General features: G+C 47.7%; 10 protein-coding genes, 2 long non-coding RNA genes and 3 pseudogenes across 23 annotated transcripts; 9 read left to right on the top strand and 6 right to left on the bottom strand.

The window, feature by feature from the left end:
• The first annotated feature begins 14,646 nt into the window (after positions 1–14,646).
• LOC120641664 (growth-regulating factor 3-like) lies at positions 14,647–18,666 on the top strand. Its single transcript, XM_039917858.1, has 5 exons — positions 14,647–14,955; positions 15,101–15,315; positions 16,046–16,445; positions 17,871–18,297; positions 18,397–18,666. The coding sequence occupies exons 1-5, from the start codon at positions 14,867–14,869 to the stop codon at positions 18,436–18,438; spliced, it is 1,173 nt and encodes a 390-aa protein (XP_039773792.1). The 5' UTR covers positions 14,647–14,866; the 3' UTR covers positions 18,439–18,666.
• Positions 18,667–19,998: 1,332 nt separating this feature from the next.
• LOC120641663 (GPCR-type G protein COLD1) lies at positions 19,999–24,336 on the top strand. Of its 3 annotated transcripts, none has more exons than XM_039917854.1 (13): positions 20,004–20,465; positions 20,565–20,672; positions 20,824–20,944; positions 21,039–21,168; positions 21,434–21,536; positions 21,623–21,711; positions 22,181–22,273; positions 22,502–22,528; positions 22,627–22,713; positions 22,908–22,979; positions 23,112–23,242; positions 23,595–23,800; positions 23,879–24,336. In XM_039917854.1, exons 1-12 carry the CDS (start codon positions 20,150–20,152, stop codon positions 23,746–23,748), a joined length of 1,431 nt encoding a protein of 476 aa, XP_039773788.1. In that variant the 5' UTR covers positions 20,004–20,149; the 3' UTR covers positions 23,749–23,800; positions 23,879–24,336. The 3 variants fall into 3 exon arrangements, with proteins under 3 accessions (XP_039773790.1, XP_039773788.1, XP_039773789.1); XM_039917855.1 differs by having other exon boundaries at positions 20,007–20,465; positions 21,458–21,536; XM_039917856.1 differs by lacking the exons at positions 23,595–23,800; positions 23,879–24,336 and having other exon boundaries at positions 19,999–20,465; positions 21,458–21,536; positions 22,908–22,983; positions 23,132–23,217.
• A 12,407-nt stretch (positions 24,337–36,743) lies between these two features.
• LOC120641662 lies at positions 36,744–40,224 on the top strand. Of its 4 annotated transcripts, XR_005662354.1 has the most exons (6): positions 36,779–37,215; positions 37,389–37,489; positions 37,699–37,766; positions 38,428–38,521; positions 38,712–39,040; positions 39,974–40,224. It is a non-coding gene; the product is annotated as an uncharacterized LOC120641662 (long non-coding RNA). The 4 variants fall into 4 exon arrangements; XR_005662356.1 differs by having other exon boundaries at positions 36,744–37,215; positions 37,420–37,489; positions 38,428–39,040; XR_005662357.1 differs by having other exon boundaries at positions 36,773–37,215; positions 38,428–38,898.
• Positions 40,225–60,712: 20,488 nt separating this feature from the next.
• On the top strand, positions 60,713–67,750 carry LOC120641661 (protein Brevis radix-like 2). Of its 3 annotated transcripts, XM_039917851.1 has the most exons (8): positions 60,714–60,912; positions 61,029–61,109; positions 61,314–61,455; positions 63,110–63,249; positions 65,966–66,411; positions 66,545–66,689; positions 66,768–67,246; positions 67,357–67,750. In XM_039917851.1, the coding sequence occupies exons 4-8, from the start codon at positions 63,145–63,147 to the stop codon at positions 67,433–67,435; spliced, it is 1,254 nt and encodes a 417-aa protein (XP_039773785.1). In that variant the 5' UTR covers positions 60,714–60,912; positions 61,029–61,109; positions 61,314–61,455; positions 63,110–63,144; the 3' UTR covers positions 67,436–67,750. The 3 variants fall into 3 exon arrangements, with proteins under 3 accessions (XP_039773786.1, XP_039773785.1, XP_039773787.1); XM_039917852.1 differs by lacking the exon at positions 61,314–61,455 and having other exon boundaries at positions 60,713–60,912; XM_039917853.1 differs by lacking the exons at positions 60,714–60,912; positions 61,029–61,109 and having other exon boundaries at positions 61,194–61,455.
• A 509-nt stretch (positions 67,751–68,259) lies between these two features.
• LOC120641660 lies at positions 68,260–72,582 on the top strand (annotated as a pseudogene).
• A 1,523-nt stretch (positions 72,583–74,105) lies between these two features.
• On the top strand, positions 74,106–75,727 carry LOC120641659 (ubiquinol oxidase 1b, mitochondrial-like). The gene is made up of 3 exons (XM_039917850.1): positions 74,106–74,554; positions 74,681–75,298; positions 75,411–75,727. The coding sequence occupies exons 1-3, from the start codon at positions 74,228–74,230 to the stop codon at positions 75,468–75,470; spliced, it is 1,005 nt and encodes a 334-aa protein (XP_039773784.1). The 5' UTR covers positions 74,106–74,227; the 3' UTR covers positions 75,471–75,727.
• Positions 75,728–82,417: 6,690 nt separating this feature from the next.
• LOC120641658 lies at positions 82,418–84,020 on the bottom strand. Of its 2 annotated transcripts, none has more exons than XR_005662350.1 (3): positions 83,747–84,020; positions 83,452–83,562; positions 82,418–82,787 (listed from the first exon to the last, which is right to left on the bottom strand). It is a non-coding gene; the product is annotated as an uncharacterized LOC120641658 (long non-coding RNA). The 2 variants fall into 2 exon arrangements; XR_005662351.1 differs by having other exon boundaries at positions 83,452–83,524.
• Positions 84,021–84,958: 938 nt separating this feature from the next.
• On the top strand, positions 84,959–86,706 carry LOC120641657 (ubiquinol oxidase 1b, mitochondrial-like). The gene is made up of 3 exons (XM_039917849.1): positions 84,959–85,426; positions 85,558–86,175; positions 86,284–86,706. Exons 1-3 carry the CDS (start codon positions 85,100–85,102, stop codon positions 86,341–86,343), a joined length of 1,005 nt encoding a protein of 334 aa, XP_039773783.1. The 5' UTR covers positions 84,959–85,099; the 3' UTR covers positions 86,344–86,706.
• A 4,315-nt stretch (positions 86,707–91,021) lies between these two features.
• LOC120641655 lies at positions 91,022–94,961 on the top strand (annotated as a pseudogene). The gene is made up of 7 exons (XR_005662348.1): positions 91,022–91,475; positions 91,633–91,761; positions 92,234–92,694; positions 92,827–93,656; positions 93,736–93,777; positions 93,872–94,036; positions 94,411–94,961. The product of XR_005662348.1 is annotated as a ubiquinol oxidase 1a, mitochondrial-like (transcript).
• LOC120640312 lies at positions 93,854–94,629 on the top strand. Its single transcript, XM_039916156.1, has 2 exons — positions 93,854–94,036; positions 94,411–94,629. Exons 1-2 carry the CDS (start codon positions 93,854–93,856, stop codon positions 94,627–94,629), a joined length of 402 nt encoding a protein of 133 aa, XP_039772090.1.
• Positions 94,962–95,328: 367 nt separating the features above from the next.
• On the bottom strand, positions 95,329–98,191 carry LOC120641656 (myb family transcription factor PHL11-like). Of its 2 annotated transcripts, none has more exons than XM_039917847.1 (6): positions 97,736–98,191; positions 97,141–97,217; positions 96,987–97,047; positions 96,816–96,891; positions 96,073–96,142; positions 95,329–95,985 (listed from the first exon to the last, which is right to left on the bottom strand). In XM_039917847.1, the coding sequence occupies exons 1-6, from the start codon at positions 97,860–97,862 to the stop codon at positions 95,575–95,577; spliced, it is 822 nt and encodes a 273-aa protein (XP_039773781.1). In that variant the 5' UTR covers positions 97,863–98,191; the 3' UTR covers positions 95,329–95,574. The 2 variants fall into 2 exon arrangements, with proteins under 2 accessions (XP_039773781.1, XP_039773782.1); XM_039917848.1 differs by lacking the exon at positions 97,736–98,191 and adding an exon at positions 97,620–97,689.
• A 963-nt stretch (positions 98,192–99,154) lies between these two features.
• Positions 99,155–103,887, bottom strand: LOC120641654 (clathrin interactor EPSIN 1-like). Of its 2 annotated transcripts, none has more exons than XM_039917845.1 (11): positions 103,544–103,887; positions 103,379–103,430; positions 102,811–102,890; positions 102,652–102,730; positions 102,398–102,481; positions 102,163–102,308; positions 101,844–102,068; positions 101,425–101,522; positions 100,640–100,827; positions 99,829–100,438; positions 99,155–99,728 (listed from the first exon to the last, which is right to left on the bottom strand). In XM_039917845.1, the coding sequence occupies exons 1-11, from the start codon at positions 103,582–103,584 to the stop codon at positions 99,541–99,543; spliced, it is 1,791 nt and encodes a 596-aa protein (XP_039773779.1). In that variant the 5' UTR covers positions 103,585–103,887; the 3' UTR covers positions 99,155–99,540. The 2 variants fall into 2 exon arrangements, with proteins under 2 accessions (XP_039773779.1, XP_039773780.1); XM_039917846.1 differs by having other exon boundaries at positions 100,640–100,749.
• A 577-nt stretch (positions 103,888–104,464) lies between these two features.
• On the bottom strand, positions 104,465–107,251 carry LOC120641652 (cell division cycle 20.2, cofactor of APC complex-like). Its single transcript, XM_039917843.1, has 6 exons — positions 106,641–107,251; positions 106,271–106,540; positions 105,911–106,180; positions 105,221–105,811; positions 104,894–105,056; positions 104,465–104,779 (listed from the first exon to the last, which is right to left on the bottom strand). Exons 1-5 carry the CDS (start codon positions 106,785–106,787, stop codon positions 104,910–104,912), a joined length of 1,425 nt encoding a protein of 474 aa, XP_039773777.1. The 5' UTR covers positions 106,788–107,251; the 3' UTR covers positions 104,465–104,779; positions 104,894–104,909.
• Positions 107,252–107,497: 246 nt separating this feature from the next.
• On the bottom strand, positions 107,498–110,454 carry LOC120641653 (P-loop guanosine triphosphatase YjiA-like). Its single transcript, XM_039917844.1, has 10 exons — positions 110,174–110,454; positions 109,811–109,876; positions 109,422–109,602; positions 109,136–109,332; positions 108,940–108,990; positions 108,767–108,858; positions 108,603–108,670; positions 108,321–108,400; positions 108,090–108,194; positions 107,498–107,941 (listed from the first exon to the last, which is right to left on the bottom strand). Exons 1-10 carry the CDS (start codon positions 110,429–110,431, stop codon positions 107,804–107,806), a joined length of 1,236 nt encoding a protein of 411 aa, XP_039773778.1. The 5' UTR covers positions 110,432–110,454; the 3' UTR covers positions 107,498–107,803.
• A 13,615-nt stretch (positions 110,455–124,069) lies between these two features.
• LOC120641651 lies at positions 124,070–137,728 on the bottom strand (annotated as a pseudogene).
• Positions 137,729–138,521: the final 793 nt, after the last annotated feature.

The following is a 138,521-nucleotide window of genomic DNA, read 5'->3' as shown; positions in this document are numbered from 1 at the left end:
TAGGGTCTATTTCTGCAAAAAGTTACAAAAATGGCACATATGTGAAATTATTTCGCGAAAAGGGCTAAATTGCAAAAAAAAGCAGGTCGCCCCGCAACCGGGCGGCCTAGGAGGCCGGCCGCCCAGCTGCAGGGCGGCCGATCCCCAGGGACATGTCTGCAAATTTTTTTCGTCTTTTTTTTTGCAGGTAAGCCCCTGCCGCCCGGCAGCCGGCCGGCCAGGTCCCGGCCGCCCGGCAGCAGGGCGGCCGGGGTATATTTCTGTAAATTTCCAAATCGAAAATATATTTTTGGAAAAAAATAGAAATAATAAATAAAATAATAAAAAAACGCCCGCGGCCGCGGCCGAGGGCGCGATGATGCATGCCGGATTTGGGGGGTGGGTGATCGGAGCAGCGCGCGACTGGAAGCAGTTACGTCGCACAAGTCCCCTCTCACTCTAGATTTTTTGTTTTGGGCTCAAATCAGCTCAACAAATAGGCCTACATATGTAATCCAATCAAATTTGTTGCAGAATAATTTTTTATTTTAGAATTTTTTTAAATTGTTCTAGCAATATAAAAAATTTATTTGGGAAAAAAATTTATTTCGGAATAAAAAGTTAGTTATTGGACCATGTGCGATGGTTTGACTCCCGGTAGCCCGAGCGACTCATAACATTGGGGGGAATTCGGCGCGACGAGCGATTCTGCTGCTGCGGCGGCGTCTGCGTTGGTCGCGCCGTGCTGGAAGCTACTTGGATGGAGAACAGGGTAAGTCCAAGGCGGTGGTGCTAGAGGAGGAGCGGAAACAAGGTTCACGTGGAGACGACGGGAACCTGTCGGGGAGATTCATGGCGGGAGGCGGCAGAGAAACCGGAAGGTGTGCAGTGCATACTTTCGTCCATCATGAACGATTCGCATTTGGATTCGAAGGAGAATGTGCAAGTGTCTTGGTCCAAGGTGAAGCCTTGGAAAGCACACATGCTGCTGGTTTGTAAGATCGCACACTGCAGCAAGCAAGCACTTCTTTATTAAACTGTCAGATTTTCGCATTGTGGATCGTCTTTTGTGTTCATTCAGGGGAACAAGGTTCTAGGAGGCCAGTGAGTTCGGCTCGGTTCAGATTGCAAGCAGGAAATGGATTTGACTTAGCGACCCACTCGGGCCCAGCCTAACTCCATGTTCCGCTTCCGCCCCTGCTTGCGTTTCTCTTGCGGCCCGTTCCATTCAGCTGAGGAAGAGGAATCATAGGCGGCGTCAAACCAGGTTGCCGCCTTGTTTCCTGGCTTGGCTTCAATTCACTTTTTGGAGCTTCTTTGACAGCAAACCGTTGATGAAGCTGGAAAACGGCGATCGAGGTCGGGAAGCTCGGAGAACGCAGGCCATGAAGCCACCGCGGAATGATCGAAGATGTGGCCATGTGGCAGCTTACCGCGAATTAGGCCGCCGGCCGGTCGGGCGTCAGTGGGGTCTCGAGAGGGCCTGCCGGCGCATCGGCGGCAACGTAACTGCCGCGCGACGCGAGATGACAAGACGATCCCCAACTAACCCAGCGCCTCCGATTCCCTTCCCTCTCTCACCGCCGCGCTGCTGCGCGCCTCCGTCAGTGTTGGTGGCCGGCGGGCTCCGGTTTGATTCACGTGAGTGGCCCCCCGTGCTGACGGCGCCCATTTCACCATCATTTGACGGGACTTGGGGAGCCATCCCTGATCATTTTGACGGGACGCGCCGTAGACTTGGGTTCAGGATCAGATACTGCGAAAGGCGGAGTACCGCGTGCTTCTTCTTTTTTTTTATGCTAATGTGAGACTTGCTTTCAGTTCAGACAAAGGGTTGGGAATCATGTTGGATCTGGTGGTTGCTTCGATTTCACTAGCAGTAGGTAAAACCGTAGAAGTGAACACAGAAACACGTAGGCAGAGCTGATCGTTGTCCATCCTCAACGCCTCATGGCTTAACTTGCTTCTTGGGTTTGCTCCGCATGTCAAGCATGCTGGCACTGATGATGGATCTGACCATCTGGGTACGTTGGTTGTTGGTACCGCTACTCTTCTTGCTTCCCGAACTGCAGACACCACTCAGCGTGCCTTTTTTATTCATACTGTCGACATTTCTTTCCTCATCAGTATGGAAACTGGTCTCTGGTGATCCCATCACTGTTTCGAGTCAATCAAAATGAATGTTTGGGCCATTGGATGGCCTTCTAATCTCCAATAAATAGTTTATCCTGGCTTGAGCAGTTGAGCTACGCTGCCACAGCGACACCTGCGCGCATCTACCCCATCGAATCTGCTACATGTTGCCTCTGACGGATTCGGTCCACACGTCAGCAAGCATCGCCCATGCCAGTGATATGCACAGTGCGCCGTCACTGTGGGGTATCGTCGCAAAGTGATGGGCCTGGGCCGAGCCCGTCAGGTGCCCGGGGAGACTTGTTGGGCTCACATCACACTGGCCAAGCCTGGGCACATCCCGGGCCCACCTTCGATCTAATACTATGTTTGGTGCCGCGTGGACACGTCTCGCCTAACGACCCTGCCTGCGTTGTCGTACTCGAGACCTTTGGACAAGCATCACGATCTAAGTTCTCAACTCGTGATTAGCATCCACTGTGCACTGTGCTGTGCGTGCCGCTGGACATGTGAGCGTTCTCGTACGGCCATGCACGGCTCAGTCAGAGAGACACGGGGCGTAGGCTCGCTTGGACGCTACTTTAACATGTATCCACGCCAGCATCATTGGCCACGCACATGCGCCGTGCTGCCACGCACCGTGTGCGCCGGCGACACACCTCAGCACCTCACGAGAGGTTGTGTTCTGCTCTAGTACTGTTCGACCCGCATCACCGTTGACCTGGGAGAAAATCACGTAGCCATCCATGTCGCCTAGCATGCCATTGCTATGCCACCAGCGACAACCAGCGGTCGCCGGTCGTGGCTCGTGAAGAAGTTTTGTTGTGTCTTCTGGGCTGTGTTAAGTTCCACGAAAAGTTTTCAAAATTTTTCACTGACGCATATCACATCGAATTTTACGATACATACATGGAGTATTAAATGTAATTAAAAAATATAACTAATTGCACAGTTTGGTTGTAAATGACGAGATGAATCTTTTAAGTCTAATTAGAGCAACTCCAGCCGGGCCCTTAAATGGGACTCTATCTCTTGTTTTAGTCTCCCAATAGAAAAAACATCTCCAACCGGGCCCCTATACGAGCCCCCATTTTGGGGAGGCCACTAAATTTTGGTCCATAGTCTCTAGAACTGGAGGCCCTCTAAATTTAGTCACCCTGCTGGAGTTTGAAGCCCCTAAATTTTTATAAGCTGGCTCCTAAAAGCAATATAGGGGCTCAAATTTAGTCTCTCCGTTGGAGTTGCTCTTACTCCATAGTTAGACAATAGTTACTAAATAAAACCAAAACATATTACAGCAACTTTATCGCGAACTAAACACACCCTGGTCTCGTATCCGGCGGCTGCGCGCGTACGGTCAGGGAGAGGTCAGTGCGTGCAGAGCGGCAGGCTAGCAGGCAGGGTCGGTCCAGGGGTGCATGCTGCATGGCGCTCTGCGTGCTCAGCCTTCTCCCCGGCCTGGCCATGCTTGTGAACCGTGTTCGTGCTCAGAAACCTTTTTGGATTTTCCAGGTGCGTCCGCGCCTCTCGCATCGCGTCAGCCGGTCTGAGTCTGCGGAGGCGCAGCGGGAGCGCAGTCTTCTCGGCCTTCGTGCGCCCGTGGGGGGCGACGCGCCGACGCCTGCCTGCCTCTGCCTGCCGCGCCAGCGAGATGAGATTGCCGTTCCCTCTGGAACACAGCCGCTGCAGATTTGTGCAGCGAATGCAGGGCTTCCTACCACGACTACCAGAAAAAGAGCTAGCCCGTGCAACAGTGCCAGACCCGCCCCCCGGGTGGTGTCTCTCTTGGCATTTAAAAAGCTACAGCGATCACGTTTACAGTACGAGTACTAGTAATTACCAGTGCTTTGAGAGGGTTTAGGCCTGTTTAGTTTCTACCCCATAAACCCGTAAACACAAAAAAAAAGTCACATCGAATGTTTCGACACATGCATGAAATATTAAATGAAGTTTATTTATAAAACTTTTTGCATGGATGGGCTGTAAATCACGAGACGAATCTAATGAGCCTACTTAATCTATGATTTGCAACATTGATGCTACAGTAATCATCCGTTAATTATGGATTAATTATGAATTAATTAACATCATTAGATTCGTCTCGCGATTTACAACTCATCTATGCAAAATGTTTTGTAAATAGACTTCATTTAATACTTCAAATTAGCAAAATTCTTCCGAAAAAAATTTGCGTTTCAACTAAAGATGACCTTATTTTTGTTCTTGACACGCCGGTACTTGGGCTAGGCAACCGGCTTGTCGGCGCGTGGGCAGCAACGGCGTACTCGGTACGACGTGCGCGGCCCCGCCAGGGACACGCGCACCGGCCTGCACTTGATCCTCCCCCGGCGACCAGGCCCCAGCTCCGCCCGCGCGCTCCTGCCATCAGACGAGAAGTAACCAGGCGCCAACCAACCCATCACCCACCCCACCCGAACCCCCAACCCTCCTCCTCGGCTTTTTTAGCGCGCGTCACGTGATCGGCTGGCCCCGCGCCGCCAGCCACCCACCGGCAGCAGCACCAACCCCGCGGCCGCGCCGCCCACCACTCGCTCTCTCGCCAGCGTGACGCGACGCCGCCGGACTTCCTGGCTGGCCGGATGCTGGTCAGCATTATTGGCGGCCGCGTCGTTTTCGCCACTCCGCACGGCCCCAACCGCCGTGAGATCCATGACGTGCTCCAACAACCACCGGGCGCCGCCGCCGCCGCGAGCTCGCCGGGCCCTGTCGTGCCATCCAGATGCATGCTCCTGCCCTGTGCGGCTGTGCCCCGACCCCGATCCGATACGGTTGGCCGACGTCGACGTGTGGGGGGTTCGCGGCGTGTGCCTCGTGAGCTGCGGTGGCTAGGCGCCCCTGTGCCCCGTGGGAGGCGCTGTTGCATCGACGGCGGCCGCGCCGCGCTAGCTCGCTCGCAGCGTGCCGCCAGTCGGCGCCCCCCACATGCCGATCCCGAGGCAAACAGAAGAAGACGTGCACGTCCGCCGGATAGCTACAGTACGGCTACGTACTCCTACACTAGCCAGCGGTGCCGTTGTGCTCGGCGACAGGGCTTCTGCTGGGGTACTAGCGGTAATAACTTGTTACCACGACTTGGATCACGCGGCGGCCGTGCCTGACGTTGATCTGGTCCGCCGCTCGATCGGACGCGCAGGGGGGCAACGGGACCGCAGCGAGTTGCCGGAGAAGTCAAGGCGGGTCAATAAGCTCGCACAGTTCCCGAGAAGGGCACCGCCGTGGGGCCCGCGAGCGAGTGCGGGGCTGTTTGGCTCGGGCCCCACCCACCCAGCGGGGTGAGAACAGCTACCGCGACGTCAAGACGGGCTCCAATTGATGAAAGGCCAAGTTATTCCGTCTCCTGGCACAGTGCCCCCCAATTTAACGTGCCAACTGTCTAACATGGGAAACTTGGACCTCCATCTACATGGGTTCTCCCGTGTCTTGCAAGTCAACAAAACGGGGGTGTGGCTTCGATGTCACGAACGTAGCGTCGCTCTCGCCGCTCATGCAGTGAGAAAGCAGCAGCATGATGTACGCAGAACCGTGTATCACAACCCATCGTTTTTTTCTCCTCGCAGCTTCTTAATTCTGACGTGATGTCATAATAATGAGCATGTCCTGAACTAGGTGAAACGGTAAAAAAAAATATCGAATTTTTACCAGCGCACTTTGCTGATGCTAACCGCCGAATGAGCAAGGACCAAGGGTCAAGGTCCTGGAGGAGTTAAGGGTCTCAGCGAAATTAGCAGCGGATATGGCTGTAGAAGTGCGCCATGAGCCGCGCCCGCGGTGAGCTGACCCTAGCGGCGGCGCTGGCCTCCCTTTGTCGGCAGGTGGAGGAAAGCATGCCTCCCTCCGGCCCATCACGTGTACCAGCTGTCTTGTGATGCCCAAGCGGCGGCCAGCACCTCCCCGGCGCGCCCACATGGTCGCGGGCGGAGGATACACGCACAAGGGCCCGTCGAGTACCGGTGTGCCCCGAGCAGCGTACCACGAATCGTGACCCCCGTCGATGAGGTGGCCGTGGCCGCTGGGGCTCACCTCACTGGACCATGCTAATTCGAAACCGGATGCGATACATGCCAGTGCCCATTACCATGCTTCTTTTCCCTTATAAAAGGAATTTTCCCGACGATTATCTGCTAGCTCTATGATCTTATCCGGCCGCCTGCAATGAAGATTCTTTTTTTTATTTTGTTTGGGAGGTGTGGCAGCTTGCAAGAAGTACAAGCCATTGAAACAACACATCGTTCCTCGGTTCTGATGTGTATACGTGTTTTTGCAGTTTGCTCTATAATCACTGTAGCCTACATAGGCCTCATGCAATGCATGGTGCCAGCCAACGTAGCAGCAGCAGCAATTTTCAGCCAGTTTACCCCTCTCTGCACAGCAGTCTGCAGAGCTCTGCGTTTGACTTGGAGTCAATGTCAATCTGGGATACTGTTTGTGTTTCCTGGCATGCCCTCTGGTAAGGGCCCTGTTTGGTTTCCCTATCACACATATCGCACACGATTCCCGAGAAAAGAATCTCACATGCATGAAGTACTAAATGAAGTTTATTTATAAAATTTTTTCACACATGGGTGTAACTTTTCACGACGAATCTAATGACAGTAATTAATCGATGATTGTATACAGTGATGCTACAGTAACCGTCATCTAACCGCGCAGTCAAAGGTCTCATTAGGTTCGTCTCGCGAAGTAGCGCAGGGTTGTAGAGTTAGTTTTGTAAATTTCTTTATTTAGTACTCTTAATTATTAGTAAAAACTTTTGTGTTATTTGTGCTACTTCAAACCAAACAGGAACCAGGCTACTGCGCACTGTACTAGCTAGTACAGTAGATCCCTATGGCTGGCTGATGCTACGAGCCTACGACGACGACGACGACGCCTCGTAGATGCATGGCAAGCGCAGCTGCGCAGGTGGTACACATCGCATAGATATCGCACGGTGCAGCAGCGTTCAGGCCCTTTTTCCAAAAAAATTTCGCAGTATCTGTCACATCGAATTTTTCGACACATGTATAGAACATTAAATACAGTTGAAAAAATAACTAATTACACAGTCTAACTGATTAGCACGATATGAATCTTTTAAGCCTAATTAATATATAATTAGACATTATTTATCAAATAACAATAAAATATGTTATAATATCGAAACCCAAACTTTTTCGCGAGCTAAACACAGCCTGTGGCTCCCTCGCGAGAAGTTGCTGCCTGGTTTCATACGCGGCCTGCTGTGCATGGTGCATTGATGCGTCCATCACTCCGGGCTGTTCTGACTTGTCTCCAAAGCCTGATCAAGCAGCTTCGAGGCGGATTTGACAAGACGCGGTAAGGAGGCGGCGGCGAGAATCGCCGATCTCGGCACCTTGGCCTGGGCGGCACCACTTGTTTCTGGATCTGGTCATCTGGGTTCCAGCCAGAGCCAGTTCGTCAACTTCCTTCTGCGTAGCACGGCCCGCTCGTATCGTGCTCTCACACCATCGTAAAGGCGATAGGACGGAACACGCAGCAGGGAGACATGGGCGAGCTTGACTGCTCTGCTTGTGGACTCGATCGACATGCTCAGCTCCGACCAAGCCACGGTCATCATCCTGTGACCCCGACGACCTGATCCGAGAAGTGTCCATTCCCCATTTCCGGCATGCAAAGCAACTACAGAACAAGCAAGCATGGAACCGTTTGAAAAAAAAGAAAATTCCTAATGTAGCATAAAAAAACTTGCTCTTTCTGCTATAGCACCCAAACTTCAAAACTTCCCAATGAGTGTTGGGTTGAAAATTTTATTCCCTATCTAGCACTTCCATCCATTCTGTTAGTCTATTCCGTCAATAGCCATATGGATCCACCATGAAAATACCAAATTACCCCCCTTGTCTCCCAAAAAATCCCGAGCTCCTTTCTCTGGCTTCTCTGATTCTCTCCCCCACTCCTCCTCACTTGGAACTCTAGATCCAGAGCAAGACGGCGCCGACGGCCAGCCCATGGCCAGCACGGGCGAGGACCCTGATGGCCACGCGGGCGAGCAGGCCCTGTCCGCCTTGGGCGCTGCGAGGCTGCAGGGCGCGGGCGCCGCGAGCACGCACACCGGCGCACAGCCTTGTCCGGCGTATGGGCGCGTGCCCTGGCTAGTGCGGGCCGCGGCCAGACCTTCGGCAGCGCGGGCAAGTAGGACGAGGCGGGCATGGCGTCCCTTGACCATTTGAACATGTAATGTGGATTTGTATGCAAATTACTCGATCCATAATGTGATTGTGGATGGTTGTGGTTATGTATGGATGTGAATTAATTTGAAATTTCTCTAAAATTTATTTGGTTAATTGTCATGTTGCATTGCAATCCTAAATGCATGAATATTTTGTTAGAGATGTTGTCAGGTTACCTGTGCCAAAAAAAATTGAAGCTTCTATACTCTGTGAAAAAAATAATATAGTGCAAAATATAAGAGAACTAAGGGGAAAAAAACAGAAACATAAACTGAAAAAATTAGGTCGCCAAAGCAACCTGAGTTTATAACAAAGCAAAACCTGAAAAAATGGCGCCTAACATAGTAGCCTGATGTACCAGATAGGATAGAAATCAAAGAAGGGCAGAATGGTTTTTTCCTCTTCAAGTTAACACCGTTATGTGTCTATACTAACGGAAGTGTTAGATAGGGAACAAAATTTTCGGCGCTGCGAAAGTTTTGAAGTTTAGAGCCGTGTTTAGTTACAAAAATCAAAATTCCAAATTTTTTTTCCGGCACCTGCATGGAGACTTAAATCTAGACGAAATAAAAAACACATTGCGACTGCTGTCTGTAAATGGCGAGACGAATCTAATGAACCTAATTAGGCTGTAATTAGATGCTAAATTGCTACAGTAATGCTACAGTAAATAACCTCTAATGACGGATTAATTAGGCTCGCTAGATTCGTCTCGCGATTTACAGACGAGTTCTGTAATTATTTTTGTAATTAGTCTATGTTTAGTACTTCAAATGTAGAAAGATGTTTTTTCAAAAACTTTACAACGCGCAACTAAACACGGCCTAGGTGTTATAAAAGGAAGAGCAAGTTTTTTTAGATGCTACACGGGGAATTTTCTAAAAAAAAAAGCTTCGATTTCATCAGGCCGCCCGCGCACAAGGCGTCAAGGCACCGGGAGGCCGCGTGCGTCAGCTGATGCTCTCTGGCTTCTCGCCTGCACGTACCACCCCCCCTGTCGCTCGGGTTACCCTGCTGCCGCCCTGCGCCGCGACCGCCGCGGGCCGACGGCTTTCTTGCGCCCTGTTTGGTTTGCTTTCTAACACAAAAGACTAGTAGCACAAATTTTGATTAATAATTAGAGATATTAAATAATGTTATTTTATAAAATTAACTTCACAACCTCATACTACTTCGCGAGACAAATTTAATGAGGTCTTTGACCGCATGATTTGAAGATGGTATTGTAGCATCACTATAGCCAATCATCAATTAATTACCGTCATTAAATTTATTGAGAAAAATTACACTCATCCGTAAAAAGATTTTTTAAATAAATTTCTTTTATTACTCCATACATATAAGATTTTTTTTAGAATGCGTGTGTTAGAAATGCTAGGAGAAACCAAAGAGACTCTTGGTGCTTGCATTTGCGATGGGGAAAGGGGGAAAAAAAACATCCCACGGTTGGTCCGGAGTCGTGCGCCTGCCCTAGCTGCCTGCTGATGGTGGCGACTGGCGAGGGCGCCGCATGCCCTCTGCGGCTCGCTCGCCGGCTCTGCCCTGCCCTGCACGTGAAGAAGTGTACCATTTCCTGTCCTGGCCATTACTGCCCATACCCAGGCGCGTTCAAAACTTCTCTCGACCTTCAAACTTGAAACTCACCTGTTTCCACTTATTTTAAACACACTTCCCTAATGCTTGCTGTTGCATGTACTAGTATCTATTATCTTAATACAATAATATTAAAAGAAGCCATCACATTTACCAAGAGGGTCTAGAAATTCTCATGTTAATCTAAAAAAATGAAAAATTCGCACCATTGGATTTTATGAAGATCTAACGGTCTATATTATTCTAAGAATTTATATAATATAAAACAAATTCATATCACATAAAAATCCACATTGGATAAAATATTTATATTTCCTATTGTTATTGTTATTGGAGACAGACTCCATTGTCTCAGCGGCATAAAACTGTATACTCGGAAAGGTAGTAGCATGCTCCGTTTCCGACAAGAATAAAGAAAATAAAGAAAGGTCACATCAAGCAAGTTTCGTTACTCAAGTTCACGGTACAGGACTCTATCATGTTTACGGTACTAGACCTCTATCATACTTCATTTATAGATAGGATTAAAAAATAAGAAAATACATCACACATATCTGTTTCTATCATGGATACTCTCGCGTACATCAAAGCTTTTGCTCGAGTCCAGCACCGACTCGGTCACATATATTCTTAGGCTCAATATATAAATAGAATGCTAAAACAATTGGTATAATTAACTTTGTCTTGCACAGACAGTTGAATTTACCAAGATCTAATGGTCTATATTATTATATTATTCTAGAGAGTGCATATCATATAAATAAATCCATATCACAAAAAATCCACAATGAATAATTTTTTGACTCCATTGTTTTAAGAAAAGTCTAACAGTACTAGGACTTTATCATGATTTGCCATCCGTAAGATCCGTAACTGAGTAAATAAATAAAAGGAAGAATAAGCCCATCCAAAACAAATCATGGAACGACATGTCGATATAAAACCAAAAGAATATTTTGTGGTCACTCATCTTCATGCAAACGTCCATTTAGCTAGATGTATTCCGGCATTGCTGCTGCCTATAACATATCATTGACATGAACGAGTGCAAGCAGTGAGCCGGTGGTAGAGTCGCTGAGGACAGTCAGCTTCCATGGTAGAAGTGTTAAAAAAAACCACCACGTTAACTGAGAGCAACGTTAACTGAGAGCAAAAATATTACATTAATTAATCTACAAAAGAAACTGACATTCACGTGGAGGAGTGCGAGCAGTGAGCTGGTGGTAGAGCTGGACAGGACAGTTAGCTTCATGACAGTAGTGTTAAAAGAAACCACCAAGTGCGTCTAAAAATTATCACATTAATTAATATAAAAAGAGAAAGATTTATACTATTTGATTTTTTTAAAAAAATCTAATGGTATAAACTAGCCAAAAAGAACATCTGCAATGGCCGAGACCGTTACACCAACGCCTCAACCATTGCTGCAAAAAATGTAACTAACTGCTAGCTCGCTTGGGCGATGACTGACGACATCTTTGTCCGTGGACTGAGGAGGTGAGGACAAGAACATTGGGCGCATCCTGCCTGCGCTCGGTGGTGACCAAAACCTTCGTGTTATAGTGCATAATGTGAGATAGATCAGTTCTTGGTCCAGTATGAAAGAAGCAGTGGTTGCTTTGTTAGGAGAGCAGTTGACCACAGCATAGAAGAAGCCAGTAAGGTTGATGTTGAATCCGTCGGCATCTTTAACAAACGAAGGGGGTTCCATGAAGATGAATAATCGCATGAAATAGATATAGAGGTGTCAACACACTTGCTTTTTTGCAGTTTGTGCATGCTTAATGAAAGAAGGGAGGAGGGTGCTGGTGCTAGAGAAGGGAAGAATTAGCAGGTCCGGTAACACGAGAAGGGAGAATAATAGTCGCTTTGACAATATAAAATGGGCAAGGTGCGGTTGCGAGTCACAATCAAGCTATATGGCTGCGGATGGGTATGAAAAATGTAGGAGTTGATCGAGGGTAGCATCTGATTCTTCTAAAGTCATGGCTAATATATTGGGGATGAGCTATTGGTCTGTGTTTCATAAAAACTTCATCAAGAAAATTAAAGATTACACAACATTTAATTGTTGAACCATAATTTAGTGATAAAGAAAGCATAACCGGTAGACATCAAATGTGTCTGGCCGCAACCTCATCAGGTAATGTGCTTTTTAATTGTTGAATTGGTGAAGCTGTGAACCGACTACACTGTGCTTTTTTTTAAAACAACCTTATAACATATATTATTATAGAAGCAACACTATTACATAAAGGCAATTCAAAGAGGAGCCAATTACAAGCTGGGTCCAAATGGCCAGACACACAGGAACACCTCCACACATCACGTAAGCGAGAATCCATAAGAATCTATGGGCAAACTACAAAACACCATCGTCAGCACCGTAAAGCTCGACGTGCAGACAACCAAAAGCACCAGTGTCCAAAGGGACTTAGTAATAATGTTTTGAGCTATGGTAGAGAAGCCTCGTCAAGAGGCATTGTTGAAGACCAATACCGATGACCCAAGGACATAGATGAAAGTGGCGCCAGTTGGTGAAAATGTTAAATGCTCAAATTCGGAAGAAGGCCTGCAACAGAACCAACATCATAGACCCATGGGGACCCAAAGAGAAGAAGCTCATGGCTGCTTCAATAGAAAATGCCACGACAAAATCAGCAAATAAGACCGCACTGATTCACTCCTGTGAAGAACAGAAGCAAATCCACATCAAAAGCAATTAGATCTACCATGATTCTAGCCAAAACAAATACTAATATAAGAAAATCTAGATAGAAACCTAGAAGCAAGAGAAAGGAATAAGAAAAGAGGAAGGGGAGGAAGAGGAAGAGCGGAGCCATGAGGTGGTGGAAATGGAGGAGGGAGGATGTGATTTTTTTGTCAGGCCGAGCAAAAGGAAGAAGCAGAGCGAGAAACAGACCTTTATTCAAGCTCTCCCTGCAACCACCACGGCAAGCCACAATAGCAGGGGAGTGGCGGCGCGGCCGCCGAGCGTCCATACCGGCACGACAAACCACAGATAATATACAATGATATACAATAAGAAGGAGGCCTGAATCGATGGGATCTCGGTGAGCTATGTTAGAAGGGATGGGAGAGGATAAGGATAGGGAAAGCTTTGTGCATGGGGTTGCGAGCCTGGACTATGCTATTTAAACAAACATTGGATAAGGCATTGACTAAAAAATTTAAGATCCTACAATATCTATGTTCTTTACGCAAATGCTTATTAACACTTCGATCAATATGAACCAATCAACTGATCTATGAGAAAATATTTAGGTTGATTAGATCTTAAAATTAAAAATATATGAATTGCAAATAAATCTATTGATTATGCGAATTTAGACCATACAATATTTGACAAATATAGAGCTTGCGGATAAGACCTTCCTTGAGAACAACAAATAAATATAAATAGTTTTAAATATTAAAAGGGTCTAGAAATTACTATGTTTGTTGAAAAAAATAAAAGAACATACAACACTAAATTTTATGATGATTTAATGGTCTTGATTAACATGTGATGTTAAGGTGATGTTAAGCCTTGATTTCCCTTGATGTTATAACTTTGATGGCCTAGAAATTTACTTTTACTTCATCTCGAAACAACAAATAAAATCATTTAAACAAATTTATTTTTCAATTAAAAGTAAAAACACTAAATATTAATATAAAAAGTCTAGATCCCCGCGCTATTTGCGCGGACCATCTCCCCACGATGTACTAGTGCTACTGACTCCCCCCTACCGTCGTACTAGTTGGTCAGCTAGCTAGGCCGTGTGAAACCGCGGGGAAGCAGAGGAAACGGTCGGCGGCCACGGCATCCAAACCTACCCCCCGGCCGCGTCCCACCCGCCCAAGCTTGCCGCCACCTCTCGCTCCCCTCGCGCACAACAACACCGAAGGGAAAAAGCGAGCGAGCGAGCGGGCAGCACGCGGCCCAAGGCGGCCGCGGACGGAGCCAGGACCAGGATTTTAGAATCCGACCGCTAACTGGTAACCGCCGGCCTCCGGTTCCGGTATATCGGTCCGGTTTGGCCGGTTATCGGTCGGAACCGGATAAATTCAAATTTCCCAGTTCAACCAGTTCGTACCGGTATACCGACCGGTTTGTATTCAAATCCAAATTTAAAATTGCATGTGCAACCGGTATACTGGCCGGTTATACCGGTTTACCGGCCGGTTTGACCGGTTTACCAAGTGGGTCTTAATGAGCCGTCTCATTTTTTTCCTTTTCTTTTTTGTTTTAACTTTAAATACCTGAAAAGTATGTTAAACGAACGAATTTTTGATAAAATTTGACACCATTAGATTCGTCGCAACTTGAAGTATTTTTAGGAATTTTTTAGGATTTTATCATTTTTTGAATTCAAATTTAAATTTTGAATTTGGACCGGTTTCATACCGGACCAAACCGGTACCGGGCTGGACCGGTTTGACCGGTAACTGGTCAAACCGGAACGGTTATCGACGGTTCGGTTAACCCTGGCCAGGACACGACCCGAGGGGGGGTGCATGTGGAGAGAGAGGGACTGAGGGAGAGGGGACGGGCGTGAAATATCACCGCTCGGAGAGGGCAGATAGAGAGAGAGCGAGGGGGAGAGATGCGCATGGCGGGCAGGTGCTTGTCCCTTAGCTGGAACCCTCCCGTGTCGGCCTCATCCCACCGCCCTGCCCTCCCCTGCGCAGCCGCGGCCGCCTATAAGGCTAGCCCGTTGCCCCTGCCCCCGCCCCCGTCCGTCCCTCACCTCACCCCCTCCTTGCCTCACCAGGCAGCACAAGCACAGCGTGCCGCCCTGCCCTGCCCTGCCCGGCGTAGCCCAGGGCGAGCGGGACAGAGGGAAAGAGACAGAGCCAGCCAGGTAAAAAGGCAAAAGCACAGCACATTAAAAGAGAGGCCGCGAGCAGCGGCAGAGAGAGAGAGCAGGGAGAGAGCAGCATATATGGCGATGCCCTTTGCCTCCCTGTCTCCGGCAGCCGACCACCGCCCCTCCTCCCTCCTCCCCTTCTGCCGCGCCGCCCCGCTCTCCGCGTAAGCCTCCCCTCCCCCGTCTTCTCCCCCGCACCGCACGGAAAAGCTCCCTCCCCCTCTTGCTATCCGCGAGCCTCTTTATGCTCGCGGGGCGTGCAGGCATCTAATGCGGCGAGCTTTCCTTTGCTTTGCCTTCCTTTTGCAGGGTGGGGGAGGCCGACGCGCAGCAGCAGCACCACCAGCAGCAGCACGCCATGAGCGCCGGGAGGTGGGCGGCGAGGCCGGCGCCCTTCACGGTGGCGCAGTACGAGGAGCTGGAGCACCAGGCGCTCATATACAAGTACCTCGTCGCCGGTGTGCCCGTCCCGCAGGACCTCCTCCTCCCCATCCGCCGCGGCTTCGTCTACCACCAGCCTGCACGTAAGCTCGCCGCCCTCCCTACCTCCGCCCCCCTCGTTCCTTCCTGCGCAAGGTCTTTTTGCATTGCGCGGCGGCGGTGGCGTCGAGCGCCGTCTTCCATACACTCGATCTGGTTGTTTATTCGGATCGAGGGATTCAGGTGTCCTCCAACTCCGTTTGTTAATCCAGGTCCGGTCATATGTTAATCTCTCTCTGGATTCGGCCCCCCAAAAGGCTCGCGGTTTTTTTAATCCGGCGGCTCTAGATTTGCTCATCCCTATAGCTTAGCCTCATGTTCTACAGGTGTTTTTTATTGGTCTGGTGTGATTAGAGTATGATGCTAGGCTTTGGCCCCGGCCAAAAGAGGTGGTTAGTTTACTAATGATTGGTCCTTTTCTTGGGGATTATTCCTGTCTGGTTGTTGGGAGCCTAAACACGCTCCCACTGCTGCTTGCGATGAAGACAACAACCATATCGATTTCAAATGCATGCTTTCTTGATAGTTAATTAACTCTAAAACGGCTCGGTAGATCTACTACTTGTGATGTAATTTCCCTGCGATGATTGGACGGCGACGCGCTGCGTTTTGATTCTTGCGGGAGATTGGAAAAGTGCCCATTCCGGGGTTGCTCCTTGCCATCCAAATACGCACCGACACAGACGTGTTCGTACGCACGTATGTATGCGCGCCGCGCCAGCACATTGACACCGGGTTGCTCACAGCTCTCTTGCCTGTGCGGTGTTCTTGCAGTTGGCTACGGGCCCTACTTCGGCAAGAAGGTGGATCCGGAGCCCGGGCGGTGCCGGCGTACGGACGGCAAGAAGTGGCGGTGCGCCAAGGAGGCCGCCCCGGACTCCAAGTACTGCGAGCGCCACATGCACCGCGGCCGCAACCGTTCAAGAAAGCCTGTGGAAGCGCAGCTCGTCGCCCAGCAGCAGGCCCCGGCGGCCACCTCCGGCTTCCAGAACCAGTCGCCCTACCCGGCGCTCCTCGCCGGCAACGGCGTCCGTGCAGGCGGCGGCGGCGGCGGAGGAGGAGGAGGCGGTGGTGTCGGGACCTGCACGTTCGGCCTGGGGTCTACCGCTCAGCTGCACATGGACAGTGCCGCTGCCTACGCGACCGCTGCTGGTGGAGGGAGCAAAGATCTCAGGTGCGTTTCATTAGTTTTCTGCAACCTGTCACATACCCAAACTGACAGATCTGTGTGTAGTGAAAAACTGAAATTTTTTTGTCTCTGTACTCTCACTGCCACTAAAACTCAGTGATTATCTGCTTCCTTTGATCTGGGCCCCGTTTAGTTGCAAAAATCAAAATTCCAAAAAAAAATTCCGGCACCTGCATGGAGACTTAAATCTAGACGAAATAAAAAACATATTGCGACTGCTGCCTGTAAATCGCGAGGCGAATCTAATGAACCTAATTAGGCCGTAATCAGATGCTAAATTGATACAGTAATGCTACAGTAAACAACCTCTAATGACGGATTAATTAGGCTCATTACATTCGTCTCGTGATTTACAAACGAGTTCTGTAATTTATTTTGTGATTAATTTATGTTTAGTACTTCAAATATAAAAAAATATTTTTTCAAAAACTTTACATAGCCCAACTAAACAGGGGCCTGGTCATGCTTTCTGGGACCAGATTTCATCCTGACTTCCTCAGAAGATGACGCTCTTCTGGTACTGCCGAGCAGGGGGTGTTCCATCCCTCGGTAGATCGTGATGATGAAACACATCCGGGCTCTATGTTCAGAACTAGTGCCTGCATCTCTCTGTCCCCTGCTCTGACGGCCTAGGCCTCCAACATTTATTCTTCTGCGGACTGCCACTGTTTTTTCTTGTGCTCCTTATTCGGTGACGGGCTGGAAATATCGGCAGAACTGCTCCCGGAAAACTGGCCTGTTTTTTGCTTTTCTGGCCTGGAAACGTCTCATCCATGTGCCTGGAAGCCTATATCTGAAAAGGCTAGCCATGATAGTATCCCGAGCCCGTCTCCTTTTGCACGCCCATGCCGAAGCTTTTTTGCACCCCTCAGTATTTTGCAAGTTGACACTTGCTTTAAGCCTTTACCCAAGCTTAGGCTCTGCAATTGTAGGGTCACCTGCGGGGCAGGTGTTGGCACATGATGTTGCAGGTGTTGGCACATGATGTTTGTTTGCTTACATGATTGGTTGTCCAATTGTTTTTTGCACTTTCTTTTGCAACTATTGTTTTCCCACTTCTGTCAGAGTCAAGAAATCTGTACCTAGTCATGGGTTAAAATCTGAAAGCCTGTTGAATATCCTAGATCATAACTTTGCAACTTCAAGTAGTGTTTTCTCTCTGTCCTTACTTACATATGTGTAGGGCTAAGCACTTCAGAAAATTGCTAGTTGCATTACACACCTGCAGCTGCTGTTGGTTTGCACAGCAAATAAAGCGCATGTTTCAATTAACAAGGTCTGCAGGTTTGGTTCTTGAGAGAACAGCCTGTCCATTACTCCATTTGCTGGTGGATCATGTTTATATCTAAGAGACTAATACTGATTGCTGTGCACATTTTTCTGACATTTTCTTGTGTCATCTGAAATCAGGTATTCTGCTTATGGGGTGAGATCCCTGTCGGATGAGCACGGCCAGCTGATGCCCGCCGCCATGGACACCTCGATGGACAACTCGTGGCGCCTGCTGCCGTCCCAGACCCCCACATTCCAGGCCACAAGCTACCCACTGTTCGGCACGCTGAGCGGCCTGGACGAGAGCACCATCGCCTCGCTGCCCAAGACTCAGCGGGAGCCGCTCTCCTTCTTCGGGAGCGACTTCGTGACGGTGAAGCAGGAGAGCCAGACGCTGCGCCCCTTCTTCGACGAGTGGCCCAAGGCGAGGGACTCGTGGCCGGAGCTGGGCGACGACAACAGCCTCGCGTCCTTCTCGGCGACCCAGCTCTCCATCTCTATTCCCATGGCGACCTCCGACTTCTCCAACACTAGCTCCCGATCGCCGAGCGGGAATACCATCAAGGTAATAGGCGGGGTACATTGTTCTTTCTGAGGTTTGAGTGTCTGTTGATCCGTGAACCTTCTAAATTTGACGTGGCCGGCCTGAAATTAATCGTTGCAGATGAGCGATCGTGGCATGTGGATCCCAACGTCTCAGAGCTGACGACTCTCTGGTGCTGACCTCATCGGATCATAGATGCGTCAAGAAACAAACTCGTTATATTTTCGAACACACTAGTACTATGCTGCTCTAAATTTTCGAACACTACTATGCTTGTGTAATATTTTTCTTCTTCTCCCCAAGTTACGCTCTTTTTACCCTGTATCGGAATTGTATGAAGTGGATATTCGCCGTGGCGACGTTGTTTATTTGACCTGTTTAATATCGAAAGCTCCGTTTCTTGCTACTCCATGATCATTGTCTCTCTCTTTCTGTCCCCGTCCCCGCTGCATGTGAGATTTTTTATTTTTATTTTGCTGCGTGAGCCATCTTGCCTTGTCGGAGGCGGCAAGCCCTAATTTGTAGACGAGCTGTGGCCTTTTGGGTCGACCTAATTATAAAACTATTATTCATTGCAAACAAAATCTGCACCTCTGAAAACACATACTACTAGGTAGCTTAGGTTGCAATCCTCGAACAAACGCGACATGGCATCTTGTCTTCCAACCCAGCTTGCCTGCCTTTGCTCGTCTCGTTGCTTGTGGTTATGGGCAAACTAGTCCTTTTTTTGGCGATCGCTTTGGCGTGCTGCGGCGGAAGGGAACATGATACGCAGGCCGAGCTCGCATGGGCACCGGTCAGATCGGAGCCGGGGGCTGCCTGGGGAAGAAAAGGCGCAAAGGCTTCCAGAGTTGGTGGACGAACAGGCTGGGAGCCACGCGCGGGGCCACTCGCGCGCGCACCCGTTCCCTGATCCGGGTTGGCGCACTCGGGAGTGTCCTATCGGGTTGGCGGGCGTCGGGAGTGGATCGGCATGGATGGACTTGGTGCCGACGCATGTGGATGGAGCGCGAGCCGGGTAGTCGGTCTCGCGTCTCCCGGCAGGGCCGACGGCGGGCGCCAAGGGGGGCGTAGGCTAGTGCGGGCCTACCGGCCGGAGGAGGGCGCGTCGGTGACAGTGGCATGCCGGGTGTTGGACGGGAGTTAGGTCGCCGGGGCTCTTTTGGTTGGTGATGAGGGGTGACTAGAAAGCACGAACGGGGTCCCCCCGGGTTGATGGGGGCGTGCGATCCATCCATCCAGATTGCTTCGAGCTGCTGCATTGTGTCGCGTGCGACGTTAGTTGCGTCTCGCGGCATGGAGCACGGCAGTGGTGGTGCTCTCCGGCGTACGGACGGGGCGGCGTTGGTCCCGGCGATGATTCATGCAAGTGTCGACGACAAGAACATGTCCCCGTGAAGATCAACGGGCCCGGGACTCAACCGGCCCAGACGCCCAGTGACTCGACTCTCTCTCGACACAGTCACACGATGCCATGCAGGCAGGACCACACTAGAGCCTAACAACAAGATGATGTTGTTGGGCTGGGCAACGGGAGTTTCATATCTAGGCTTTTATTAGGCCGGGCCCATGACAATGCATCACTGCCGAAGCCCTATACGGCCTGTTAAGAAAATGCAGAAGGCCTTGCAGTTACTTCAACTGCTGGCCATTATTATTAGGTTTAAAATCCAGCCCGGCCCACGAATAGCGAGCGCATCACCGCGGCAGGGGTTCCCGGTGGGGGAGACGCCACCGGCAGAGTCTAGCGGACGCCTCCCCCCCTCATTCCCACGAGATCCGACTCCGACCGAGACCCCCGTCGCCGGCCACCGTCGCGGCAGCCGGCTCCGCACCGGGACGCCGGCGGCGCTCGAGGAGTACGGGGGGAGCGATGGGGTGGGGCACGGTGCTCTACGAGGGCGCGCTGGTGGGCTCGTCGCTGGTGGGGCTGGGCTGGGCGGGGCTGTGGTTCCTCAACCGGCGGCTGTACAAGGAGTACGAGGAGCGGCGGGTGCTGGTGCAGATCCTCTTCGGCCTCGTCTTCGCCTTCTCCTGCAACCTCTTCCAGCTCGTCCTCTTCGAGATCCTCCCCGTCCTCTCCAAGCACGCGCGCTTCCTCAACTGGCACCTCGACCTCTTCTGCCTCATCCTTCTCCTCGTCTTCGTCCTGCCCTACTACCACTGCTACCTGCTTCTCCGCAACTCAGGTTCCGGCCGCCAATCAAATCTCCCATTGCCTCAGTTGCTGTCTCCCTCTGTGCGGTGTGCGCCTGTGTCCTGATCGGCTGATCGGCTGGTGGTTGCAGGGGTGAGGAGGGAGCGGGCGTGGCTCGTTGCGGCGCTTTTTCTGCTGATATTCCTCTACGGGTTCTGGCGCATGGGGATTCACTTCCCCATGCCTTCACCTGAGAAAGGTCTGACGTTGCAAACTTACAATGTTATTATTGATAGTACTAATTAGTACAGCTTAGGATACTGGGCTCTGATTTATATGCTAGCCAACTGTTTGTTGCTTAATTTGAACCTAGTTGCGCCATTGGGTTTGACTTCCTGCTCATCCTGCAGGGTTTTTCACGATGCCACAGCTGGTCAGTAGGATTGGTGTGATTGGAGTATCTGTCATGGCTGTTCTTTCTGGTTTTGGTGCTGTCAATCTGCCATACAGCTATCTGTCACTGTTCATCAGGTTTGGAGCTTATCTCATCAATATTGTAATTTTCACTTCTGAACATTAGCTGTGATGTACATCCTTGAGATCTTATACTTGTCATTTTTTGCAGAGAAATTGATGAAATGGACATCAAAACTTTGGAACGGCAGCTGATGCAATCCATGGAGACATGTATTGCTAAGAAAAAGAAAATTATTTTGTCCCAAATGGAGATGGAGAGGATTCAAGGATCAGAGGAGGTACTTATTTTACTAATCACTGCCTTATGTTTCAGAGAAAATGATCCAATCTTTACATTGGTAACATGGGAATATACTCTAGGTACAAAATATTATTAGAACTTAAAAAGATTTAGCTACATGGAATTGCCATGTTTTATTATGTGATCATATAGTGGAATCAAAGGAGTGATGGGTCATTCCATCTAGCATGCAATGGAAAACGTCATAACGAACATAGGGTTGCAACTTTCTGTTGGCATACTGTTTTGTTGTTTCATCATAGGCAAATAAAGACATTTACATGCAGAAGCTAAAGGCCAGATCATTTCTGAAGCGTATAGTGGGAACAGTTGTTCGGTCTGTGCAGGAAGATCAAACTGAGCAGGGTATACTTGTATCCTTGTTTCCTTCTTCTGTTGCTTTATGTGTTTCTTTGATGGTGATAAGCGTTAATTCCAGATCAATCTTGTAGATATAAAAAACTTAGAAGCAGAAGTTCAGGCTCTGGAAGAGCTTTCCAAACAGCTATTCCTTGAGATATATGAACTACGTCAAGCTAAGGTATTCTTTTGTGTCCCATGTATGATATCTTAATTGTCAATGACAACATTTCTACTTGTTATTGGGATACACCCCACTACTTTCTGACAAATCATCTAGTAGCTGTAATTCTCATTTGATTGTGGTATTAATGCTTCGATAAGCGATGGTCAATAAGTGAGGTAGCTGTGCGTTATTTTCTTGTTGTGCCCTATAGGCTTATAAATGAGTTTTTCCCCCAATAGCTCTTGATCTCTCACAGTTTCCACAGTACTTTACTGTCTCCTACACCCCAAACTACAGCACTTGTGTATTATAGAATCTCTTCTCTTAAGTGTCAAGGGAGAATAAATTGCTAACATCAGCACATCACTGTCCTTTGCATCTTGTATGGTTTGACAATAGCAACTATTAGGCATGTTTCCCTGCAGCAGTTCTTTCTTAGGCTTAGTAATCTGTGTTTCCATGGTCTTCTACACTTGCTTTGCAGATAGCTGCTGCTTATTCTCGAACATGGAGAGGACATCTTCAGAATCTACTTGGATATGCTTTGTCAGTGTATTGTGTTTATAAGATGCTTAAGGTATTACTCCAAATTGCATTATACATATATCTTGCATATATCGTATTGATTTATGCATCATCAAATCATCTTGTTTCATGTACCTATTTAATCACTCCCTTTTGGAACAGTTTTATCTAGCTTAACCATTTTGCTGCAAAGATTGTTTTATGGAACCTTGTTTTCAGTCTTGTGTTTGCACATCGCACTTGTGATTTAACCTGAAGTACATTACCCTTTTTTTTGCAGTCCTTGCAGAGTGTAGTCTTTAAGGAGGTACAAACTTCACAGCCTTTGTGGATCTACATCCAATTGCTTCTGTTTTTAAATCCATGAACATTCTAATTATTTTACCTACATTTTCTTTCTCCCAGTCAGGCTCTGTTGATCCTGTAACAATGACAATAACAATTTTCCTGAGGCATTTTGACATTGGCATTGATGTTGCACTTTTATCGCAGGTAAGTGTACTGGAGGTAGAAGCACAATTTTGAATTGCATGTATGTTGTAGACTTTATGTAGATAGAATACGAAGGAATGATGTGGTCTTCTTATATGTAATATTGGGTTTGCTTGTTTTTTCATCGCTGTCCAGTTCTAGTTGTATATTCATTGAGGTTCTGACCTTGTGCTGCTTCTACCTTGTACTTGCAGTACATATCTTTGATGTTCATCGGAATGTTGGTTGTCATATCAGTTCGGGGTTTCTTGGCAAATGTTATGAAGGTGAGTATAATTTGTGGATGCTACTTCTATTTTGTGAGTTTATAGTGCCATCCAGTGATCTGTGGTCTTGATCTCTTTTGTATTTAGCATCTTATTCTAAACTTGAGCTGTCGTGTCTCATTTTCTGTGCAGTTCTTCTTTGCTGTTTCTAGGGTTGGGAGTGGCTCGACAACCAATGTTGTTCTTTTCCTATCAGAGATCATGGGCATGTACTTCATATCTTCCATTCTTCTTATAAGAAAAAGCCTGGCAAATGAATATAGGTATTCCATAACCGAACATGTTGTGTTGATTTTAGCATGATTTCCATTCTATATTTGCTGAAGTCATCCTCGACTAGCTTTTTAAAGCCCAGTACAATCGGAAATTTATATTTAAAATGTGCTAGTTTATATGAAGATTTAAATAAAGAGCAGTAAATATGTCAACGTAACAATTGATGTCACAAATAAAGTGGTTCTGGCTTTCTGGGTCCCTTATCAATAACCTTATTGAATGAAATGATGTTATGCTTCTTTTGATGTCTTTTACTCTTTTATTCTCATGGTTTGAAACTTTCAATCATGATCAAGTTCCATCGACATAACTTATGTTTGTTAATGCATTTGTGTTCAGGGTGATCATTACTGATGTTTTGGGTGGTGATATCCAATTTGACTTCTACCACCGCTGGTTTGATGCTATATTTGTGGCAAGTGCATTCCTGTCCTTGCTTCTGATTTCAGCCCAATACACCACCAGACAAACAGACAAGCATCCAATTGATTGATGCATCTGTCCCACTTGTGTGCATATTGTCTTTTAACCACTATTTATCCGAGGTATGTGCTTATTATCCTCTATGCTGCACCAATCGGCTGTTCTAGCTTCTGGTGATACTATCTTGCTTGTTTTGTCAGGTTGACCCATTTTTGTACCACAGTTTCGAAAGGCGCTGTTTCTCCCCAGACCTCCATACACAGTTACAGAACATAATACATCAGTTAACTTGAATGGATCTCTTTATTTCATAATATGTTTCCTAGCCAGCAGCATGATTCATGGCAAACCGTTCCTGTGCATGGAAGTTTACTTGTCTGCCAACCCTGCACGTCTATGGCAATCACTCGAATCATGTGTGGTGATGCTGTAATGGGTTCCATTGTAATGTTGTCAGGCACCATATTACACTCTTTTTCCGAAGACAACTGAGGAAGCCCGTATTAGGAATGAAGTATGACTTTGTAAAATAGCTTGAGACTAGCGTGCTAGCATTGTATGGGTTTGATGTATCTTGAAGATTCTTTTGGCTGTTAATCTGTAACATTTGACACAACTTTGAAATGTAGATCTATTGTTCATTGGATCACTTTTTCTTCGGGAGGATGTCTCCAGCTGAATCCTTGTATGTACTTCAAGTAATCTGTGAAAAAAATCCATTGCACTGATGATGTCTTCTTTCGTGTCAATACCTTGTTTCTATAATCATACTTCCAGTGGGGCCTTGACTTGAGCCTACTAAACCTGTGATCCCGTTTGGACCGTGACTCAGATGACTAGGTCTTCACGGGCAGGTTAGGGGTACTTGTTGCTTTTACCCTCATCACTACTATTGCCAAACTCTTTGGAGTATAATGGAACTTCTATTATAAAGATTGAAAGGAACAAATTAAAATGACGAGACACTTGAAAAGAACCAGAGTGGTGAAATTTGAAAACCTAAATACCCTAATTATAAGTCAATTATTCGATCCATAATAGGGCTCTACCCATTCCCAAATCCAGGACCCAAGCTACGTTTGCATAAAAGTGTTAGTATCTTTTTCTTCTTTTCGATAAATACATTAATGATAAAATCATAATATGATACGATATTTACTTTTTTTATTCGAAATGAACTTTTCCTCTATATTTGCAATTTGTAATAAAAGAATCCTGGAAGTTGAGTCAAGCTGGCGCTGCGAGCATGACGCACCTGTGCACCACCCCCATCTCGGGTCCTGCAAGGACCATATATGATTAAAGGAGAGTCAGGGGCAGAGACCGAAGATGGGCGGCAGGTCCGCATACGACCATCTACTCATCCGATCATATTTCCTGTGCTGCTCCGTTCTGAGGAGGAGCAGATGCAGAGGCGTCCTCCACCCTATCCGTCTCTCGTCTCATTTACGGTTTTGTATCAAGATTTGTGTAGCTCTGTGTTTTTTTATGTTCGCAGGCAGCTTGATACATAGTCATACTCTTTTTCAGGAGATCAGAGCGCATTTGAGATGAATTGTATTCTGCTGTTACCATGGCTATCCTTAAAATGTGTACATACTGAGCTCAAATGTTATGCTGCAGTGGACCAAGGCCTCACACGCACAAATCAGAGACGGTTCATTGATCACAAGCTCATGCAGCTCTCGGTTTCAGTTTCAGTTAGAGATAACCAGCTCTAGCTCGGTTCTGCCTGGCAACACAAAAAGTGTCAGGCAGGCACACAACAAAAGCCTGAAACCAACAGGTTGCGTCGCGTCATCTGCGCGATCAGTGCCTAGAAAGGTTCTCACGAAGCTGATTCTGCGATCGCTCGCTAGATCGCTCCTAGCAAGCGATCCAGACACGCATGGCCGCACATATGTCATGTACGCTCCCTTCAAGACGTGGGACTGTGGGATCTATTTTCCTTTTCTATTTTTCTTTATTCAATTATTTTATATTGTTATTATTGCTTACGTGTATATTGTTTATGTCTATAAATTATGTGTGTAAATTACATCTGTAAGTTAGCTAACAACATTTCTTATGAAAGTTGTGACAAAAGTTACATGTATAAGTTACATATGACATAAAAGTTGTGATACAAAATTATCAAGTGAGAACAACTTTTAGAAAAATTATCAAGTGAGAATATGTTGTGGAAAAATTATGTGCGCAAGTTATACATATATATTATAACTTTCTGCTAAGTTGTCATTTCAAATTTATTCCTATAAATTATGAGTATATGGTGTGTATGTTGTAAAAAGTTGTGCAACAAAATTATTTCGTAAGAAGTTATCATCAAGAAGTTACACATCTAAATTATGTATATAAATAATGACATTCTAGAAATAGAAAGTTGCGGGAATTAAAATTTCCAAAACTCGAAAGTTCGGAAGAGGATAGTGATTGTCAGAAATCGCTCGCGGAAAGCCATCCCAGCGCGCGCCCGTGAATTAGCATTCCCCGAAAGGTACTAGCTGTTCATATCATACCCAATGGCAGTCTCACTCAGGATTCAGACTTCAGAGAGGTTCCTTTCAAAATAAAAAGGATTCAGTGAGGTAGCAGCTAGCCGGTGAGAAGGGATGGATGGACAACTACTTGTCTCTGAAGAATATGCAGGCACATGTGTGCTGGCTGTACATTCAGTGGCTTCCAAAGCAGGACGACAGCTGAGGTTTCAGCTCGCGCAGCCGCCGTCCGGCCGTCTCCTTTCCTGAGGCCACGTACGCTTCTACCACAACGGATCGCGAGCGCTTGTCTGGTCAGCTGGTCTTGAACGATGAACCGGCAAGGTTTCCGGGGTCCTCGACGGCCGGCGGGCACTCGCCGACGAGGCATCGCTGGTAGCGTGAGAACGGTGCAGGATGGTTGCCAGGCATTGGGCTGTGAAGGACGACGGCGGTTGTACGAGGTAGAAGGAGTTTGCGGCCGAGCGCGTCTGCCGGACGGACGCTTTTGCCCAGAACGATGGACGGGCTAGGTATATCCCGCGTCCTCGGCAGCCGGCAGGCAGCCGCCAGCCGGGCACTCACCGGCCGGCGAGCCCGAGCAACGACCCGTGCCTGCTTGACGAGGATGATCGAGACGCTGACCAGCGCTCCATGCTCGATCTGGGGCGCACGCTTTTGATCCGACAGCTCCCAAGGTCCCAAGGGGTGGACGGTATCTCAAATACGCCTCAAATACCGTCCAACCCCATGTCGGTGTTCCGTCGCCGTCGGCCGTCCGCCTCCGCTGCGCGCCCCTTCCGTCCAGGAAAGGATGATCACACCTTCTTCCATGGCCACGGCAGCAGGCAAGGAGTTCAGCAGGAGACCCCGCGCGCAGGGATCGGAGAGACGGGCGGCGTGGGCTACCGTGCAGGGATCTCTGACGGCCGACCTGCTGCCGCGCTCCGCTGCGTCATCAGGCGAGGACGGCGACGAGTCCAAGCAGGGAGAGACGACAACGGCGGTGGCAGCGGAAGGGCGGAGGACGCCGGCGGTGGCAGCCTGAGCAACGCCTCTCCCGCGCCTGCCTTGGGGGTGAGCTGAGGAGGACGACCGTGTCGTTGACGTAGTCGACGCTCGATCTGGCGCCGCTCGTGCTTCATCTGACGGACGGCAGGGCCTCCAGGGGTGGACGGTGTTTCGAATACCGTCCACCCCCTGGCCAGTGTTTCGCTCGCCGTCCACCCCTCAGAGCCTGGGAGGCGGCCGCGGCAGGCGCTCGGCACCGTGCACGGCGGCGCGCGGCGGCCGGCGGCGCAAGTGTCCGCGAGCGCAGGGGGAGAAGCGAGGCGCGGCCTATTGATGATGGGCGACTTGCTGTCGTGCTCCGCCGAGCACGACAGGCGAGAACGGCGACGAGAGCTTCAAGGCGTGGCGTGGTCGGTGTCGGTGGCCACCAACGACAACTTCCTCCTCGCCATCTCCGTTGGCGCTTGCCATGTTCTCCATCACCGATACGCTGCTGGAAGACCGTCGACACGCGCCTCTTCCTGAGCCGGAGCCGGATGGCCGGACGTCTCTTGCCCAGAACGGAAACGTTGGCGCTCTCGCCGGCCATCCACGATCCATCGACCTCTGGTGGCGCGGCGTTCCTGCTCTCCGTCCCCGAGCCTGACGGGGACAACACCCGTGGCATCAGAAGTAACGCTCTCCATCGTGAAACTCTGATGCGCCGCTGGACGGCCGTCAACACGCGCGCCCTGTCTTCGTGTTCGCCGCCGTGCGCCCACCCAGGCCACGACGCGTCTGCGCGCTCGTCCGGCCGTCGTCCGTCGAGACTAGATTAACCCAGGTGCGCTGCTACGTCGTGCTCTGGCGATGGCCACAAACTCCGGCGAGTGCGACACGGCTCCCCGTCGGGGCTGAACAAGAGTGCAAGGTCAGCTCCTCTCGCAGCAATTCGTAGCATCTATGCAGTTCTTCGACAAAATACTGAAGATCCTTCGAGTTCTCGCTTGCTTCCTTGGGTGAAACTGTGACAGGCAGCAGTGGATGGCCGACGAGCAGCCGGGCACAGGGCACTCGCCGGCGAGCCCGAGGAACGCCCCGCCCCTGCTTGACGAGGACGACCGGGACGCTGACTTGCGGTCCATGCTCGATCTGGGCTGCTCGTTTCTGATCCAACAGCTTCCAGGGACCCCAGGGATGGACGGTATCTCAAATACCGTCCACCCCCAGCATGGTGTTCCGTCGGCCGTCCGCCTCCCAGGCAAGGGATCGCACCTCCTTCCATGGCCGCGGCAGCAGGCAAGGAGTAAAGGAACGGAGCTAGGGCCGGAGATGAGCAGGAGACCCGCGCCGCGCGCGCAGGGATCGGAGAGACGGGCGGCGCGGGCTACCGTGCAGGGATCTCTGACGGCCGATCGACCTGCTGCCGCGCTTCGATCCGCTGCGTCATCAGGCGAGGACGGCGACGAGTCCAAGCAGGGAGAGACTACGGTGGCGATGGCAGCGGACGGGCGGAGCACGACGGCGGCGGCATGGCTGGCGTCCCGAGCAACTCCGCGTGAAGCTATAGCTCTCCCGCGCGGCCGCGCCTGCCTTAGGAGTGAGTAAGGAGGACGACAGAGTCGTACGTTGACGCAGTCTATGCCCGATCTGGGACACTCGTTCTTGATCTGACGGACGGAAGGGCCCCAGGGGTGGACGGTGTTTCAAATACCGTCCACCCCCTGGTCGCTGTTCCGCTCGCCGTCCGCCCCTCATCGTCACGCCGGACCTCCGCGGCGGCACGGGACCATACCAGCTTGCACTGCACCGGCCATGGTCACACATGTAACACCCCGCATACTTCGGGAATTTGCCCGGATACTCCGGATCTCTCCGGCCTTATTTACTCATGCACTCTTCTCTCTCCCTCATTTCCTTCCCCCTCCTGCTCGAACTGAGTCGAGCTGAGCTCTCCTCCGCCGGCGCCCCGGCCATCTCCAGCCGTCGTTCGTCGACTTCTTTCCACACCTCCACAACCTCGTCCTACACCTCCTCCACACCTCCCCATGCCTCACTCGAGCTCTTTCCCGCCGGAATCGACGTCCCTACCGCCGACCACCATGGGAGCACTACTCGAGCTCCGCCCCTTCGCGTCGATCTGCTCCTCTGGCCTTCCTCCGTCCAAATCGACCGCACAAATGGGTTCGTGGTGAGCTCCTCCACCTTCCCCCGGACTGCTGTTTAGGTATACCCAGAGACTTCGGATATAAGCCCGGATACTCCGGATTTGGAACACTCTGGGGAAAACTCCGGGTATAAGCCCGGATACTCCGGACTTGGGGGTCCGGATACTCCGGATAATGGCCCGGATATTCTGAATATATATCCGGTGTTGCACTATATTGAGTATGTTCATCACTAGGATGTACTTGTGGTCTACTTTAGTTAATTCATTTTGCTAGTAGCAAAGTTAAGGGTGAGGGCCCTTTTGTTCATTTGACGTAAATTTGTAGATTGCCTAACAAATCAAGAAAAAATCCTAAAAATACAAAACTAGATTTGTTAGATTGGTTACGTCTATATCTACATGAAAAAAATTGTTTATTCTTGTGAATTGTCCTTTACATGGGAAATTTGTTTATTCTTGTGAATTGTTCTTTTTGACCCTTGTTAGAAGTTAAATGGTGTTTAGACTTATTTAAGTTGTTTATGCCAATCTATTAGTCTGAAAATTGTAAAATTTAGGCAGAAGTTTGATTTAGGCATGTGTAGTCTACCGTAAAAGTTTCATGTTTAGAAAACATAGTTTGAGGTGTTAGTTGATTTATCCATGTGTTAGTATATTTAGAAGTTAAGGGATAGTTTACAATTAAGAAGAGTCATGTTAAATTAAATTAGAAAACTATACCAGTGTTTTAGGACTTAACGGGAGTTTAATTTTTGGCCGGCCGGTCTGACCGGTAGTGTAGCCAGTATTAGTATAGGACCGGTCTGACCGGTCTGGGACACCGGTCTGACCGGTAGTAGTAGTCCAAAAACTCCGGGCATATATCCGGAGTCTCCGAATGTATAGGTTTATAGTGTTTTAATTGTTGAGTTGTCATGCTTAGGCGTATCAAGATAGTTTTAGTAATAATAATTAATTTCTTATATAAAAAGTAATGTTTAATATGAATTGTTCCTAAACTAGCTTTGTTTCCAAATCAATTAAGGGATCTTTTAAAATAATTTTTTAGGATTGATTAACTATTTTAGCTTTCTATATATATCATATACTGCAACCTCGATCCTCACCATGCAGCACCATATTTCTTGTGCATTAATTGGCATTCCATATGCATTCATATAGTACCCGTGGTGAGAACATTGTCCACGAATGGATCGTGAAGCCCAGGATCGGCGAAGCAGGATTGAGAAGGAATTCGTGAAGACCCGGCCCAATGGTCGGAAGGGCCCAAGGTCTTGCTAGAATTAACACTAACTTAGTGTTACCCTCAGGTAAGCCCCGTGCACATCCTACTATTTTAAATTATGTCACCTATATATGTCTCTAATAATTGTGCATTAAGTTTAGGAATTGTTTGAAACCTTAGTTGCATGATCCCTAAGTTTTCTTGGGTCTTATACTAGTATGAATAGGTCGTTAGTGTTTTGAGAGAAAAATCACACAAGATTCACTCTGCGTGGGAAATAAAGAAGCGAGCGTGCCAGTGTATATAGAAATACACAAAAGAAATAAAAGACAGGGAACACAAGTTTTATTCATATTTTAAAAATACAAATACATGTGTCCCTTATACAAGTGTGCGCTCCATAGACTGCCGCCGTTGGACAGATCTGACTTGGGCGATGTGGTCTTCTGGTTTCCGAGGCCTCGAAAAGGTCCCGGTTAATTACCTCTGCAAGTCTAGCTTGCCAGAGTACCTCCGATTAAGCTGCTGTGGTCGTCATTTTCAGTCTTCGCTTCACGTTCTCCATGCATGATGATGGTGGTAGTGTAGACGTGGGCGTCGACGTCGTCTATGGCCTCGTAGGTGTCCATAAGCCGATGTAGTGCAGCTGAAACATCAGCAGCACCCGCCCGTGTCGTCCGGCCTCGTCGGTCTCGAACGACGTTGTAGTCGTATTAGAGATGAGTAGTCGGTGCATGGTCTCGTGAGCTGGGCCTGAGTCGATGTCGCGGCAGCCTGTCGCGGTCGAAGTGGTTCCGCGGGAAAGTCCCGTCTGCAGAAGTAGTCGAAGGTCATCTTTACGTGGATGCACCTTGTTCCTTTTAGCTTGCTTCTTTTGTGGTGCACGTAATCGTGCATGGCACTATGACTAACTAGCTCGCTAGCGTGTGCACTTGCATCTCTTGTGACTTCTAAACTTGTATAGAAACTGGATCTTGGGTTGACGTGCTGCAAGGCCAGTGGCATTCTTGAACAGATGCATCCCGGTGGCATGGGCTGTTCAGAGACGACGAGCTCCAATGACCGGCTGCATGGCGGCGAGTTGGACGGCGGCGAGCCACGGCGGCGAGGGTGATGATCCCGGCGACCGGCGACGTGGCGGGCTGTTTATGGACAAGCTCCGACGGCGAACTGCACAACGGCGAGCTGGACGACATGGAGCCGCGGCGGCGATACGGCGACGATCCCGGCGGCCGGTGACGTGGCGGGCTACTCACCGCAAGGGGCGACCATCTCCTTCATGGCGACCACGAGATGCCCATGACGTGCAGAACTCCTCCATGCATGCGTGCTGAAAGAAAGCATGCAAAGAAACAAGAGCAAAACAAATAAGATAGATCGATCTCAACCTGAGTTACCAGCTAGAAGGATAGGAGCCATGGGGTCGACGCCGAGGTGCTCGATGGTGACGACGTCAGTTGCGCGTGGCACCGTGAAGCCGGCGTCGTGTGCGTGATGGAGATGGCCATGCGGCAGTCGTCGTCGTTGATCATGAACTCCAACCGGCGGACGGCTTGGTGCAGACGACAAGGTCGTTGCCGGCGTGGTGCAGACCCGTGGGCTCGACGAGGAAGACGGAGGCGCAAGCGAGGAAACGATGAAGACGATGGCGAGGTCGTCGCCGGCGTGGTGCAGACCCGTGGGCTCGACGAGGAAGACGGAGGCGCAAGCGAGGTTGCCACGAGGGGTGCTGCTGTTCCACCAGCGGCCGGGCCAAGGCGAGGCGGTGGACGTCGATGACGAGCAGGAGGCGCCACGCCGCTGCCTTGTTCCCCATGGTTGATGGAGTCCTGATGGCCGGCTCGACGGTGCCGGAGGTGAAGACCGCCGACGGCCAGAGCGAGTATGGACGTCAAGGATGAAGACGTCTCCTGGCTTCTCCATGCATATATTAGCCTGGCCGTGGTGATGGTGTTGGAGACGCCCTCTGCTCGGGCATGGGCACGCGGCTCGGATAGCGAGCCTCGATGATGACGAGGACGAGGGCTGCCGCCGGCATGGTGGTGCGGACTTGGACGAGGATGATCAGCACATGAAGGTGCAGGCGTGATCTCTTCAGCTCTCCCCTGCCTCTACTCTTCTTGCGTCCTCTTGTAGATGGATTCGTGATCGATAAAGTAGATGGATTTGATCCACGGCAATCTCATCTACGTGTTCACCGAGCCGAGGTAGACGTGGATGACAAGCGGCAAGGCGGCGCTGCTCCACTCAGCTGCCGAGCCATCGACAGATCGATTGGGTCCTAATGGTCGGACTCCCGCTCCTCCGTGAGAACTTCGTCTCGGGCACCGGTGGCGGCTTGGACGACGATGGATGCGGAGAGGATGAGCACGTCTCTCCTGGCTCGTCCGTGCTCCGGCCCAGGTGAAAAGGGAGATCACCTAAACAACAATAAGAATCTCACCCTGGAAGTTGCCGGTAGTCTGAGACGGCGAGCTTGATGACAGCCGGCGTTCCCTCGACTCCGACGCGTGGCTTGGACGACGAGGGACGGTGTATGGCGTCATCTGCACTCTGATGGAGATGGGCTGGGGGCGCGCCGCGCCCCTGGCTCTTTCAGCCGCCGGCTGCTCCGATCGAAAAAAAGGGAGCCCCCAGGGGACGGAGGGTGTTGGCCTTTTATAGGCAGTAGAGGGCTGCGCCGTAGTCAATTTGAACAGAATATCCCTATTTGCTTGCTAGTCAATCTCTATCTCGGTGCCCAGATAAACATACACGACGCTCTCTGAGATATGGGCCCAAGCTAAGGCCTCCTAATCCATTTAGCTCCGGGAATACTTGGATCAATACATATTTGCACGTTCTGCTCGCCGAGGTGGTTGCGTTCTGGCTGACTGCCCATGCCAAGGGCCTCTAGAATCTTCCCATGTTTCTAGAACCTTCTTGGATATACTGGCCGTCTCGCGGGCCGGCCGTATATCAACACGTCACGTATTGCATCTAGATACGTATACACTGGCAGCTCCATAGAGACGTGCATGCATGTACTAGTTGCAAGGCCGATATTCACCACGTACAAGTCCATGCAACTAGATGAACTTGTTTTCTCTCTTCTGCTTGCTTTTCTTCTCTTATTGGTTTGAAACACATGACATGACCCATATTAATGTATATAACTCATATGATCATGTTTGAACATTTGCACAAAATCTCGTCAAACAGTTAGCACTGCTATGCTTAATAGGCCTCGCTAGAAGTCGAGTGATAATTCTGTCACTCGCGAGATATAGGATGTCTTTATATTACAGCATATGAATCATTATATTCAAGATGGAAGGTATGGGATGGGAGACCGGATGGGGGAAGGTGTAGCCCCATCTGTGTTGATTAAGGACCGTTCCGTTGTCGGCTGTGCTGATCGGGGATTGAACTGTACTAGCCGCATGCCGGGAGTATGAGGTAGTCGAAACCGGTAAGCCGAGTACTGCTTTGCTTCGAAAGTACAAAACTTCTACCCACCCCTTAGGGCGAGTCGAGTGGCCGCGCAGAATTGGAATGCATATGTTTAGTTTTGGTGGTTTCTCGTAGGGCTCAGCTGACTATATGCAGGTGGGGCGGTTCTGTAGTTCGAGACAAGAAGGGGAAAGTTTGGTGCGTGGAGTCCGACGGGGATTTTGCGTGCCGTGTTGGTTAGGTCCACCTTGCAAGGTAAAATCGGATCGATTCGCCGTGTCTCGCGGTTATGAGAGTCTTGATCTCTTGGTCACATCGTAGAAAGGAAATAGAATAAGAATGAGATGAGATGCAATGAGAGCTGATGTTATTTAATTAATAATTTGCTCACCTTGCTTGTGGTAGCTTTGCAAATTCTAGATGGATAGTAAATTTATTGATATAACTGGAAGCTAAAATTGGGAAAATAAGGACTCACTTCTAGTGTTTTTTTCTGTAAAAATCAACCACCAGCCAAAAAGTGTTGCATATCTAGATATGTGGGCCAAGTTATACCCACGTATCGGGTAAGTCTTACTGAGTATTAGTTACTCAGGGTTTGTTGTTTATCCTATTTCAAGTATAGGAGCTAACTAGGTTTCACATCGGTGGGCTCGATGTGGCGTCTTGTCTTCACATCTCGGTAATTCTCGACTTATTTAGCTTGTTTTGTAAAAATGCTCTGTAAGTTAGATTCTCTTCCGCTGCTATCTTTTCTTTTGAAAATTTTAAATTTAAAGCTGTTTTGTAAAAGTCTTAGTATTATTTACTATTTTTGTAAGATTTTATCGTGCTGGTACCTTCTGCGCTCGTCTTCGTGCGAGACTTCTGTTGTGTTTCGATTGCCCTGTGGGTTGAAAACAGCCTGTCAAATTATATTTAATTAAACTAATGTGTCTGATGCGTTCAGATGATGACGGTTACGCTTAATTAAGTGTTTTAACTCGGCGGGTCCGTCACATCACAACCGGCAAGGATGACGGATCGGCGCCGGGGAGAAAGGCGGCCGCTGCCAGGCGGTAGGCGCTCGACACCGCGCGCGGCGGCCGGCGCAACTGTCCGCGAGCGCAGGGGGAGAGGCGCGCGCGGCGCGGCCTGTTGTGCCGGGAAGATGGGCGACTTGCTGTCGTGCTCCGCTGAGCCCGACAGGCGAGCACGGCGACGAGAGCCTCCGGGCCCGGCGGACGTGGTCGGTGGCCACCACCTTCCTCCTCCTTCGACAAATGCTGCTGATCGATCCTCCTCTCTGATCGAATCGCCTCCATGAAGCCTGAACAATCGTTTCGAGCAGGTATTGTTCGAGTTCTCGCTTGCTTGGGGTAAACTGAAAGGCGGGCGGCGGATGACCGCCCTACCCTACCGCAATCGCAATCTCGGCAGCCGCCATGCCCGTCCGGTCGACGGGCGACGCCAATTCCTGGTGTTGTTGCAGGCGAGGAGCTCCTGCGAACTGACATGCATGCATATCTTTCATTTTCAAAATTAAACAGAGAATGCCTCTATGTTCTTCTTTAGATACAATATTCTTGATTGCACACAAAATCACACAAATCACACATCATAATCACACAAATCACACATCTTAATCATGCATCAAGGATTGCTCTCCTGCTTCATGGATATGTGGTGACTGGTGAGGTGGTGTGTAGCATGCATGATGAACAAATCACACATCCAGTATTTAGTTAATACTTATTCCACAAATTACATTTGCCATAATGAACTGAACTAAAGGCTAATTAGGAGGAGATATGGTGGCATGCATGAATCATTCAAGCCATGACAATAATTCTCGTGCCAATTTGGTTTTTTTTCACGCGATGCACAACCACTTTCATGCAACCATTTTTGTGGAGTAAAAACTTAAAACGATGGAGCATATATAGGCAGCGATGGAGAAGACAAGTCTTGTTACAAATCTGCCAAGAAATTCACTGCTGCGTTTTCCTATGCAATGGTTTTCCTTCTTTTTTTTGTGTGTGTGTGTTTGGCATGCAAAATGATCCAAAGACTGCAATCAGAAGGGAGTCCTTACCAACAAAAGGCATCCATTTTATTGCTGTAATTTTCTCACTGAGTTCTCATTTAATATTTGTTTTCTATCAGACATAGCTAACTCAAAGGTTAATAACTTGTTTGTGATGAGCAACATTTCATCACACAAAGCAGCAGCAGGTCCCGGACAGATCGGGCGGGGCTCCTTGCTCTGGGCGTGGCAAAACTTTGGTGTGGTCGGAACTGTAGCAGTTGCCTCCCTTGGGGTAGTTATGGCCCTTGCACCAGAGGTCACAGTCTAGGTAGAAGGAGCATGGCTGTTCGTGTTCGCATACCTTCTTCTGCGCTTCCCCTGCGCACACACACCGCATAATTTGCATTGGCTCGGTAACTGAATTTTATAAGAAAAATAGTTTGCATACTGAACATCAAAAGAGGGAAAGAGAGGCATCATGCACCGGTTGAGAAAAGGACGGCGGCGATGGTTACGGTGACAAGAAGGATCTTGCAAACAACAGAGGAAGAACCCATTGTTACCACCTCTGATATCTCTGATTATCTTAGAAGCGTAGAGTAACTTGAAATGGTAGAAGGAAGAACCGATTACAGTGTGATTTTTGGTGAGACGCTTGCAGTATATCAACATACATATATATATATATAATAGGTCTATTGGGTACCTGGATACTGAATAACATATTCAGTACCCGAGCCCCACCCCGCGCTCGACTCGCATCCAACCCGACCCCTGCCGCCGTTCTCCCCGTGCCTGGTTTTCTCTCCCACACGTCCGAGCGGTTTTTCCCCCCGCCCCCTCTCCACCAGCTCGTCCGAGCGGTTCTTTCCCCCGCCCCCTCCAGCAGCTCGCAGATGCGGCGGCGCGGCCCCACTATTCCCCTGCGCCGCCGGCCCCCGTGTTTCCCTCCGCCCTGCGTCGCCGGCCGCGCGATTTCTAGGCGCCCGTGTCGTCCGGCGAGCTTGCAGCGACTGCTCCCGCCGGCCCGCGCGAGCCCCTGCCCGGCGAGCTGCAGCGTCTGCTCCCGACGCCGTTCGTCCCGTTGCTGATCCGGGGACTGGCACCGCCCACCGCCCGCTGCTGGCCAGCCCCTGCGTGTTCCCGCATTCCAGGCGACGATCTCCCGTTCCCAACGCCGGTCCGATCCATCCTCACGTCTCCGGCGATCCTCCTCCGGCCTGGCTTTCTATCAGGTGATTCCCCCACTGACTCTAGGTGCATCGTTGTGCCCCCATTCCCATCCAATTTTATTCCCCAATTTTTTTTTCTAGATTTCCCGTTTAGGTATGGGCGATTTGCAAATGGATTGGATCATTTTAGCTGGCAGAATGTTTAATTTCATCACCACTTCACGATCGTATTGCAGCTCAGATCCTTTCGTCTTCTTGTTAGATCAGACTGTGGAGCAGCTCAACGGAGCGATCCAGGTTTTTGGATGAATGCTGCTGATTCCCTGCAAGGCACAAGGTACCCTCTATCCTAACCCTGCTTGATTTCCATTTGTTTTGGTCAATTTCCTAGTAGGTGTTGATGATTTGCCCAGTGTGTAGTTTTCAAATAAGGTTTTAGGTTGTTGCAAACTTGCAACCGTTACCTGATCCTTTTTTTTCAGTTCTCCCTTCCCTGTTCTTGTTCGTGTCACACCAGACATTGACACAATGTCGATTTGCATGCAGGATTATATTGGTTCTCAACCGAGCCGGGGAGCATTTTCTAATGTGCCTCCTGTCCAGTCCAGGCAGGTGTATGTATTCTTTGTTTTTGCGGTTTTCTTAAGAACTTAGAGAATTATGCTCCAGTTTAATAGGTTTTATATGTGCAAATTCATGTCACCTGGATTGCTTTTATACGTGAAAATGATTACACATTGAGACATATGTATTCAAGATTCAAGATACATCATCATTTTCTGTGATTTCCAATCAGTAGCGCTGTCATAGGCAGATCAAAGCTTTATTTAAATTATATATATCCTTCCAGTGTATGATACATGCATGTTGCTTCTTTCCTGTAGCCATGCAATTAATTATTTTATGATTATCTCATGAAACATACCATTCATTTCCTGAAGTAGCTTTTGTATATAAGTTGGTGATTATTTTCTTTTTTACAAAGGACATGCAGTTTTAAGCTCTTTCGTATATATTTTGGTGATTTTTCCTAAACTTTGCACTGCTTATTTTTCTAGCAAAGCCTAATACAGAGGTGAGCTTAATTGCCTAGTAAAGCCAGCCTGTGTTTATTGACACAAATGCTACTGATTTCCCAGAGATATACGGCATTGCCAGTATATTATCAGCTTGTCTTTATCAATGCTGCATATCATTGCCATCACTGTTGTTTCTTGAATGTTGAAAATACTCATTGGTGCAGCATAGATAATTCTTTTTTTTCTTTTGAATCAGGATGCCACTGCAGGTTCCATGACCATGGAGATGAGGCTGCAGAACAGCGGGTGTACAATGGGGCGTACACGGACGAGCTCTGCAAAAAAAGAAGGTCAGTGACACCAAGCTGCTCGGATGGTCAAAAGCAATGATCCTCTCCTAATCATGATGCTGCCCCTATCCAATCTTGATTTTTTCTGTTGCTTTTTTTTAATGTTCCTGAAATCTTAATTACCTAGAGGTATACATCTGGATTGCTTGTTGAATCCCAATGCCTCATCTCCTTTTTGTTGTCTCTGGAGGGATACGGATGACCGGATCGATCCTGCTGCGACAACCATTTTGACCCTGCTGGAGGCGACAGCTAGACGGCAAACGTCTCGTGAATCCAACCTCTGCTGGTGCTAACCTGACCTCTGCCTGTGGAACACCCTCTATACAGGTCTTGAGCTCCAGCACCATCTTCTTGCGAAACTTCCATGACCATAGGTTAGGTTCCTGCCTGCAGCCCTGCACCTTTGAATATCATCAGTCTATTCTTCAGCTCCAACATTTTCTTATGGCTTTTCCATGAGATGGGTCCTGCAAACTGCTTTATCCCTTGGTATTATTATACCAGGGTCTTTGGAAGGTAAGCTATTTACATTTACATATGTTGTTATTCCCTGCTAATTCATTTTGGCACCATAGTCATCAATCTGTCTTCAGTTCCCATTCATTTTGTCTTGGCTCTTGTGTTAGATATGTTCTGCAAACTACTCTTTTCATGGAATTAATATTTTTTATAAATTAGCATTTTAAGTTTTGCAGTAAAGGGTGGATCAGATTGTCAATTCTATTATTTGCTAAATGAACTAGCCTTTGGTTAGTTTCCTGAAATCATTTCATTATCTCTTTTAAACTGTGTATATTGACCTTTAGGCTTAGGTTTGTTTTGGATCTGTGCAACGAATAATTCATGATTAGCTATATTAATTGATGGCGTAATGTCTTAAAAAATTGATGGCTTTGTGGTAAAACATGCATTTGAAATATGTTGGATTGGCGAAATCAGTAGAGACTAGAGTGTTGTTTGGGATTCTGAACCTGAAGCTTTAGAAGAAAAGGTGTTCATTTCCTCATTCTACATCAAGCACTAACAGCAGCGGGAGCACATTCCTTATTCTGTGCATTTTTTTGACTCTTCACACTTAAAATTTGGTGCCTTATTCTCTTGCATCTCTTGCCTATAAAATATGAGATTTGATCTAAACTATGTCATCATCCTGCATTTCTAGATGCTGGCTAATAGTTAACTTGGCTACCATGGAGAGTTACTATCTAAGCTAAATCATCTCATTTTTATAAAAACAAATTAGTTATCTTCAGTTTGCACATTAGCAAAGAAGATGGTGTTCGGTGCATGTGTCATTGTAGAAGCTAGCATTTTTTTAATGGTTGCACTCACGCCATTTTTCTATATTTCTTTTCTCTCTCTATCCTGTGTTTGGATAACAATTTGAGTCTTTGACCCTTTTCAGTCTTAAGGATGAGTAGCAATAATTTTGCTTGGATGGTTCTGCAGGTCTGGTCGTCTGGATGAATCCTCCACTTGCAGCTGCAGGAACAATCTTAATTGAAGTTCTACATGACCTCAGATGCAACTACAAAAATTTATGTACAAATGTACTGATTGCAAAACTACCTATTGGAAACTTTGTACCTGTAAAGCAATGTAATCAAGGTGTTGCCGTGAAATCTGAAATTTCAAGTACAATGTTGGATACTTGACCATAAAAGTTAATCATCATGTGTTGAAGAAACATTACGATATAACCTTATTTGTTTGTGCTTGTGAATTTGGTGACAGAAGATCTTGATTGTTGTTCTTGTTCCACATGCAACAGACCATGGATGTAATAAAGAATAATTAACTTTTTTCGAAAATAAGAATCAATTTTTCATTCGCACGCTTGCTTGCGGCAACGTATTTTGTTTCCTTCCCCGGCAACTGATTCGTGGCTTCTTGTATATGGCTGACATCAGCCTTGCATGCAGCCCTCAGAGAGTAAAATGTTGTGGGCGTGCGTGTCGTGCTAGGATTTGGTGGTTGTTTCTCTCGGCGCTCCGGAGAGACGGTTCTCGGTCAAACTGGCCTCCGTCGGTGGGCCTGAAAAAAAGAGGGCCAGAGAAGCGAGCGCGAGGTGGTGTGGTGCGCGCACCAGTGCGCGGTTGCTCTGCGTCGGAGGGGGCTCGGGTACGGAATAACTATTCCATATCCAGGGTAGAGATGAGCCCTGGTCTATATATATATATATATATATATATATATGCCTTTTCAGTGCATGGTATATTATATGGCATTATTTATTTACTGCTTTTTTAGGGAAAGTATTTAGTTGCGCTTTTTTTAGTGAATTATGAGAGGTCAAGTTAACAAGTACATTGACCTCATATATTGTGATGAGTGATTGTCGTGATGACTTGAGGTTTTGGCGTGTTAGCTTGATTTTGGCCTGTGTTTGTGTCAGGTTAACCGTTGTGTGTGCGTTTTGTTTATGTTCTTGTGTTTCCTTCTTCAGTGTGGAGCGTTAGGTGTTGACGGGTGGTCAACACGTGGAGTGGACTAACCGTGGTGTAGTCGCGACTCTGGGGAGATTGCGCCGTGTGCTTGGTCTTTGGATTGCAGGTACATTGGCGTCAAGTGTCGACGGATAGCTGCCATGGAGGTGCTGTGGCCGATGGACCGTGCGGTGGACGGCGGTGAAGGGCAGCCGGGACCGGAGCTCATGCCGGGCGGTAGCTGTGGCGTCCACTCCTGGATCGAGGGCGCGAGCGGTGACGGAAGGCGGGTTTCTTGGTTTGCGCCACAAAACCAAGGAGGCGGACGGTGGTTGAAGACGCCAAGTCGTGGAGGCACGGGCGTCGGTCTCGGGACTGGCGGAGGCGATGGGCGTCGACGGCGTCTAGGGCCTCGCTGCGGGCGAGGAGGTGACGGGCGTCGGGCGGCGTCTAGGGCCGTCAGAAGGCCGAGGCGGGAATATAGTCTAGGGCCACGGCGTGGAGGCGGGAATCTTCCCGCGCGAGGAGTTTTGGCGGTTTTCTCAAAACCGGCCACCTACCCGGGTTTCACGGACCTTCCAAAACCGTGGACCAGATCTTCATCAAGATGACGGCATCGTGGAGAAGACTTCGTTCTGAATAAAGAACCTCAGCCGTCAGATGGGATCGTGTACAGGGGGATACTGCAGATCAACCGGTCGGACCGATCCTTGGCACCGGTCTGACCGGTCTAACCAACCGGTCTGACCGGTCCATGGAACCGGTCTGACCGGTCCATGGAACCGGTCTGACCGGTCTCCGCGGGTATAAATACCCCTTCACTTGTATTAGGTTATTGCGGCTTTTGTAACTTGTCCGTGGATTGCTTGTTCCTCCAGGCCGCCGCCCCTGTGTCTCTCTCCCCCGTTCTTCTCTTTAGAATAGGATTTGCTTATGGATTTGTGAAACTTTGTATTGGATTTGATTGGGAAAGGAAGCCCCATCCTCCTTGTGCCCTCTGGGCTTTAGAATCAATCCAATCTCGTCCCTCTTGTGCTATTTTGTGATGGATTTTTGTTTCGTTTTTGGTGCACATGATCGTGACGGTTCGTAGAGCTCTTTGTAGTGATTCCCGTACCCCTAGCCTCGTCCCAAATCCTCTGGAATCACGAGTTCTCACGAATTAAAGTTTTTGAGTTCTTGAGAAAACCCCAATCCTTCTTGATCTTCCTTTAAATTCTCAAGATTCTTTGATCTTTTGGGAAAGATCTCTTGGGGATATGTTGGCAGGTTAGTTGCGGAGGTATCCTTCAAGTTTCACTAGATTTTGACTTCGTTTACTCGAGATTCCTCTATTGAAGTCTTGTTCACGGGTTTCTCTGGGTTGCACCGGTCAGACCGGACGACAAGACCTTTCAGACCGGTCTAGACCTTTTCAGGCCACGACCGGTCAGACCGGTCCAGGCAGTCGAGTTCAGTGATTTGAATCGTATTGACTCTTTTGCTTCCGCGTAGCTTCCTAGGGCTTTTCACAAGGAGATAGCTGATCCATAGCTACTCTCTCGCTCTAGGTTCGAGGGTTTGTGGTGATTTTCGGGATATAGGCCGACGGATCGATTTCGAGAGAAATTTTGATCGGCTGCCATTCACCCCCCTCTGGTCGCCAGTTTCGGTCCCTCAATTGGTATCAGAGCTTGGTTGAAGTTTTCAATACCTTAACCGGTTCGAAAACCACTTGGCGACCATGACGAGTCTTGGTAAGATCCACGTGTTTGGTGGCGAGGACTATGCTTATTGGAAGGTGCATATGCGAGCCTTCTTGCAGAGCATGGGAGCCGAGGTTTGGGAGATCACCAAGAATCAAGCTTACGAGGTGCTTGCCGTTCGGACCACACCTCTTCAGGTGTCCGAGCACGAGGCCAACGCCAAGGCTGTCAATGCCTTATTCGCTGGCGTTTCTCGTGCGGAATTCTCATGCGTCCAGGGTTTTCAGGAAGCCCACAAAGTCTGGACGTGCCTTGAGAACTACCACGAGGGCACACCTCAGGTGAAGGCCGGATTGTTCGAGACTCACCGGCGTGAATACGAGAACTTCACACTGGGGCCGGGTGAGAGCATTGGCGACATGTTCAGTCGGTTTCAATCGATTGTGAACAAGGTCAATGCAAACAGATCTACTGATGCCCTTGAGTACACAGAGCATGAGAAGGCCCTCAAGCTGCTCTATGCACTTGACCGCTCTGTGTGGAATCTCAAGGTGAACACGATCATTGAGTTTGCTGGATACGACACTCTGACTGTGAACGAGCTTTTCAGCAAGCTCAAGGTCACGGAGGTGGATAACCAGACACGAGCCAAGCTCAATGGTGCCCCTCCTTCCAAGAGCATCGCTATTGTGACCAGCCCAGGTGGATCGAGCTCTAACGCTAACTCTGCTCTTGGCTTTTCTCTTGCCTCTTTGCCTTCTGTTACAGACGAGCAGCTGGAGACGCTGGGCAATGACGACTTGTGCCTCCTCATCAGCAAGTTCCAGCGCGTCTACCACAACAGGCATAGGAAGAAGAACCCCGGGTGCTACAACTGCGGCGATCTGAACCACTTCATCGCCGATTGCCCCAAGAAGTCCGGCGGTGGTCAGAACAACCACTTCGACTACTACCGCCACCGCGACCGCGATGAGGGAGGCTCCAACAAGGAGCGTCGGCGTCACAAGCACCGCAGTCGTGACCGAGGAGGACGCTTCGACAAGGAGTCGCTCAAGAAGCGCTTCCAGTACAAGGCCAAGAAGCAGGAGAAGGCCTTTCTGGCGCAGCTCAGTGACCTCGACAAGAGCTCTGACACCGACCGCTCTTCTTCACCGACCTCCGATGACGACGACAAGAAGAAGAAGAAGCAGGACAAGGAAGCCACTGGCTTCATCGGCCTGTGCTTGGCGGCCGGTCGGCGCAAGGGTTTCTGCACTATGGCGGGCGAAGCCGATGGTGCACGTGCGTCTTCAGGTGGACATACTACACCGACGCACGCCGACTCTTCTCTTGGATCTGAGAGTGATTCAGAGGTAAACTCCACGATCGATCTGCTAGATACAGAGGTTAGGGAGTTGTACGCCGCTCTCGACAACCAGAAAAAGCTGCTTAAGGAAGCAGCTAGAGAGCATAGAAAGATTAGGGCTGAGCTGGCTTGTGCTAGGGAGAAATATAGTGAGGATGAGTGCGCTGACTGCATATCTCACATGAACGATCTTGTTGCTCTCCGTGCCAAGTATGATGAGAACATCGCGAACTTAGATGTTGCTAAGACTTCGCTTGCTGACGTGTCTCATGAGCTCGCTAAGGCCAAGCAAGAACTAGAACTGGTTAAGGACGCTCCTATTGTTAGCGATGTGCTTGAATGTGATGAGTGTCATATCTTTAAGTCCGATCTAGCTTCGTTGCAGTCCAAATTTGCTACTATTGTGTGTGAGCTAGAGGAGATGAAGTCTAGACCAGTTCTGCTTGGTGCTTGCAAGCTTTGTCCCACGCTTAGGTCAGAGCTAGATGAGAAGAACGTCTTGGTTAAGTCTTTAGGGAAAACTAAGGTTGTGGAGTCTAGCCCACCTATTGACTGCTCTGTTTGCCCTGATTTGATCTCTGATTTGGATAATCTTGCGGTAGAGAAAGCCAACTTGGAGAATGGGAATACCTATCTTAGGGCGATTCTTAGTTGGGTTTCTGCTAGTGAGCCGCAGTTGGGCATGATGATTAAGCAGTTCAAGCGTGGTGATGGGTTTGGGGTCGATTACACATACACGAAGTCAGACTTTGACAAATTGTATGGTAAGATCGGCAAGGCTGCTGGAAACACTGCTAGTACGAGCACGCAGCCTTCGCTTGTTGACCCCGCGGATGGTGTGCTTAAAGAACTACCGAAAGCACCTCCGCAGAAGCAGGTTTGGATTCCAAAGCCCAATGAGCTGAAGAATCCCCTGGATACGCTCCCTGCTGCCGTAGCCCAGGTTGCCCAGAAGAAGGGGGCTGCTCCTCTCCGTCCGCAGGCTAGGCCTCCACCTCCCAAGCGTGAGGTGAGGTACCACTGCGAGTACTGTGACATGGAAGGTCACCTGGAGGAGTTTTGCTTCAGAAGGAAGCGGGCTGTGAGGCGTGAGCAGGAGAGACAGAACTTGGTAATGTACTCTGCTCGGTGCATGATCTTCCTCGGCGTGATGGTAGGCAAGATGCTAGGGTGCGCCGTGTAGGTGGAGGTCAGTGAGACGGTGGTGGTTACCGTGCTCCAGCGGGTGGTCGCTTTGCCGGTCGTGCTCCTGGTCATTTTCAGTACGGCTATGGATTACGGGACCGAGGCTTTGGAGGAGGTTACGATGCACCACGCTTTCGTCGCGGTGGTATTCATCAGCCTCGTGGTAGATGGGACAGGGGATACGCTTTGCCTGACTTTGCTTACCCTTCTGTAGAGCAAATGGCTCGTCACTGGTTTGTTTATCACTTTGCTAACCCCAGTGTCGAGACGTTTGCTCCCTCTGTATCTCGTTGGTGATGCAGGTTGGTGGCTTGGAGAACAAGTGCTCCATGGATCTTGGTCTTATGCAGGTTTGATCAAGACTTGATGGTTCTCCAAGGCTGATGGATAGCTCATGGTGGCTTTTGTATCCTATGTATATTTGAGTTTGTCCTTTAAGTTCTTTGTACATTCTCTATTTGTGTAGCTTTTGCTCCTTAGTTCTGGTGGCTAGCTCAAGTATCTCCTTCATATCGTCTTGCTACAGTGGTTCATACTATTGAGTGCCTTTAGATAATCCTAGGGATATCTTTTGTCTTGATATATTCTAGAGTGTCTTTTGGTATACCCTTGCATGTAGCTTGACTAACACCTAACGATATGCTTGAGTTTTTGCTCTAGATCTTTGGTGTTTGCTATTTCCTTGTGTCCTAGCTTCTCTTATGTTAGGTATCACTTGTTGAGGGGGAGCTCTACCTCAGGTGCTGATGATGGTCTGGAGTTACTGCGCAGGCTGCAGGCTCCATCCCCTTCCTACTTCGACTACATGAATTTGGTCGAACAGGAGGTGGACCCGCTGAGGACGCAGGGGAGGTGACCTCGAGCTTGCTATGCTCTAAGTCCAGCGGGATCTTCATCGAGGTATGTAAGTGTTTGACTTGTACGATTTCTTCCCAGGATAGACTTATGGTTTTCTGATTGTTACCTTTTCATGGTACTCAGTTGGATCCATTTTGGTCTAGTCCTGTGTGTCTTTGAGCCTATGTGTTTGCTGAGTGCTTCATTTGCTTAGCTTTTGGCTTGTCTTTGTCTTTCTCTTAGTTTTAGCTTGGTTAGTTGCATTGTGCATATGCATTGTACATGTTTGCATTTTGCATTGCTTCACTGCACTGGCATTCTTGTATACACGGTTATGATCTTCTAGTGCTTGCTAGTGTAGTTTCTTAGACTTAATCATGTATAGCTTGCTCCACAGTATATGTCATATCATCTGAGTTAAGCTTTTTGATTTGAAAATCTAAAAACATGGTCACCCTGTCTTGGCTACTAGCATGATAGAATGTATTGATGTGCTTTGCTATCTCATTCATGCTAGTGTGGCTTATATTCTTTGATGTGAGATAAAATTGTTAAATTTGTTCAAAATATGTTCTTGAAATGGATTGAAAAGATCCAGGTGGGATTGCTTGTCGCACTGATTGAGTTTTCGGGACGGCTCACTTTGCACTTGTGAGAACCCGGGTAAGGCTGTGCATGACTGAAATGAGTGCCTTAAAAGCTTCTGATTGTCTTTGGCATAGGCTTGGCCTCGTTGCTAAGTAAAGCATGACAAGTTTTCAACCCCTGGCAAAATCACTTGCTTGATAAGTTTTGATATGCAGAATTAATTCGTGATAAAATATAATGGCTGCTTTGGATCACCTTGTATGAGTTTGACTAGCACTGCTTTCTTTCTCCTACTTGCTGTTGCTAGATCATGGGTGATGCTTTTATATTTTGCTGAACTGAACTTGCTAGCTCTAGACTTGATTGATATATCCTGTTGAGCTAGATTCAGTTCCTGTTTATGAAGCACACATGCCTGTCACTCGATGATCATATCTTTGTATGCCTGAATGTTTCACGTACACCCTCTGCACAACATTCATTGCATAGCATGCTTTGAGGGGGAGTAGGCATTCAGGTTGAGCATTTATCTAGGGGGAGTTGACAGATTGAGTGATGCACTCATGGTGAGTTGTGCATATTGTGAGAGGTTAAGCATTTTGGGGGAGTTTGAGCTTTTGCATGCTCTCGCATCGGCTGTGTTGAGCCTCTACCTCTTTCTGAGGAACCGGTGCTTTGCCATTGCATGACTGTGTTGAGCCTTGCATCTTTCTTGAGGGGTCATGCTTTGTTGATCGGTTGCGTAGAGCCGTTGCCCATGCCTTTGGGGACCGATTTTTGGCTTTCGTTTGTCTCATTCCGTGTGATCCTTCTTGACTTTTCTTTGGCTTTCGATCATTTGGATGAGATTTTCGGGTTTTTGCACTTCAAACCATTTCTTTGTGCTTGATTCGTGTCAAGTCACTCATCAAGGGGGAGAAATGTTCCTAACCATGTCAATAAATACCTTGGTTTGCTTGGTGATGAGTGATTGACAACGCTTGTCGAAATTGGTTTGAGTGTTTTGCTTCTTGGGTCTTTCGAAGATATCCTTTGACTCCTTGGCGGCGTTGAGCTGTGATCCTTTTCTTTGGGAGCCAAGCAGTTTTTCTGTGGAGTCTTCTAGATCCTTGCTCATGTCGAGTGGCCTTGTTCTTGGCTTTTATCTGGCTTTTGGGCACTCGCTTGGGTTGTTCTTGCTTTCATGTCATCTTTTCGACAATGCACTCATCAAGGGGGAGATTGAGAGGTCAAGTTGACAAGTATCTTGACCTCATATATTGTGATGAGTGATTGTCGTGATGACTTGGAGGTTTTGGCATGTTATCTTGATTTTGGCCTGTGTTTGTGTCAGGCTAACCGTTGTGTGTGCGTTTGGTTTATGTTCTTGTGTTTCCTTCTTTAGTGTGGAGCGTTAGGTGTTGACGGGTGGTCAACACGTGGAGTGGACTAACCATGGTGTAGTCGCGACTCTGTGGAGATTGCGCCGTGTGCTTGGTCTTTGGATTGCAGGTACATGGGCGTCAAGTGTCGACGGAGAGCTGCCGTGGAGGTGATGTGGCCAATGGACCGTGCGGTGGACGGCGGTGAAGGGCAGCCGGGACCGGAGCTCATGCCGGGCGGTAGCTGTGGCGTCCACTCCTGGATCGAGGGCACGAGCGGCGACGGAAGGCGGGTTTCTTGGTTTGCGCCACAAAACCAAGGAGGCGGACGACGGTTGAAGGCGCCAAGTCGTGGAGGCATGGGCGTCGGTCTCGGGACTGGCGGAGGTGACGGGCGTCGACGGCGTCAAGGCCCTCGCTGCGGGCGAGGAGGTGACGGGCGTCGGGCGGCGTCTAGGGCCGTTAGAAGGCCGAGGCGGGAACGGCGTCTAGGGCCATGGCGTGGAGGCAGAAATCTTCCCGCTCGAGGAGTTTTGGCGGTTTTCTCAAAACCGGCCACCTACCCGGGTTTCACGGACCTTCCAAAACCGTGGACCAGATCTTCATCAAGATGGCGGCATCATGGAGAAGACTTCGTTCCGAAGAAAGAACCTCAGCCGTCAGATGGGATCGTGTACAGGGGGATACTGCAGATCAACCGGTCTGACCGGTCCCTGGCACCGGTCTGACCGGTCTAACCAACCGGTCTGACCGGTCCATAGAACCGGTCTGACCAGTCTCCGCGGGTATAAATACCCCTTCACTTGTATTAGGTTATTGCGGCTTTTGTAACTTGTCCGTGGATTGCTTGTTCCTCCAGGCCGCCGCCCCTGTGTCCCCCCCCCGTTCTTCTCTTTAGAATAAGATTTGCTTATGGATTTGTGAGACTTTGTATTGGATTTGATTGGGAAAGGAGGCCCCATCCTCCTTGTGCCCTCTGGGCTTTTGAATCAATCCAATCCCGTCCCTCTTGTGCTCTTTTGTGATGGATTTTTGTTTCGTTTTTGGTGCACATGATCGTGACGGTTCGTAGAGCTCTTTGTAGTGATTCCCGTACCCCTAGCCTCGTCCCAAATCCTCTGGAATCACGAGTTCTCACGAATTGAAGTTTTTGAGTTCTTGAGAAAACCCAAATCCTTCTTGATGTTCTCTTAAATTCTCAAGATTCTTTGATCTTTTGGGAAAGATCTCTTGGGGATATGTTCGCAGGTTAGTTGCGGAGGTATCCTCCAAGTTTCACTGGATTTGGACTTCGTTTGCTCGAGATTCCTCTTTTGAAGTCTTGTTCACGGGTTTCTCTGGGTGGCACCGGTCAGACCGGACGACAAGACCGGTCAGACCGGTCTAGACCTGTTCATGCCACGACCGGTCAGACCGGTCCGTTGCACCGGTCAGACCGGTCCAGGCAGTCGAGTTCTGCGATTTGAATCGTATTGACTCTTTTGCTTCCGCGTAGCTTCCTAGGGCTTTTCGCAAGGAGATAGCGGATCCATAGCTACTCTCTCGCTCTAGGTTCGAGTGTTTGTGGTGATTTTCGGGATATAGGCCGACGGATCGATTTCGAGAGAAATTTTGATCGGCTGCCATTCACCCCCCTCTGGTCGCCAGTTTCGGTCCCTCGAATTATTTTTACTGGTTTTGCATACTGCAATGCATTTCTGGTTTGGCTGCCGGAGATGTAAGCAGTCAAAGCCGTTACAACTTAAAAACGGCTACATATCCATGATAATTATTGCATGCATCTCAATTTTTTTCCTAACTCCAGAGGCAAACAATTCTCTGATGAATTTTTAATCACGCACAAATTAAAAGAAGTTCAACTTCTGATTTTATCTGTTCAAAGTTACAGCAAATACCCTATTCTATTTAAGTTGGCACAAATACTACTGCATATGGTGTGAGTAGAGAACAAATATCGTGGGGCGATATGGTGAGCGGCATTTTATTTTAAATAGCTCCTAAATTATGTCGATTTTTTTAGGCACTAAATGCTCATTTATTTACTGCAAAGATTAATGGAGTTATCGAGACATAACCATGATCGCCCAGTAAAAAGAGTCATACTTTATACTTTTTGTCGTGGTGTGGCAAACCACAGCCGGGTGGCGAAATGCACCCGCCTAAACCCAGAGGGTGAGTACTCGGGGGATAGCTAGGACTAGTTCGATCTCCTGGAAGAACACGATGAACACAGCCAGTTTAGAGTGGTTCGGGACACCGGAGCGTAAAACCCTACGTCCACTGTGTGCTGTATTGCTTGAGTCTGGGTGACCTTGGAAAAAACATTTCTTGTGTGCGGCGAGCGCCTCCCTTTTATATCTCAAGGGAGACGCGTACATGGCCATTGGGACCCCGACAGATGGGGCCAACGATGCAGTATAAAATAACGTACTGTTCATACATTATGGCGTTGCAGGCGAAGGAGATCTCATTCTCGGATTTCCCTGGTTTGTCCGTGGGAATCTTCCGACCGGCGTGCTTTGCCATGTCTTGTCGAAACGGCGTCAGGGTGTAGCGTGCGGTGTCGCCTGTAACGTAGCCGAACGGGTCGTGTATCTTGCGGCGTAGGCGGCATGTCATGCCGTCGTATCCAATTAATGCGGCAGACGTGCTCTGCGCAGCCGCGGCGCAAGCGGCTACACTGTGTACCTCGGTAATATGCGGTCTACAATGAGACCTGACAAAGGCTGCCCCGCGTGCCGCGGCGGCAGAGCACGCCTCAACCACCCGCATTGAATGCGGTGGGTGGGCGGGTCTTCCAGCGGAAGTCCTGCGCCCGCGCCCGTGCCTGCGGGACACGTGGCGGCTCCGGACCCCCTGCGGTTTGTTGGTTCTTCGCGCGTCGGAGGTCCGGATGGACGCGGGAGGTCCATCCGAGCCCTCGGCTGTTGGTTCGGAGCTTTCCTTCCTCAGGGACACGTGGCGTCACCGGACCCGTCCCAAAGCGGGGAGCGGGTCCGGGGCCGTTGGCCCGGTGAGGTCAGAGCCTGACCCGTGGGGCCGGCTGCTCCGCCCCTTATGCCGTAGTTACGGATCACTATGCGAGTCCTGCCTTGCTGCAGTAAGAGTGGGTATTCCTGCTACTGGGTACCGACACTTTTCTCCAACATTTGCAGCAAATAAATGACTGGTAGGTTCAAGCGTTATCTGAAAAAAAAAAGAAGTGTATGCACTCAATTAAATATATGATCTTGCTGATATTTGACCACATAAAACAATGCATCGGATGCTAACTATTCACTCAATCCTTACATGACGATTTCGACACTATACGGCCTCTAAAAATATGTACCTTTGACCATTAGGTTCTACTACTAAAATATATACCAGTAATGGAAAAAAAATGTTTGAGTCTTGTATGCAGTGATAACCTATTATTCTAAAAAAAACTCTACCGGGGGAAGAAACGGCCCCACCGTTTTTTCATTAAGAGGAAGTCACACCGGCTTACCCGGGTAGAGAAACCCCCTGAACCCTGGCCCATGCCCGTGAGGGCCAAGCCTTACGGCGAGCACAGTGAGGGGTTTTTTTTCTCTCAGCAGCCTGAAATTCGCTTCTGATGAGAATCGAACTCAGGACCTGCTGAGAGTGCGACGCTACCGGGCCGGGCTGGCCTTCTCAACCGCCCGGCCTTTCGCATAACCTATTATTCTTGTTCCTGATCTCTGTATGAGCCCCACTAGTTTGTAATCCAGTTACTCATCCAGTTCGCTGGAGATTCATTCCTTCTGGCTTTTCGTCATTTTGACTGCTTCCCTCCGTGTTTTTTCAATTTCCATGCAAGAAGTTGATTTGCTGTACGTTCTCTGGTATATATTGCAGCTTGAGCTAGATAGATAGTGGAATGATCTAGAGATGGATCAGCGAGTTTTCTTTCCTATCTAACCTACGTACACAGTGTCTGCATTTTCCACCTTCAGGCTACAGCAGGCAGGTACATGCCGAAATAAGCATCCATCGCTGAGCAAGAATTGTCTCAAAGAGTACATGGTCCCAGATTCCCAGTCCCCCGGTCGAGAGCCCTTGCCGGGCAGTGGAGACAATGGCACGGCACGGGATGGCTTGACACTGGCATGCCATGACACCAGTAGCATAGCACCACTGCAACTGCCTGCCCCCGTGCCATGCTGCCCGTGCCGCGCAAGTGCCGACCGATGCGTCCAGCTTTGCCAATCGATCTCAACAGACACGGCCAACGACAGACCTGCCACACACGTCTCTGTGAAAAAAAAAAGAAGAAGAAGAAGCTGCGTGCATCCATCGCGAGTGCACGGGCCAGTCGGCTGCATGCATGCACGCTCGCATTGACGGCCCCCGGTGCAGCGATACGGCCGGGCCGGCGCTGCCCCCTTTTGAAGCACGCGCGTACGTGAGCCGCGGCGCTTTGGCAGGCGAAAGGGAAAGATCCAACATCCAAGTCGTGTAGTGTAGCCAAACCATGGCGAAAGCGAGAGCGAGCGGAGATGGCACAGGGGCGCAGCGCAGCGACTTTCCCGTCTCAGGGCCGTGCGGCTCAACTGACAGTCTGACACGGTCAATGCTGCGCCGGCCATCATGATCGATAGCTCGCTCGCTCGTCACCGCTTCGCGCAGCAGTAGGGAACTCAAAAATGGCGCGACCGATTTGACGTCGGGACCAGTGGGATCACAAAGCGGTCGAGCAAAGTCGTCGTTAAGAAAAGAAAACACACGCGCGAAAAAGAAACCAACACTCGATCGCATCAGGTGCCCCCGGCCATGGCTGCTGCCCGTGCTCATTGTTAGCTAGCAAGGTCTGCCTGTCTGGCTGAAAGGCTGCCAGCGCGATCTAAGGAGCACGGCCGGAGGGATTACGGGTGTGATCTCCGGCAGTACGGCGTGGCTCACCGGTTGGCCGAGGCCGACGCAAAAGCCCGGGCAGATGAGCATCCTCGCTCGCTCCGTCGCTCGCGAGGAAAAGGCGCGCGTGCGCGCGCGCGGACCCGAGCCTGACGCGACGGCGGCGTATACATGCCCTGCCTCTCGTGCCCGTGCGTGCGTGTCATCACGGCGCCGGGGGGACGCGGGGGGGGGGGGGGTCCGGATGGCCAGGCACAGGCACAGCCGGGCTGCTGCATCGTCTTCCCACCCACGGGTGGACTCCAATCAGTCACGCTCGTGGCAACAGTCCGCTCGCTCGGGCTCGGAGCGCGCGCGCGCGGCCGCCGAACCGGCCGGCCAGCACGACTCGACTGAACTGGACCGGACTCGAGTGGCCTTTTCCCAAAGGCTGCTCCCGGCAACGTGATCCGGCCGGCGGCCGCACCCATGCCAATGTCATCCGACCCATCCCTCCCGGCTCGGGCTACCTCCAGGCTCCACCGCTCCAGTGAGCAGTGAGGCAGCGACTCCAGCTTTGCCTCGGCTCGCCGCTCGCCACGCCGGCCCCAAAGATGGGGATCCGCTCTGCTCGGCCGCTTTCTGATCACCGGGGGAAAAAAAAAACCTCGATTTGTCCGCTCCACCAACACGCGCCTCCACCATTACCGCACCCGCACGTCCAGTCGTTTTCGTCCCCGATCCGCTTCCCTTTGGCGCCGCATCGCCGAGCGCGAAAACAGAGGGAACAAGCACGGCCGATCGAGGCGAGGCAGGCATGACGACGCATCGATGCGCGTCTACTCTCCAGTCTCCACTAGCTAGCGCGGTCCAGTGCTCACTCATCCCGCCAACACCAGCCAGGTACTAGAAGAAACTCCGTAGCGATCCCCATCCGTGGCGCTAGACGCCGGGAGGCTACAGCAGTTGGGTTGGGTAGGATCGAGTGGCGAGCTCGCGGCAGTCGGGGCAGCGAGCTACTGAGCTCGTAGATGCCGTGCCCCGCGGCAGCTGGAGTCAAAGCTTGCCACAGTGGGGCTGGGCTACGGGCTACTAGGCTCTAGCCTATGGTACGTAGTACGACGCATCAAAAGTTGCGAACACCGCATGTCTCAGCTAGCTGCTGGATCACTGGATCGACGCGCTTGCATTGCATTGCATCGCGCTGCATGCATGCACGGTGCATCACTGCACCTGCCCCGCGCTCTTGGCAGCCAGTCGTCGGCCGGCCGGTGCCGGCAGGCCGGCCGCCGGGCAAAGGCTCGGCTCGCCGCTCGCCTGCGCTGCGCGCCCGACACGATCCAAACCGCCGTGGAGCCCGACGCGCGCGGCGGTCCGTACCCGGCCGGCACTGACGCGCCTGATCGATCTGCCAATTTGACCGCGCCCCGCGGCGCCGGGGCGCGCGCCGAGCCGGCCGGGAAGCCGTACGCGCCGCGGTGTGCCTCGCAGCTCACTGGTGGGATGGGATTGGATGGCGATGCTGGCATCAAAATGCGGGACGGGCGAATGCTCGAGGCTCGTGCTCGCTCCCTCTCGCGCGCGCCAGCATGCGTCGGCCCCGTGGCCGGCCGGCTCGGTCTCGCCGTCTGACCGGGGAATCTGCTTTCGCCTGCCTCTGCTGGCGACGCGACGCGACGCCGATGTGCTCGTCGGGATCACAAAACATTTCTGTTGGGGTTGGGGAGCCGTGAAATCGTGATCGGTGTAAGATCTCACCTGGTACTCGAGAGTAGCAAGTAGTAGTATCTGTTTGTTTCTTCTCATCTGAACTCATCATTTGGTGACTGCAGTGGCCCAGATAAGGTGCCATTTTCAGGCGTCGATTAGGAAGGTGGGGAAAAAACTGATGATGATGATACCGTGTGATGGTAATGCAATGCGAACTGCCCCTTTTTGCCTTCTCAAGAAACTATCATTCAAGTCACATTTCCGCTTTCATCTTTAGCTTTTGCTCTGTCGTGTGTCGTCCTCCCCAAAACGCTGGCAAGTATATGCTTTTGCCTCATTCCCTCGAGCTTTCTCAAGAAACCATGCACGTCAAGACCCCCCAGCATCCCACCGCTGTGGTCTTTTTGAACGCTGGTCAGGTAGTGAGGTCTCTGACTGGACGAAAGCAGAAAGCCGTGGAAATACTATTTCTGGGCTGTTTTATGGTTTTTTTCCCGCTCCTTTTTGTCTCCGGCCATTGGTCAAGCAGAATCATCTGAACCCAAGCGCCGTCCAGCGGCCTGCACGGTCACTGTTGGGTTATCACACGTTTGCAGTGGCCTGTGGCGCCGTGCAGAGGCTGTGTTTAGTTGCAAAAAGTATGTGAAAAATATTTGCGAAAAGTACTGTAGTATTTTCGTTTGTATGTGGTAAATATTGTCCAACCATAGACTAACTAGGCTCAAAAGATTCGTCTCGCAACGTACATTAAAACTATGCAATTAGTTTTTTTATTTACCTACATTTAGTACTCCATGCATGAGTTATTTGCTATATTTAATGTTTTGATATGATTTCGATGTGATGTAAAGTTTGGAAAATTTGGAGGAGTTGGAGGGAACTAAACACAGCCAGAGAAGAAGCTAGGGCCCCAAATTCTTTGTCTTGTGATGAGCGCATGAGCAGCTGGATCGGAGCGAGTTTAAAAAAGGGTAATTTTGCTGCTGGACACTCTACAATATTGATTTTTGTTGGTGGACACTACTCAATTTTATCTTTGCTCATGGACACTCTACAACTATGCATATTTGCTATAAGACATTTTAGCCATTATAATAATCATTTTTAAGAGGAAGAAGAGAGAAAAAAAATTCAAAATGACCAAATTACCCCTGACTCCAACCCTAACCGGTTCGACCCATCCAAACCAACCAGACCCCCCACCCGTCCGTCCGCCGCCCATCTCCCACCCCCAGGCAGGGGCCGATGCGCAGCCCCCACCCGTCCGCCGCCTCGTCCGGGCAAGGGGCCGACGCGCCGCCTCCGCCCGTCCGCCGGCCGTCCCCCACCGCCCCTCCTCGAGCCGAGGCGCGCCTGCGCCATGACCGGAGAGGGCGGCCCGCCGCTCGAGGCCGAGGCCAGGGGCCTGTCCTGCCGCCGTGAGCGGCGTCGCGCGCTGGTGCAGGCGGCCGCGACCTACGCTGCGAGTGGAGGAGGCCGGCGCCGCGAGCTGCGCTGCGAAGCCCGCCTCCGCGAGTTGCTCTGCACGTGGAGGATGCCGCCGCCACCGCGAGCTGCCCTGCGCGTGGAGGAGGCGGCGGGCGACCGTCGAGGCTGCAGCGAGCAAGGAGGAGGGTGGTCGGCCATGGCCAGGCGCGCAGGGCCCCCTCAAGGCCACGCGCGGGGAGCGGTGGCGGCACGCGGTCGCGGCGGCGAGCATCGGCAGCGCGCGTCCACGGCGAGCGTTGGCGGCGCGCGTCCGCGGCGAGCGGCGGCGGCGGCTCTCCCGTCGTGGGTGGAGGTCTAGGGCCCCGCGAGCTCCTCGTCCTCCCGGGCCTGCAAGGCCCCTCTCCACCGCCGTCACCCTCCTTTGCTCGCGCTGGAGGCCATGGCGGAGCAGCTGATGGCGGCGCGGCCGAGCTGCAGTGGCAGAGCGGCGGCGAACGCCACCCCCTCCTCCTCCCTCCTCTCTTGGGTCTCCGCCGCCGGAGCTCACCGTTGGGGAGGGAGGCGAGCCGCTCAGCCTGCGCGCAGCCGGCCACCCCCGCCGAGCTCGAGGCCGAGCCTGAGCCCGCGTGCCTGCCGAGCTCGAGGCCGTCGGAGGCCCGGGCCGCCGCGGCGGAAGCCGCAGGGGAGCACGCGGAGGTGCCGCAGCGGCCATGGCGGCAAGGTGGGGGCAGGGGCAGGTGCGGGGCCGTGGAGAAGATACGGAGTATGTAGATTAAAAAAAAAGAAGAAGAGGCTGATAGGTTGGAGGGGCATTTTAGTCCATTGACTCTTTTCTCTCTCCCCTCTACTCTAAGAAATCATTATTTTATTAATTTGGTGTCATGAAGCAAATATTTGTAATTGAATGATGTCTTCTAGTAAAAACAAATTTGAATGATGTCTACTAGCAAATATCAACATTGGAGAGTGTCCTCTAGCAAAATTAAAAAATGCTGGAGCGAATGGCTCGTGCATTTAAGTGGGAATCTATCACTGTTTGGATCAGATGTAGACTAGGGGTGGTAATGGGCCATGGCCCTAATGGTCTCTTCACAGCCCAATAAAGCCCTTAAAATTTTTAGTTCAAAAATACATATGTTTAGAGCCCGGCCCTTTTAGGACCCGATCCTTAGATTTTCTAGATCAAAATGTTGGGCCCTTTACCACCCCTAGATGTAGTACGTGTGTGCGACGGCTCGAACGGATCGATTAGACCAGTCGATGATCGGCTGCAGGGAAGCCTCCATATGGGTGCCAGGGCTAGAACGTGCTACTGGTAGCTGCTTCCCTACTAGTAATGATCAGTAGCTCAGTACTACCAATGTACTTAGGCCCTGGTTAGATGAATTTTTTTATATAAAACACTGTAATATTTTCGTTTGTATTTGATAATTATTATCCCATCATAGATTAACTAGGCTAAAAAAATTCGTCTCGTAAATTATATATAAACTGTGTAATTAGTTATTTTATTTAGCTACATTTATACTTCATGCATGCATTGAAAAATTTAATGTAATGAGAAATCTTGTAAAGTTTTGGACTTTTGAAGGGAACTAAACAAGGCCTTAGCATATATGAAAGTGTTTTTTCTAACAAGGCAATTTTTTTTACCTAGGTAGTGTTAGATTTTATTTTTGAGGGCAAATCTTAGAAACTCTTTGGGATGTCTTTTCTCTCGGCTACTCGGATTACTCTAGAATACAGCTCTGGTAAAGTGGAAACCGTTTTTCAGATCAGCTAGAGAACGGGTTTCGACTAGTTTCGGAGAGCCGTTTCCAAAAATCAAAACGGAACCGTGTATCCCTTCCAAACATGGGGGCTTGACTTGACATGTACTAAGCATTGCAGTATCTTTTGTGTGGAAAAAAAAGAGGAGAGAAAAGAAAACGTTTAGTATATCACTTGCTAATTGCGTTCATTTAACAAAGAAAAATATCCTTTTAACAGTGCCGATTATTTATCAATTCATTCATGGAAAACAACATTATCGACGAGCTTCATTGCAATGCCAACAACAACAAAAAAAGGCCACTCCGCTACCTCGTCGTTGCCATCTGCAGGCAGGTCACAACAGCAGCCAGGCATGCAGGATGACGCCACGGCCACGGCCACGGCCCACGGGCGCGTGCGCGCGGTCCGGCACAGCGGCACTCCTCGGCCTGGTCCTCTCCTGCGCTCCGCGCTCTCTACGGCCGGGGCCCACCGCGAGGTGAGGTGGGGGCAGCCCAGCCCCACACGCCCCAGATCCGACGGCGGCGATCTCATGGACCCACAGTTTGTCGCGCCCACATATGGTTTGCGGCTTTCGCACTGGTACTGAACCGTACAGGGGAACGATCCGACGGCTGAGAGCGACTTCACTGCCCTTATGCCTAAGAATTCTACTAGTAAAGTCAACTGCTAAAGAAGTATATGCATTAAATTGTGTGCTAAACAATTCACAAGGAGATCAGCAGTGTACTTGCAATACAACAAAAGGGGAAACGTGCATCATCCACGGACACAAGTACGGTTGGAGCGTATGACCACAAGGCTCATTGGGCGTGTTTGGATGCAATGCAAGGGCCAAATCTTCAGCTGTATATTGTTGGGACAAATTGTATGCTGACAAATTCAGTTGCCATATGTTTAGACAACCTTTTTCTTTTACTAACCAACAGCTCGAGGTGATGAGGTGTTTTTGGATGTCTAGCTATTTCCCTCCCATCTTAAAAGCATGCCGTGCGAGTCACACATCTAGGACAGATACAAAAAGATCTTCAACACACGCAATTCTGATTTTACGTGGCAATCCATGTCTACTAGTGCTTCTCTAACGGATTTGCTGTAATGTTTATTTCAACTAACGAATAATAAGGGGGTGCTCAACGATACACTTGTGACACATGAGTATGTCCATGGATGCCTAACAAACATTTTGGATGCATGCAGGCTCTAACCTTTTCCAGATATTCATTGCTATTTATGACTTCTATGGTGACCAAAATAGTTGTAATGAGTTGAGGTCAGATTTTATTTATTTACTGCAGTGACGAGAAGAGGGCAAAATGGTTGTAATTTTTTTGGTCACTTAAATGACATCTTAACGAACCTAACCATATTTAGTTTCCTAAAAACTATATTTAGAAACAAATAATCATTATTTCTATCTAATAAAATCTACATATATACTGTATATTTGGAAGGGAAGGAATCCTTATTTTGTACTACCAAGACGATTGGAATGCTTAAATTTGTAAGATTTACAAATGTGGCATGAAAATCAAGAAAAGTATTTTCAGAGACACAAGGAAACAAGGGTTTATCTCAAGGCCAATGTGTTGCTGCATACGGACCTTAAGGTCTGACAAGATGTCAACAAGTCATAGTTATTTCTATTGCCACAATGTATAAGTAATAAAAATGGATAGTTCACATCACCACATGCAACAGAGAGAGAAGGAACATGAGAGAGAGGAGATTCTGTCATTGTTTATTCTTCTATGGTCACACCTTAAGCTTAAGGTGAACATTATAAGATTCTCTTCTAAGGTGGAGTTCCACAAGGGCTAAGGTGCATTCTACGGCGGCATTAAATGCTTATGGCCACCTTTTTCTTAACATTGTGGCTGCCTACAATCGGTCAACTTTCCTACCTGGCGAAGTGCTAAGGAATGACAAGACAGGGTATTCAACAAAGCATAACCTATGCCAACCTACTGAATCAAGCATTAAACATATTTGAAGACATGGAACCTTAAAAAAAAGATTTGTTCTAGCACTACTCCACTCAACTAAAAAAAGATGGAGTTCTTAATTTTCTCATCTGTTTGTCTGTTTTATTATTCTCTGCCTTTGAATAAAGTTCTAGTATTATCATCGTCAACACTATCCAAGGGTTGTGCACGATGAAGATGACAACTTGGCACCATATATTCATTGGAATTATTATTAGGCACCCTTGATAAAAAAAAGTTTCTAGTTCTATCAATGACTATCACTAGCACTATCTTTTTATTGTGGTCTATTGATGATTCTTTCCAACCTCTTCGATCCAATCTTCTAGGAATGACACAAGAAAGGCGGAGAAGAGATTTCACGGAACAGTTGTGCTAGAGTACAATTTTGATGAACTCTGTCGACAGGTACGCAACATGTGCCCCAAAGAGCTTTGTGGTATAGTGTTGGATCCGACAATCTGGTGTCGGCTAAGCATATGGCGAAGGTGCTATGTATGCAATAACAAGTGATTTTGGCGTATGCAAAAGTCAATGCTACGTTAGCGACAAATACGCTATGTTGTCAACACGTAATGTTGGTGTAACCAGATGATCCAACACCATTCTTATGACAAGAGGCATACGTATCCGAGGGAAGTGCTTGCCCGTCACAGTATGGCATTGGCTAAGCTCGGTAACTGTGGCGGTTGTCGCCACGTTGATGCATGGGCCGGTATTGGTCAAACCCTCCTAATTGAAAAAAATAAAAACCCTACTATCTTTGTATTGCTCATCTAGATTTAGAAGAGTGGGCAGTATATATTTCCTAAAAAACATTACTTGAGCCAGAAACTTGTATACTTCTCGTTTGGTAATAACATAAAGCGGCGACTGCGTGCAACAAACCTTTTACAGGCCCTCAAAATAAAAAAAAACCTTTTACCTTGCATTGAGTAACCCAGCAGCCATTTGCAAGGAGTAGCACGAGAACCGGCTACACAGAACCAAACCAAACAAACTGACCGGCCGCAATCCGCCTGCCAGCGCCACAACATCCACGCGCGCAAGGGAGAGGGCGCAGCTTAAAAGGAAAGGGAGGCTGCAGCTGCAGCGCAGCCGAGCACACGAGGCCGGGCCGCCATTCCCTCCCTCTCTTCCCTCCACCACGCCGCTTCTCTCTCTCTAGCTCTCTCCTCGCCGTGGAGATCCCGTCCACCCGGAACGTGGGTTCCTTCCTTCTTCCGCTGGTAAGTTATCCTAGCTTGCTTGGATGGATGGATTTAATTTCCATGGCCTGTTGGGTCTACCTCGCAAGTGCGGCGTTGTGTTGTGAACCAAATCTATCCAAACCTTTCTCTTTCAGCCTGCCTCTCCGTTCCGCTCCATGGCTTGACCTCCGTCGTCGCTGTTGTTCTTGACCATAGCACCTACTGGCACCACGCTAGTAAGTCGCCCCTTGCCATTTTCTCCCTCTCTTTTTTTTTTCTGTGCTGTGATTTGATTGCTCTCTTTTTTTTTTCCTGCTGTCGTCACAAGTTAAACGCCCACTCCTCCCCAGTTTACGGCCTTGCCGGGGGCATTGCATTATTGTCCTCTCTTTTAGCCTTTGGTGGCGAGTGCGTGGTTGACTTCCTGATGAACTCTTCAGATCGTTGTGGCCGATCGGTTCCGGGGAGGAAGACGACGCACGCGGTGCCGGTGCGGGCGGCTCGTTTGCGCGGCGGGTAACTTCGCGGACGCTCCCGTGCTGTGGGCTTGTAGCTGTCAGTGACCTGGCTCGGCTGTAACCTGTAAGTATCTGAATCTCTCTCGCCCGTCGCCGGCCGGTCACGTATGCTAGCTCCATCAATGCGTATCCTCTCTACTCCCGCTCTCGTATTCAATTATCACCTGGCCGAAGGGCCCACATTCATTTCGTGGGTTTAAGGTTGGTTGGCGTGGCAGGCGGAGCCGTTGGTAGATCGATCGAGCAAGCCCACACACACAGCACACACAAGTATATCTGCATGTTCCGAATTTTTGTTAGAAAAATAGTAGGAGTATATCGGCATGTTTTAATTTTCCACGGAGTGGAAAACATTTTAGAATTCCTTTTTTTTAAAAAAAAGGGGAAGTCGTCCTGGTGCTGGTAGTAGGAGTAGACTAGTAGATCTTAGGCGGGTCCCGTAGTGCAGGCGGAGGCCGCCGATCCTCACTGGCTGGTAGGGCGCTTTGCCTGGGCCCGGCCGGCGCCTGGGGAGGAGATCAATAAAGTCCAGGCAATACGTCGATCTCGGGGACGACGGCCGCGGCGGGGCCCTGCTTGCTCGCTGCGGAGAGAGAGAGAGAGAGAGAGAGAGAGAGAGGAGAGAGAGAGAGAGAGAGAGAGAGAGAGGGACGCCTCGTGCGGCGAGCGGCTCGCTGCTGCGTCGCTCGGAGTCTGCCCCATACGCGTCTGTCCGGCCTCCAGGGCGCCCCTCGCCGGCGTACAGGCAGGGCATGCACGGGCATAAACGAGACATCAGAAGCTTCGCTGCCCGCCATCTACGTCGTGGTGGCCGGCCCTGTGGAGTATTTACACTGCCGCTCTGCATCGCGTACAGAGAGAAAACAGTCGCCGTTGCCTCTGCCCATCATCTATCGCTGCTCGCACAGTGCAGTGCTTCTAACACTATACTGTTCGCGATCGAGCCGCATCATGTCTAGTGTAGCTAGGCTGGTGATACACTGCCATTGGCATGGGTTGCTTGCTCGCTTCGCGCTCATTTGTTTATGCCCTCCCGGTCGCTCTGATCTCATCTCATCTGCCGCCCCCCGTTCCGCGCCGGTGGTGGCGCTGCTGCGTCTGCGTGCGAGCTCTAGCTAGATGAAGTAGTCCGGTCCCTGGCGCGGCGCCCTACGAGCTAGCTCGCATCTGCACAGTCGAGGCTGCCGCCTCCTGGACGGGATCGGACAAGCAGGCCGGCCGCCTTTGCCGGCGTGTCGTGGACTCGTGGTAGTGATACAGACTACAGAGAAGCCTGCCCGCCCCTGGTTGCTTGCTTGCTCTCGGCTTGAGGTCACTCACTCTGGCCGGTGCTGTTACACTACTGTTTGTGCTGCTCAACTTATGTAGTGGTACAGTGACATACAGTGTGCACTTACACTACTTTTTTTTTGTTGAAAAAGATCGCACTTACAGTACTTGTCATTGTACTTCTATCTACATGAACTGATGTAAGCAGAGGTCAAGTTTGAATGGTAGTGTTGTCGTCGTCATACACTGGCATGGAAAATGGTTGGCATGCATTGGCTCACCGTATCATTCAGTATCTCCGGGACGCGCTAGTATTTTTGCCTCGTCTTTGTCTGATCAGTTGACCATGCGTGGCATACGTCCATCGTGCAAGGATACAGGCGTTTCTGCTTCGGTTTACATCTCTGAGAGTGAGAGATACTAAACGCGTTAACCTCTTGCGGTTGCAGGCTGCGGAGTGTCTCGTTTCAACTGAGGTCTGAAGATGCTGGCATGCATCGCGTGCTCCTCGAAGGAAGGCGGAGAGGACGGCTCCCGTGCCGCGGCCACGCCGCACGGCAAAGATGCCGTCAAGTCTCTCACGTCACAGGTTACCATCTCTCTTCACTACTAGTACCTAGTACATGTACATTCTGCTGCTACGAACATACTACTAGCTAGTGCATTGCTCCTTCTTTCTGATAAATTTATTAAATTACTCTTTTCAAATGCTTTCTGCTTTCGTCTTTCTCGCTCACGCTCGATCAGAGAGAGACCTCTGTCACGTCTTTTGCTCCAACCAGCCAACAGTATTTTTTTCTTATACCAAATCAATATCAGCCACCAGTCAATAGTATTTTTCTCTCACAACAAATCAGCATCAGTCACCAGCCACAGCCAGCCGAACAGAGTGTACACGCTGTGCTAAACCTGCGGGCTAGGAAAATTGCCCAAGCGAGCAGGCCACGGTGTGTCGCGGCCGAATTGAATTCCTAGTCCAAGCGCAGCAGGCAGACGAGCGCCGCCAATACATCCAAAGGGGCCGGTGGTTGAGATGCAGCTGAGGGCGCATGAGACAAGCTAGGAGCGCCGTCGCGATCGACTCCCTCCACAGCTGCAGCCTCCTGCACGCACCCTACTCGGCTAGCTAGCGTGCACCGCCCAGTCGTAGGAGTAGTTCCGCCGCCCCATCGATCGAACGCCACCGTTCCGTTCCGGTCACGCGCCCAGCCACCCCGCCGCCGCCGCCGCCGTCTTCTGAGGTCGTCTTCTCTGCATCGTCGTCGTCGTCTTCTTCCCCTGGCCATGCATGCCCCTGCAGGCTCCACCTTTCCCCTTTGTACGTACGCGTCACACACAGCACTCACTCAAAGCCAGAGGTGAGCAGAGCTCCGATACCGACGGCATGCATGCACGCAGCTGGCTGTCCAGCCGGCCAGAGAGACCCGGCCTGCATCCAGCAACAGAGCAGCTGTTGCGTCAAGCTTTATCTGCTGCAGCGATAAGACTGCTGCTAAGCCATGCCATGCTCGCCCCCAAAAGGGCAGCGCCAGTGACAGCGAACAATCGATCTCGATTATCCCCCGTTAGACCCGGGCTAATCTGCATGCATGCTCACGGCGCTCCTTCTCGCCGGCGAACAACACAATAAAGCCGGCGGTCAAGGGGAGGATGCATGCATGCATGAGTGGACTGGGTGTGGTGGGGGATGGATGTCTATGGCCGGCCTCCCCTTTTGTAACTTGGATGCCCGTCCCCTCGGCGCCTTTGCAGCTTGCCAGCGCCAGCACCTTTGCCGGATTTGAGCTCGCTCCGCTCCCAACATTCCCCTGGCCGGCCGGCCCTACGCTTTATTCACTCGAGCGATCTCCAGTCGCCGCCACGGGCGAGCCAGCGATCGCTAGTCGCCGCCGCCGGCAGCCCCACCACTCATTCGTTCGTTCATTCCCTTTGCCCGAAAGGAAAAGGCCGGGGCTATGCTGCCCCGACGCTGCTGTGCGCGCCCCACCCTGGAACTGGCCGCGGAGGGAGGGGATCACGCCACGGCCGCCGCCGCTTTCCCTCGTGGAAAGCCATGCCGCGGCCGCGCTCTTTTTTTAGAGTAGAACGCAACCTGGGGGTGGGTCACTGGCACAGTGATTTGGCTTGCGGTCTCGGCATTCGCCATCGAATAAAGGCCGGCGCCGCGGGCCACACACGGCGGGCGCGCGTGGTCCTCGGCTGGCCTCCTCTCCTGCTGGCTAGTGGCTACGCTTGCGACCCGCCCCGGTCAGGCCAGGGCCCGGCCGCCTGGGCTGCCCCCTGCCGGCCGGCCGGGCCCCGCAGGCGTCTGCCCAAGGCATCTCTCCCTGCCGCTGATGTCTTTCCGGGCGCGCACGCAACGCACAACTCATGCTCATGCACGCGTTGCGCACCTGCAGGCAGGAGGGGGAGGGGACGGCGGCCGGCCAAGGGCCAAGGCCATGCGCTGCGGCGTGGCTGCCATTATGAGCCGCGCCTTTGAGGCCGGGCAATCCTTGCATGCATGCATGCATGACACTGTGGCGCGGCATGGTTCCTTGTTGCAGACAAAAGGGTAAAGATTTGCTATACCCCTGACCCCTGTGTGTCCCTAGCTTGAGTGGTCCTCCCTGGTTTCTGTGAGTCGAGGACTTGGAGTTGTGTGTCTGTAGCCGTGTTCCTGTTCGGCCTAATCAACGTACCACTAGCTGCTTTGATCGATTTAAGCGTGTGCTTGACGGGTATGCTTTGTTGAGTGCTCCATCACTAGCTAGGTGATAGTCATGGTCATGCTATGAAGCCATTAGTCATTCAGTCAATAGGCAATCCTTCTTGGTCATGCAAACCTAAAAGGCCGGTACATATACGTGACTACATGCATGCATACGCACGACTCATTCAGTAGGAGCAAAATCATTCCTTCAATTTTATGATATGTTCTTATTAACAATTCTGCAAGTAATATCTTTCAACGTGGACCAACATCTAATATACTAAATGATTAGTGCACTATCAAGGATATATTTAATTGTAAATTTAACAAAAATGATTTGATGTCATAGATGTTGCGTTTATGTGTTTTTTCCCGATATATAAACTTTGGTCAAATTTAGAAACAGTTTGACTTGGAACAAATTAAAACAAACTACATTTCAGAACCGTAGTAGTGTATGGTTTTCACATATATGTATGTACTTGATAACTTGATAGCTACTTAAATGCTAGTTCGAGTCAGAGCTTACGTGATTTACACTCGTTCGCTATTCTGACTGTCTGAGTGAGTGGTGGCTAACTAGGCTCTCACGATGCGATGGTGCTGTCTTCAGCTCAAGGACATGGTGCTCAAGTTCTCCGGCTCCAGCAAGTACCATCAGTACAAGGGGACAGCCGCCGGGACCCGATCGTTGTTCAGGATCGGCGGCGGGAGCAACCGCCGCCCCTACCCCGGCTTCATCGACGACACCGGCTTCACGCCGGCGGCGAGCAGGGTGATCGGCGAGGACTACTACCCGAGGACTGGAGTGGCAGCGGGAAGCAGCGCCGCCGGCGGGGCGCGAGCCGCGCCGTCGGATACGTTGGACGTGACCGGGAGGCAAGGGGCAGGCAAGAGCCCCCGCGGTAGCGGCGGCTGGGTCCCGAGCACCGGGGAGGATGCTGCCGCTGTGGAGGAGGCCGCGCCCAGGGAGTGGACGGCGCAGGTGGAGCCCGGCGTCCAGATCACCTTCGGCACCATCCCCACCGGCGGCAACGATCTCAAGCGTATCCGCTTCAGGTGTGTGTGCTCTCATTACACTTCTCACTGTTTCCTTTGTTCGAATTACTGTGAACATGTCAGAACGAACTCTGAACGAACTCCCAATTGTCCTTTCCTGCGTCCTTAATTTTGTGCCGGTGGGCGTACGCAGCCGGGAGATGTTCAACAAGTGGGAGGCGCAGCGGTGGTGGGGCGAGAACTACGACCGCATCGTGGAGCTGTACAACGTGCTGACGTTCAGCGGCCGGCAGCAGGGGTGCTCCACTCCGGTGTCCTCCGTCGACGACTCCGTGCTGGTCGGTACTCGCGCGCGCGCATCCTTCACTCAGACTGAGAGATCAAACGTAACGTGACAAGGTGTTGTACACGTGCAGAGAGAGTCGTCCTACTCCCGTGGCGGCTCGACGAGCAGGGGCAGCCCGACCGCCGCGCCGCTGCCTCCGCCTCCGCCTCCTCCTCCGGCGGCGAGCAAGGAGCCGATCGCCCGGAGCGCGTCGTGCAAGGCAGCGCCGGGGTCCTCGTCGTCGGCGCCGTACGCGGCCGCGCCGTCCACCAGGGCGGCGTACTACCCGTCCACGGCCGTGCCCGACCCATCGGACCACGTCTGGGCGCACCACTTCAACATGCTCAACTCCGCCGCCGGCGCGTCCGCGGCGGGCGGCGGCGCCGGGGTCTCCTCGTCCTACGACCCGTCGCGCGCCACCACGTCGTCCCGGGACGAGGCCTCCGTGTCCCTCAGCAACGTGAGCGACCTGGAGGCGGCGGAGTGGATCGAGGAGGACGAGCCGGGCGTGTGCCTCACCATCCGCGAGCTCGGCGACGGCACCCGCGAGCTCCGCCGCATCCGCTTCAGGTACGGCACCGATCGTCCGATCGTTCGATCATGGACTCGCGAAAGCATCACAACCTTGTCGATCGCACACCTCATGCACGCTCCATGTTTCTGTGGTGTTTGCATTGCAGCCGGGAGAGGTTCGGCGAGGACAGGGCCAAGGTGTGGTGGGAGCAGAACAGAGAGAGGATACAGGCGGAGTACCTGTAGCGAGAGACGAGACAGAGAAGGGATGCAAATTGCAGGCTCTGATGGGGATAATCAAACGTGTTGGGGGGATAGATATTAGGGAGATAGTACCGCTATACATGGCGAAAAGGGTGTGAAGGGTGAAAGAAAAACAGGTGATGGACTGATGGTACTTGGCTTTGGCTAAGCATGTTGTACATGGAGCTTTGGGGGTAAACTTGGGTGTCTAGCTAGATGGATATGTGCTTATTACAGCCTGCTTCAGTTACCTTGATATGCACATTTTGGTTCCTTTCTTGCTCATTTTTGCTAATTTTAACTCCCCATTTTCTTGCTTGGGTCTTGGGTTTATGTAATAAGTAGTCCTCATTTTTGTTGTGGGTGAAAAATAAGATAGCAGATTATGGTGGGGTTTCTGAGTAATGCAGGAACGTAGATGTTCTCTAGAGAACGGTCAGGATTCAGATGAAGTGAAAAAATGCCGTTTTGAAGGGAGACTGAAATAAGAACGTATAAAAAGCGAGAACCAGTGGATTACTGTGCACTAAGAGACTAGTTCGCCTATTACAGTTGTTCAAGCCAATCTGGTTGATAGAGGTAGACCTAGTGGCACAGATAATTTTCGTTATGGGAAAAATCCCTTAGATGGTTACACGATGGCCTCCAGCCCTGCTCGGTATGCATGGATTTTACATCAATTTTTGCACAACAGTCAGGATGACATATGCACCCGTCAAGAAAGAGGGTGAGCTCCAAATCAATGATGGAGAAAATGTTTGTCCAGCGAAGAATCACATGGCACGCTGCTAGCCCACTCCACGCACGGCCCAAAATAGTCTTGCGAGTCGCAGCCACCAAAGCCCAAGAAAAGCACAGGTCCACAGTGGCTGCCCTCTCTACCAACCGTCCCCTTCCCCACGGCCTCGCCTATCGCCGGCGTCGGGCGATCGCCGGCATCCGAGGATGGATCGTCCATCCACGTGATGGATCCGCCAGCACCCTCGCCGCGGCCCCCTGCGGGCGAGGGGGGACAGCAAGAGGAGCGGAGCCGGCGGCGGCCTAGGTCTGCTCTCCGTGGCGCCCTCGGAGTGGCCTTCCCGATCGCGGCCTCGTTTCTCTTCTCCTTCCTTGTCGGTCTCGCTGGGCTCGCGCTTGGCGGCCTCTCATCCACTGCATCCGTCTCCATGCCGTCCACCTGCCGCATCCTCTCCACCGGTCAGCCGCTACCCCCTTCCCGATTTATTTCCATAGCTGCAGCTTTAGAGCTTAGTGATTTGGTAAGGTTTGTGCAATTAATACCACGGAGTAGCTGCTCTGGCGATGTGCTCCAAGATCTTACTGCAAGTTTAAGTCTAGTTTATTTTTTGATGTGCATAACGTTTTCTCATTCGTCTGATTTCTCATAGTTCCGGAGGTGTGAATTTACTTTGTTAGCTTGTGAATTGTGATGCACGACCAGTGTCCTTCTACTACATACTGATAGATTTTACTGTACAGCATCTAGTATGGTTATAATGTGATTGTGCCTTTCAATTGTTTAGATGAAATTGTAGAGATATGTACCTACCAATTGTGCTTGATGTGTTTGCTGGTACATTGTAGGCGTTGACCTTAGGTCATCAAAAGTTTGTGAGCTTGGATTATTGAACTATAGAGCTAAGCATGTTTTTTACCGATCAAGTAAGAGAAGATTCCGCTGCCAGGATGACTACTACTGGGCTTCAGTTTTCCAGGTGAGAATTTGGGCTATAATGTACTTTCATGGAACGTGGTTGCATCTCTAGTTGAACTTCTGAAAAATTCATTAAAGCTGTCGATTTTTTTAAGTCTAATATTAACTAGATGGAGTTGTGAGGCCATTGTCATACTCAGTTCCTCTAGATTTAGCCAGTACATTACTCTATTTTGGTTAATAATGTTTAGATGTTATGTAAAGTTTAGGAAGAAGTCCATTTTACCCCCCTGAACTTGTCAAGAAGTCTAAAATAACCCCCCCCCCCCCCCGAACTCCAAAACCGGATATGTTACCCCCCTCAACTTCTAAAACCGGACAACTTACCCCCCTAGCACAGTTCTAGGTGGTTTCCTGGCCATGGGTCCCACGTGTCAGTCTCATTCTCTCTCTTTCCTTTCTTTCTCTCTCCATCTCTCCTTTCTATCCCCGCCTCCAGCCTGTCGTGGCCATCCCCCATCGCCAGCCACTCGCCGCCGCCCACCCCCGCCACTACCCCCGCCGCCCACCCCCGCCGCCAGCCCAACCCCGCCGCGGCTTGCTCCTACAGCATCAAGCACAACGAGCACATCGGTAGAGAAGGAGGCCGGGAAGGGGGCTCACGGCGGAGGTCCTTGGGACAGCCATGGCGGCTCGGGCCGCCGGCGGAACGATGCTGCGGGCAAGGAGTAACCGGACTGATGGTTGGGGAAGAGGGCGGTGGTGGCAGGGCAGCTCGTAGCGGGAGGAATCAAGGCGAGGTGGCCGGAGCATGGCGGATTTGATGGAGCAGCGTGCGGTGGCCGGAACACGCCTTCCAGTCCTGGTACTACTGCTGCTGGTCGGCGGCGGCGTCCATCTTGCACGATGCCAGCGAGCTCCGGCTGGCATCCGTCCATCTTCGCGTGCCAGATGAGAAGGGATGGCGCGTGGGACGACGGCGGTGGCGGCGCGCGCTCGCTGGACGACGGCCTCGGAGCTCGCCGGCCGCGAGCTCGGCAGCCTCAGCTCGCTGGCCTCGGACCTCGCCAGCCTTGGAGCTCGCCGCGAGCGCCGCCACCGCCCGCGTCGCGCGCGGCGTGGCACGGCGACGAGGCGTCGTGGCAGAGCACCGACGCGCACGCCTCCGGCGTTCCTCCCTCCCCGGATCCGCGCACGCGGGACCGGCCTGCGCGCCGACAGGGCTCCTGCGCGGGCGGACGGTGTGGCGCGGCGCGGCGCACGAGCGGAGCGGGCGTGGCGGCGGGCCTCGGGTGGCCAACGCGCGGCGGAGCAAGGGCGGGCGGCGGCGCGGCCTCGAGCTTGGCCACGGCGGCGCGGTGGAGGCCCTCGCGGGGCGCGGCGAGCGGGGGTCGGCAAGTGCGCTGCGGGCGAGTGGCCGTGCGCCCGGCGGCGATCGCGCTGCGGCGGACCTGCACGGCGGCGGACCAGCCCGACGGCGGCGGAGGTGAGCGGCGGCGGTAGTGGCGGGGGTTGGGCTGGCGGCGGGGGTGGGCGGCGGCGGTAGTGGCGGGGGTGGGCTGCGGCGAGTGGCTGGCGATGGGGGATGGCCACGACAGGCTGGAGGCGGGGATAGAAAGGAGAGATGGAGAGAGAAAGAAAGGAAAGAGAGAGAATGAGACTGACACGTGGGACCCATGGCCAGGAAACCACCTAGAACTGTGCTAGGGGGGGTAAGTTGTCCGGTTTTAGAAGTTGAGGGGGGTAACATATCCGGTTTTGGAGTTCGGGGGGGGGGGTATTTTAGACTTTTTGACAAGTTCAGGGGGGGGGGGGTAAAATGGACTTCTTCCTAAAGTTTATAGTTTGCTTAAAAATCTTGCAAACATGCAAATAAATGTTAAACTTATTTATATGTTGACATGTTGTGCACAAACTTTCAGTTTTTCACAGGGACCATTCATGCTCTGTATTTATCGGGGTTCTAATATCATGGAGGCTTGTAGTATGCGTTTAGTTGACCGTTATCGTTTGTGTTGTGTTGATTGTAGGTTGAATACACAGAATATTTTTCTGGCTAAGTATCTTATGCTGTGGCAGAGACCCCGAAAGAGGCTCTTCCTCATAATTGTCGACTTGATTTTGGTGCTGCGTGGTCTACAACGTTAAAGTTCAAGGTAGTTTACTATGAGTTATCTTATGTAGTTCCTTGTAAGATGTGATATCTACTTCCTATATCCTAACAAACTTCACAAGTTCTTTAAGGGTTTCTTCGGCTTTTATGTGAATCTTCAGTTACGCGACCACCTTTTGCTTGTGTCATGTTAGTTGTCAACTGTCATTTCCACATTGTCATTTCATGACCTCCTTCATTTGTAGGTCAATGAATCGTACAGCTGCAGATATACGCTAGGCAGTAACAAGGCTGATATTCACTCGGACAAGCTTTTGAATTGTACTGCTGAGGAACCTTCAACAAGGGAGATCCTCAAAAGGATACTTACACTGTGAGTATTATGCTTTTTCCCCAAAATCTTGCTCGTTAGCTACTTGGCACTGCAACATATGACAATATTAAGCTAATCTAAATGTCACCCCATGAAACTTAGATGGCTAGAAATGTGGAGTCTGTTGCTAGATCACAGCTTTAATTTCTTCCAGTTATTTTCTAATTTGTTGCTCGATTAGATTGATGAAGTCAACTATGCTCGTACTGCACTTTCACTATATTTTAAATATACTAGCAATTTATTTGTGTCCTTTCTACACCTACACTAACTACCTGCACATCTGTTTTATTGGAAAATAGTTCTTTGTTTTCATTTAGATGGATGCTTCTATTGTTTTCCATATCTTTTTAGCTGATTTTACATAATATTAATACAGGTTTTCAGAGTCGAATGTGTCAGAAAATTTCAGTTCAAAACAAATGCTTGGATATGTCGCAGCAGGTGTCTTGCTCGGCATGTTGAGTTCGATGTTCATTACCGTCTTATTTAGAGGCTGCTGTGGATTATTGCTTGCTGCTGCTAGGTGGGCCGTGAGGAAGTATAGCATAAGGGTGTTTGCTGGTCGGCTGAAGCGTGCCTGTCTTCTTGTTGCATATGTATCTGCTGTTGGTTGGATTACCTAGCAGTATAGCAAATTTATCGGATTGAAAGAACTTTTGTCGGATTCTGAACTCATGGAGAGGTTCTTTTGAACTGTAGATGTATGTGCCGGTGTATATTGTTGTACTTGTAATACCTGTCGGTTCTTAAGAGGTCTTTTAGGTTGACCTGGAACCAATCCCCTGTTGTGATAGGATGTGCATACCAGGAACACTGCTGCTCTGTCACAGACAGTCAGGCACGTATGCATGCCACAGTTTATCAAGGATAGCTAGCTAACGTCACAGATGATGCATCTTTTTTTCCTTTGAAAATGTTAAGAATTGTATATTGCAATCTGCTGAGGAAGATTCCGCTTGAATATACTTGATCACCAGTTCTCAATACACTTGCTTCTCCTTTTGGCCCTTTTCTGATTTGGCTGGTATTCTTAACTTGCCTCAACTGCACGTGCTGTTCCTTTTGCTCTAAACAATGTGTTTCATGGCTCCGTTCATCACGTGTATGTAGCTAACATCATATCACAGTTAATCTGGAATTCCCAGCCTTTGTAACCACAAACGGCACTTTGTTTGGACATAATGATAATTTGAGCCGAATTCATTTTGCGTTACAAATTTGAGCTAGCGCTATTAGTAAATTGATTATTTTACGATTGTTGTTATAGTGGGGTCAAGCCAACTACATAATGGCACGTTTGGAATACCTGGGACATGAACTTCGCAGTGAACTACTACTAGTAGTGCAGCATTCGTCAGAATCCAGAACCAGAAGCCTCTCGGAGTGTCCTCTGCTCCGACTACCGATGGAAAATTCTGTTGCTGCTATGGCCTAATTCTTTTTGGTCCAAGCTAAATTGGTCTCAAGGCATGCCTAGCAATTTCCTTGGAAAGAACACGCCGGCTGGATTCTCCCAACTGGTGAGAACCATTCCAATTTCCACCTGATCTCGAATGCTCAGTAGACCCGCGTGAGCTTGCCTCTTATCCCTTTCAGACTGGATCTGGTGCGCCGTTCCCAATTTGCTGCAACCGCACCGCACGTGTCTGCACCAATGCACCAAGTCAGGGGCGAATGGTCAAGTCGCCGCCACCCGGGTCGACCGAGACGGCGGACTGAGTAACCGGCTACCGGCGCATCACCGCTAGACCTGGGCAAACCTCGGGTGGGGTCGGGTCGGGTTCGGGTCGGGTCAAGGTCGGGTCACGGGTCGCATAGGACGGCCCGCGCCCGACCCGTACCTATCACCGGATCGGGTCGGGTTGGCCCGTGCACCCTGCGCGGGTGTGTCGGGTCGGGTTTTTTTTCGGGTTGGGTCGGGTTTTTTGGCCTTTGGGTCGGGTTTTTCGGGTTGGGTCGGGTTTTGGGTCAAAAATCACGGCCCGTGCCCGGCCCGTTGATTGTTGCGGGTCAAAAAATACGGCCCGCGCCTACCTGCCACGTAGCTCGGGTCGGGTCGGGTCGGGTTTTTTTCGGGCGGGTTGGGTCGGGTTGTTCGGGTCGGGTGACCCATGCCCAGGTCTAATCACCGCACAGGGAGTCAGGGGCCGACGTCCAGGACCCGTCCCCGCATGGCGCCGCCCGTGCGTGCTCATCTGACCGGATGGGATCCAGCAGAAGAAAAACCTCATCGCGTTTGAGGTCAGCCACGGCAAAACCAATCATGATTTCTCGCGAACGGACCTGGAAGCCGTCGAAGTCTCCGTTGGTCACGCCTCGCGCGCGCAGCCGTTGGTGGGTGGGCTGGTCTCTCTGTCTCTTGGTTGCTTCCGCGATCCGGTCACGTCGTCTTCCTGCACGGGCACGGCACTTGGAGAGCACGGCTTGGCCACCGGCCGTGACGGCGCTCCGTCCGGGAAGCATCCCCGCCGGGCCGGCCGAGCCCAGGACGCGCCCGTATAAAAAAACCCCGCCCCCAACGGAAAGGGTCATCGTCCCATGCTTACAGCAACGACACAACACAAATAATCAGTTCCGTAACTCGCAGATAGAAAGAAAAAAAAATCTTTCACAAGGTCTATTGTCCCAGCCAGCAGTTGCTGATCGCAAGCCATGAGCTCTCGCATGGCCGGGGCAGCGCTCCTGCGCCACCTGGGCCCGCGCCTGTTCGCGGCCGAGCCGGCCGTGTCCGGGCTCGCCGCGAGAGGCGCCATGCCCGCGGCCGCGAGGATCCTCCCCGCCAGGATGGCCAGCACGGCCGCGGAGGCGGCGAGAGAAGATGCCGGTTCGAAGCAGCACGGCAGCGCAGGCGGCACCGAGAAGCAGGAGGAGGAGGCAGCCGGCGGGCAGAGCAAGAAGGCCATCGTCAGCTACTGGGGCATCGAGCCGCCGAAGCTCGTCAAGGCGGACGGCACGGAGTGGAGGTGGCCCTGCTTCAGGGTGAGTGAGCACTGCGCGTTCTGCAAGCCAACCACGCTCTGTTTCATGACGCTTTGCATAATTGCATTGCATATGGTTAGCCATTTCGATCTCTAATTAACAACGTGTGATGACCGTGTACTGCAGCCGTGGGACACGTACACGTCGGACACGTCGATCGACGTGAAGAAGCACCACGAGCCGACGACGTTGCCGGACAAGGCGGCGTACCTGCTTGTCAAGTCGCTGCGGGTGCCCATGGACCTCTTCTTCCAGCGCCGGCACGCCAGCCACGCGCTGCTGCTGGAGACGGTGGCCGCCGTGCCGGGCATGGTGGGCGGCATGCTCCTCCACCTGCGCTCCCTGCGGCGCTTCGAGCACAGCGGCGGGTGGATCCGGGCGCTGCTGGAGGAGGCCGAGAACGAGCGGATGCACCTCATGACGTTCCTCGAGGTGACGCAGCCGCGCTGGTGGGAGCGCGCGCTCGTGCTCGCCGCGCAGGGCGCCTTCTTCAACGCCTACTTCGTCGGCTACCTCGTCTCTCCCAAGTTCGCGCACCGCGTCGTCGGCTACCTCGAGGAGGAGGCCGTGCACTCGTACACGGAGTACCTCAAGGACCTCGAGGCCGGCGTCATCGACAACACGCCGGCGCCGGCCATCGCCATCGACTACTGGCGCCTCCCCGCCGACGCCAGGCTCAAGGACGTCGTCACCGTCGTGCGCGCCGACGAGGCGCACCACCGCGACGTCAACCACTTCGCATCGGTACGTGCCCTGCATCATGCTGTCGCCGAAAACATTGTCACGGTATGTGTTGATGAGAAACTATGAGCAGTTTTGGCTGATTGGGGTCTCTGTGGCTTATTACGTTTCGCAGGACATCCATTACCAGGGGATGAAGCTCAAGGACTCGCCGGCGCCGCTCGGGTACCACTAATCGACGTGGCCTGCCCAGTTCAGCATTATTTTTACCCGGTCGTCGTAATATTTTTGTGCTGGCCAATTTGCTTAGCGGATCAGGACTGGTTTGCTACTTGTTAGTGAACCAGTTGGCTATGTATTAGGTTGTACTTTGTACAGATTATCGAATCTACTAGAAAGGCCGCGCAGCGCGAGACCTGATTTTTATCATTTGGTTGTATTCTGTGAAATTTTATTTGATACATGAATGAAGAACCTGCTTAGCTTGGTGAACTCTTTATGTTTTTTAAGCTTGCGGCGTATGCGAGACGAATAGGTCAATCAGTTTTTTTTTGTTTCCACCAAGATGCAGTGAAGCAAAAAAATCGTAATATTTTTCTACCGCTTCTAGAAATTATTATAGCATTATTGAAAAAATTTGACTTCATCAATCTTATTTTGACAGCTAGAACAGTTAGATCTATTTAAACATGGCGTATCAAAGATGCGAACGTGAACTGTAGCTACAGTTGTGCTCTGGCCGTTAAAATTTTGTAAGATCTAAAATAGCAACCGCCGTCGTTGCAAGAGCACTGCCCAGGCCAAGCGAGGCGGAGGCGCGACGGGAGGTACGGCGGCCCGGCGGGAGGCGCGGCGGGTGAGCGTGGTTGCTCAGCGAGCGCTGCCCGTTCCCGTGGCCGGGAGGAGAGCTTGAGATGGGGGCATGGCGTGGAAGGGTGGCGGCCAAGTGGACCACAGCCCGTCTGTAGGATTGTACTCCCTCCCTCTCAAAAAGAATGTAAATCTTGTTTTTTGAGAAGTCAAATAATTTAAATTTTGATCAAATTTATACAAAAAATTACTAACATTTTTATCTCCAAATAGATGTAGTATAAAAATATATTACATGATTAATCTATAGATACTTATGTTATAATATAAATATTAATACTATTTTATATAAATTTGGTTAAATTTAAAATTATTTGGCTCCTCAGGAAGCAAGCAAGATTTTTCTTCTTTTGGACGGAGGAGGTATCCTCTACTCCAACTTTAACTGGTGGGGTCCACGCGCCAGTTTTTTTAAAGCCCCCGAGCCCTCCCCCTCCCTTTCTTTCTCTCCCCCCACCCCCGCGTGCGAGCCGGTGCTCCCCTGCTTGCTCCGCCGGCAGCGCCGCCGGTCCCCTCATCCCTCCCCGGTTGCGCCGCCCCTCTGCTCCTCCCTCCCCGGCCGCGACGCCCCTCCCCTCCTCCCTCCCCGGAGCTGCGTAGCTGTGCAGGGCGGGCGGGCCTCGCTGCGGCCAGGTCCCGCGGAGGCGAGGCGGGCGAAGCAAGGGCGGAAGGCGGGCGCGCGGAGCAAGGGCAGGCGGCCGGCGCGCGCGCGAAGCAAGGCCGGACGGTGGCGCGGGGCCTCGCGCGGGCGGGGCGCGGCCTCGAGCTCGATCTCGAGCTCGGCCACGGCGGGGCCACAGCGGCACGGCAGAGGCCATCGCGGGGCGCGGAGCATAGGCCCTCGCCCGCGCGCGACGGCGGGGCGGGTCTGCGGCCGGCGGTCCTCGCTCCACGGCATGGATTTGCGGCGGCGGCGGGCCTTCCGCTCCTTCTCTCCCTCCCCCTTCCCCTGCGGGCGGAGCTCAGGCGGCGGGGCTCGGGCAGCGGCGGAGCTCGGCGCGGGCGCCTTCCACGCGCGGCGGCGGGGCGGGTCTACGCGGGGCAGGCCTCGCTCCATGACGTCGATCTGCGGCAGGCCTCCTTCCTTCCCTCCCCCTTCCCCTTTGGGTGTAGCTCGGGCGGCGGCGGAGCGCGGCCGCCCGCGGGGCGAGCGGCGGCGGCCGGCGCGTGGTGGCCGGCGGGAGGCGCAGCGGCCTGGCAGCGCATGGTGGCTGTTCGATGGCCCGATCGGACGGCCGTTTTTTTTTCGGGTGACGTGGCGCGCTCTCCGGCCAGGGAATCGCCGGGGGCGGGAGGCCGTTTCGTGTTTTAGAGATTTGTAATAAAAAAAATACAGGAATACAGTAGGCTGTGTAAAAATTATGGGCTACTCGGGAAGCAAAAGAAACTTATAAAAAGTGTCTACCAAGTTTGAAACACCACCTCTCTCAATGTCATCGAACCAAATATACCATGTGCAGATTTGGAATCTCACCATAATTTTATAATTGCAGCCCAAACCCTCCCACTCCTTTCAGTGATGTCAACATAAATAAGCCCCACGTAACTCACAAACCATTTTAAGTTAAAATAAATACAACACTACTGCAAAAAAAAATTAGAGATAGATAAGAACATATTTTTAGGAGCGGATGCGATACCCGCCCTCGCTTCTCGCAGCTAAAAGTCAATTTTAAGCACAGGTTGTGCCCGCCCCTACAAATACATTGTAGGGGCTAGAGGCGGGTCATGGACACACCCGCCCCTACAAATCAATTTGTAGGGACTGGTAGGAGCTCACCCACCCCTACAAATGTATTTCTAACAAATAAAAAATTAGAAAAATTTAAAAACAGCAAAAAAAAGGATAAAATACCCCACCTAACCGGCTACCACCACAAGCCCCTCTACTATCAAGGTACATTTTTTTTCAACCAAATATGCACACTAGCATAAAAAAAGGTTTGAAATGCTTACCTCAAGCCTCGATCATACCCTCATCTCCACCACGCTACATTTATGACTCTACAAGGTATGCTAGTATTTTGTATTAACTCTGAAATCAATTTGTAGAAGCTGGTGATAGAAATCCGTTTCAAGCGGCAGGTGATGCCATTGTTAGAAGTAAAAGTGATTGGAATGATTGATTGTCTTTATTGATGGTTTAGACCACTTCTTATATATGTACAAGAGGGAAAGGATGCCTATTCTCGAAGGGACATGCCCCTTCATGAATGGCCCCTTCGTGAGTTGGCCCTTTCGAGAAAGGTAACCGCCTAATGACTAAACTAATTAACTATTATATAAATTGATCACTAATACTAATTTCTTCATAACACTCCCCCTTGATCAATTTTCTTCTTCTTTGTAATCAATTTGATCTTCTTGTGGTCTTGTAATCAATCAAATAACTCCTTGAAAACCCAATGGGAAAAAATCAGGAGATGTGATATATATATATAACTCCCCCAAAAACCCTTTCAGGAAAAATGTGAGGAGAATCTTTGGAAAACCCTGTGGGAAAAACTAAAGTAATTCGGGTATATTAGGCAAAACTCCTTCAAACCCAGTGGGAAAATAAGGAGAAACACCATAATATACAATAACCAATGTCAGTAGACCCTTGAGATAACCCAAAGTCTTAGTCTAATAACACCTTGACCCTATGGTCAATATGCTTCAAATATCATCTTCTAAAAACCCATGTGGGGAAAACTAGATGACATAGCATATAATTTTATGTTGACATTGCCTCATCAAAAACTTTATATGAGAAACCTCAAAAAGGAAAAACTCACATAAAGAAAAGAGTACAATGTATCATATGTCTCAATATCATCCACCAAAAATCTCTTTGAGAAAAATGGATGATATGACATAGTCTTGTGTCGATATTGCTTCATTAAAAACTTTATATGAGAAACCCAAAGGGAAAACTCATACAAAGAAAAGAGTGCAATATGATGTTTTCAACAAGTTATTAATCAGAGAGACGAGAGACTCTCCCCCTGAAACTTGCAAACCTTTCATACCAATATATTCTACACATATAAAATGTGAAGTATAGTAGACCTTGTGAATATCTCTTCGAGATTATCACAAGTACTTAGTTTGCAAATGTTCATATGCCCATATGACCTATGAAACAGAACCATCTTAATGCAAAATATTGCATTTAGTATAACTTGTCTCCATCTAAACAACACAAGCTGCATTACCTTTATAGATAATGACCTTTGATTCAATAGAATCAATATTACATTTAAATATAGCAGAATAAATAAAAAAATAAAACTTCTGCACTATTATTATTGTGAACTATAGATACACAAAAGAATATGTCAAATATATTTTAGTGTATATGGAAAACTTCAAAGTATGATTTAAGTTGTATGAGATACTATATAGTCATCATAGCCATGTGTAGGGCACAATTAGCAAATGATCTTGTGATCCTAAATGGTCTTAAATGAATAATGTATAAACTATAAATTTATATCTTACATCTACAACTTTAATATGGAACTACTCTAGATCAAGTTATTAAAAAAACTTCTAGTCTTTTAAATTACTTATAGTAACTTTTTGGACTACTGAATGACCTTAAATGAAAACATTATCAGCTACGAAATTTTATATCTCATCAACTTCTACAATTTTTTATGTAAAGTTTGACTTCATCCGAGATCGTATGAAAAAGTTATGAATTTATTTGCCTGAGACCATTTGTAGAGACGGGTCATATATGTTATCACCCTCCCAAAAAATAGTGGTCATTTCTAGGGATGGGGACGCCATCTCCTGCCTCTAAATATATATTTTTAAGGGCTCATGAATTGCTATAGTAAACCCGTTCCATTTGTAGGAGCAGATTAGCTTTTAAGCCGCTTCTAGATAAAAAATAGAACGTCCCTGCAAATTGTGTTTGTAGTAGTGCAATCTTTGTTATTTTCTCAGAGGCAGTAACCTTTTTAGCATTTTTGCAAATATAAACAACCCATTAGAAGCAAAAGAGAAATACTCTAGTTGAACTCATTTGTTGCGTAAAAAGAAACATTCTTTTTCTTCCGAGCAAAAGCAAAGCTGATTATAGTAGCCAGCCTTGAAACAAACAAGCAGCCGAAAGGTCAAATGATGGACACATAAAAAGCGCAGAAATGGTACTATAACCTGTACCTACACTTTACAAAGCGTCAGCTAGCCTCTTTTCCTATGTCTTTCTCAAATCATGCGTACAGTAGCAGCGAGTATTTGGCTATAGGACATAGGAGTATCATGCATGGAGAATCTACTAGCCGCTGGTTAGTTGCAGAAATATATGCCTTGTTCGGCTGGCTGGCTGGCTGGATGGCTGGCTGATTTGGCGTGAGAGGAAAAGACTGCTGGTTGGCTGGCTGGCTGGCTGATTTGGCGTGAGAGGAAAATACTGTTGTGGCTGGCTGAATCTCCCAGCCGAACAAGGCGATAATTTGTTTCCGCCCGCGGCAATCATTGCCTCAAAGTATTCATCTGGTGAGTGCCGTACCGTGTGTTTGGTTGCGGGATCAATGGGTTGGGTTGGGTTGGGTTGGATCCAACCCGGATTTTGGGGACGGAGCCGACCCATTCATTGTTTGGTTGTACTTCTGATTTTGGGGACGGAGTGAACCCATTTCATGTTTGGTTGAAGGAATTGGGAATACGGGTTGGATGGCATGATAACACCGTTAATGAGGGTCCCACTTGCCACCAATGGACCACACCTGTCAACCTCTCACTTTTTTTCTTTTTATTCACTTTTTTCTTTTTATTTTTTTCTCTCCTATCTTCTTCCTCAGCCCGTGCGCCCGGCCCGCCGCCGCCGGTCTTCCGCCGTGGCCGGCCCGGCCTCCCGCCCGCCGCTGCCCCACCTCCTCCTCCTCCCGCCCCTCCCTGGCCGGGCGCGAGCCGCCGCGGGCGAGCTCTGCCGCAGGCGTGAGCCGCCGCGGGCGCTTCCTCCGCGGAACTCTCGACACGGCCCACGCGGCGGCGCGAGGAGCAAGGGACGGCGCAGGGAACCGGGCCTGCTGCGGCGGCGCCGCCATCGGACGGGAGCAGGGACGTGAGCTGCGAGGGCGGGGGCTGGGAGGACGGCGGCGGCGCGGGCGCGTCGTTGGAGAGGGAGAGCGAGAGCTGGAGCGAGTCGAGGCGGGGCTTCTTACCCCCGACCACGGAGGAGTCGTCGCCGGAGGAAGTCCCTCTCGAGCCGCCGCAGGAAGTCCGCCGAGGACGACGAGATGGACGAGACGGACGCCGACGGAACCCGTCCGGTTCGCTCCGTCCCTCGAAATTCGACGGGCGGAGCGAACCCGCATCTTGCGGGAATATGCTCTGCTGGAGCCGCTCCGCTTCGTTTGCCCCTCATCCAAACACATCAAAAGTGGGTCGGCTCCAATCAAGTTCGCTCCGCACCTCCAACCAAACACACGGGTAGTGAGGGTGGCACACCCTTCTCAATTCTGCACTCAGCTCCAGCAATTGTCCCTAGCAAGCAGGGTCCTGTGGAAGTTTCTGGCTTATGCTCTGGCTTAAGCTTTGGGGAGCCAAACAAAAGTTTAACTAGCAGGTACCCCCGTGCTTCGCACGGGGCACCAAGCTGGAAATATAGCGCATTATATGATTATAGATGGAAGCAATGAAAGAATACATAAAAAATAACTGGATTCTATAGTGGCTGCATCTTTTCGGAATAGATACATTAAAAAGATATAAGGCTACATATATACATATGCCAGTAGAAGGACCGTGTAATGTCCAGAGTCAGTTTGGAGAAAGTAGTTCCATGACATTGTTATGTTATGGAGTAACGGAAAGAAAAATGAAGTGCAGAAAGATGTAGAAACAACATGCTTAGTTTTGTCTATGTGACTGTTGAAGCCAGAATACAACCCATACGTGTGGTTGTACTCCTGCACGTAATCTCTGTATATGGAAAAGAAAATAATCAATGGGTTGTATGTTTCAAGAACAAAAGTTAATTTATTTAAAGGACAGCAACAAAAGTTATTTGGAATTAGAAGACTTATAGTAAGAGGTTGAACATTCTGTATTTAAAGAACAATGAAATTATACGGACACCTTATTGAAATGTAGGAATGGTCACACTACCTATAGTATTTTAGACTGCACGGGCAAAATAAAGAGCTTGCAGAAAATACCTCAAGCATTGGGACAGTGTTCAATGTGGAAACAGTTTAGAGTGTGTGTGTGTGGGAGGGGGGGGGGGGGTCAGAGGCATTATAAATTTATATACTGCTGCTCCAGGCCTGCTGATATAATTAAATCATCCTCAGATTTGTAGGAGTACTAATGTGTAGAAGGTAAGCTGTACTGCGAGGGAACCCAAAAAACAGAAACATATTGTAGTCTCATAAATACCACACGACTTACTAATTGAAAGATGTGTAGGAATGTCCAAGATCATATGAGATAGCTAGAGAGCAGGATAAGTCAGTTTATCAACATACCTATAGCATCGAAAGTTAAGGAAAAGTCAAAATGCACTAAACAAAATACTTGGAGATATAAAACTGACATTGTGGAGGATATTGGAACTTACTGTATCTAAATGCATTGAGTGGCAATAGCAAGGTATAACACATAAGTCCATCCATAGGAGCATTAGGATACATTAGACGCTAATGAAGCATTGAGCAAGAAGTTTTTCTTCTAGATAACACTATACCTGCAAATGTAAAGAGATGCTTAAGCATTGACCGAAAAGTTTTTTTTAGTTAGCACTATATCTGGAAATGAGAAGAGATGCTTTGTTGTAGTCAGGTAAGGTCATATATGTAACAATTGTAGATGAACTCTAATATTGCAGGAATACATATTACTTTACATCGTAACTTTACATCCAAAATACAAACTTCAGTGTCGAAGAAGGGCTATGTGAAGCTGAGCATGTCAGAACCCAGAATAATGACTCGGCCAATCAAGATGGTCTGTTTCGCATGTTTAGAATTGAGTTCAGTTTGAAAATAATAAATGTATGTATGGAATAGAGACCATAAAAATTCAGAATGAAGGGCACATACAGTTACTTCGTCAACTAAAAAGTTTCACTGCACTCTAAAAATATAAATGAAAAACAAAGTAATATCGTACAGTTAGAAGCTAAAATAAGATATTTTTCATAACAGCTTCCATTGTAGAAGTACGGAAATATAGCACCAACAAATGAGTAGAATCCAATCATAGGAAAGGCAAAAATAGCTGTTACTAAAGACAACATTTATATACCAATTGTTACTTGGTTCAGAGAACAGAGATAAGTATGTGGTATGCAGGCAGGATCATTGTTGACTTGGTTCAGAGATAAGTATGTGGTGTATATAAAAACGTACCAAAATAATATGAAAATGCCCTTGCATTTCGTAGGCTGAGCACCTGTGTGGAGTTACAGGCAGCACTCTACCACTGTGCCAATTAGAAGAGAAGACAATATGAAAACCATTCTGTTATACATAAGAAATAATATCTGCAATCATTGGTTCACAATTTGGATGCTTTGTTTGGCACATCAATACATGGTGCATGAGCGAAAAAGGTTTTTACATGCTCGACAACACTGAAGACAATGTGATTTTCAAGTTGGATGCATGCATCATAATAATAGCATTTAGTGGCAGTCCAAATTACCGGTGGGGAGAGGAAGAGGCAAGACGCGCCGCCAGTTGAGCCAGACGCTGGGAAGGCTGGCCGTGCCGTGGAGCAGAGCCGCGTGGAGATGGAGAGATGGTGCACCGAGTAGATCCGCCAGCACGGCCGGTCGGCGAGTACATCGCTGACCAGGACCAGGGGAGAGGAAGGGGCGACAAAGCAGGGGCGGAGGCAGCGATGCGACGTGGCCCTGAGGCGTCAGGGCGGTGCCGCGCCGCGCGTCCGGCGTCGCAGACGGCCGAGGTTGCAGCAACGGCAGAGGCCTCCATGGCGCCGCGAGGGGGGGTGGGAGGGCGTCGGCACCGGTGCGCCGCCTGACCTTGGACAGACACGACGCCGAGCGGAAGCAGTTGCGGCGCGAGGGAGAGGCGGAGCAGGCGGTGGAGGCATGGGGGCGCGAGGGAGAGAGGCAGGGGAAGCAGAGGGCGGCGGATGCGCGCCTCGTGCCGCGCTAGACGGGGCTGCTGCGATGGCGGCGGAAGCGGAAAGGCAGCACGGGGTTGTGGGTCGCGGTCTCGCGGAGGGTCTGAGGGATTTTTTTTTGGCCGTATAGGGGCGCAGGGACTGGATGGGTCACGGACATCGTGGAAGTTTCGTTGGAGGCGGCGATCTGCACACCGTGGATGCGGGATCGAAGGGCTAAACAAAACAGGCGACGTGGCTGGCTGAGGGAAGAGTTTTGGTATACAGAAATAGAAAATATGGTAGATTCAGTGCGTGTTTGAAATAACCGTGTTTGAAATTACACCGAAGATTATGCTATACTATTAGTGGTGTGTCTGGGTTGCCAATTTTTGGAGGTCTGGAGGATTCTAGTTTATTGACCCATGACTCTATACTGGCACATGCTTTATTTGGCCGTGGCTGGCCCTATCCATTTTTGCGTGTTATTAGAGAAATTGTGTGGTTGTTCACCATTGATGATGATGCGGTTCGATTCTGCAGTCGCTGACCATGGCGTTCCCCATTGAGTAGAATATAATATCCTCCGTCCGGCTGCCCCCGACGTCTGCCTGTCGTGCTCCGACTGGTCGGTCAAATCATAGTGGCACCGCGCTGGATCGAGCTCACCTCAGCGCGCAACCACCTCGCGCGCGGCGGCGTGGCTCGATCTGTCCGAGAAGCTTCACTGCCGGCCGAGCCCAAGAGGCCAAGGGGCTCCCCTGCTCCCCCTGCTATAAAACCACTCCACAATCACAAGGATGTTTCGTTGTACCAGCACAGCAAAAGCACTAAGCCATCTGATCTCGCAAACACAGCTTCAAACACTTCCAGATTCCCTCCAGTTCCTCCCAAGGTTTCGCGCCACTTGCCGGCTCTGAAGCAGCAGCCATGAGCTCCCGAATGGCCGGAGCCGCGCTCCTGCGCCACCTGGCCCCCCGCCTCTTCGCCGCGGAGCCGGTGCCCGGGCTCGCCGGAAGAGGGCTCGTGCCCGCGGCCGCCAGGGTTCTCTCCGCGCGGATGTCCAGCACCGCTGCGGAGGCCGCCGCCAAAGAAGCTGCCGCCTCAGAGCAGGAGCGGCAGCAGCACGGTGGCAGCGCCGAAAAGCCGACGGCGGCAGATGGGCAGGAGAAGAAGGGCACCGTCAGCTACTGGGGCATCCAGCCGCCGAAGCTCGTCAAGGAGGACGGCACGGAGTGGAGGTGGTTCTGCTTCAGGGTGAGCAGAGCAGAGCACTGACCAACACCAACACATTTTTGTCTTCTTCCATGCAACCACGCACGATTTCTCCATCCCAATTTGTGATCGGGCTCTCTGATCGTTTGCTGTTCGTTGATGTGCACGCGCAGCCATGGGACACGTACAGGGCGGACACGTCGATCGACATGAAGAAGCACCACGAGCCGAGGGCGCCGCCGGACAAGCTGGCCTACTGGCTGGTCAAGTCGCTGGTCGTGCCCAAGCAGCTCTTCTTCCAGCGTCGGCACGCCAGCCACGCGCTGCTGCTGGAGACGGTGGCCGCCGTGCCGGGCATGGTGGGCGGCATGCTGCTCCACCTGCGGTCGCTGCGCCGCTTCGAGCACAGCGGCGGGTGGATCCGGGCGCTGCTGGAGGAGGCTGAGAACGAGCGGATGCACCTCATGACCTTCCTGGAGGTGGCGCAGCCGAAATGGTGGGAGCGCGCCCTCGTGCTCGCCGCGCAGGGCGTCTACTTCAACGCCTACTTCGTCGCCTACCTCGCGTCGCCCAAGTTCGCGCACCGCTTCGTCGGCTACCTCGAGGAGGAGGCCGTGCACTCGTACACCGAGTATCTCAAGGACCTCGAGGCGGGCATCATCGAGAACACGCCGGCGCCGGCAATCGCCATCGACTACTGGCGCCTCCCCGCCGACGCCAGGCTCAAGGACGTCGTCGCCGTCGTGCGCGCCGACGAGGCGCACCACCGCGACGTCAACCACTTCGCCTCGGTACGCACTCCGCAGCTTGCAAGAAGAATTCACCTGCTCTATGAACAAATTTTACCAATCTCGTCAGATAATTAACCGATTCATCCGGATCGATGATTCGTCGTGCAGGACATCCATTACCAGGGGATGAAGCTTAAGGACACGCCTGCGCCGCTCGGCTACCACTGATCAGTCGACGTAGATTGCTCAATTCAGCAATGTTGTTATTACCTACAGTACTACCCCCTCGGACGCCTTGTTTGGGGTCAATTGGTCTGCATGATTTGTGTGTAAATGATCAGTACTTTCATCCACATATAATCGAGTCTGATTTACCACCTGTAAGAGAATGAATGGGTTCGTGGTTGTGTCTATGTAACACGTGTCATCTTGTACATATTAACGAGTGACATTTATCAGTAAGACTTTTTAGTACGAGTAGTGAAATATGCCATGCATTGCAATTAGCACTGGATTGTCATTTGCTGATTTGCAGGAGTATAACTAGATTGATGTTACTCTCTTGTTCCAAATTATAGTTCGTTTGACTTATTTGATTCCAAGTTTTACTGCTCGTTTTATTCAAAAATTTGTACAAAATATCATTTCTTTTTATTGTGGCTTGCTTTATCAACACAAGGTCTTCAAAAATGACTTAAAATTTGACAATATTTGCATATATTTATAAAAATGACTCGATAAACTTAAAGTTAAAAAAGTCAAACGAAATACGATTTAAAACGAAGACAAACTCCCTATCCCATCTATCCGCCTCCAGCTATTGCCTGTGCCTTTCCTCAATTGAGACAGCATGTTGCCAAACCTCCTTGTCGTTGAGACGCGTCATCACTACAGGAAGACACATACCCATTTGACATGAACCGAGATGCGCGATGACCGAGAAGACCTCACACTGAAAGAAAAAACATATGGTCAAAAGACAACCTAGTTTCAACACTGTCTGACCAGTACGTCACGAGCAATTCAATTTAATTAATTTATTGTTTTTCTTGTGAATATTATCCTTCATTATTGTACAAACTTCAAAAAGGTGCAGAGCAAGAATTGAGTTTTCTTAGCAGCCATAAAAAATCCAATGAATAAACATGCGCTATGATAGATATTCTTGATACCAATCTACCAGAAGTTTGGGGATCCACTAATCAAACCATTGTTTAGTTGAAACCAGCTGATTACACCATAGTAGCAGGGAGACGGAATATGTGACGGAACCGTCAAATTAAAACTCTGAATTAAGTCTAATGGCTGTCATTTGAACACATCGGGCGCATTAGCTTAATGGCTTAATTTGACGGTCCTTTCCTAACCCACGGCCCGATCGAAACAACACCGGTAGTCCCACGCGAAGGCGGGCGCAGATGGTACAAGCACGACAAATACTTGAAAATATAACAAGGTGACAAACCGATATATAAGAGTTTTTACAAACCGAGTTCAAATACATACCCAAGTTACATAAACTGTATAACTTAAAATTTTACCACAAAAGTGACTGAAGTTGGAACATAAAAGAGATTTACAACACCACGCTACAATTGGTTTTGGTCCTGCGCAACCGATCAGACCGGTTCACCTAACCGGTCAGACCGGTGCCCCTCGGTCTACCCTGACCACCGGTCAGACCGGTCCACTGACCGGTCTAAACAAAATTGAGGGTTGCACACCCCGCCCTCAAGGGTGCAACCCGTCAACTCTCTAGCCTAAGGGTCTCGCTCCACCACCTCCCACCCCTCTGCATCCCGGCGGATGAACTTGATACAGTAGGGGCAGAAGTTGGCGTCTAGGTGTGCTGAAATACAATTTTTGGGGTGGCAACAAACCCTGAGCAACTAATACTCCGCAAGACTTACCCGACCAGTGGGTATACTTAGCCCACATACCTAGACATGCAAGGCATTTGGCTGGTGGTTATTTTGCAGAAAAAGCTTCTAAAGTAAATCCTTATTTTTTCCACTTTCAGCCTCAAATTCTATATGCTTAATCATCACTAGTTTTTGCATCCTCTAAGCAACCATAGCAAACATTGAATATTAATTCAAGATAATCATTTCCAACCATTGCTTAAATTCCATAAAGCATTACTACGATGCGGTGCTGCGATCAAGGTGCTCATATCCGAGAGCGACTGACGGCGAATCGATCCATTTTAACCTTGCAAGGTGGACCTAACCAACACGGCACGCATAGCCCCGTCGGATCACACGCTCCAACCCTTTCCCTCCCCACCTCAAACTACAGAACCGCCCCACCTTCATATAGTCAGCCGAGCCCTACGAGAGACCACCAAGAGTAAATACATGCATCCCCATTCTCCGCGGCCACTCGACTCGCCCTAAGTGGTGGTGATGAAGTTATGTACTTTTGAAGTAAGACAGTACTAGATTTACCGGTTTCGACTACCTCTTACTCCGGGCATGTGGTTAGTACAATTCAAACTCGATCACAGGGCCAAACAACGGACGGTCCTTAACCGACACAGACAGGGCTAAACATTCCCTGCCCGGTCTCAAATTCCCTTTCCTTTCCTACATATTCCAATATTCCATATATTCGAAATATAGAGGCATCCTATATCTCGCGAGTGAACAGAAATCACTCGACTTCTACCGAGATCTATTAGGCATAGCATTTCTATCGTCCTATACGTACTAGTCTAACTCAAGGGAACCTAGGGATCATGCAACTAGGGTTCCAAACAACTCCTAAAACTTAATACACAATTAATAGATATAAATATATATAATATTGCATAATTTAAATTAGTGGGTCATGCACCGGGGCTTGCCTTGAGACTGCTGCTCAGTACTAGGGTCAAATGGGCTTGGGCCGACTCCTCACGAACCTCCTGCTGCGGGGCTTGCCCCTGTGGCTCTTGGGGCTCCGCAACCACCTCGTATACAACCTCCTCTGCTGCGGCTGCTACACGTATGCATATACATATGACATGAGAAATGCATGCATGATTTATCAAAATTACAAGTAACCAATAACCAAAATAATTTCTAACTATTTGCACTAACTACCCCTTATAATCCCCTCTCAACCACTGCCACACCGGTCAGACTGGTCCTCCTGACCGATCAGACCAGTCCCATTGAACCCGACCAAACTACCGGTCAGATCGGTCCTACCCAGACCAAAAGCTAGAATTCTTGGCGCGGTGAAGCTAGCCCACCAAATCTAAATCCCTTCTAGGCACTAGTTCAGGGGTGCATATAGATGATCCTGACCCAAGGAATCCGACTAAAATCTCCTAGAATGATGGATTCACCCAATCCTAGATGAAATACTTTGGATGAGCCTTCTTCCCCGCGAAGGACCTTGAATCCACGTCACCCCGGGAGGAGCACATGGAGAGAGTGATCCTCGACCCCGATTTGAAGCTCCCCCAAGCCTTGAAATGGAGTTGGAAGTAGGAATTTGGGAGGGAGGGTTTGGGAGAGGAAAAACTCGGGAGGGAGAGAGAGAGAGCTGGCGTGGTGAGGATGAGTGATCTGGTGAGAGGGAGAGAGAGAGTGTGGTTTAAATGATGTGGGGCCCAAAACGGTTGAAACAGGTTCAACCGGTCAGACCGGTTGCCCCGACCGGTCAAACCAGTCCGGCCCAAGCTGACAGAAAAAATTTGGTTTAGTGATTTGTCGTGTGCGTATAAGACTAGTGACCATATTTAATTTAATTATAGGCGATTAACACATGAGGTGTTACAGAATAGCGGTTTAGCTACGAGTTCCAATTATGCTACTTCGTTTGCCACTTGGAAACAGATCATTTGACTCATACATCATGATTGTTTATTCAGCCAATGGTTCGCGTGGCAAGCACAATGCCAGCAAAGATCAAAGTAAGCAAAGTGCGGGAAGTTTCTGGCTTATGCTTTTGTTTATCCTGTTCGTCACGATTGAATATATGCTGTTGCTAGTAGATTGGGTAATAAACGGATCTAAGCACAGCAATTTGCAGATAAAAAAGATCCTAAATATAGTACTCCCTCTGTTCCAAATTATATATCGTTTGAATTTTTTTACCATAAATTTGACCGCTCATTTTATTCAAAAATTTCTGTAAAATATCACTTCTTTTGTTGTGACTTGATTTATCAATACAACCCGACTTAAATTTAACTATATATGTTTGCATAATTTTTTAAATAAGATGAGTGATCAAACTTAAAGTTAAAAAGTCAAACCACTTATAATATGAAACGGAGGGTGTAGGAGGAAGCGAACTGCTCGTAGCTGCCTCATTTGACTGACAACCTGGTCTTGGATGGTTGGAGTCTTTCTTGGTCCTCAAGACAAACCACAGAACGGGAAGAATGTCCCGTTTTGCTTTGTTTTCTCTGTATAGTAAGTACGAGTAGTACTACAATACGTACTACCAGTTCGTACAATTCATTAATATATGAAGATGGTGTGAACGGAATATTCAACTGGAACACCAAAAATATTCCCATGGATCACTTGATCAAGCATCTAATACTTTATGCTTGGAAGAAAAATAAGACCACTTCTAGCATTAGCAACCAGAAAAAAAAAAGAGAAAAGAAAATTAAAAATGTTGAGAGCATCCATGTGTTACAGGGAGATTTATCTGATGCGTGTACCAATTTCACATCACAAACAAATATAGGTTGCAGCGTGCAAACACGTGAACCTAAATCACAGGCTGTTTCCAACGGAAAAGAAATATCACGGGTAATTCATTAATTAACGTCCAGCCTGATCTACTTGGAGAAGAAGAAAGGACCACCTGAGTTTCTGGAAGCCCGGGGAAGCAAGGCACCTCCCCCTTCGCTGACGGGGCGGCCCCACTACCCTATATAAAAGTCCTCCCAAAATTCCCCCCGCACCATTTCCAATCTGCAACCAAGCAATCGCCGTCAACACAAGCGCGCGGCCCACCACGACTCACGTCGCATCTGCTCCTGCTCCCCAAAAGCACTTCTGGCTCGCGAAAACCGGTGATCGCCGGCGATGAGCTCCCGGATGGCCGGATCCATCCTCCTCCGCCACGCCGGCAAGCGCCTCTTCGCCGCGGCGGCGGCCTCTCCCACGGCGGCCGCGAGGCCCTCACTGCTCGCTGGCGCCGACGGCGTCCCGGCGGTTATGGTGCGGCTCATGTCCACGTCGTCCTCCCCCGCCGCGGCCGCGGCAGCAACGCCGCCGCAGAAGGCGAAGGAGGAGGCGGCCAAGGACGGAGGGGACAAGAAGGCCGTGGTGATCAACAGCTACTGGGGCATCGAGCAGACGAACAAGCTGATGCGGGAGGACGGCACCGAGTGGAAGTGGACTTGCTTTAGGGTACGTGATCCTCGCTTTGATTGTTTTTCGGTTTGCTTGCCTCTTGCGATTCATCCAGGCGGTGAACGGATCGTCTCTAGATCGGTTCATGCACAGGCGTTGGTTAATGGTGATTAACTCGTTGCGGCGGCGTGATTAATCTGTCCTTCTGTTGCAGCCATGGGAGACGTATACGGCGGACACGTCCATCGATCTGACCAGGCACCACGAGCCCAAGACGATGCTCGACAAGATCGCTTACTGGACCGTCAAGTCGCTGCGCTTCCCCACCGACGTCTTCTTCCAGGTTCGTGCATGCGCGCAGTTCATGGCCTTCGCTGTTCAATTGATCAGTCCGGTGTTTCGCAGTTCAATTGATCGGTCCGGTGTTTTCTACTGTACTAGACTTTACTAGCTACATGGCGTGGTATGTGGTTTTAGTATCAATGGCGTCTGAACATCTATCCTCCTTTCTGGAAGTCGCAACTTGTATTTGCAACGTGGACCAAATCGAGTATTTTAGCACAAACATTTTGTGGATTTCATTATATTCTAGACGATTGACAAGGACATCAACCAAACAGAGCTATGGACATTTGCTACCCGATAAAATATAGGATTGCTATTTTTTTATTAGCAACCATCTCTTTAATTTGGCTTTAGAAGAAGAATATGATCCATTCGTAACTGTATGTGCAAATAATATTAATGCCGAATTATGGTACTGTGTTGTAAATTCGCAAGCTGACACGGTGACGAATTGTGTGAATTTTCTGCAGAGGCGATATGGCTGCCGGGCCATGATGCTGGAGACCGTGGCAGCGGTGCCGGGGATGGTGGGCGGCATGCTGCTCCACCTGCGCTCTCTCCGCCGCTTCGAGCAGAGCGGCGGCTGGATCCGCGCGCTGCTTGAAGAGGCCGAGAACGAGCGCATGCACCTCATGACTTTCATGGAGGTGGCGAAGCCGAGGTGGTACGAGCGCGCGCTGGTGATCGCCGTCCAGGGCGTCTTCTTCAACGCCTACTTCCTGGGCTACCTCCTCTCCCCCAAGTTCGCGCACGCATCCACTCGTACACCGAGTACCTCAAGGACCTGGAGGTCGGCAAGATCGACAACGTCCCCGCCCCGGCCATCGCCATCGACTACTGGCGCCTCCCCGCCAACGCTACGCTCAAGGACGTCGTCACCGTGGTGCGCGCCGACGAGGCTCACCACCGTGACGTCAACCACTTCGCATCGGTACGAACTAAAACACTTCCAGATTCTATTTGGAGATTAGCACCACTGTTTCATGTCATTTGGTCACATATGTTTGTTTGGGTTTACGGATTGGTTCTGATGTCTGATTCCGTCTTTGCTTGTGGCATGCAGGACATCCATTGCCAGGGCATGCAGCTGAAGGAGTCCCCTGCGCCCATCGGATACCACTGAGGCTGATTGCGCTCTGCTGAATTTTGCATCGCTAATAAGAAAATGAGTGTTCTGTTTTTATTGGAAAGCATGCCTATGAGTAATGAGTTGAGTTATTCTACTACAATATTTTCGAACCATTTCGATGAGAGTAAAACCTATTTTATGTACATATCTGAAGCCTGACAGGTGCTTTTCTGGCGTTTTCACCTGAAGTTCCTCTGTTCTACATGTTAACTGAATTGCGATCTCTGTTCTGGTATGAACAATTTCTGCATCAGAAACTCAGCTGAACTTCCTCTGTTCTTCATGTCATCTGAATTTTTGTCTGTGATGTAGAACAGTAGAACGCACACAGCGCATCTTGGTTTGCAGATGTTTGAGTGTGCTATTTGATTGCGTTTTCTGTTGCTTATACTTGGGCTTTTGAGGAGTACTTTGGATGGCTGATAATGGCGCTTGATTGCTGCCGTTTGTCGGTCCCAAATGGCAGCTAGCTAGTTACCAGTGCAGGGCACCATCGCATCAGAGTCCCAGAACCCTTCGCCCAATCTAGCACAAGTGCTTCCCTCGTTTCTCCACCGCCCGCCGCCATGTCTACCTTTCACCTGCAGCACCCGGCGGTCACTCTCCAGCCGAGCGCCCTACGCGCCCGCATCATCCCGCCATCCAGACTTGCAAAACTACCACACCGCCGCTTCTCTCCACCAACTCCACTCCTCGGCGCGGAGAGCAGATTCGCCCTAGCCCCCCGCGCGTCCGCCAGCGGAAGCCCGGGCCCCGACACGCAGGTGGCCAACCTGACCGCATCCCCTGACACTTTGATTTGAACCGCAGGGGAGCTGAGCTAACTGCGCGCATGATTTGCAGGGCGAGCCCGGGCCGAAGGCTGGATTCTGGACTAAATGGATGGTGAGCTCATGGTGGCTGTGGTTGAATGATGGGGATTTTGATTTGTTTTGTTTTGTGGGGGTTCCGATGATTCTGGATGCGCGCGCAGGTGCAGAGCGCGGAGGCGAGGGCCAGAGTGGCCAAGCTCGGCCTGGCCGCCGTGCTGGCCTACGGGCTGTTCGACGCCGTTACCTACACCACCTTCTTCGTGCTCGCGTTCCTCGGCTACGAGAAGAGCACCGGCAAGAACCCTGCGGCCAATCTCAAGGCTCTGCTTGGTGTATGTTCTCTGTGCCTTTCCTTTGTTGTTTGCTGATGTAGTATACTTCTGCTAGGTACTGCAATCCACTTTTCCATCTCCATTGCTAGTACCAAATTAGACGGAGAAGTTCACTGTTGGCAACCACGACTAACTGAAACCAAATGTACCCTGGATATAAGTTGTGACAGAACACAATTCTGACATTGTTTGCTAACAGATGACTTGCCAAAATTGGGCTCTAAGTTATGTTGTTTGACAAATGGCGCTCATTTTCTTTCTGGAGACATTCAATCTTTTCTAGTTGTCATTAGCCATGGTACTATCTGCATATTCGCCCAATGCAAAAGTGTTAGTGTCCTAAGACTGATCTTCATCTGCTTTCTTTTTATCAGATTGTTATCCTAATGTGGACTGGTAACAATGTTACAAGGCCATTCCGAGTCGCTGGTGCAGCTGCTTTGGCCCCGGTGATTGACAAGGGCTTGAAGGGTATTCAGGAGAAACTTAACCTTCCAACCCAGATGTATGCCTTTGCACTTGTGTTTGGATCCGTGGCCACGGTATGCTTCACAGTCGTTGGTATCTTGGTCCTCTCAAAGTGGGGAAAGTAAAGAGTTGCCTCTCATGCATATCCACAGTTTTGTTTTGTTTCAATCTTCTGTTTCCACACTCTTTTCAACAGATCCGAGTTTTGTACAATTAGTATGACACTGGCATGATGTACTAATTCAGTTATCCATGGATAATTTCTTTCTCACTTAGATAAGTAATTAAAATAAATTTAGTTTTGAATTTTTTTCCTTTTTTATTTCATGGGTTTGTAACACTTGGGAGTCTCAATATTTCTGGTACATAGGATAGGAGTCAGGACCTTTAGGGGTTTTCCAGTGTTGTAAATGCTGAATATAGTTTTGACCAGGCAACAAGAGAGATGTTTGGATAATCTTACAGCATAAGAACTGAGATGTCTGGTGACTTGATTAATGCTATCATCCCAAAATGTTTTGTCAGATGGGTTCATGGGTTATTCAGTATTACATAGGTTGCAGCTAGTTGATGATTGATAGTTGAATAATTTTTAATTATGGAAAAGGCTTCAGTAACAAACAGATCCAACGGAGGAAGATTAAAGTACATATGGCTGGCATTCTTAACACTATGGGGCTACAGGCCAAGAACTCAACACTTTAGATCTTCAATTTTTTAGCTTTGGTTACTCTTTTATCGTGAAAATAGGATATATTTGGTGCACATCAAGTTACTAAATGTTCAGATAAATGGTACAAAAAGGACATTTCAAAATATGCATATACCATGACTAGACTTTTGCATGCTCTATCATTCATCAATATGCATTCTACATGTGTACAATTCAAACTTTTCAAACAATAATCAAACTTATTCAGAAATTTCTTTCAGCGGATTTAACATTAGAAGAGAGTAAAGCAAACTTGTAAGCTGTGGTCAAGCATACTCAATACCCACAGGAAAGTAACCTAATATCAAAGAGTTAACTTCCCAAAACTGTCAGCTTCTTGAAAAAATCTCTATATTATCTACTGGTTGATTTTCAAATCTAGCTCACATGGTTGTATCCCTCTAGAAGAGAGGTCATATCCACCTTTAATATTCAAGTCTAGTCGGAGCGACTCTTCAGTTTTTGGTGTCCATTTGTCTTCCTTAGCCTCCTGACTTCCTAGTTGGTAGAGCTGAAAGCCTAAATTATCTTTAAGGTTGTCATCAGATATAGCTTTCTCCAATTGGTCATTACTTTCTTCGCACACTCGAGTTGCATTGTCCATGAACCCTGATAGAGCTAGGTTGAAATCCATGAGCTGTGATCTGGTTGATTCTATGTTGTCACTGGGTGCACTTGCATCGAAGGAAATGTTTCTCTCAGCCTTCTCTATTATTGCCTTTAAGTACTTCCCTTGGGCCTCAATTCGCATCTGCAGCTTCTTTTGCACCTGATTGCAGACATAAGCACTTGTAGTGTTATGGAAGAAAGTTTTGGAGAGCACAAGCTCATGGTAGTGATGTAAAACCTGTCTTACCTCAAGTTGCTCTTGCAGTTTTCTTTGGACTTGAATTTGATACCTTAGTGCATCAGCAAGTGGCATCTCCCTAATTTACATAAGAATGTTTTAGTAGTCCAACCATTACCCACAAAAAGTTCAACAAAAAATAGGCTCCCAGTTTAGTCACATAAGAAAAAAAGCAATCAGTGTTCTAAAAAATGCAATCAGTTCTATGCAAATTCCTGGGCCTGTCTGTGTAAGGAATTTTTTTTTTGGGTATACAAACTTTGAAGATATAGTGTATTTACTCTAAATTAATACTTGATCTTAGCAGGTGGATTTCTATTCAACCCCCTGTTTGGATGCATTTGTATTATTATCTACTGATGGATAGATTCCTGGTTTGGGATTTTGACTCATCTAATTTTCAATTTCTTCTTATCGGGATTACACTTCTACGGTCCCATACATGCAGAAAAATAATGCCTGCGCAGGTTTCATAAATCCACTATGAAGTTGACAAATGATGTCTCACTTATGCTGTGAGAATAGGAGTTGAGTAGGGCAAGTAATATATCAGTTGAAACTGAGGTTTAAGAGAGCAAACCCCAATCTTGATGTTCCTTTTGTCAGGGAACTCGTTGTAGCAGCTACAGTTGTCTACTTAACACAATGCATTATGCTAATTGCACCAAATGTTGATTGACTTCCTGTAGTGCCCTAAGGACGGGTATATCACTCAGCAAGTAATTAGACAGCAAAAGGTAATTTCTCGTTACCCTGTGTTCTTTCCTTCACCAGGAACACCTGGAACAGGAGTTGGAGTGGGAAAACTGAGGCCTTGTGCAGCAAATCCTGATGACAGAAGGAGCGAAAGTATGAAAATAAGAAGGAAAACTTTGCCGGGTAAATCCTGATGACAGAAAAAGAGGATAGTGCAAGGTTCATACCACTGCCGTTGGCAAGTTCCAGGACACTGCTTTTCTTTCCCTGTCTTCCCAGTCTATATTTCTACGCACGTCAGTATCAATGTCACAATCTGTTAGTATAATGGACCGCAAGTCCCTAGCAAATGCTAAAGCAGTGAAGAAGTAGAGCTCAAACCTGAAGGTGGCTTTTGAGATGGTACAGAGTAAGGCCTTTCATGCCCATCAATCTGAGCACCGACTTGGGCGTCGCTTCTGTTCCGGTCAGCACAAGAAATGGTTAATCCAGAATACAGCAGAGATGCTCAAGGAAACAAAATTCAGATGAACATGGGGTTGATTAGCTACAGAGTACAGAGAGAGTGCTGTTCAGAGAAAGAAAGAGGAATCGCACTTGATCTAGTTTCTAGCATGACAGATGAGGTGAGTACCATTGTTCCAAAAGGAAATTCTTGGCACTGTTTCTAGTCAACTGTCTTCATCGGTGGTTGTGGCTATGGCAATTGTATTTTACATGTGGCTTTTAGGCTGTTTGACTATGCTATATTGAACTTGCACAAGGCTCTATGGTCAACCATGCAGTAGCTCGCAGCCAAGCCGAGCAGAATTCGGCCTGAACAATGCATGCCTACATGTTCTGTAAAAGCAGCATCATACTAGCAGATTGCAGAGGATGGTTGAAGCCGTCGCCTTCACGTCCAGCAGGCTTCATCAGGGCAGAGTAAGCTTATCTGAGGAACTGAAGCAGGATGGAAAGGAAAGCGAGCACTCACTGTCCGGGCCGCCCAGCCTGTCGACGGCGTCGACGAAGCGCTGGTGGAGCTCCGGCGTCCACCGCAGCCGCGGCTTGGGATCCCGCGACATCTCCCCGCCGCCGCCGCCGTAGCTCCCCTCCATCATTCCTTCCCGGCGATCGCCGCCCCCTCTCCGGCGGCCAAGACGCTCAGCTCGTGGTAGACGAGCTCTTTGCTCAAGGGAATATAACGTTGCCGCCTCCTAGGGGGAAGCGACGGTGCCGGCCGGTGTAACGAGCACAGGTGTATGTGAGGACAAGAGCGCGGGGTGTGCCGGACAAGGAGGAGGGCATCATGTGTGTGAGGAATCTAGGACGACTTGGGCAGCAGCAGCTAGCTGGTGGGGGTGGTGCAACGCAACGCAGCGGCGCATGGAACCAAACGAAACGAAACGAATGGGCATTTCGGACGCCAAGGCGGCGGTTGGGGGGGCTCGTACAACAGTACAGGAAAAAAAAATTGGGGCTCATGGATTTCAAAAGAAAAGGAAGAAAGAAAATCCGTGTGATCCTGCCGTTTCAAATACTGTCAGTAGGACGGTAGCTTCATCGCGAAAGAACACGGCGACACGCGTCAGTGAAAAAAAGGTAGTAGCATTCAGATTCGTTCAAGAGGGTCCAACCAAGGCGAGTCGGCGAGGAGGAAAAAATGCAGCGAGATCACGTCGGCTTCGAATCTCTGCGTGGGAACCCAACGGAACGGGGTCGGTAGCACCTGCCCGTGCCCCGTGCGGCGAGTCCAGCTGTGGCTGTGCCAGGCCGCGCGGAATATTCCGGCGGTGGCGCACGCGGCAGCGCGGGGAGGGCCGCGGCGGCTCGGGGTGGGGCCCGGGGGGCGAGATGTCTGGCGCGCGCTGATGTCGCTGGAATATTCGCGCCAGCTGTGGCCGCGAGCCGCCGTGCGACCCGCTGGCTCGCTGACCGCTCCCCCCTCTCGTTGTTGGATCCACGGTCCACGGATCGGTCTCCGTCCCAACCTCCAAGCGCCAGTCGCCGTCGCGGATGATTAGCCGAGACCGGTGCTTAAACAACGCTAATCCTGGTAGATTCGAGCATCTTCGTAGCCCTAGTTTGGCTCCTCTCGTACGACGCAGCATTGTTTTCGATCAATTTGGGGGGCATAAAACTGCGCGAGCCAAGAATGCCGCGAGGAAAAGATTCGGCGAACCACCTGTTTTGGCGTTCCTGGAGCGTCACTTTCCTGACGAGTCCAGTGGCCTTTGGGCACCGCGGCTCTGCAACCTGCCGACGCCTGATGGCTCCATTTACAGACCATGTTGCCATCAAACCTGATTCTCAAACCTCCGTTGATGTATCGATGCATTTAAACGACCTGAATCGCATTCACATGATCACATCGCATCTACCGGCGCCAAACGGCATCAGTCACGAGTCAACATCACTAAGGGCACAGATTCTCTTATTATTGAATAAAGAATCTCAAGCATTGCAAGATGGTACAGCGGTAATACAAAGGGAAGCCACAGGATTTACACATGCTGCATAGCAACCGGACGTATCATTTTAACTCAAACAGGCTGTGGTCGGGGAGTTGGGATGCTTACCCGTAAACACAATAAATATCATACCCGCAAACACGGTAGATACCACATACAAGCGTGACAAAACGGGGCAAGATTGGTTGGTACAAAATGTAGTGTGGCGAAGTCACCAAAGAACAAACAAAAGGAAATTAAATCAATAGCCATATATTGAAGGGGGGGGCAGGCCGGCAGAGGAGGAAACTGCGGATGATAGAGATCTTCCTGTACGAGAGCTCAAGGCTCACTTGAAGCCAAATTGATGCTTGTTGTAGTTTGCTAAGCTCTCGATGCCACCGGCTTGTGTAGATGGCGGGATACCCATTCCTAGGCCAGATGTCGTGCCCATGGTCCAAGAGGGCATGGCCTTCTCATCGGACCCATCACTAAGGCCACCGACGATGCCAATGTCGGCTAGGTTCACCTTCTTCGCTGCAGTTTGGCAGAAACAATAAGAATCATCAACATTTCTGAGATGCATATTTATATCAAGTCGATAGATGAAACAAGGAAACAGAAACAAGGAACATACGTGCAGTAATGTTCAGATCAATCAATCCTCGGCTCAAGGAGTCTGCCCATATGCCAGACTTCACCTGAAAATTTTCTTTTTTTGCGCTAGGACTGGGAGCTGCCAAAGGTGTTTGGTCTGTCCTTCCAAGGTTGCTATTCGAAGAAAGATCAAAAGGGTCCTTAGCTGCTTCCTCGTTGCTAGATACAAATGCACCAAAATCACATACGTCGGTTTTGGGAGCTGCCAAAGGCGTTTTTCTGACATTGACAGTTGAAGAAAGATCAAATGGATCTTTAGCAGCTTCTTCATTGTTTGATACAAAGGCACCAAAGTCGGATGCAGCCTGAAGGTTCTGGCCTGATGTACTGATATTTCCATTAGAACTGTGTGTGGGTGGTGGTATGGCAGATGAACCAGTATTTGAGCTGAAGCCACCAAATGGGTCAGATCCATCAAAACTGTTCAATGGAATAGCACCAAAAGGATCAAAAGGTTCAGGAGCCGCGTTCTTGGATATGGAAGTATTTACTTCGGAAGATACCCCGGAACTTGGTGGTGGAATAAACCCAGTCTGTGGCGGGAATGCTGCAGCAAAAGATGTCTTTTCCGCAAACAGGTCAACATTGCCCTGCAGTAATTTTCTATTATGAACAAGAGGATTGCAGAACTACATGATATGCTAAAAAATATACGTTGGGACACTACAGCAGTGCAGCATAATTTTAACTGTATTCATCCTCTTCCAAGTAAATTCAGATTATAGGAATGTATGATGACCATTAGATATTTTTCCATGTATACATAAGTCTTAGCATATGGAGAAACAAACCTGGACATCCATATTTGCAGTTGCTTCTGTACTTGTGGTTGCTGACTGGAAATCTGCATCAGCAAACAGATCAACCTGTGGTTCGACGACACTGTCTGTTGCTGGAGCTGCTGCAGATGCATCAATGAAATCGTCCATCAAGTTTGGGCCAAACAGATCCACCTCAGTTGATTTAGCAGCAGCTTTGCCTATAGACATTTTTGTGTAGAGAGCCACCAAGGAACACTTCAGTGCCATAGTTGCTGTGTTTTATGTCATATAAATTTATTTCTAAAGTATACATCCTAAGCAAAAATGGCCCTAGGTGCCATGGAGAACCCCTGGACCCATGTAATCGCCCCTGAACTCTGTTTTTTCTTTCTCGACGTGAAGTTTATTGTAAAATCACAAATTACTACAGTCATACTTGATGAGGGACAATTTGAGGTTTCCAACACATTAATTTAGTTATCAAAAGAAATATAATCACATAATTAATTTACGGAGCCGGTCTTATGAAAAAATTGAAGAAACTATGGTTCACTTCTCTCTCCTTTGCTAAAAAACTAAAATATCATGCACTCAATCTGTTCATGTTTAGAACTGGCTAAAAGCAAATTGTAAAAGTTTACTTTTGGCAAAATATTTATTATTGATAGTTTGATACAGTGCAAAACTGTGAGCTGAACAGCTACACTGACAATTGTAACAAGCTTTTGTGCCGAAACTTGAACATGCATTCAATGCTATAGCCAAAGGCATTCCTAGTGATGTAGTATAACCACCGAATAGGTAAAAGATTTTACCATTTGATCCGCGGGGATCAAAGTCATCAAAATCATCCTCGCTGTTGTTCGTATTAGATGGGGGCTTCAAGGAGCTGGGTGAACTGTAATCCTCATTCCTGATTATTCAAACAAACCAACATTAACCATGGAGCAAAAAGTATAACAATACAGAGTAAGTCTGTGGATAAAACTATAAATGTCCAGACATGAATATTTGAACTTGTCATGTTCAACAACATGGTTCACAACAATGGCTATGCTTTTGTGACAATGAGTTGTACTTTCGAACCATAATAAATTTAATTTCATGTCAAGCACGCAGCAAAACTACAACCCACAACCTATCACACTGGCTACATCAATACAGTTTTGAAAACCAGCAGCCATTACTTGGTGCATGAAGAACACGCTAAAAGCCTAAAGTAACTTAGAATTACCTTCTATCAGACTTTGTATCCTTTCTCAACTTACTGCCAGATTTCTGGCTGCCAGTTTTACTTGTGGAGGTTTTAACAGGTTCTTTGTCCCTGTAACTGTCACCAAATGAGAAGGCATCCCTTGTGCCACTGAAACTGCCATAACGTTCGCCTGAACTGTAGTTACTACCAAATGAGGCTGAGCTTGATTTATATGTTATCCCTGTCGATGATAGTCCAATGTACCTTCAGCCACAAGAAATATGTGTTATAGTCTTATAGATGAGTACAGAACCAAAACGTGAGAACAAGCACTCAACAATTACCCAAGAGAACTTACTTGTCACGGTTGCTGGCCGCCTTGTCTCTCACAGCCTTTATTCTCTCCTTGTCATTTAAGATGCCAACAATAGTTTCTACTTTCTTCCTCACATTTATCCCTACATCTTTTCCATTAGGCTCCACATACTCGAAGCTTGAAAGAACCTTAATGAAACAACATATAAAAGAGAATGTTTAATTGCATTCAAAATCAAGCAAATGAGAGTATAATAAAAGCACAGAATCAGGCATACCGAGATCTTAGAATAATGATCAAGAATATCATCAACTGCCCTCTCAGAACCGTTGGCTATCAAGTACTCGATAATTGTCAAGGCCTGGACATAAATTATTCTCTTAGAGAAAAAATATTGATAAAAATGTTGACAGTACAAGTTTTTCCCCATAGTGTTCAGTATGGCCAATGTGGAACTGGAAACTATGGAAAAAAGACCCAGCACTTTCTGAAAGTGATAATATCATAGAATAGTCATGAAGAAGCAATAACCTTATACACATGACGCCAATTTGCGCCTCTCTCACCAAGTCTAGTCCATAAGACATTCATTACCATCTGGCATTCAGAGCTGCAGAAGTTAGAAGCATCGTTTGAGCATCAATAATAAGCAATAATAGAGAAAACAAAGCATGAGGGGCAATAACTTACAACTTCTTGGTAGCGTGTGCAAGCTCCGAAAGCGCACTTCCATGGGGGCCCCATGGTTCATCACTTGTCGCATCAAGTACCTGTTTTTTTTTTTAAATAACAAGGAAAGTTACATGGGTTATTACTCCACAGGAAATTATGTTGTAAACCAATTATTATAATTTTGCATAATTAAAACAAGTAATCACATATCTACGATAATCTATTGCCACGATGGCATATTTTCAAGTGTGCAGAAACGGGGGGGTGGGTCAGGACGTCAGGTACAATAGAGGACTTAAAATACCAAATTCACCTTAAATTCTGCTGAACTACCAAAGTAACAATCCATACTTATTTTGGCAATGTAAACTCATCCATTGAAAATCTCTATACAGAAACTATTGAAATAACATAACGAAGTGATGAAGTCACACAGAGAACACGTCCAAACTACACGATTAGGGAAATGATAGCTTCATCATCCACCACATGAACCAATAAAGGAGCCGCGGTAATATTACGTTAAAAAAGGGGCGGATTTCTACAGAGAAACAATGCTAAGATCTGGATCGGGGCGGGATCCGACCTTCTGCTCAATCTCGGGGACCTTGAGCACCTTCAAATTGACCTCCCTCTTGCTGCACGAACATATACACAACAAACAGATCAGGATCTCACGGAATCGAATCCAATAAGCATAGCTTTCAGAATCAGACAGACCAACGAGATCATAGACAGGGCATGAACTTACATCTCACGCACAGTCTGATCGAAAACCTTCATGAAATCCATGGCCGACGAGGAGTGGCTGCACCTGGATGCAGATTATTTTGGATCAGATCTGAGCTCCGCCCGGCCGAGTTACAGTGGCAGCAAAAGGAGTGGCTCAAACTGCGCCTCGATGAGGGACACGGCGAGCGAGTCGCCGAGGCCTTCCCGGATCCCGGCCCACTGCGCTACCCACGAGCGGTCCCCGCCTCCACGGCGAGCTCCCCGGCGCCGGCGGCGGAGGGCGGGCGCGGGAGCCGGGAGGTAGCGGAGGAGGTGAACGAGAAAGGGGAAGCGGTGAAGTGGGCAGATGGCCACTTGCAATACGAGTTGGAAATGGGTGGGTACGAGACCTTCCATGTATCTCTGGACGGTCAGGATCAGATGGGGCTTGATCTGACGGTCCTTATGGCACCAGCTCTAAGTGCGATGCCGCAGACGGACTGGTTTTTGCTTTTCTTTTTCTTTTTACTTTTTGAACAATGAACAACCAGCTTTGTACTGCCAGCCTACCACATCTGGCTCTATTTCATAGGATCGGGCAATATCATAGTCTTGATAAACCAATGTGATTTCACTCCATTAGCCCTTCTGTTATGAGGTATAGCGAATCCTAATCGTCCAATCAAGTACTGGCTAGAAGGAATCAGGAGGAACTGAAATTTGAGTGACCATAGCTCTATACAACGTAGCAATGCTGTACAAAATCAGTGAACTCTACCATGGCTTGACAGCATGCAGTAGCAGCACTGCTGCATTGGGCATGCAAATTCTACTCCCTTTCTTCTGAGGAATTCTGTAACTGCTGAGCTGGCAACATGCTAATATCAGCTATTCCTCTTGCCATCAGAAAGCACAAAGTCGTGGGTAGACACATGGCCTGGAGGCTAAGCAAAGTAACTGCTAAGTATGAAACACATAAATATTATATAAGCTTTTTATATCAAAACTTTATGTACAGTATTACGGATCAGCAACGTACAATATTATGGACCAGCAACCAGCGTTACCAGCATACCAAAGAGAAATGTAATGTAAATCTGATTACAACGCTAGTAACCCGAAATAGTCAACAGATGTACACATGTCAACACAAGATTATTGCTATAGTGTATGATGATCTCTTTTGTGGAACATCAGCTCGATGGTGTTTTGGTGGTATATTAAAGGGCACATTCCTATCAACAGGTCTGGAGTCTCTGGAAGGTCTTCTTTAGAACTGCAAAGGGGACAAAAAGATAATCAGGGATTACTGGCTAAGGATTAGTAGTGATTGTGACTCTGCGAAACGATAAGCTGGGAAAGAATTAGTATGAATGGGGTAGAACAATACCAATAATGTCATTTCTTCATCGGATGTGGTTGAAACTGTTGAAGATCCCAGTGTGGGAAGCCTTGGCTGCAGCCTTAGGCGCCGCTTCAGGAGTTCCAAACACATTCCAGAACCTCAATGTCTCATCTGCTGCAGCAGATGCCACAGTGCATCCATCAGGGCTCTGCAGAATTACCGCAAGGCAAAGCAAGCAAGCCATAAGCAATGTGTTCACAAAGATATAATGTTATGCAATACACAATGTAAGACAAGCAAAAGCACAAGTTAATGTTATGCAGGACACTGTAAAGCAAGCAAAAGCACAAGGTGTAAGGCAGCAAAGATTACCTGAGCCATGAACAGGACGCGGGAGGTATGGCCATTGAGTTCGGCCATCTTAACCATCGACGGGTACTTCCACAAGGTGAGCTGATTCTGAGTGAACCCGTGTGAGCTCAGCAGCTCCCTCTCATTCTTGTTCCAGAGCAGCGCGCACACTTGCGATCCAGTGTCAACTGAGTTGAGGCATGCACCAGTGTGGGTGTTCCAGAACTTGATGCAGCGATCACCCCCACCACCGCCAGAAGCCAGCAGGTTGCTCTGGAATGGGCACCATGCCAGTGCCTTCACGGCAGCCAAGTGATCCTGAAGCCTGTGCAACCATTGGGTACGCCCAGCAGACTGTACAGAGGATGACATGGACACATCCCAGATGTGTAGAAGGTTGTCATTTCCACCACTGGCCAGTTGCTGCCCTGATCCTGACCATTTGAGCCCACACACCTCCTGCTCATGCCCATGATATGTCTGCACAACATTGTTCCTGATCCTCACATCATTGTTCACGATCTTGCCGTCCATGCCACCAGTTGTCAGGATGCTGTTGTTCCATGCCAGAGAACCGACCCTCAATTCGTGCACACGTCGAAGTGTCCTCAGCTGCAGGGAGAATCAATCACAATGAGCATCTTCAGCACAACCGTAAAGAACAAACCAAAGGTAAGAACACATTATGAGAAGAGCCCAAGAAGTACCAACCAGTCGGTTCGAGGTGGTGTCCCAAAGCTGGACATCAGAGGAGTTTAGGCCTACGGCAATGTGCCGGCCATCAGGAGCCCAGCTAACGCTTGTGACAGGACCATAGTCATCATCAACGGTAACAAGCTCGGACGTAGATCCACTAGAGGCATCCCAGAGGTACACCGTGCTGCCCAGCGCAATGGACAGCACATTGCTGCTTCCCCAGTCTAGCAGGTTGAGGTAGTAATCGTCAACGAGGTCTGGAGCATCCAGAGCCCTCTCTGAAGACTGCGCCAATTGCCAAGGCACAGTTAGTAACCACCATGGATCGACACTTCAAGCGCAGCACCAAAGAATGATACAGCTACACGAGCATACCTGGGGAATGTGTCGGCGCTGCTTCGCCGGCTTGGCTTGGACCGCATCAGAACGGAGATCCGTGAGCATGTTCTCAGGTTCCGGCGGCTTGTTCCGGAAGGCGAGGATCCTGGTGCGGTTGTTGAGCAGCTTCTCGGCCAGCAGCTTCCGGTACGCCTCCTTGGCAGGGGACGCCGCCACTGGGTTCTCCTTGCCCTTCCTCGGCTCCGTCAGCAGGTAGTGCGCCAAGTCCATGTCCATCGCCGACCGCTCCGGGATGAATCTGTCGCCCTGCGAAACAAAGAGGATCAACCGTTGAGACATTCAGTCGAGCAGCACTCGTGTGCGTGCGTGCGAAGAAAGGGGGGAATGATTGGGATCAAGAACTCACGTAGCACTTGGCCGACGGGTTGCGGGGCCCCGAGCTGAGTGGCGGCATGTACGGCCTCGACCCGGCCTCCTGGAGCACAGGCCGCGGTGGCGCCGCGCGCCGGCTGCCGCTCCTCTGCGACGAGATGGAATTGGATCCTGCGTCCATGGGCTAGATCTTTCACCAGAAGCAACACGAACCAGGAAACACAAAGCACACCGCAGCTAGTATAAGGGATCTAATACTACCACCACGAGCGAGAAACAGGATTCACGCAAGGGTACCCTACCGCAACGATTCTATCTAGTACCAAAGAACAAGAAACCAAAGCGAGACCAACGATTCAACTAGGAAATCAAATAGATTTTTTTTTCAAGATCGGCACACGCAGCAGACAATTCAATCAAAGAGAGTCGAAAAGGGAAGAAGAGAAAGCGCGGGCGATCTCGGAAAGCTCTGGTCGCGAGACGGCGTCGTCCCCCCTATCGCCCGGTGGATTCGCTGGCGGCGACGAAGGACGACGAGATCGGGAGCCGAGAGAAGGGGAGGATTTTGCTTAGGCGGCGGGGAGGTTTTCTGTCAGGTGGGGTTTTTTTGGTTGGATCCGTGGGGGAGATTATACGGGAGGGGTGCCTTGTAGCCGTAACGGCTAGGGCCCGAGGAAATTATCCGTTGGCTGGCGGCGGCGGCCCACCTGGCAGCGCGTACACAGCTGTTCGCAGTTACGCACCCGGCAAGTATTATGCAGCTTAAACAAGGCTTTTTTCCCCCAGTAATCAGGTTGAAAAGGCACGTTTATTTTAAAAAAAAAAGGTTGAAAAGGCACGTATTTTCAGACTCTAATAGCATGAAATCTTTGTTTCATTGTCGTCAGTCCATGGATTTATCGCACTCTGGGTTGATTTCATATCAAGAATAACACAACAGAAGTTTCTCAATTCACAAGTTCGGTACCAACCCAGACACGTAAACACAAACCTTTGGCATTTGCATCTCAAAAAGGGCTGATCCTATCTAGCATGTTGGTAATTCATAGATTGTCACAGTAATCGGTTTCTCAATTGAATATGAGCTGAACATCAGCAGTGAAACGCGCAGCATCCTGTATCTGCATCCATGGCTTGTGGGTGTGGTGCTTCAGTTTGCAACTTCAACCTCCCAGGATCGAGGCATGACCAGAGAGTTCATAGTAAGCAACCGTTGAAGGCTTTTCTCAGTGCGCCTTCGTCCAAATTTCTGCCAATAAACACTAGTTTGTTGACTCTCTTCTCATCAGGTTCCCAGGGCTTTGCCGGGCATCCTTCCAGCATTGAGTGCACACCCTATAATCACATTGAAGTTAGCATGGGGGAAAACATTTTTTCTGTGCTGGCAAAAGATGACAAAACATACCAATAAAATTAGAACCTGGAGATCTAATAGCACCAAATCACATTGAAGTAAATGCGCAGAAAGATAATAATGGCTAACCTGAAATACGAAGCGTCCAGTTGACTCATTTACTGATATAACACCCTTCAATCTGTAAAGATCTTCGCCTTGCTCATCAACCAGCCTCTCTAGCCAATCATTTACCTTCAAAAGGAAGCAGCAATAATCCAGCCAGTTCATGCAGACACGATTTAGTAATGAAGAGATAAAGACTGAAAACTCATAATATTTCAAGCAAGTTCTTCAGCACACTGAGCTAACCCAATTTACCTCATCAAGATCAAGTACTCCCTCCGAAACAATGCTCACACTAGTGACAGCTGAATCATGGACATGATCATGATGGTGTCCTACAAGTCTGGAGAGTAAACTAAAATTCAGACACAAAGTTAACAATGCTTTCAAACACAAGTGCATGCAAAATACTGGTGGGTGAAATCTCATTGCCACCTCAATTTAAAATTTACTTGTCATCATTTCTTCATCACAAAATTTGATTGAAGATATAGACCCAGAGATGCAGGACATAAGACGTCGAAGTATGAACTTTACCATGTTCATCTCCATGGTGACAATGGCCTGTCTCCTTGCTTTCTTGCAACTGAACTTCAGCCTCGATCCTGTATTCAATTATCCCGATTAGAGAAGCAAGAATGATACTGAACGTGAGGATCAAAGCCCAATACTTTTCAGTACCAAAGAAAATAAATACTAACCTGTCAAGGTCATAACCTCCAATTCCTAGCACAAAATCCATGTCAACATCGCCAAATTTTGCCTTTTTCATCTGTGCCATCCCATTTATGATCTGCAAGAAGGAAGAAAAGAATCAGCATGAATAAATCGTCAGCTCCCATTCTTGTTCCATGAAGTTGTTCCACCAATCTACCTTAATTTTGTTAGTTAACGCCTCCAGTTCGGCATCATCAACCAAATCAATCTGTACCATGGAAGTTACAGAACATTAGAATAGCAAGCAATGTTTCTGAAAGTTCTGTTCTGAAACCAGAAAAATGTAGAAATAGATGTAACCAAGAACTAATAGTATTGACTCTTTTGAATCTTCTATAAGACACAATAAATACCTTATTCAATATAATTCGGTCTGCATAAGCAACTTGTTCTACAGCCTCATTTACAACCCATCTGGCTTTTACTTCATTCAAATGCTTCATGGCATGCTTGCAATCGACCATAGTAACCACACCATCAAGTTTCACATATTTAGAAATCAATTCATGTGAACAGAATGTCTCAATGACAGGACCAGGTTTTGCAAGACCTGGACAATGAAATTGACTATCAGGTGTCCAAAAATCAATAGCAGACCCATAATGCAAGACAGCAGAACTTTCATCCATTGAGATTCACCTGTTGTTTCAATGACAATATGATCAAACTTGTCCCCCTTCTGCTTCACCAACTTCAGAAGCATCTTAACAAGATCCCCTCGGACAGTGCAGCACAAGCAGCCATTATTCACCATTACAATGTCCTCAGCAACGGAAGAGTGGCTAGCAACAAGCGAGCTATCAATATCCACCTCGCCAAACTACACAAGAAAATAGAGTATCACTGGGTCTCACAATGCTAACTGAGCTAACTAAGTGCAAACATCAGCCTATTGCAGAATAGGATATCAAACACAAAGATAACAATCGTAAATACAGTGAAGAATGTGTATACTTATGCACAGCTGAAATGCACGATGTAGACCAGGGATAAAAATGTGGAAAGGGATGCACATATGTTCAGCTTACCTCATTTTCAATAACAGCAATCCTCTTCCCGTGCTGTGAAGTTAAAATGTGGTTCAGGAGGGTTGTCTGTAAAATTATAGATTTCAGTAAATTTATCCAACCTTACCAGACAATCATCATTGCATTATAGGCTAAAGGACCAGGTATCATGTGTGTGGTTTCAACAATGATGATAAGCTTAAATCCACAGTTGTATCATTTAATTTCAGAAGCAGAGCACCATGTGTATACTTATATTTGGGGGGTGGAAAAGTGCCGAACAGCTACAGCCTGAGCTGAAGGGAACTTGCAATGGCTACAGATAGACTACACTAGCCATCGGCACCAATCCATAAGCAAGGGCGGGTGGGAGGGCGAGGGCACCTTGCCGGAGCCGAGGAAGCCGGTGATGACGGTGGCGGGGACGCGGGTATCCAGCGCCTGCGCGTCGAAGGCCGCCTCGGAGAGGCCCCGCAAAAACTCGGCCGACGGCGGCGGCCGCCGCCGCAGGAGCGGCGGCGGCCCGAGAGTTCGGAAGCGTCTACAGAAGGAATCGAGGGGGCCGCGGGCTCCAGCGGTGGTGGAGGTGGCCGCGGTCCTGGCCGCCCTCGGAAGCAGCAGCCGCGCAGCCGCGGCCGCCATGTTGACAGGCTAGGCTTTGACTTGAGCTCCGCGGGGGGTTGTTTCGGGGGATTTGTGGGGTTTAGGCGTACCTCTCTCCTTCCTGTCTCTTTTTTTTTTTGAAACGAACAGATATCTGCCTGTTATATTAAAAAGCAGGAGTTCGATGGGCTAAAGTACAGAAGAGGAAAAATCTCCAAAAAAAATTAAACATTATTAATTAGAAGGTCTAAATGCTTTGCACCAGCCAAGCTCCAGATCATGCTTCATTTTGATCTTGCAAATAATTACCGGTATTGGCGCCTCTCGTCGGTTAAAAATACGCGCCAAATCTCCCAAGTGACTAGGATGGTCAGTGATCGTACTCCGTGTCGTGGCACGCCCGCCAATGTAGCCATGGCCGACCACCAAGCATGAACAGAGGAGGTTTCCTTCTCGAATATTTGTCGAATCTTGGTAGTGCTAGCCAATCTGTCAGCTCTGACCAAATGCACTTCGCAACTCTACAATCAACAAAGAGATGTCTCCCGGTCTCAGGCTCCTGTCGGCAGAGTGGGCACACCCCATTGTTTGGCCATCCCCTTGCACTTAGTCGGTCTGCAGTCCATCCTGTCTCGATGCTACTTTGCCGGAGTTTAAATTTGTGGGGGGCGTATAACAGGAGCATCTTATCAGATTAAATTTGCAAGAGAGAAACCATCTTATCATAACAGAAATCATTCCAATTCATGCAAGGGAAATTGCGAGGCAGTCATTGGCCAAGTAGTTCAATTAGAAGAAACAACAACTCAGTGAGATTAGTGCAAAAGCAACCGTGGTGTAACCGCTTACTGGATCAACCTGAACATATGCAACCACTTAGCCATAATACTGAACATTCATACGATGCTACGGAGTACTACACAGTCACAAAGACCACACACTCTCCTCCTGATTAGGGTCCGACCAAAACCACAACTTAGGCGTCTCTAACAGAGCGGCCCATCTCGCTTGCTGAGCTGCTTTTAGAAGAATAAATACAAAAGAAATTGAACACTCTGAGCTGCTGGTGTGAGTGGGTCTGGAGGAGCAGACTCTTTGAATTCTTCGGGAGCCGTGCGAGATAAGCGACAAGTTACTCGCTAGCTAGTTAATTTTTAACCGTCTCTTTCATCCACGTTAGACAAATCGCCGGTGAAATCGCTAGCCACTGCGGGCGCCCTTAGACGCACTATTAAGCAATGCAATGCATCGTTAGGCAAATATTAATCACTCGATCTGCGTGAAGACACGAATACTGCGTTCGGCAGGCTGGAGCTGGAATGGTGTGAGAGAAAAATACTGTTGGACTAGCTGGAGCTGGAGCTGGTGGCTGGAGTGGCGTGAGAGGAAAATACTGTTGGACTGGAGCTGGAGCTAGCTGCCGAACGCAGTGGAAGTAGGTGGGGAGCCCTTCGAGGGTGACGTTGGCACTCTCACGGAGGATGATGAACTAGGGACCACCCTAGGCGCGCGGTGCTGCGCCTCCATCTCGCGCAGGTCAACGGCGATTTCCAGAAGGTGGGAAGGCCACCCGCCTTCGGATGTTGGAGATTCGTGCGGGCCATGTAGGCCGCAATGACTTCTTCCTTCGGCCGCCGCCGCTCGCACCCATCTCGCTGTCCATCTTCTTCCTCCGGCCGCCGCTCGTGCGTGCCACGGCGAGGCAGGAGAGAGGTAAGGGTGGAGCGACCGCCAACAAGGGGTAGGGATGTGGGGGAGTGGTCGGCGGCGAGATTGCCGCCGGCTGGGGTGGTGATTGACTGGGGACTATATGTCATCTAGGCTATGCCTTTTTTATATTATTTGTCCATGTTGCACGTAAAACATCTAGAATTGAGAGTTGTATGAAAGGAAGACATGACAGAGAAGTTTCTGCGACATACTACATTTTATTTTTTTCTCCTTTTTGTCCCTTGCATTTTCTTGATGTACGTAAGCATGTTGGTCGATTCTTTTTTCTTCTTTTATGTTTTTTCTACTTTTCATTTCTTCTTTCTATTTATATATTTTTTATTTTTCTTTCTTTCTCTTTTTCCAATTCTTTGTATATTTAGTTCCTTTGCTCTTTAATTTCTCTTTCTTTATTTGTGTCTTATTTTTCTTTTCTATTTATTTTTTCTTATATTTATTTATCTTGTTCTTTTTTCTTTCATATTTCTTTCCTTCCATATTTGTTTTTTCTTTATTTCTAATCCTTTGTAACTGCTTGTTTATTTATTCTCTTTTTTCTTTACTGAACCTTTACGTACATAATCTTTAGTTTGATTTGTATCTTATCTTTTGTCATTTATATTTAAATATTTATTTATTATGTAATTGAATGTTAACATACTGCTATTATAGTATGAACTATTTGTTTACAATTAAAAGCGAGTCATATTTAGTGTATGCTAATTTATTTGGAAACGTATCTAGTACAAACCAACATCTCCGTGAAAACTATGAAAACTTCAATCTGAATCATCGGATCAATATCCAAGGAGCATGGAGCCATGAGGGATTGGGTAATTTTACAATCTGGACCCACTCTTGGATTGGTTAATCACACTTTTGCCAATCCCTCATCCCACCCCCTGCGCCCCTCCCCTTGGATGTTGATCTGATGGCATAAATTGAAGTTTTCATAGTTTGTACGGAGATGTTGGTTTGCACCTGATATGTTCCCAATTTATTTATATTGTAGACCAAATAAGTTGGTGTATGAGATGATTTATTTACTTTATATACTAACTTTTTTAGCATGTGTATATATACTCATAGGAATAATTTTGTTTTGCTATTTAGATGCATTGGTTCTTTATGAAAAATTATTTATCTACACATAAAAAATTTGTTTATAATACCAAAATATTTGTGCACTATAGACGAAATTGTTCGGTGATGTTAACTTATTTGGTCGTGATGCCCATTTACTATTATTTATCTTATACAATTAAATATTGGTGATGTTTAATATTTTGTTTATAATATATTATTATTTGTTCATCATGTTTAATATTTTTATTCGTAAAAATAATTATTTGTTCGTATTCTAAAAAATCTAGTCCCAGTATATGAAATTAATTATTTAGTATTAAAAATATATTTTATGAAAATATTGTGCAAAAAATGGGCATGTGTGGTCTTGTTTTGAAGTTCTTATCATAAGAAAGATAATAGTGCAATCCAAATTTAATTTGGATGTTCGGTTTAATAGTTATAATATTTTTTAGTTTAGAATTTGCATGCATGGGTGATGTCATCACTGTCTTCTTTGCATGCATGCATACACACAATCTCTTTCCTTCAACTTGTAATGCCTAGACCGTCTATAGATGTTGCACGGTTGGGATGTCAGCCCAATAATTACCATATGCATGCTCAGCTCCCGCATGGGGCTTCAGGCGATGGTTCGTGGAACCGTTGACTGAAGTGATGCGTAACTGCGCATGGTGGCTGAGGCCATCGGCGGGGTTTCGAGGTTGCAGGGACAGGAGCATAAATGGTCGTTGGTGTTCGAAGCGAAGGTTAGAAATCGACAGGCGGTGGGTGGTGGTGTGTGGGTGAGCGGCAAGGCAGTGGAGGGCCGCCGGCTAGGGTGGTTGTTACCGGCGGCCAAGCTAGGTCCCAGGCAGGGGCGTGGTGTTGGAGAGGTTAGAGGAAGGGCGCCCACGGCGGGTGGACGGAGGGCGGCGTGGCACGGTGGCTTTGGCGCCGCCGGCCAGGTAGCAGAGGAGGCAACGGGGGTGAGAAAAATGAAAGGTGGGGAAGTGGGCTTTGGTGGGTTGGAACTTAGCCAATCTTCCCAAAGCATATAGGACCCCGAAATCTTTTCTTCTCTTTCTTCTCTTTCTCCTCTTCTCTCCCCTACCTCGAACGCAAGGAGACATATGCAAATCCCTGCACAATCTCCTTCCCTTCCAATTCCAAGATGGCGGCAACTAGGCATGAGGGTGATGCAATGGTATCAACGGCACGCGATCCATTCCTCATATTATCAATCGCGAGCGAGAGGTTATGGATTGATATGTTGGTGTCGTCCGCGTAGGTTCCACTAGCACCAATGCCGGGTCAGAGGAAGATGAGCTAGCCGGAGATGGTGGCACGGAAGATTGAGGAGAGGTAGTATAAGGTGCGGCGGGTGGAGATCCAAAAGCCGGACGTGGACCGCGAGATCGAGGTCCTGGAGAACATGGTACAGGCAAGGAGACAAAGCTGCGGTACTAGCTCGACTTGGCTGCTTACTGCACCGACCTGGAGATGATGCGCAGGGTGCGCCAGTTCGCCCGGCCGTGCCCACCGTTCTCCGAGGCGGAGGAACGGGCCCTCTGTGACATCCTCAACCTTGCAGCCTCCGCCGTCACTGACTACGCAGCCATCATCGGCTCCAACACGCCTATGACCGCCCCATCAACCCCTTCAGTGACAACTTCTGTCTCCCGCTAGCCTGTGCCATGGTTGATGTGTCCGCTATTCGTCAGAGGTGAGCCAGTTCTCGTATTCACATCCATTGCTAGGGGGTGTTAGGATTTGGGTCGAAGCATAATGTAGTATCAGTAGAATGATCATGGTGTGTGCATTAGCGGATTGCCTCGATATTCATGGTAAGCTCACATAGGATCATCTTCCCAATTCTACAAGTGGAAAAGGGGCAACATGACATGGCAGAGTTGCATGATTGATGGCAGTAGAATTTGTTGCCAGATGTGGTAGTTTTTAGTTACGATAGTGATACAGAGATATGGTGAGTTGAGGATGTATTAGGGGCATACATGAAAATTGATTGGCAATCCAATGATTTTGCTTTTAATTGGGAAAGAACTACCATTGCCCGCTATGTTTGCTTTGTTTTCTGGTGCTCCTTAGTAGTTAATTGGACCAAACATGTCGATGGCTCCACAAAATATCAGGTACACCGCCTAGAATTTTCCTCATGATTATCTAACCATACAAATATCTAGTTTCTAGAGTATTCCACATTTCATCATGAAGTATGGCAATCCTGGTTCATGCATATTCTCCAATCTTCGAGAAGTTTCTCACAAGTATGCATTGCTACTTTCAACAACTGAGGTTGAGGAATATATTTGTGTTGAAGCCTTCAGGAGATTGGTAATCATCCTCTACTACCTGATGAGGCTCGACGTCTTGGTCCTGGGCTGCCTGCATCACCTGCCAACCAACTGTCTCCTCCTCCTCCTCCAAGCTATGATCTTGAGCGTCCTTGAACACGACCTCATCTTTCCACCATCCATGATCCATAGTGCCCTTGAACGCGACCTCGTCTTGCCACCAGCCATGATCTTGGGCGCCCTTGAAGACGAACTCCTCCTGCCACCTCTTAGCAATGCCCTCGGCAATGTCCTCTTCCTGGTGTTCTTCTGACCCTTAGTTGCCATCGTCACTTCCAGCGGCTGCTTGTGTATCCTGATCGACAGCTTGGCCATGAATAATGGCATTGATGTTCCTGTACCTTCTCCTCCTGGTCTTGGGCGTTGCGATGATGACAGGGACCAAGGTGTCGAAGTTCTCACACCCAAACCTTGGAGTCCTTGGGATGTGACTTTGTCCCAGGGAACGATGGATACTCCCTCTCTATTCATCACCACTCGTAGCAACATCCTGATCTTGGAATTCAAAACTCTCTCCACAAGACAAATACTATGTTAGAATAGCTCATGGGGTTTCCTTGAATTCGCATCAACATCTATAATCAAGGGCGGAACAATTGTTCTAGCTTCAAATAAAATTGATCCACGTTAAAAAAAATGTTCCACAAAAAGACTCATCCAAGTGTGATCTTGTTTTGAAGATTTTGTCACAAGAAATGTAGTGGTGCAGTTAGATTCCAATCTCTACCAACAAAATATGTCTTCCTCAGGTGGAGGTACTGTATCATACATGGAGCGTGCATATGCCATCACGCAACGACTGCTGCAAGGAAAACGGAGTGCTTTTCAAGCAAATGCACACAAAAAATCCAACCTTTAGAGTGATTTTCAAGCAAATGTACATAAAAAAAATCCAACCTTTCCTATGAATTCCAACCTTCACAATTTAATCAGTAACCACGGGGCCCCTCTTGCTTGTTTGGTAACAACAACATATATGAATATACAGTTATCCACTATTGGCCCCTAACAACAAGCTATCCTTGTATTTTGCCACATTATACAAGGGTTTGGTCCTCCAAGGTGTAACATCCCGCCTCCCCGAGGCCGGACCCACTTACCTCTGGCAGCTTTCTAGGACATAGACTGCCCTCACAGACCAACACATATCTTTTCTGCACACTTTGTACTCACTCGTGCGCACCCGGGAATAACTTCCCAATCGGTCACCCATCCCTAAATTGCTCCGGGCCAAGCACGCTTAACCTCGGAGTTCTTTGGAGACCGGCTTCCGAAAAAAAAGTTGCAACTTGTTGGTATGAGTATCCTATTAATCCTATTAAGTCCTGGGCTGGGATGTCACACAAGGCCTGTTAGAGCTATCTTCGACCTGCTCATGGCCAAATCGGTCCATTTTGGGTTAGAAAGGAAGAATGTAAATTTTCTACATCAAGGAAGTCCTTGAACGTAAGGTTTAAGACGCCCTTCACTAGCAGACAAATCATGCATGAGAAAGATACACAGTTAGACTAATAAGTGGGACGTCCAGACATATAACACGAGCATAGGTGGTACCAAGGGAGAAGTAGATGGCCTAAGAAAATTGTTTTAGCACAACTCTACTCATATATATGTCCTTACAAAAGTACTAGTAGACAAGCACCAATGAATCTACCTGAACTATAAATGTTGTGCAAGTAGCATCAGAGCAAGTTTAATAGTTTTGCAGGCTGCTGGCAGCAACGCACGCGTGATGATGGCGGCCCTGTTACTGTTTAATGCACAGCTTGCTACTCAGCCAATAGCATCACGTGCAGTGCATCTTCAAGGCTGCAGTGGATGACACCCCTCCCTTTCTCTCTCTTCATTTCACTCTCCTCCACATAGATATGAGCCGGCTAGTTGCCCATCATAATACGCTCTTAGGGAAACAATAATAGAGCTAATTCAGCTACTTCTGCTTTATGGTTGAATGGTTGATTTATTGATATATGGTAAACTTGAGTAGTTTTGCACCAAAATCTATTGATTCTATCTCCACCCAGCAGTGCAAAATTTGATTTCAAGGAAAGAATTGGTGCGTTTCACGGAGGCCCACCAAAATGCCATATGATCACTACACTCGGTGCCTAAACCATGTAGTTTAGTGATGTTGAATTTCATCATATCAGCATAAAAAGCTCACAAGCCAACACAAGAAAAAGATGCTCGAAACCAACAATAGCTCAGAGCAAGAATGGATCTTCAATGAGATGAACCAACATAGCTCAGCACGAGATGGTCAGAATCAAGTGGCCAATTTGGTATTCAAGTGTCTTCAATGGCTACATCAAAAGTTGGTCTTTTATGTTTAGCATTCCACTTCACAAGGGAAATTAGGGGGTGATCGAAAGCATTCATTCTTTCCGAAATTGATTCAGGGCATTCACCAATCACCACCAAAGCAAATTGCAGAAGTAAGGGACACGACCAAAATTCAAAATTGCACTTTTATTCAAAGGGACTCCTCAACATTCAGCAACAAGAGTTCAATTCTCAACTTCTCATCCAGATTAAACCGAGGTCACGAAATTGTTATAGAGTTAGGTTCTTAATTTTGAGCAACAGTACCTTTACACAGGATAGTTAAACAACTACTTTGAGGCAACATGACCCTATGGAGCTCCATTCTCATCACCGCATACTATCTCAGCTTCCACTTGGGAGTGCATCTTCTCGTTCTCATAGAACTTATGGTAATCATCGGTGAAGGCATCCAGGCCCATGTCCATGCCCCTCTGCCAAATGTGCTCATTCATGAGCAAGGCACACGGAGGGCGTTGGCGTCCGCCTCCGGCAAGGGCTCCCCTATCCTTCCAGTCGACGCGGAGTTGGTGCTTGGCTTTGGCGACGCTGGCATGGTGGGCGAACACGTGGTTGGCCAAGGTCGCGGCCCAGCTCCTCCACTCAAACAGAAGCTCATCGAGGCGCTTGCGCAGCTCATCCCGCCTCTGGATCCGAGCCTGCAGGCGGAGGATGAACCTGGCCTGGCCATGTCGGCGGTGGGCGGCTTCACCTTCACCTCCTCCTCCTGAGGCGCTGGTACTGGCAGGCCACCCTTCATCTCTGCGAGGAATCGGCCATATCAACCGACGAGATGGGAGAAGGCAAAAGCAAACCCTTGAATTTAGCCGCGCTCATGAGGTGAGAGGGGAAAACGGGCCGATGGGATCAGAGAGGGAACCTGGGCCGGTGAGTCCCGCCGCAAGGATGGGGATGGAGGTGGCGGGAGCTGCGCGCGGGAGCAGGTCACCATGAGGGCAGACGGTGCTCGCTGATCTGGAGAAAAAGTCTCCCCACATGTATATGTGACCACATGATCTATCTATACCGTTCATCTCGTCCACATGAGATGTCATCCAACCGTTGATTTTCTCGCCTACTCTGAATTCTCGCACCTACTCATGATTCTTTGACACATCTCCAACCATTGATTTCAAAATGAAAGGCTGTGATAGACCATACGGCCACAAGTGCATGTGAAAAATCCATGTTCGATGGTCTGGTGTGCGGGCGGGCTGCCAAACGAAGCGATCATGCAATACGTACGCTTCCGAATTCCGATGATGGTGCGCGGAGCAAGTTTGGATGGCCCGGTCGGTGCGCAGCTCCTCCATTAGAAGCGTACATGGGCTTGCGGTGTGCCGCGTGGAAGCTGTCTTCCCATTTTTCCTCCATAGAAAGATGGAACTAAATCTTTCGAAAAAAATGGAACGAGGGCAATTCATCTACATATTTATTGTTGTTGAACGGACGGCACAAAACAATGCCAAATTCATTCGTCGTAGCGTCAGCCGTTTAAAGATTCTTTCCGATCAAACCTTTTTAACTTATCCATCAGTATATGATAAAAATGTTTCAGATTTGCTAGACGTCAGTCGATTGAAATCTTGCATTTGTGTCAATCGACGTTCTCAATCGTTGGATCGGCTCCGGATGAATGAGATTACTCATGTGCAAATAACACAACCGGGCCTGCTGTGACAGAATATTTTTGAGCTCGCGGCCGCCCACTAGGCCTTTATTGGGTTGTCTCCGTCTGAAGTGGGCCTGCGACCCCATTTTGGCTCTGTTTAAGTGGGGAGGAGCTCAAGCATACTCTGGTTCATTTATCCCACTTTCATCTTCATTCTTGTCGCGGGGCAGCTGAAGTGGCCACGGCAGCGACGGCGGCGACAACGAATTGATTACCTCGTCATCAGATTGGCGGCCATCGACAAGGAGACAATGACCTCGTGATCGATTTGGCCGCTGAGGTATGCACACGAGTTGACCAATGATATGCAGTTCTAGGGTTTCAATCTGTGCGTGAGGTTTAAGTGGACATATATTAGATTTGGGGTTGATTTGTTCCAATTTCGTAATTGATTTTGATTCGATCTGTGTTGTGGTTAGAATCGATTTGTAGGGGATCCCAATTGTCCGCTCGAGTGTATCATTCTCTTGTCTATGGGGGAGTGGGGGTGGGGGAAGCTGTGATGCATTTTTGTCCTGTTTGGCAGTTGTGGTGGATTAGAGCAGAATCCCACTCAGCCAAATCCCGCACTGCTTCTGTGCTGATTCACGAAGGTGCTTTGGATTTTGTGATCTAAGCCTATTGTGGGGATTTGTTGGCCTGCTGGCATTCGATCGCATTTGAATCCAAAGATAGGGGGAAAATATGTTATTCACTTGGTCACGGTCACACAGAAAATATAGAATTAATAATCCTATGTCTGAGATTATTGCAATCTCCCAAAAAAAATGTTTTCATCCAATTTTCTGCACAGCACCTTGATGGTATTAAATGGGAGTATTACCTCAGTATCCTCAACAATTTGGAAGCAGGTAGTATCCTTTGTCCTTTTTATGTGTGTTCCGGTATTAATCACCTGAGAACAAACTAGCGGCACTCTGATTTTCTGTTGTGCGCTCCTGTAGTTTTGCATGACGACTGGAAGTCGCAGCTCACGTCTATAGCTTGAATTGTTTTCGAGTGGTTGTAGTTTCATTAAGGAAAAGTAAAAGTTGAGATACTTCATCTACTGACCCTTGATTAGTAAAAATTTCTAGGTACTATATTTAAAAGTTAAAGAATCATATATCTATAATTATACGATCACACATAGTGTAATTTTTTTGTTACAATGTTACTCATATCTCAAATGTAATTTGATACCATGGTACCTTTGCTGTCATCACTTGCTTGGAGTAAAAAGTAGAGAGCATCACACATGTAAATGTATTTTACAACAGCAGTTGTTATCGCTATAGGGTTAATTTATGGGCCGAAAGCAAGTTGGGTTTGAAGCAGAAGATTTAGAAGGCTTGTAAATCGGCTCCTGCGCGAGCATTTGGGCCATATGGGCCATGTATCTTTAGATTTAGTTTAAGATTAGAGATAGAGTCCGATCAGGACAAGATTAGTTTAGATTGTTTCCCAAGTCTCCGGACTATAAATATGTACCCTATGTTATTCGTAAAAAGAAGAACGTCATCACGTATCGCAAACAACAACTCTCGGCGCATCGCCACCCCTAATCTTAGGGTTTCATCCAAGTAAGCGCCATGCTGCCCTGATCGCTTCTCGCGATCAGGGCAGCGTTGTTCTTGCTTTTACCTTGGTATTACTCGTACTGAAGCGTTTTTGATGGCGAGTAGTACTAGTTATCTTGGTGTTCGTAGCACAGCTTTAATAGATCTATCGTGCTTTCGTTGCTTATTGTCTACGAATATCATGTTGTCTTTACGCGATCATGTCATCATCCTATACTAGCTCTTGTTGCATAGAGTTAGCTGCGTAAAGGCAACACCCTGCTTCTTTTATATTTAGTAGATCTGATCTGTTATGGTTTGCTCTTATTCTTAAGAGTTGGCGTAATATCTGCTAGGTTAGGCCTTGCAAACGGATTGGAAGGTCCGGTGACGTGTTAGATGCTTTGCTTTAGTCTTAACAGGGAATTGATCCGGGAATCGGCTCTTGCTAGTTCTTAGGCATCTGTTTTGGGTTATGGTTTAGTTATTTATCACGTTCATTAGGCCCAATCACGTGTAGGATGTTCCGATCTAGCAGTGAAGCTTTTACCATCGTAGATTAGATTAGTTAGATTTAATTGAAGCAGTTTCCATAATTATATGCTTCATCCACTGATATCAGATGCACAGATCTGATCTGACACCGGGACTCGATCGGCTCTTTAAAGCCGATGCAAGAGTCGTCCCGGGGAGCCGACCACGGCTCGGACTTACATTTACACGTGTCTTTGTACGCAGCCAAACCGTTTGGAGCACATTCGCACCCTCCTGATCGGGTATAGGTCAGGTGGCACGCCCGACATTCTCCGGAATCTCCGGGCGCGTGACGGAATTGCGGGCCGTCGACGAGGGAGCAGTGCCTGCCAGCGCTCCGGTGACCTCCCGGCTCTTCGTGTTGCCTGTCGCTGCTCGCCGGTGGGTTTCGACCGACAACAGCAGTGTAATAGTTTCATGCAATAATGCATAAAAACCAAAATCATACCCATCGGATTTGTTGTCTTTATGTAAATGGACTCTCCATGTTGCATGTTTGGCAGTAGCACTTTAATTTCAGGTGTTCGGTTAGCTTGGTTTTGTCGATATGGACCTTGTATTATTTAAGTATAATAGGTAGTATCTAATCCTTATTTTTATCGATCTTCAAAATTATTTATTTATTGCCCCAGATTGTTATAGATTGATGTATGTCATACTACCTTTTTATGTAGATTGCAAGTTTCTTCAAACTCTTTTTAACAAAAAAAAACTTTATCCAGTCTGCAGGTAAAAACTAAGAACTAATGTTCTACCTCTTTTCATTAATTGTGTAGTTTTGTAGTTCTGAATATTTTCTTTACTTAATATATATTTGTCTTCTTCCTAGTAGACCCGTCTATTTTCATTGCTCATGGCAAGGTTCTCTATCTACATATTTTGTCAAAGGTCAAACTAAATCAAATATTTACTTTTCGTACACATGTTGCTTTGTTTTTATTAGGCAGCATATATTATAATTTATTATAATATCTGTTAAAATTTTAATAGTAAATAATATGTGTATGTGGATAAAGATTTATTTGCATTTGAAGTTTTATTAGCATAGATATGTGTAAGTTCTAAAAAAGTTTTTGTATGAATCTACTATGTACTGCTTCCAATATTAGAAGTTACAGAGCATCTATAAGAAAATTTTAATATGTAACTTTATTGTTAGCACAGAAAATTACATGTAACTTTTTTATTCTTAGTGTAACTTAATACTATTGAAGTGTTTAGAAGTAAACAGTATATGTGTCTACGTACAAAGTTTCTTTCTATCTGGAGATGTATTGGCAAAGATATGTGTAACTTCTATAAATTTCTTGTATAACTCTACTGTTGGTTCCAATATTAAAATTACAGATCAACTATAAAAAATTACATGCAAACAGCAAACTCGTTGTTAACCAAAAAATTTACATATAACTTTTCTATTCTTAGAGTAACTTAATATTTTTTCACCAACTTTCCACTATAAATTTTTATAATTCTCAGTATTATGTATATTCTCTATTGTTTCAGCTTATGTATTCATGATGTTTCTATTTTTTTCTTTTGCTGCAGATACAGTTGATATGATGCTGGTAGGATGATTTGATTTGCTCTCTGCAATTTGGTGCAATGTTTTCGTTCATTATTGGCTCATGTAATTCCCTTATAGTTGAGGTACAATATTATTGTACTTGTTATCAGTGCCTCTGTATGTGATAGGAGCCTACTTTGTTAGCTCTGTAAGTCTGTATATGAGCTTGTTTTGAGAAGGTTTAGGTAGGAATCCTGGGAACACATACGAACACGAGCTACTGGTGTGTGTGTGCTATGTAATAGGAGTCTACTGCTGATGTTCAAAATTCTGCACACATCATTCTACTTATTGTGCGTGTGTACATTCAGTGTGAGTGCACGCGTGTGCGCTTGGGGGGGGGGGGGGGGGGGGGGTCGAAAGGATGGAAAACGGACCTAAATGGGTCCACAAACTACAACTGCGTCCAATTTTAACAGGCACACTATAGTAAATAGCGGGTCCGATAACACATGTATTGATCAGTAGCGGAGCAGTTGAATGATAAATCAACAGCTGACATTATCGATTGATAGATATCTAAATTTCAGTCGATTGACGTGTAGACAGACCCAAAATGTTTATAGATGATTTGTCATGAGAAAACTATAATCATATTCCATTCATTTTTTCCTAAGTCATACTTCCCCAAATTTGATAAGCTTAACAAAAAAATATACGGTACTTACCATATCAAATTATTTTTACTGATGAACCATAAAATATCTTGATAATGCATTATTGCCATAGATGTTAATATGTATTTTTTTTAAAATATAACAATTTTTTCTACTAGAAGCCATCTCAACGTCATAACACAACCTACGTTTTGGATCAGACAGGGTATACAGCAGTACGTAACACGTTAGACCATATCTTTGTATTCATGAACATTTGGTCCAACTTGTCGCGATGTACGATAAATGTTGTATATACACACACCTACGCAAATATCCGATAAGGCATAAGAATAGTAAAACAGAAGCAGAAGGCATAACCAACACATTGTCTGAATCGTCGTAAGCCAGTGAAAAGTTCTAAGCAAGGAAGCAACGACATAATTCTTCAGTACATCCGAGCAAGGCAAGCTTAATAGAAACTATTCTCTACGGTTATAGGCTACACCAGCTCACTTCTTCCCGCGTTTAGACTTCTTTGATTTCTTCTTGTTCTTCTTTTGCGCCTTCTTTTTCGAAGTTGAGCAGGTCACGGTTGCTTCTTCTTTGGCCGGTTCCACCATCTCTTCTCCTCCTGTGTCAGGTTCATTATCTGAGCATCCACTCCATTCATCATCCCCAGTTGCTTCTTCTTTGGCCGGTTCCACCATCTCTTCTCCTCCTGTGTCAGGTTCATTATCTGAGCATCCACTCCATTCATCATCCCCGTCCGTGTGGAACTGAACAGCAGGTGCTACTTCCTTCCTTCTGTCAGATTCTTTTCGGGAAGCTTTCTCAGAACGCAGAAAACTGATGACTTTCTGCAGTTTTTTCTCGCCATCATTCCACATTGAATAAAGGTCCTCAACGGTCAGATTAGCTCTCTTCTTCCTGTAATGACACAGCAGTTTGAATTGTCAAATGTGAATACCAACATTCAGATGTACTAATGCAAAGATACATACTCCAGCACTACTGCCTATTCTCAAATCTCAAAGTAAATATTGAAACGATGGAAATAACCTACAGTTTCAAGATGCATTCATTATTGATTTGCAGGTAGCCTATTTTCATAACTATGTATATTGCATGCATCAGGAGGATGTTAGCAGTAGAAGATTACACTAAAAGAAATCCAATAAGAGGAATTGCTGCACCTCAATACACCAGTGATATTTCATAAATGCTGAAATAGTGAAATACACCACCATTTGCTTACCAGATAGACTGATCTTCGAATTGATTGCAGATGTGCTTGACCTCTTCAAACAATTGACTATCTATATCTACTGGAGGACCTCTTTGCTCAAGCCAGGAAAGAACACTTTTAAGGAATATGATAATAATCCTTGCATCCTTCTACAAAAATTAGCATAAAATGTATAAACCTGACAGTTGATCAGCATTGCGACTAAATGCACAGCTATCAAATGAACCATTTATCAACTCACCTGAACATGCATGAAGACTTGAAATGACTCGAACTTCTCCCAAAAGCAAATGTTCTCATCACTCAAATGCATTTCAATTCTATTCTCTACCTTATTATCTCGTACTCCTACGGTAGGGAAACAAGTAACCTTGCAGGTTTTTATTTCATCTTGCATGGTAGATTCCTGCTCTTGACAAAGAAGTGTCATTACTTTTTCAACATCACTCAAATCCGCAAGGCTAATGATATGAGCATTCAGGTTTCGACTGATTAGCTGGCGTTTGGGTGAACCAAGAACCACCATGTGATTTCCAATTGCTGCAAGGGCATCACCAAATCTCAGAATAAAGTTGTCCTCTGTCTGAAACCTTAATTCCAAGCTATATACAATCTTCTTTGAGAATTCCGGAGGTAAATCCTCAAAAATTTCTTTTTGCTGAAGGAAAGCAGTGATATCATAGCAGTTCCCCAGTTTAGTAGTCAAAGTCACTAGATAAAGCAATATTACTAGTCTCAGAAGGACAGGGACATATGCACTGTTTGTTCTCCGAACCCAATCTTGAATCGCAAACTTGTTTGTCAAGAGATCCCAAATTGAGTGGAATATGAACTTCCCAGATGAGTATGCGACATGGCCCAGATCCGAATCCTGGCTAACTGGTCCAGAACCCAGGCATGTACCAAGGTATTCCTTGCTTGTACGGCACTTCAACATATTAATCAATAGAGATTTTGTGCAGAAAACACAACCATTCAGTATAAGATATGACCATGCTAAAAAACCAAGGCACTCCATGAGATTCACGAAGCATACAGGAGATACATAGTCTCTTTCAATCCTCCAGTTTGCGTTAAATGTAAATTCAAGAGCTAGTTTAAAGTTCATGATGAATGTGTATCTTCCATCACCATGGTCAAGAAATCTCTTCAAAGATTGAAAGAAATCTCCCCACTCTGAATCTCTGTCCAGGTATTGTTCAAGTCTTGAAGTTAGCATGTCCTCTGATCGTGCTGTGTACAGCATATACATGGTTATTCTCCCAAGATGCCCATGAGTGAGCTTCTGATTTTTTGGCCTAAGATACAAACCTAGGGAATCCACAATCAAACCGTATGCAGTAGGTGAGTCAAATACATACATAAAGCTCTTTCTCGTTTCATCCCTCCAGGCCAGGAACAGTATTTCAAAGAAGCAGCGTTCACAGTGAGTGAAGAGGTTTCTTAACTTTTTTGGATATTTTGGCACATTGAGCTCTGAGTCTTGTAGAAACCTTGCAATTACTACTATGATAGTGATAGTTCTCCACTGGGTATGAGATGATGTTAGCTCCAGAGAAGTTTCAACAAAACACTTCAACTTTTGGAGTACACTAAAGCCAACTGAAAAGAGCTCATTTACCAAATAAGTTTCAGCACACGACCTACACTGGACGGCATCCATCAAACATCTGTTGCCATCTCGCTCCAAATAACTCCTACCTGTGTTAGTAAGCCAACTTGAATCCATGTTAACGACCACATATCGGCTGTTACCATCTTTTCTCAACCCAAAATATTTAACACAAAGATCTTCACACATTGCTGCAGAAACATTTGATTTTGGATCCTCAAACTGATGAAGATGTGCTAGCACTTTGATTATAATTGAACTCCAGTGGTTCCAAACACAGGCTAGTGTTTCCAGTGATATCTGATTACAGGACAGCAAATCATGACAATACCGTTCATCTTCAGATCCTGGCTTTAACTCGAGGTTGTATCCAGAGGTTGGAGACTGAATATGAACATCAATAATGGATCGAGCAGAAATAAGTTCTATTAACAAGTTTCCACATTTTCTGCCTTCAAGCAAGTTGTAGGTTAAGGTGGCAAGGGATTTATGTGAATCTGACAATGCATCTGCTTCAAAGCAAGCAAAGAAGAAAAAGCTCTCAGATACTTTATTTGCCATCTCTTTCACTTTTAAGAGAAATTGTTCCTTTCCTGCAAAACTTTTTGGAGGCCATCCTCTACCATGTGTAGCCCATAAGGAATTTGCAGTGATGTAGAGGAGGAGAAGCTGTGTAGCATACTCAAACAACTCTGCCTTCTCAAGCATGTTTACTTCCAATAAGAAATCACCTTTAAGTTTTGCTATACCTGCAGCTTCAAGGAAATTACCCATTTCCATTTCTATACTCAGCAGTTCATCCAAAAGATTCCTAGAATTTAAGAATGCTCGAACATGATCCATAGAGTTGAAAGCCTTGACAAATGGCATCATGTGCTTAATATCCCCAAGTTCAAAATAGTATAAAGCACAATTTTCTAGAAATTTCTTTCCAACAATAGCAAACTCTGAGTTGAAATTCTCACACTGCTCCTTCTCCAGCTGCTGCAAGAATTGCAAGCCCTGATAAAATAATTTCCCTGTTGAGCAGCAATAGAAACACTTTGTATAACATTTAGCTTTGAAGTAAACTTCAGCTGCCTGTGACCAGCATTCAGACTTCTCAAAACAGTCACCAGCATCTTCAAGACTTGAAGTTCCACATTTTTCCATAAAGACCATTCCTATCCAAAATCGAAAATTATCATGTTAGTGTCTTTACAAATGTTTATTTAGTGTTGCTCTGGTGTGGCATAAAGCAATTTTGAAAAATAGCAAATTTACAAAAAGCTAGGGGAATAGAAACCATAGCAACTGATGTAAATGAAGCCTCACTAAATGGAAATAAAACAGATCTTTGAAATTTAGGGATCCTCTAGTGTTGGTATTAAAGAGCAGCACACTTATATATTTTCTTAATAATGGAAAATAGTTCTGGACAGGATATAATGAACCAACTGAAAAGTTATTTGACCATGGTCATGTTGATGAACAACTAGAAGACTTTGGAAATTGATCGCACCTGCTCTTTTGTAGTCACCTAATTTTTTGTAGCAAGTGGCAGCCTTCTCATGCATGTCAATAGACTCATAAATTTCTGATGCTTTTTGCAAGGAATCATGGCCCATCTCCAAATTTGTGATGATGACACGGTCAGCGGTCGCAAGAAGTCCAGCAGCTCTTGCCCACTTCTCTCTATATGCATCACCAGCCTTTTCAAAGCACATGGTAGCCATCTCGAATTGTCCCTCATTAAATAACTATAAATAAAAATGCACTTGTTACATGAACTTAAACTTTTTAAAGAAGTTCTGCAACATACTTGGAATAAGCATAAGAGAAAATAATACCCACACTCTTGAAATTAGGAAAAATTAGCCTCAAGATGTCAAACAAGTATTTTCACTAACCTTGGTACCCCGTAGCCTCCAATCATCAGCACTGCTCCCTGTCTGCATTGCTTGAATCAGTGAAGAATCGAGTAGTCTAACCTCCACGATGCACAACTTTTTCCAGTAGTCGAACATTGGTTGACAGTAATCATCGGTATTTTCACAGATCCACAATCTTTGCCTAGTTCGCGTAATTGCGACATAGAGCTGCTTCAGTTCTGAACATAGAAGATAGTGCTTGTTTCTATCAAAACCTGGATGAGATATCTCTTTAGATGATGTATAACATCTTTGTTTTTCATGTAATCATACACAACCCTCCATTTGTTACGTAATGGTGATGAACTGAAAAGGTTGTACAGCAGCACATCCTACAGAATATATTTTGGAAGGATTGATTATCCTCAAAGTTTAAGAAAGCATAATTTAAATGAAAATATATTCAAGAAAAACATTTGAGGCTTATACCTGGAATTCAAGGCCCTTACACTCAACTATAGTCAAGACAAGAGCTTGCTTACCAACAAGGTTAACAATTTGTTTCTTGGTAGCATCATCACGAACCAATATGACTTGCTCAGCACCAAACCCGTAATGATTATGTTCACTTTTGCTTTGTCCAAAAATAGTCATGATTGCATTCTCATCATTACCGGACTCGAGGAGAACAGGAGCTTCACCATACACAAGCCCAGTTTCTGGAATAAGCTTATCAACACATGACGGGAAGTAGTAGTACAAAAGGCTCATTATACTCTGAGCCACGCGAAGAACACCACAGTGCGTGCGAAAATTCTGACTGAGTTGGAACATATCAGTGAGACGAACTGCTCGGTTGCATGCTTCAGTCTCTGAGAGGAATGAGGTATAAAACAGTGAGCGGACATCTTCAAACCTGAAATCAATACCCTTTGCTATAGTTTGTGCTGTGTCACCAGCAAAAACAAAGCCTTCCTTGAAGTTTCTGCAAACATACTTAAGAATAGCTATCTGCGACATGCTAAGATCCTGCACCTCATCTATGTATATAAAATCCAGCAAGTCCCCTTTGAAACCTCCAGAAACTAGACGGCTGTGAAGACTATTGACAAAATCCGATAAATCAAATTCTCTAGCAGTGCGCTTCATATTCTCGTAATCAAGGAAAACATCATAAATCTTCTCTCGCATTTCACTGTTCAGAGATGAAAATCTTCTATCAGAGAGCATCACGTAATCAGGCCTTTTGAGTTTGCCATGCATGTTAGCTTTGTATCCACCCTTTATGTGAGAAATTATTTCCGTAAAAACAGTGGATGCATCAAGTTTCTTTGTGAGTTCTGCATTGAAATGAGGCCAATACGAAGCGGCAAACTTCTCAAAGGTGACTTCTTTGGATTCAATAAAAGCTTGCAAAACTCGAGATTTGGAATGACCTCTCTCAATACTAGACTTGAATTCTCCACAAAACATATCAAAAAATGAAGTTTGGCATGTTCCATCAAGCATCATCAAGAATTTACGGTATGTTATAATAAGAGGATAGTGCTCATTCAGTAGATCATTGAAATTATCTGGAACGTTTGTAAACTCTTCAAGGTCATCAAAGGCATCATGCATTTGAAGGATGTTAGGCTGGTCAGAGACATCACCAGCGCCAAATCTATAAAAGGTTGACATAAAAAAAATTAAATGAAGAACCTGACTGACATATACTGCATTATTTAGAGTATAATCTCAAAGGGGGAAACTACAGAGTGCAAATTACTTGGGGGACATGCAATTCCAACCAGAACAGCATTACCTTTGAAGCCTGTAAATGTGATTCTTTATAGCTGAACAAAGCTTTGGGCTTACAGTGATAAGGACTTGTTTTACAAAATTCTGTCTTTTGCTTGTGTCCTTCATTGGTAAAGTATTTTTGTGATCAGCCAAAGGTAAATCAACTTCACCCAAATCTAGTCCTTGGGATGCAATCAAGGACTGTTGCTCAATTTGATACAGTTTCATTGTCAAAACAGTGGTTTTCCCAGTGCCTGACCTCCCAAGAATAAAACTACTGAGTGGGAATCGAATTATCTCCTCCTCTTCATCAGTCAGTTCAAAGGGGATCTCAATTTCAGTCCCATCTGTTGCAGTAAGCAAATGTTTTGCCACACCAGATGATAGAGAGTAAAATTTCATCAGCAAGAAACTTTCACTAACTTTAGTATTCTCCAGAGCAAACGAGGTGTCCAGAAGATCATGATTTTCTTCATCGACTCTGCAATCCTTCTTATACCGAATAATATCATGTTCAGCATCCCAAATTATAGGAATTTCCAGTTTCCTACCATCCACATTAAAAATGAAGCAAATAAGAATAAACATGTTTGATGTAGTGTAAAAGGAGAGACAGTACAAGGGATGTTGAAATGAATTTTCTGGCCCATGTGGTTAGATATCATAACATGCAGGGTCCAAAAGGACTCAAATCATAAAAAGCAAACAAATCTCATAAGCACTCTAATCCGATTTTACGGTTAAGCAATTGCAACCCATTATACTAGTAGCTTCATGTTAAGAAATTTAAGTTCCACTGTTCGTGAAGAATCAAAACACAACGAAATTTAAAAACAGATTATAAACAGGTCAGGAAACAAGCATACCCCTCTGCCTGCACTCTTCTGCAGTGGTCGAGGTAATCATCTGTGTACATGGAAAAGATATTTTCGAGATGTTGAACAGTTCTAGCAACATGCTGGTGTGACAAAAGGTCCCATATTCTGATTATCTGGAAATATCTTTCGTTTTTCTCCAAATCAGTGCTCCAAACCAGATAAAGGTCCCTGATTTTGTATGCTTTTGCAAGCTGAAAAGTATCAGTCGCATCAAAGTTCTTTATTGTTGTCCGCCAACCACCACCAAGTTTGACTAGCTTTTGGAGTACCTCCCTCCTTAGCTGAGGAGATTTTAGTTTTGTGAAAGACTTTCTAAAGTTGTCACTTAGAATGACCTGTTCAGTTATTTAATACAAAAAAAAGTAAGAACCTCAGCAAAAAAATGACAAAGTTGGTAAGAACTGGATTTATATTTTTTTATATAAACAAGCTGGATCTCCCAATATATTCGTATGAAGGAACCATATAATTTACACATCACAATACAAAATAGCACGGATGGCCTAGTAAAAATTAAGGGCAAAGCACTTACAGTATGAAAGCCATATCTAATCCTAATATTCACAAAATAATGGTATATCATTTGTTTTTAAAAATGATGGAATCCATGAGGACAAGGGGATTCAAGTGGACACAGCTGTGGTTTGTAACTCAGGTATCAATGTTCAATGAACTTCAGTCTAACACCACATGATCAAATCAGCTTAGAGGCTAAGGAGATAACTCTGTTCATAGAGGTTGCATATTTATAATGATGTTCGATAGTTAATGAGTATTTAGGCTCAAGACTCAAGAGATCAAATAAATTCTCAGACATGTAAACTGTCGAGAAGTGTCAGCCGTTCAATATTGGCTAGGACATTGGTAAGTATAAACCATCAGTTACTTCATGTTAATGAAGCAGTTGAGCTGCACACAACCATTAGCGAAGATAGAGAATTTTAAAGAGTAGGTGAAAGTACAATCAAGGTCAAAGTGATTAAACATAACTGCTTACCTTCCATCTGGTATTGCTGAAAACTGCTGAGTCAGAATTAAGTAGATCATCCAGTTCATCAAGTTCATGTTTTACATGCAAAATCAACTTACAGATTGCTGTGTCATTACTGGCATTGAAAACACATTTACGGCTCTGCGCATCAGCAACAAGGTCTTTCCAGACTGTCCCACTTTTATACAATGTGTCGGCATTACCAAGGATCCAAAGACAGTGCCTGCATCACATAAAACATTCATTAGATACCTTATGGTTATCACCGACAGATGTACTTCCAAGTTTCAACAACAATGAAACAACAAATAGATGCACACCTTGCTCTAGTAAGAGCAACATTTGTTCTTTGGTTGTCAGCAAGAAATCCAACAACACCCCTCCTATTGGATCTAACTGTTGATAGTATAATTATATCATCCTCTTCTCCTTGGAAACCATCAACAGACTTGACCCTGACATGAAAGCCGTCACTCGTGTCATACTTTTTCCCAAGTCTATCTTTAATTGAAGCAACTTGAGAACTATACGGTGAAACTACACCGATGCTAATCCCTTGGCCTGTCTTTTTCCAAGCTGCATGAAAAAAGCAACAGATAAGATCACTGATTTTCCTCATGTGTCATTTTCTTGCACAGAACTAATGAGATTAAATTTTACGCAAACTAACTTGATAGCTCCTGTATCAGCCAATAATTTGTCAATTTCTCTAGCAGGAATATAATTTTCACAAACTAGAATTATAATTTTACTAGAATTGGTTTATGCATTGGCCAGTAACTCTAATATATAAAGCTCCATCGAACTTCACATTCTGAAAGATGAGGGTATACCCTTAATTGATTGTAAATTCGTAATACAGGAAATGTAAGGTTAATTATTGCCCTGGAAAATAAAAGAAATAGGAATACAACATAGGAAGTTAATTTTACTATACTGGAGTTATCCAGTTAAAATCTAGAAACATAATCACACATAAAAAAAATAGATTCTGTAACATTACAATGTTTAATAGTACGGTAGTTACATGCAGTTCTCAAATGTACAACTGAAGTTAAAGACTATATATAAGCTAATATGATGCAATGTTATGTTAGCCAAGTAACTTCATGTGCAAAAAGACTTTTAGATAAGATATCAGGGCTGTAGGAAGAATTTACAGCTTAGACGTACCTTTAAAGATGGTTTGAATCAAGTGCAAAACAACAGCAACTTCAACCAGGTTTCTCCAACTGTTTCCTGCACCCTCCTTTTCTTCCCTCCCGTCAGTGATGTTTATGAAAGTATAGCTACCAAAAGGAAGGCTGGTGTAATCCTTGTTGTATGAAAAAGAAAGAACATTTGGTCCATCTAAAATCTTCTTCTCATAAAATTGAGCATTTGGAAATAAGCTGATACATGGGTTCATGCGATATTGTATGTTCAGCAGATGCTTTTCAAAATTCAATACAATCAATCTCTCAAAAAGACTGATTCCGAATCCAGCTTCCTTGCACACCTACATATAAACAATGATATATATCAGAACAATGATCATCAAAATTGATGAGCAAGAGTAGAACAGGATGCTGATATAGCCTTTGGCTGAAACAAGTGTTGCAATATTTCAGCATAGGAAGGTCATATTAAAGGTACATACATAGCTGACCAAGGAACGAAAGTATACTACATAATAAGGATAAAAAGGGAAATTACTTGGCTTCTAACTAGTGGCCTTAGCTGGCAGTCATCCCCCACCAAAATGACATGTTTCAACCAACGTAAACGTAGTGGGATCAGCAATTCACATTCCCTGACTTGAGAAGCCTCATCAACAATTAACACATCAAGCGGAGCAATCTCCGCATTATGCAACCTGTAAGAACTAGAAGCAGTACAGAAAATAAGTGTTGCGTTACGCATGCAGTAGTTCTGAATCCAATTTCTGTCTCTCCCGGTTGGTAAATTAAGTGAACTCTGAAGATCTTTCAGCAATTTAAGGCATAAAGACCTTGATGCATCCAGTTCCTTCATAATAGAAGATGTTTGCTGTGCATAAAGAGAGATATCAGTTGACAGAAAACCGAAGGCCCTTTTGACAGCCTCATCAGTTAAATCTTGATAGCATAGAAGGGCATCAATTTTTTCCAGCAAACCCAACAGCGTAGTAATGTTGCTTATAACATCACATGAAAAGCACTTTCTTGGAAGGTGAGTCCACAAGGTCATCATGCATTTCTTTAGAGCTTTTGCTGCTGCATCAAATTGCTTCTTCAGGAAATCCAGAAAATATTCAGAATCACTGCTCTCATTATCCTCAAGAAGCATATCATATCGAGAACCACAATCCTCAAAAAAGGATATCATTGAAGCAATTATGTACCTCCATCCAGACAATGATGAAAAACACTCAACAAGTTTTTCCGCACGATAATCCAAGAAAACTTCCTGAAGCTCCTCAGTGATGTCCATCTTGTACTTGTTCCCTAATAACAATATGTCACCAAGAGAAAGAGGCAGACCATTTTTGTCAATCTGTTTGTTGAAATCCTTCAAATTTTGAAGGAAACGAGTGCAAACTCCAACAACAGCAACATTTGTGGGAGCACATGTAAGAGTTCTGCATTTCACACAAGCCAAAGCCCACAGAATAGCACTAACAGTCTTGGTCTTTCCAGTACCTGGTGGACCCCATATAAGTTTTGTGAGGTTCAGATGCCTACATTGCACTGCTGAGATGATAGATTCAACAGCATCTACTTGTGATTGATTAAGATTAACTGACAGCAATTGCTCGGCAAAAGAATCTGAACAGTCCTCATCCTTTTTAACACAGACCGCACAGACATCATCACCCTACAAAGAACCAACAAAGAGGAGGTCAGCTATAACATGGAAAGAAATTTAAGTACAAGTGGCAATACAAATTGTTAGGTGAACTCAAATGGCAACCATGCAATGCAGGTTACATACCATGTTGCTGGGGGCTAGAAGTGAATTGATTATTGTGAAATTGTTATTCATGCATGTGTCAAAGCAAAGGGCTTTCCATATCCGTAGGCTTGTCATTATATTAGTAAGAAATATTGCATGCCGGAGTTTATTTAAGTCTTCTTCTAAACCAATATCCTTTGCAACCTTCACTCTCAAGCCTTTCTGATATTCATCATTCATGGAAACTTCAGTAACCATTGCCAAGCAATATGTCAGACCATAGCGGTCTAAGTCCTCTGCAGCCTCAGGTTTCGTGCTAGACAAAATAAAGATGTCCCATTCCTAGCAGTATAGGTCTCGCTAGAAAAACCGGCACCATTATCCCAAAACTCCACATCCATAAAATACAGCCCTGATTTTCCTGCTGCCTCCATAGAAACTATTTTTGATGAGGGTGCTTCTGTGATGCTTTCAAGGCATGAGCATAGGTCAGATCTTGTTTCTTCAATCAGAGGTCCAATGAATGCTTTGAAGTAGTGGTCAAGTGAACTAAAGCTGGATGGAATTTTCTCGACCTGCGAAAAATCATTTGGTAAATGATAATGTCAAAACTACTCCATTTTTCAGTAACTGCAGCTACCCCTTTCACAGTTCAAAATTTGATTAGTTCCAAAATACAAGTCCATAAGGACATCAAATCGTCACCAACATGGCACTTTGACAAATAATATTTATTAAATTATTTAAACTGGAAAGGTTTATGTTAGAGCGCCCCACCTAGCCAACCCGACCATAAAACCCAGGTGTTATAGTGGGAAGGGTGGGGGCTTTTATCCATAGTCCATCATTCCCCCTACGGCGTGCGAGCCCGGCGTAGCCCGCAGCAGGTTCTAGTGCCCGGCGTAGCCCACAGCAGGTCTCAGCACACGAGAGGCGCAGGGGAAATCGCGCAGCGGAAATGCATGGCCGGATGGGTTCGAACCCGGGACCTCGGCTCTGGTACCATGTTAGCGCGCCCCACCTAGCCAACCCGACCATAAAACCCAGGTGTTACAGTGGGAGGGGTGGGGGCTTTTATCCATAGTCCATCAGTTTATATATGGAAGTATTTTTCATGATCAATCTAGTTACATCAACCTCATGTTAATATGTTATCAATCAATATGGTCTTTTTGGCTATCGACAGTCAAAGCTAAGAGAGACTTAGACAAACCTAAATGGCCAAATGGACCTATATTTGGGGTCATAGGCAGTATTTTCTTACCTGTAACTGTATAATTGGGATTTTGGGAAAAATGGAGATGGTACTTTTAGAATTGTCAGAAAGTTTTCATTGATACTATATGTTTCTAAACATGTACAGATATATTGCTTAGAAATAGGACAAAGTTTGAATAATTAAGCCAATGATTTCATAAAAAAATAATTAAGCCAATGGAAAGTTATTTAGGAGTATAACAGATGGGGTAACAGGCAAAAATTGTAAAAAGAGCTCATGGCAGCCATAACTTGAACAGGCAAAAATGGCATAGAATGTAACTTAATGCCAACAAAACAACCATCTGGTCAATTTCATTTAATGCAAAACTAAGCAATTATCAATAAAGGACATTGCCAGAATGAGTAGATAATCAGCATTACTAATTGTGGAATAAAATAAAAGCAGTATGATGTGCAGTTTCTAGCACCAGATTATATAGCATGTTTGTTCAACGTACTGAGTTACAACAGAACTTTAAGACTTAGCAGTCAATTACAGGTATTATCTAATCTCAAGCCTGAAACAGCCACAGGCTACTTACTCCAAACATCATAAAAGACCATGCTATTATGTGACAGATGCCACAGGACAACGCAAATGGTCATGCATCATGCATTGCACAGGACAAATCAATATCGTTCTTTTCAATCAGTAAAATACCCATCGTTTGGTGGCAAAGTCCACGAGATGAGTGCGAGAGCGTAAGAAGTTAGACAAGTTGTGTTAGTTAACTTAGTCAGTAGTTGCATCGCACCACCAACGTGCTACTTCTGAGCACGGTGCATCACCAGGGGTTTCTAACAAACTATTGGTCACACTAACGTTAATCATGCACATCTAATTTCCAAGCAACCAGCTGCTTCTATTCCCTAAAAAAAAGCCCTCAAAAAACAAAAAACAGCTGCTTCTATCACACTGACAGACCGCCAACAACTCGCCACAAGCAACCCATCCAAACCAGAAACAAATAGCCCCCTAGAAATCTGACCATAAATCGACCTCTAAATCACACTCATACTCATACACACACGCTACGCACGAACGCGAAAACTAACCACCCAAAAAAAATCACACAAACAAATCGCTCGAGTCGGCAACCGCCGTACAAGCAACCGCAACCAAGCGCGCCGGGCGAAGGATCGATCGAGCACCTGGCCCTTGTGGAGGTCGTCGTTCATGATCTCCGGCACCGACCAGGAGAGCACGATGTCGCCCAAATCCCTCTCCTCCGCCATTTCGCGGTCGCGTTGCTCCCTCATCTCTCTCTCGCTAGCTCGCCGGCTCTTCACCCGCTCGCCCGCATCCGGAGTCGCTCCGAGTCAAGGCGAAGGCAGACGCTGCTCAATGGAAAGCCGGAGCGGTTAGGGTTTTAATGCGGACGCGATCTTTTGCTTCTCGGAGAAGAAACGAGGCGTTCGTGGCCTCGGGGTTTGAGCCGCTTTTTGTGGGGGAAGGCGAGGGGCGCAGCGCAGTGAACCAGTGGTGGAAGACGTGGAGGCGTGACCGCGTGAGCACTGGAAGCGAAAAGGCACGGCCGAGATGGCCGATGCACAAGTTTGAATCCCACTCTTGTTTAGCCTGGTCTAATTGATTTCAAGACGGGATAGGATTGTTAGACAAGATAACCAAAGCATTTGGTTTGCGAAGGATAGTGAGTAGTGACCGTCCAAACCTACGTACTCCCTCTTCTCCCAAAAAAAAACTACGTACTCCCTCATATAAAAGAATGCAACTCTTGCGAAGAAGCCAAACAATTTTAAATTTAACCAAATGTATGCTAAATTTATTTTATAATATTAAATTAATTGCGTAATGTAGTTTATACTAAATCTTTTTGAAGATAATAATATTAGTAATTTAAAATTATTTGACTCCTCAAGAAGCAGAAAACGTGAGTTACACTTTTTTAGGACTGGATGCAAGAGGTTCAGTTTATTTGTATTAGTTCACAAGTCACAACTTGGGCTTTTAAATTGCATTTTTTTAATGGGACGGGAAACGTTGTTCGGTTTATTTGTAATGGTTCAAAACTTGGGCTCGAGCTGACCAAATAAACCGCTTTTGATCTAGTCAAATATGTTACAGTTGCTGTATTACGAGTCACATTACATTTTTTTAATAAAGCATAACCGGTCTCTGTATCCACTTGTGTTTTTAAATTTTTTAATAAGAATTTCAAAAACACAAGAAAGAAAACTCTAAAATAAAGAAAAA

Source organism: Panicum virgatum, chromosome 7K, assembly GCF_016808335.1.
Source record: "Panicum virgatum strain AP13 chromosome 7K, P.virgatum_v5, whole genome shotgun sequence".
NCBI classification, from domain to species: domain Eukaryota; kingdom Viridiplantae; phylum Streptophyta; class Magnoliopsida; order Poales; family Poaceae; genus Panicum; species Panicum virgatum.
Note: the sequence above shows the minus strand (reverse complement) of the source record. Positions and strands in the feature narration are given on the sequence as shown.

What these genes read in the sequence shown, in the direction of transcription:
- LOC120641657 (XM_039917849.1), top strand. Translation starts at nt 85,100, where the DNA reads ATGAGCTCCCGAATGGCCGGAGCCGCGCTCCTGCGCCACCTGGCCCCC. An exon ending in GGAGGTGGTTCTGCTTCAGG is followed by an intron (nt 85,427 to 85,557) that starts GTGAGCAGAGCA and finishes GTGCACGCGCAG; the next exon opens with CCATGGGACACGTACAGGGC. An exon ending in ACGTCAACCACTTCGCCTCG is followed by an intron (nt 86,176 to 86,283) that starts GTACGCACTCCG and finishes TTCGTCGTGCAG; the next exon opens with GACATCCATTACCAGGGGAT.
- LOC120641663 (XM_039917854.1), top strand. Translation starts at nt 20,150, where the DNA reads ATGGGGTGGGGCACGGTGCTCTACGAGGGCGCGCTGGTGGGCTCGTCG. An exon ending in CCTGCTTCTCCGCAACTCAG is followed by an intron (nt 20,466 to 20,564) that starts GTTCCGGCCGCC and finishes TGGTGGTTGCAG; the next exon opens with GGGTGAGGAGGGAGCGGGCG. An exon ending in ATGAACTACGTCAAGCTAAG is followed by an intron (nt 21,712 to 22,180) that starts GTATTCTTTTGT and finishes CTTGCTTTGCAG; the next exon opens with ATAGCTGCTGCTTATTCTCG.
- LOC120641653 (XM_039917844.1), bottom strand. Translation starts at nt 110,431, where the DNA reads ATGGCGGCCGCGGCTGCGCGGCTGCTGCTTCCGAGGGCGGCCAGGACC. An exon ending in CGTTAACTAACAAAATTAAG is followed by an intron (nt 108,859 to 108,939) that starts GTAGATTGGTGG and finishes TCCTTCTTGCAG; the next exon opens with ATCATAAATGGGATGGCACA. An exon ending in TCACCATGGAGATGAACATG is followed by an intron (nt 108,401 to 108,602) that starts GTAAAGTTCATA and finishes CCAGACTTGTAG; the next exon opens with GACACCATCATGATCATGTC.
- LOC120641664 (XM_039917858.1), top strand. Translation starts at nt 14,867, where the DNA reads ATGGCGATGCCCTTTGCCTCCCTGTCTCCGGCAGCCGACCACCGCCCC. An exon ending in CGTCTACCACCAGCCTGCAC is followed by an intron (nt 15,316 to 16,045) that starts GTAAGCTCGCCG and finishes GTGTTCTTGCAG; the next exon opens with TTGGCTACGGGCCCTACTTC. An exon ending in GGAGGGAGCAAAGATCTCAG is followed by an intron (nt 16,446 to 17,870) that starts GTGCGTTTCATT and finishes ATCTGAAATCAG; the next exon opens with GTATTCTGCTTATGGGGTGA.
- LOC120641661 (XM_039917852.1), top strand. Translation starts at nt 63,145, where the DNA reads ATGCTGGCATGCATCGCGTGCTCCTCGAAGGAAGGCGGAGAGGACGGC. An exon ending in CTCAAGCGTATCCGCTTCAG is followed by an intron (nt 66,412 to 66,544) that starts GTGTGTGTGCTC and finishes GGGCGTACGCAG; the next exon opens with CCGGGAGATGTTCAACAAGT. An exon ending in CTCCGCCGCATCCGCTTCAG is followed by an intron (nt 67,247 to 67,356) that starts GTACGGCACCGA and finishes TTTGCATTGCAG; the next exon opens with CCGGGAGAGGTTCGGCGAGG.
- LOC120641654 (XM_039917845.1), bottom strand. Translation starts at nt 103,584, where the DNA reads ATGGATTTCATGAAGGTTTTCGATCAGACTGTGCGTGAGAT. An exon ending in GATACAAAGTCTGATAGAAG is followed by an intron (nt 101,523 to 101,843) that starts GTAATTCTAAGT and finishes TTGAATAATCAG; the next exon opens with GAATGAGGATTACAGTTCAC. An exon ending in TGATCCCCGCGGATCAAATG is followed by an intron (nt 100,828 to 101,424) that starts GTAAAATCTTTT and finishes AAATGTCTATAG; the next exon opens with GCAAAGCTGCTGCTAAATCA.
- LOC120641652 (XM_039917843.1), bottom strand. Translation starts at nt 106,787, where the DNA reads ATGGACGCAGGATCCAATTCCATCTCGTCGCAGAGGAGCGGCAGCCGG. An exon ending in ACACCACCTCGAACCGACTG is followed by an intron (nt 105,812 to 105,910) that starts GTTGGTACTTCT and finishes TTCTCCCTGCAG; the next exon opens with CTGAGGACACTTCGACGTGT. An exon ending in GCGTCCTGTTCATGGCTCAG is followed by an intron (nt 105,057 to 105,220) that starts GTAATCTTTGCT and finishes GTAATTCTGCAG; the next exon opens with AGCCCTGATGGATGCACTGT.
- LOC120640312 (XM_039916156.1), top strand. Translation starts at nt 93,854, where the DNA reads ATGCGCGCGCAGGTGCAGAGCGCGGAGGCGAGGGCCAGAGTGGCCAAG. An exon ending in ATCTCAAGGCTCTGCTTGGT is followed by an intron (nt 94,037 to 94,410) that starts GTATGTTCTCTG and finishes TCTTTTTATCAG; the next exon opens with ATTGTTATCCTAATGTGGAC.
- LOC120641659 (XM_039917850.1), top strand. Translation starts at nt 74,228, where the DNA reads ATGAGCTCTCGCATGGCCGGGGCAGCGCTCCTGCGCCACCTGGGCCCG. An exon ending in GGAGGTGGCCCTGCTTCAGG is followed by an intron (nt 74,555 to 74,680) that starts GTGAGTGAGCAC and finishes CGTGTACTGCAG; the next exon opens with CCGTGGGACACGTACACGTC. An exon ending in ACGTCAACCACTTCGCATCG is followed by an intron (nt 75,299 to 75,410) that starts GTACGTGCCCTG and finishes TACGTTTCGCAG; the next exon opens with GACATCCATTACCAGGGGAT.
- LOC120641656 (XM_039917847.1), bottom strand. Translation starts at nt 97,862, where the DNA reads ATGATGGAGGGGAGCTACGGCGGCGGCGGCGGGGAGATGTCGCGGGAT. An exon ending in GGAACTTGCCAACGGCAGTG is followed by an intron (nt 96,892 to 96,986) that starts GTATGAACCTTG and finishes TTCTGTCATCAG; the next exon opens with GATTTGCTGCACAAGGCCTC. An exon ending in AACTGCAAGAGCAACTTGAG is followed by an intron (nt 95,986 to 96,072) that starts GTAAGACAGGTT and finishes GTCTGCAATCAG; the next exon opens with GTGCAAAAGAAGCTGCAGAT.